The 118671-nt window shown below is 38.6% G+C and overlaps 4 protein-coding genes across 4 annotated transcripts; all 4 read right to left on the reverse strand.

Moving 5' to 3' along the window:
- Window positions 1–5038: 5038 nt before the first annotated feature.
- Window positions 5039–26831, reverse strand: LOC140235028 (acetylcholinesterase-like). Its single transcript, XM_072315066.1, has 10 exons — window positions 26670–26831; window positions 26248–26430; window positions 15508–15667; window positions 12859–12936; window positions 11076–11194; window positions 10384–10551; window positions 7475–7920; window positions 6601–6795; window positions 5959–6140; window positions 5039–5154 (listed from the first exon to the last, which is right to left on the reverse strand). The coding sequence occupies exons 1-10, from the start codon at window positions 26829–26831 to the stop codon at window positions 5039–5041; spliced, it is 1809 nt and encodes a 602-aa protein (XP_072171167.1).
- A 6374-nt stretch (window positions 26832–33205) lies between these two features.
- Window positions 33206–52249, reverse strand: LOC140234907 (acetylcholinesterase-like). Its single transcript, XM_072314947.1, has 10 exons — window positions 52088–52249; window positions 51674–51850; window positions 50292–50451; window positions 40958–41035; window positions 40265–40383; window positions 39551–39718; window positions 37789–38234; window positions 37245–37439; window positions 33975–34156; window positions 33206–33321 (listed from the first exon to the last, which is right to left on the reverse strand). The coding sequence occupies exons 1-10, from the start codon at window positions 52247–52249 to the stop codon at window positions 33206–33208; spliced, it is 1803 nt and encodes a 600-aa protein (XP_072171048.1).
- A 5655-nt stretch (window positions 52250–57904) lies between these two features.
- On the reverse strand, window positions 57905–69429 carry LOC140235029 (acetylcholinesterase-like). Its single transcript, XM_072315067.1, has 10 exons — window positions 69268–69429; window positions 68243–68419; window positions 66617–66776; window positions 66207–66284; window positions 65785–65903; window positions 63180–63347; window positions 62132–62580; window positions 61585–61779; window positions 59839–60020; window positions 57905–58023 (listed from the first exon to the last, which is right to left on the reverse strand). The coding sequence occupies exons 1-10, from the start codon at window positions 69427–69429 to the stop codon at window positions 57905–57907; spliced, it is 1809 nt and encodes a 602-aa protein (XP_072171168.1).
- Window positions 69430–73997: 4568 nt separating this feature from the next.
- LOC140235030 (cholinesterase-like) lies at window positions 73998–97207 on the reverse strand. The gene is made up of 11 exons (XM_072315069.1): window positions 97096–97207; window positions 81812–81831; window positions 79584–79766; window positions 79106–79265; window positions 78098–78175; window positions 77375–77493; window positions 76784–76951; window positions 75710–76161; window positions 75188–75382; window positions 74619–74800; window positions 73998–74116 (listed from the first exon to the last, which is right to left on the reverse strand). The coding sequence occupies exons 1-11, from the start codon at window positions 97205–97207 to the stop codon at window positions 73998–74000; spliced, it is 1788 nt and encodes a 595-aa protein (XP_072171170.1).
- Window positions 97208–118671: the final 21464 nt, after the last annotated feature.

Below are 118671 nucleotides of genomic sequence, written 5' to 3' on the forward strand. Positions count from 1 at the left end.
CTCTATGATACACACTTACACACACGCATTTTTCTTTAATTCTATATTCTATGGGAACAAGGTTCGTCTTTTTCGCATATTACATCTTGAATAACGTCATCCGCCATATTATGTGCTAAGGCCCGGTCCCACTGGCCGACGGACACAAAGCGTATGCAGAAAGGACACAGCGGACGAGCAAAATTTCGGGGATGGCTTCATCCGCTTTCATCCGCTCCAGAAATTAACAAAATTGGCGAAAATTGGCGGTAACAGAACGGAAATAGAACGGACGTGGGTAGTATGTAGCGGGGATGTTAAACGGATGTTCATCGGAAGCCTAGCGGATGAAAGCGGATGGAAGGGGATGACAGCTCCGAAGGGGTTACCGGAGATAATTGCGAAACGGACGCATAGCAGAAAAAGCGGATGCAGAGTGGATGCAGAGCGGATGCAGAGCGGATGCAGGGGGGATGCTTTCGAAATGCTTTATATACGAGATGCATACGCTTACATCCTTTCTATCAACGTGCTATTAACGATGTAAAGACGTTCCACGTACCATATTTTTCCTCCCTCTTTCCGTTTTTAGCTGCAGCGGATGTGAGTTGCGAGGATGCCCAGAGGATGTAGACAGGATGCAGCGGACGTTTAAGGGATGCCGCACGGACATACAACGTTTGTTGCTCGTATGTCGCGGATTTACATCGTACACAGCGGAAAGTTCATCCGTTCTAAAAGTTTTAAGCAGCTTAAAACTTTTTGCGCGGATGAAATCACAGTGGACGGATGCTCGATGGATAGAGCGGATGAAACACGTATGCGATGGGTACACAGCGGATTTGTAGCGTTTTCCAACGGATGGCAAGACTTTTTGTACGCTTTACATCCTCTTTGCATCCGTAAGTGCAGTGGGACCGGGCCTTAAATGGTAGAGTGAGCATGGCGGAGACATTATTATGTTACAAAAGTGCGCCAGTATCGATGACTGGATCATTCATGTGTATGTTCGTGCTCAAGATTCAAAGACTTCGTTGCATGGATGAAACGCCCAAACAGAATAGTTAGCCTTTGAATTCATTTGTCATCAGCGTGCTAGATTCTATACTGAATTCCTGTTGTTGCTGGAAAGCAGCTTTAAGAGTACTGCCTACATGTGATAGTAAAGTGCTTCTTTGAGCAAACATGGAAGTACTGTGCAATGGATCGAATCTGTCTTCAAGGCCGTATAACAAAGCAGAAAGTTCGACGGAGGGGGCAAACAACTCTCTCATTCAGCTGCCACTGATGCTGTCCCACCATTCTTTTTGTTTTGCCCGGTCTCTCAGCATTTGTGTGATATGACCGAGTGGATTGGCCTACGTTCTTGAGTATGGCGCCATGTAAATACAGACAAGAACGCAGAAATAACTACAATGGTTGTAGGGGCCCCTGGCGCCGAGTGTTGAACGTGTAACGTTATATCAGCTAGCACACAATTGCACCACCTATGATTGTAATGCAACGCTCAATGTAAAATGTTTTCACCCTAAATAAACTAGCGACCCCAAATGTAATACATATCAATCCTAAATGTAATAATTGAGTCAACCCTCAAATGTAACATATTTTAACATTAAATATGATATCAGGCTTTAATATCATATATACATCCTAACCGAAAATGTAATATCAGCCCTAAATGCAATAGGGCCTAACATCTGAACCCTAAACGTAATACAGTTTACCCTAAATAAAATGTTAACCATGTAAATGTAATACCAACCGTAAATGTAATATCGACCTTTAATGAATCACGCGTTAACCGTAAATGTTTTATAAACCTTAACCGGAATACCTTTTAACCCTAATATGCTTCCGACACTAAACACAATCTAATCAGGTTATTCATAACTGTAATACATTTTAAGTTTAGATATAATATCGACCATTGCATTTGTATTGCTAAAATTTACTTAATTAGGTACCTAAGGAGACAAACCTGTGCCATTTAACTTCCCTTCTTCTGCTGTGACAGGATTTTGTTTTCAATGCATTATTCGTTTCAACTTTGTGTTAGGTCCAGACATTTTTGTCAATAAATATTTTGTTTCTGTTATCTCAGAGTAACAAAAACAGATTTGAGAAATATTGCTGAAAGGCTTTCATTGGCATGATTGGCGTGAAAACCTTTTTATTTATTTCTATGTGTTTATTAATATGCCAATGATTCAACAGTTTCATATACAGTACTTAAACTTATCAAGGAGGTACATGACAAGAGCTAGTAGTAGCTCCCTGCATCGACTTGAATAAGATGATTTCTGCAACCAACTGTACTCCATCATTGACAGTCCTGAAATGTGGGTATCTCAGTATTCCTAACATCAAAGTGCTCTCTATGGAATACACCCTGTAGGCAGAATTTGTTGGTGCAAAATGGACCGATAAATCTGGTTATCCATTAAACATGAATAATGGCAAAGATCTTTCTTTCCTTTACCCACGATAAATTTTAAGGTGATATTCTGAATGCAGGTATTATCGACTTTAATACCGTGATGAGTTTAAAATAAAAAAATAATGAAGGTGATCCGTGTGGAGGAGGGATGTACGAGATTTGAATGTTACGCATGCTCATGGAGGTTCACCCGACGTTGTGAAAAGAAGTGTACGAAAACGAACATTCTGTAAAAATCAACAGTAGCCAAACTCTTTTCTGGTTTGGAAGACCCTGACTGACATCAGCACACCTTCAAACAAAAAACACTTGTGTTGACTATTAAATATATAGATGTTTATATCTATATCTATATCTATATATCTATATACGTATATATATATATATAATATATATAAATATTCATATATATATTATATATATATATATAATGTATATATATATATAATATATACAAATATTATATATATATATATATATATATATATATATATATATATATATACAATTATATATATATATATATATATATATATATATATATTATGTATATATTAACAGTGATTATAATGTTGTTTGTAGTCCGTGTGTTGGTACCAGTACAGAAAAGATGACGAAGCAAGGTAATTTGTAAAGCACAGATTTTTTTTATTGCCGCCTCCTCAGCATGAAACGCGCAAATGTGCATTCAAAGAATACAGATGGGCTTCTCGTCTACCTTTTCTGAAATAATCTTGTTTTTTCCTCATCTTCCTATGTTAAGTGTATGCAGGCTTCTAATTTTCTTCCCTCTACAACTGTGATATTTGATACTCTGACTTCACATCTGCATGATCCGTGTATATTGTATCATTCACTCCCCAGCTGTAGCTCATGTGCAAAATGTTCCATGTATTTTCATGATGTCCATGAAAGTCGATGTAAAACCTATAAGGGTGCCTTTAGAAGGCAGTTTTGTACTACTGAAAGGCCAACTCTACACGATAATGAAGAAATGAATGAACGAATAAATAAATCAATCAATATAAATCACGTCCTGTCATTAGCTTGGTTCTGATTAAGTCTGAAATTCGGGACGCATGCGGAAGTAAATATTTATTTATTTATCTATCTACCTATATATATATACATGTATATATACATATATATATATATATATATATATATATATATATATACATATATATATATATATATAACTTTTTACTTGCAATCGTAGTTTTATTGAAGGAAACATTACGCGCACAAATATTGCGACAAAAAACAAAAGTATAAAAGCTTCTTCCTTAGGTTGATTTTAAAACTGCCTCTAGTTTCATCCGTTTTGTGACCCGGCCGTGTGTGACTCTAATGTTCCCCCGAGTCCTCTGGCATGGTTCTGCCACCATAGACACGCCAAGCAAGGTGTTTTATTCGCATCAACTATAGTCCTTCAAAGGTGACCAACAGCCATCTATCACTTTCATTCAAATCAAATCAAGTGAAATCAAATGAAATCACGCATCGTCTGCGTCACACAGTTTATTACAGATTGATGTCGATTCCATGTTGGTGATGGTTTTACAGTTGACAGAGAATTCCTATAATCCCTACTGGAAAGAACACAATGTCTCAGAGTGTGTTTAAAATGTGTTCACATAGTCGACTATGTAAAAAAACGCTCAGATTTAACAGTGTAAAGATAATTCCACACTGTGGTGTGGTTTTTCACTGAGAGTTCACATAATAATGACATGTTTCACACTGGGAATTGATGATTCACAATGTGTTGACAATGTTAAAACGCTCGAATTTAATAATGTGAAGAGATTTCACACTGTGTTTACAATGTGTTCACGCTCTGTTTTACAATGTATTTCACACGGTGGGACACTGTGTTCTTTCCAGCAGAGTTGTGACAGGATTAGTAACTTGACAGCAAAGCATGACAAATATTTTATTATGGTAAAAGTCTTTCAAAAAATAAGTGTAGATGTTAAAAACATTCTGGGTAGTTTTCTGAAACACTGCTTTAAGACTTCTTACATTACTTGTATTGGAATAACTTGATTACTTCGGGAGTATAAATCGCTTGAAAAAAAAAAAAAACTCCTAATCGTCATTAACAAGATGACGAGAATACGTTAATGTAAGTGATGACTGAAACAGCTTGGAAAGTGTTGTTGGATCTCCTCGGGGATCACGGTGCTGGCGTTAGGAGTGGCGGTCACAGCTCGTTATTCCGAAGGTTCGTTATTCCGAAGGCTCTTCAGTCCGAAGATTCGTTATTCCGAAGGTTCGTTATTTCGAATTTCATTTTCGGATTAACAACGAACAACAACAACGAACCTTCGGAATAACGCCACAAATGTTCGGATTAACGAACCCTTTTTCATTTTCGGATGAACGAACTTCTAGGTATAGGGAATTTGTGTGTTTCGGATTAACGAACCTTCGGAATAACGAACTTTCGGAATAACGAACCTTCGGAATAATGAACCTTCGGAATAGCGAACCTTCGGAATAACGAACGGCACCCAGGAGTGGCAGCGATTAACAGAGCATTATTATGTAGTATAAAATTATGCTATTGTTCTTTCCATGCTGTGTTTCATTCACAGTCAGTCAGTTGGAAGCTTTTTAGTTACAGGTAGTCCCCTGCTTGTAATCCTCGAACACCCGCTGCCATTCTACCATCTCCCCCTTCCAGTCGTCGTAGCTTTCCCGCCATTCTCTCTCCTCTTCCGTCATGCTGCCTGTAACATTATAGACAATACCAGAAGTACTGGATCATATCTACTGAACCATGCAAACATTATCGATAATGTATTAAACATCTATAATCAACATCATCACACTACTCCCACTGCATTTTTCTCTATACCCAACAAGTTCACTACCAGCACAAATATAATAAATACCACAGTATTATAGAAGATGAGAAAGTATATAAAATGAACGGTGAAGAACTCACGAAAATACTCCATACCCACTGTAAACTACATTATTCTTTTACTCATTTTACCGAACATGACGTCATCAATATTATAATCGACAATCAGGACTGAAGAACGCTCAAAGGGATGGCACGGTTTCGTCTGAGATGGAGTTTTTTGATGATGATTTTTTTAAGATAATGGTAAATCTCTTATGAAATACAGAAGAGCATACAATTCTAGGAAGAATTCAAATGTTATTTGACGAAAATTAGTTTTGAAATAGCTGAGATATATATCCATAACAAAGCAATACATGAGAGGTGGGACCCACCTTTTATTAAAGATCGCTTTGGTTAGTAGGCCCCCCTATGATTTTATTTTTTTTTTATATCTCAGCCATTTCAAACCTGATTTTCATCAAATAAACTCTGAATTTCTCTAGGATTGTATGCTTTTTAACATTTCATATAAGTGGCACTTCCAAGATAAAAGTTAAAAGCTGAATCTTCACTTTAACCAAAACCTTCGAAACTATTCCTTTAAGCTGACATTTTTTTTTTTGTGATTAAAAAATGCAACATTCTTTTAAATTGACTCGATGAGTGTGATAATATGACTTACTCGTAAAGCTAATGAGAGTAGGCATGTAGTGATTCCAGAAGCGACATCCACTCGCTCTCGCGGCTCTTCCCACTCCCAGCTCGAGGGACATCTCTTTGTGACTGAGCTCAGGGATGGTATAGAGAGGCCAGACATATTTCCCGTCTCCTCGAGGAACGTCCTCACTGGGTCTACTGGGATCTCTGCGTCCAGCAACACAGAGAATAGAATCGTAATTTGCAAATTAACCATCATCAATGTTTCCAGGTTAGCATGCCTGTACAGTGACGGGGCATTAAACTGCACATTACTTGAATATGAGACCCTTCTGAAGCAAATAATTTTCACACAACAATAGATAAATAATGTACTCTTAAATGAATCCCACAAAGATTGGAACAATCATCCCCCAGCATTCCCACCGATTCCCACTGATCAGTTACTAGCCATTCCCTTTAAAGGGAGTTACTAGACAGAAATTGCAAGTTCTGTAACTATAAACTGCCTATTACTCCTACTGCTCATCTTATCCTATACCTGTTGAGAGAAATACAATGTACAACGCTATATAAGTCATTATCATTTGTGATTACATGTGTGAGTAATTGTTGTGCACATAAACATAGTACAAAAGCAAATTGGTGACTGAAAACAAAAGCTTACCCTGACTTTGCAAAGTTTGTCCAGAATTCCATGAACTTTACGGAGAGGGCGTTTTCTTCTGCAGTCATATTGTGTCCCTTGATGTTGTACAGCTCGTCAATGAAAGGCATCCCAAAAACAAAAATCATGTCTTCACCATGACCCGCACCAAGCCACGTAGGAGAAGGAACGATATCTCCATACTGGAAAATACTCCTGGCAATGAACATGTCATGATAACATTAAGTTAATGCATTTCAGTGCAACAAACGAATGATCCATAATGACCGTAATTGACATTAAAGGTAAAAAGGGCATATAAACAGTCACAGTGATAATATTTACTTAAAGAAAAATATGTAGATGGTATACCACATTTGAAATTGAAAAATAGACTTCAATTTATGGGAACTTATAGCATTATTTAGCGTTGTATTATGCCATCTTCTTATCAATCTTATTCTTATTTGATACTATCAACAATATCAAATGGAGGTGTGAGCCCATCACGCCCACAAAGGACTAGTCTTCACGTTTTGACAAGAGAAGCACTGGCGTAGACAGCGGGGGGGGGGGGGGGGGGGGGGTGAGGGTGTGCATCCCTTAGCTCACAAGGTGGGGGGATGACGTGTATTATAATATGTACAAAGTATTTAGTATATTCTTTCCCCTACATAACTGGACTGCCACTTTTCATATTATACGTGTGATCATTTGTGTATTTGTGTGTGGGTGCATGCGCGTATAGGTGTTGGTTATTTGAACAAATGTTGTGATGGCCTCTTTGGATCTCAAATTATTCCCCGCAGGTCTGACGACCTGTCTAAGCATGGACCTACAATAAGGTCCATGGCTAAGCCACTGAAGAGAATTAAGACTGAACAGAACTGCTTACTTTGTTGGCTCGTGGGTCATGAAATATTTGTATACCGTTCCCCCGGCGTTCGCGTGTTTCCTGACTACGTAATCCGTCGGGGCGGCGTAGTATGCGTCGAGTCCCAGACCGACCACAGACGAAAAGTAGTCGGCATCCGGGTCATCGGCGATGGTCCAGTCAATGTACTCTTGATTGATGGAATCCTGAACGATATCATCGTTTACCAAGTGACGAGTGAAAAAGTTTCCAAAGAAGCCGAATGTTGCGCGATCGATCACCGGAGGGATGGAGTTTTGGCTATAGCCCGGTAGAAAGAGGAACGGAAACAAAGTTCCCTCGTCCTTGTTGAACCCCGCGAGTAGCGGTACTCTTGCAAAGTCTCCCATCTCGTACAGGTTCATAGGGGTGTCTTCCAGAAATGTTCCGTCAAGAGTAACCGCGTAAGACCCTTCGTTGCCATACAACTGTCAATTCATCGAGAGACAGAGTGGTAGCAAAACGACAGAGAAAGAAAAAATGATGACATAAGCAAATACATCTTCATAATTCACATTATTCACGTTATTGGATACATTACCGTCCAATTATGACTTGAAGAAACCCTAGCAATGTTACCACGGACAAGCGGCACGCTTACACGTTCAAAAACCGCATCGAGGGCCACCTAAAATTGGGATTTTTCTCTACACTGGTAGAGGTTTTTTGTGTGTCTAAAATTCTTTCTTTAACTGTTTAGAAGAAAGCAAAGAGGAAAAGTTTAGATCATCTGAATATTTGACATGAACTAAAATTATGTTCCGTAAGTCTGTCAGATCAGAAATCACTTGGTACTTTAACATGAGTATCAACACAAGGATATTATACGTTCACCAGAATATATTAAAATAGGGATGATTCTGACACTGAAAAAAAAAATCTCAATCTGTTTTGATACGCTCCCAATATGAGAGGTGAGGTGCATGGGCATGAAGAACTGTGAGGACTTGTGTGTGCTTGATATGAGTTTTGCAGTCTTTACATTAGCTTAGCAGGTTAAGTCTTGTGCTAAATTGTTAGATGTTAGATTATCACATGCACACAGGGTTCATTTAACAAACTCAAGAAATGCTGGAATCCCTTGGAAAGTTCGAGAATCTCTTATGAAAAACACCCCACAGATTCATTTGAATGCACTCATATTTCCTCATAATCACCGACTGAAGTATTGCACGGGGGATTTTTTTAGCAAAATCAAATGTTTATGAAATTATTGTCATTATGAAAATCCCAACTATTTGTTTTATTATATATAAGACTCATGGAACCATCGAAAAACATTCAGGGTAAACCGCAACATTCATGTATAGATACTTAAAATGAGCTCCTATATCGTGTTTACAGATACATTTGTTTTCCAACATTGCATTCATTCAAAGCCTATGTACCCATTTACACAACCGACTATATACCATTTTGAAATTCCAAAACTTATCACAAGTCAAAATCTTAACGACACCATAGCCCTGTATGGTACTCAGTGTCTGACGCTTTTAGACATCGCAGCTCTTCTTTACAATGTTTTAAGTCATCCTATGTATAAAAACATTTCAAAAATAAAGAAATAAAAAATCTTGTCGCAATGCATTACCAAAATTACACATTTTGCTCTCCACCTTACCGCGTATCCCAAATCATAACTATTTGTTTACTCTAAAGTATTCATTTCCTTTAATGCAAATTCTTATGTAAATTTGGTATTTTCAACACATATATTGCTTCAAACTCCTAGACACTGTATAATTTCGCTTATCTTCTCTCAACTTTTTTGCTTATTCGGGTATTCATGTAATACTTTCTTTCTTCCTTAATTTCGTTTTTTTTTATATTTCTTGTTCCCCTTGTAGTGTCCTGCTCGGTCAAGTGATGTTGAAAATAATCAGAAGTTCACGTAATTCATTTACCTATACACGTGTATATCTATCTAAATATCTATATATATGTATATATATATATATATATATATATATATATATATATACGAGTCCTGCTCTTTGACTTAGACATAAGAAAAAAAAATGTACCAAACAATGCCGTTAGGCCGTTATCAATTGTCAAGAGAACTGCTTACTAAAAACTGTTTCCTCCACGCACTTGTGTACCTTAAATTACAATGAAATGTATAAACATAACTTGACGTAGTTGTGCATTACCTTTGAAGTTGTATTTTTGGTTGATATTTTCACATGAAAATTGTTGATTTATATCATTTTAACATGATTTTATTTATACAATTAGATTAAACTGAATGCACTAAAGGCGTTCTCTAAAAGTATTCACACGTACATGTACATTAAAATTATACAAAAAACAATAATCAGTCATATATTTGTTTGACAGCATTTCATTTGTACTTTCAGTTCCAATTCTATTTTCGTATTTTTCGATGGAAGATACATAAAATACTAGTATAACAAAATAGGATAATACATAATTTCCATCTTGGATATATACATACACAAAAAAAAAAACAAAAACAAAAACAAAAACAAACGAACATAGTACATACCGGTGGATGTGTCAGTTTCAATCAAAGTAAGAGAATGCTATAGAGAAATAGCATGGAACATACTAAATAACAAATCTTGTTGAGCTCCGTTCAACCTACCAGATGCCCACGACATTTGTTTCAGATGCAGTTTCAATCTATACAAATTGCGAGGTTATAGTATGATAAAATATGTGCTTTAAAAGTTTAGTACGTTTGCTAGAGTATAATATCCGGTAACCTCTGCGGATTCTGCAGTAGGTGACGATTTTAGGAATTTCAGGGTATTTTAGGTATTTTTAGTTGGTCTGTTAGCATTTTATTTTCCTAAGGATAGAACTGTGTTTCGGTCTGGTCTTGAACATTTTGTAAGTTTTTTAAATTACATATGATCGTATTTTACCTCATCTGCTTTCGTCATTAGTTCTTCAGCTTCTTGGATTTTAAGGCAGGCAACCAAAACTTCGGAGGTGGACGTATCGCACCCAAAGGCGACCCCCAACTCTCGGGATATTCTTCTGTCCCTTTCTGTGTCGTTCCTGAAGGCCCAAGGACTGATGACAGTGCCGCTCTGTTCAGTGAAAAACGTACAAATAAAGAAATAAAAATAAACCAAAATGCGACCGTCATTGACCTTGCATCATCTGCCAGTGTATGTCATAATATCCCGCACCGTTGTAGTGAATGTCATGTTGCTGTCTACATTCCTTTTGATTTTCTTTTGATTTTCTTTTGACTTTTTATTTTGCCTCATTCTGTTCAAATGCATGCAAGTTGGTTGCTTTCTTGCTTTTTTGTTTCCGTCCAAAGCCCTTGAAAAAAGACCGGTTACTCGGTCGAAAGCTCAGGAAAATTAAAGGCTATCAGTGAACATACTGCAACGTCTGCGAGCAGTCATTCCTCCGTCACCTATACATAAAATAATGCAGCACCCACAACGTACAAGGCCGAGCCCACTTCCTTTGAGCTTGAGGGAAATATCCTTATCAACTTATTTTTGCCTTATTGCCCGCTACATATCAAGCACAGGTAGTCAATTACTTCTTTGACGCGTCCTTTTTATGCAATAAATGCTGTTGGGAATGCGCCGCTCACCTGTAAGATCGCTTTACTGAAGAAACCTCGGCTGAGTTGGGAAACTAGGTGAAAACTGACGCTCGCCGACCCGGCGCTTTCCCCGAAGATGGTGATGTCATCTTTGCTACCGTTAAAGGCTGGAAAAGGGTTGATTGTAGATGAATGGTGTTTATAAGATTACGGAAAGCTTTTGTTTTTGCATAACTATATGCGCACGTTCAGAATTATAATTCGTAGTTGGCTTAAATACATTTCAAGTGTTTGTTATGTTGCATATAGAAGATTAAGTCCCGTCTTAACAGACCTCTTTACCGTCAGTTCTACGGATAAGAGTCACCCCGTGTTGACATTCCAGAGATTTCGTAAACACGGGTTGAAACAATGAGTGCCCCATTTTAAGAAGCATTGCTTGAAAACATTCTCCGAAAATAATACGCCAATGACCAATTCGTGACAGATAAATGCGCTGGAAATTGAAGCATTTCACATCATTGCCATAGCAGAAGCCTACTGATTTTCTTTGAAATATTTTTTAACATGTGAACGCATTGTAGACTCTTTCTCTTTTCTTAAGGATCTAGAGAAATATTAGAGAAATCATAAGTCATAAAATCAACCACATATTTTACAATCAGAACACGATTGTACTAAGATACCGTTCAACCCAAAGAACTCGCTGAGTGTCACGAGTGAATAAAAATAGTACATTTTACTATACATAGCAACTGTCGCTGTACGGAAGTCGCCGTACTTCGCATGGCGTCTTGTCGGGCTAAAATACACAGGGGGAGTTCATAGGATTTGTGTGGCTCAGCGCTGGTTACCTGACGTAACGCTGATCACATAACCGACACCCTTTCCGGCGGCTCTCCGTCCGTTCTCTGGAGGCTAACCCGCGTCTATACTCTGGTCGATCGCAGGGTAAGATTTCTCCGGAGGCTCTCCGAAGGCTGTCCACGGTGTTGCGTCCAAAACCGCTGTGTGCCACGTTAATTTCTTGCCCAAAGGTATGCGTGTGAAATATGTGCACATTTTCACTGGCACTGAAACACTAACGAACATAATCTTCGCCAGAGAACAGTCTCCGTCGGGGGCTACCCCACGACTACCCTGCTTTTTGTGGCCTGTTAAGACGGGGCTTATAGACAGCTATAAACATGAGGCAACCACGGAAGTTGGTATACCACCTTTATGGATGGAACATTTTTCACGAGTCATTGAGATAGAGAGAGGGAGAGAGAGAAAGAGAGGGAGAGGGATGGAGGAAAAAAATGCCTCCCCACAAATCAATGATTTGCAAGGGGAGAGTGTAAGATAAGAATTCCATGTAGTTCGATTTTTTTTTTTTTTTTTTTACAAAGAACGACAACATGTCATTGACCGGTATTGACTAAATTCATATTTAATTTTGATGTCCTGTGTGCACGAAATTCAACTACACATTTTCCTCATAGTCAGCCGAAATTCCTCTTCTTGTATTCTGAGCCACAGAAGTAAAGTTTTGCTTTCCCCAAAAATTGTAAGAAACTAATTATCAGCTATTATTCTCTATCATTCTTTTATTGCCCTATTCACCAGGCAGATTCATTAAAGTTTGTGGAATTTTCCTTGTACAAGACAACAAAGTTGAAACAGACATTTTATTCATATTGTCAAAATATTTATTACGAATGCCCCATGAGTCGGCAGAGAAATTAGTATTCAGTTGGTGTAATCTATTTCCCGATTCTACTACATCGAATCATTATTCCAACCAGGCGTTATCTTCGTTATAGGGCGAATTTCCTTAAATTAGTCTTACCCTCGATGTTGTTATAAATCCATTCCAGTGCAGCGACTTGATCGAGCATGCCATAATTTCCAGGTAGCACACTGTCCCCTGGAGAATGAAGGAGAGAAGGAAAGAAGGTCAGTGGTATAGAAAGAATTGAAGAGAGTTGGGGAGATGACAGAGGAGGAGAGAAAACGAATAAGAAAACAGGGAATGAGTATGATAATGGTGGATCCTTTGCCTGTCTAATCACATAATGTAACCTAATAGATTGCAATATCGTTTTGACAAAATGATCATCCGCGTAATTGAGAACTTTTAAAGGACAAGTTCACCTTGAGAGAATGTAGCAATATTAGCAGAACACATCATTGAAAGTTTGAGGAAAATCGGACAATCCGTTCAAAAGTTTTTGTGCAGTCACCGCTGGATGAGAAGACTACTGCAGTGTATGGTGTCACATTCCCATTGTCTTTAGAAAGAGGCAAGTCAAGTGCTCTTTTATTATGTGAAAAAATGAAAAAATGTTGAATTTTCTTTATATTTTCTTCATACTGTTGTACTCATATGACATCACGGGCCTTAGTAGTCTCCTCATCCAGCGGTTCCAACAGAAAAATTTTAAAAATTCATAACTTTTGCATCGATTGTCCAATTTTCCTCAAACTTCCACTGATGTGTTCTACCAATATTGCTGCATTCTCTCAATCCTTATGTTTATGAAGGGGAACTTGTCCGTTAAGGTTTTGTACAGTGATTCGCGAGTGATGTAAGGCCTTTGTTGGAGGCATCTGTATTCAGCAGATGCCAAAAAACTCTTAGTAGCAGAAACACTGGCATATGCGATTGATCTGTTTTCTTAAGAAATTTACATTGCATGAAGTGTGGCTAATTACAAAAGAAATTGATAATTGATAATCTTTGAGTACTAAATTCGTGAATAATAGTTAACTGTTTACTTTTTGCGATGTTGCTAATGTGATAGGTTGAAGCTACGTTTGGATGAACCAATCCATAAACTATGCCCACTGTGTGTGGTTTGCAATTACCCTCTCTTCTAGAAAACTGTAACTCTTAATGTTTGCATCACCACATCTCTAAGAGAAACTGGTTTTAATACGATGTTAGCTTCAAATAAGATCTCGCTTTCACAAATTATTTTGTAATATAACGTTCATCAACATGCCACGTTTCAAGCTTCGTAGTTCACTTCACGTTTAAACATCCCTGCTGGAAAGAAAGGACACGGTCCCACAGTGTGTTCACAGCGTGTTCATATAGCCGACTATGTGAAAACGCTCGGATTTAACAGTGTGAGATAATTTAAAACTCTGTTGTTGTTTTCACAGTGTTCACATAGTAATGCTTTGTTTCACACTGTAAATTGAGGACTCACATTGTGTTCACACTGTTAAAACGCTCGAATTTAACAGTGTGAAGAGATTTCACACTGTGTTCCCACTGTCGTTCTCACACTGTGGGTCACTGTGTTCTTTCCAGCAGGGATACGAGATATCAATATTTGAACATGACGGGAATATGGATATCTTTGATGGATTGTAGGTTCCATGTAAGCCCATATATATGACTAAGATGATAAATGAATAAATACACTAAAATGATATTATTTTGCAGATTTACTCAAATTGCAGACGGTGATATATATATGTGACTATTCAATATTCCAATTGGTTATGAATGTTCAAGAGAAACGTAATTACTACGATGTACGATCTCTCTAACTCAAACATTCATTAAGGATTAAAGCGAGCAATTTCATACTTTTAAATCATTAAATTATAGTATAATTACATACGATATTTGATTTAATTCATTTTCAAATTTGCATTAATGTTTCTATTCCGGTCCTTAAAGATTATGAAATATATCTCTATTGTGATTAATGTATACTTTATTGACCCCAAACCATGATTGCAAACTTCCGGTGAAACAGACTATGGTTTTAACCGCACATAGAATCATAAATAACATATAGGGCCCTATGTATAACTTAACGTGATCAGAATGATTTATATCATATCAAAATAGCAGTGGTCCAAGATTGTATATTTGAATATATATATATATTTTTTTTTTCCGTACACCAATTTGCTACAACTGCACGTTGTCTCCGTACAAAAAACAAAAAACAAAAAAACAAAAAACAAAACAAATATGCTTCCTCCCACTTAAATAACTCCAAAACTATTCTATTGCTCTGCCCCGTTGGACATATAACTCTCATGTAATTTTCCTGCAGTATCGTTTGTAATTCATGTAATATACATAGAAACATGAAGTTATTCTCAGTCTAGGATGCATTCCAATGTTTAGCCCCCCCCCCCCCCGACACACACAAAGAAAGAAAAAAAAAAAACATGATTTCGTCAAAGCGCAAGGGTAGGCAGAAAAGGTTATTTGGGAAGGCAAAGCGTGTCAACAAAGTATTATGAAAAGAAGGGTAGTACATGTAGTTTGCATTATTCCACATCTCACAGATGAAAAGCATTGATACACAATTCCACTGACAATGAATTTCTTTAGCTAGTTTGAAAACAAAGACGAAATGTACATACACTGAACTAGGCCTACATTATCCTTAAAGTAATCCCGCATGTAACTTATAATGATCCATTTGCTTCTTTTGCTTTTTTTTTTTGGGGGGGGGGAAGGTCTTACCTGTAGAAAGGTGTGAGAAGACACCTACGCGATAGTTTATCGCTACTACTATGACGTCACCAACAGTAACCAATGGGATACCGCTATAATCATACGTCATTGCCGATCCACCAACAAAACCTCCTCCGTGTATCCACACCATCACAGGAGTACCAGATTGCTGCAAGATTGATATACACATATATACATATAGTGACGTCACTTGTCAAAGACAAGCACTATCAAAATAAATATTTGTATAGGGTAGATTTACAATATTAGTTTATCACTTTCATTAATCGTGCATGGATGCTACCATAGTAAAAATGTGTCAACTTGCCTTGTCATGAACTTTAGTAATGTAGTCCTCTGACAGCATGACAAGGAAGCGATTATGATTTAGTGCAAATTATGCATTTGTTCCTTCATGCTAAATCTTGGTATCATAAAAATCATCTAGCAAAATATCAATGGGGGAGGATTCATTGTTTATCCGTCATATAACTGTTTCTCTGTTTGCTTTGAATAAAAAAAAATATGAAATGAACATCGATATCATAAGCGTGAAGTAATTTTATGCCTAACGTGAAAAACAAATTGACGGCAGAAATGTGATAGCACAGAAAGCCATTTTATCATCCACAATCTCTAACCTATTTAAAACACCCACACGTCCACACAAAGTACACACAAATATAATTGTCAGGTAATTGGATGAAAAAAACCCTCTTCCACCTCACTATTTGAATCAGTCCCGAACATCTCGATTTCGTTCAGAAGCCATGTCGCACCCAATTCGTCTTTTCCAAGACGAAGAAGCTTATACAGGATACGGACCCTCTCCACTCTCTTTTCGACCAAGAAATGACAGAAAAGAGGCTAAAATCTTGGCAGAGCTTCCTCCAGTTTGTCCATGCCTCAACTGACAGCCGTCATTCTGGCCCTGTGGTCCAGTCGCATAGAAAGCGCCCTACATAGTTATGTAAATCCTTCCTACGTCCAGTTGGATCTCGACCATCAGCTTCTAACGAGTCTTGTTCTTTCTCGCCGTGCCTGAATTATCTTAGATCCGAGACTGGACGTTGCAAGGCCCGTATAGGCCGGGTATAAAAACGGTTCAATTGTCTACGACTGCAAAGAGGCTGCAGACAATAAGACACCTCCTGGTCTGCCTCCTCCTGCCTGAGCAGAGCAACGAATTTAATAACCTATATTCCCTGAACAACCAGACCAGAACTGCATGGAATCCTTGTTGACAAGTGGAGTGTGTAGTGCCCTAAGAAGTAGAACTACAACCCTTCCCCATAGAAACCGAAGACTTGAACAGATATTTCGTAAACATGCTGATAAAATGTACACACGGAATTACATTCCGTGTAAAATATGTGTAAACAAAAACATTAAAATTCAATCTTATGTCAGTGTGTGTATATTGATTGCCAAGCGTGAACGCTGATAAAAATAATGATACATGATACACACTTTGGCCTCCAGATTACCACCCTCTATTTTGAAAAAAGAAGAATTAAATTGTCCCTGTAAGTTACTCATTGCAAGACAGTCAATGTTTCTTTATAATATGTTTATACAGATGATAAGATGTCATTGAAATTTCATGTCAACAATTGCTGTAATTTTATCTCGGAATATCGTATATGATTTATAACCATATGATCAAACCGAAGAATTGTTTGTGAATAGTAAAATCTTAAAGGTCAAAGATTGATGTTTATGTCAATTAGGACAATTTATGTTTCAGGAAAAATGAGTTGCCCAAAGTATTAATAATGTATTTTGTAGAAATGTTAGTTTTGTAAAGCAAGAAGATCCAATGAATTTTATCTACCCCTTCTCTAAACGATGCACCGAGTCTTGCTGTATTCAAGAGAAAATTAAAGACAGATGTGGTTGGTTTCAGATAATTTCTGATTCTATTCTTTTCTCATTTTCATTTTGTTTCCAAAACTTTGTTTTTAAATGTTAATTACGTTGCCCACGCCAATGAATGATAGCTCAGCATCTGCTGCGGACACGTGCTTCCTCTCAATAGTCCTTCTCCCCTCCCCCGTCTCTCCTTTATTGTATTGAATGGCCCACATTCCTACAAGCTTGTCTTATTTCGTGGGTCTCTCTTTCCCATTATCGCAATCATTTTGAACAATTTGTTCCATAAGTATAATGCATTTTTTTTTGTAATACATTGTACTTTTTGGTTTTCTTTGAATCTATATCGATAACAAACATGTGTTATTGAAAATAGAATTTTATTAGAATAGAATTGAAAAGACAGATGAAGCATAATGATGATCTCAAGAAGGTGATTGTTATGTTTGTGAGTTCACTTGAGCCGAAATAAAGACAGTTCAAAGTCATGATTTGAAGCCAATCACAAGAGTATGTCTGTACTCCTTTATTAGTTCAGTTGCAGTCCCATCGTGTCTATAACACATATGGATACATGTATGTCAGTATACTGTACTATCATATAGTCTGTGTCTTCAGACCTTGTATGATTAGTCTACAACTCAGTCTCCTATATAACATTCCTCCCCCTTTAGATAATTATACCCGGGGATTTGTTTTGTTTTGTTTTGTTTTGTTTTTCAAACTGAAAATTCACATACTCGTTACATTTCACTCAGTGCTTTGGTGAAACAAGTATACAAAATATTTCTTCTAAATCAATAACTTCTCCTTGCTTATAACCAATGGTTTTACTTAAACCACACTTTCTGATTATCAATCAATTTTCTTAAACACTGTACTTCAGTGTACTCATAACATAAATATCTTTACAATGTTTGTTTTTGTTTTGTTTTTCATTGAGCTTGAGTTAACATACTCCTCATAAATGTACGTGTATCCTGATGTACAATCACAAAATCATTATACAAATGATATATTTTTTTTTTCATCATACCATTAGTACCTGAAATCACTGACATAAAACATAACTTTTACCTTTTCCTGGCAAAACTGAGACTGATTTCTCACCAGTGCAAATAATTGAATACAACAATAACTTTGTATCTTCTTTAACCTCATAACCATTAATCCTTCACTTCCTTTCAACTTATACCCAATGTAACACATCAAAACATTACACAACTCTTTGTACAACTCTTTTCACAATAACACTTAGTGTTTCTACTTGTACATAACATATTCATCAAATCGTTTGGGTGTTTTTGTGTTTCTGTTGGAAGTGCGTCTCTCTGTTTGGGGTGTGTGTGTCATGCCTGGCATGTCTGTATCTGTGGGTGAGGGGATTTCCTCTACATTCCTGTCTGAGGGTGCTGCACTTGATGGAGCTTCACCTGCTGGAGCTTCGTCGAGCAGCTCTCCAGTCATGCCTGGCGCTTCTATCGGCAACCCGACTGGCGGTTCCTCAGGTGGTTGAAATGCCTCTGCAGGCTGTGGGATCGCACGTTCCTCTGTGGTGTATTTCCTGATCTGGTCGATGTGGCGTCGGACCACTCTCCCATCATCAAGCTCAACGTTACACATGACAGGATTGATGATTTCCGCGACTTTTCCATACAGCCATGTGGGGCCTGCATAGAAATTCTTTACCATCACGTGGTCACCAATACGGAAGATTCTCTCCTTCCTCCCTCGATCCCGTGTCTGCTTCATCAACGCTTGCTTCCGCCTCACCGACTTGTTGAGATCTGGCCGCATATTGTCAAGTCTCGTGCGGACTTTCCTCTTGAACATCAGCTCACTGGGCGACTTCCCCGTGGTTTCCTGAGGTGTAACACGATATCTCAGCAAGAACTTTTGCAGCTTCTTCTCCAGGTCAGGATCCGTTCCTTTCCTCATTCCTGCTTTGACAGTCTGCACAGCTCTTTCAGCTAATCCATTGCTGGATGGGTGTTTCGGGGGTGTTTGGATGTGGCAAATACCATTGCTTGTCATGAATGTGGCAAAGTCTTCCGACACAAATTGTGTACCGTTGTCGGTAACCACCGTCTCTGGAATGCCATGTGTGGCAAACACTCTTCTCAAGGCAGTCACTGTGGCTGTAGTTGTTGCTCTTTTAACCCGAACAGCTTCGATCCACTTGCTGTGGGCATCGACTATGATCAGGACATTCTCATCTCCGATGGTGGCATAATCACAGTGAATACGACTCCATGGCTTGTCTGGAAATTCCCATGGGTGGATAGGCGATGCAGCAGGGCTGTGTTGACTCTGCTGGCAACTTGGACAACTCTTCACTTGCTGTTCCAGTTGGCTGTCTATTCCTGGCCACCATACATAGGACCTAGCAAGAGCTTTCATCTTTACGATGCCTGGATGGGTGCTATGTAGCTCTTTGAGAATCCTTTCTCTCATGTCCGCATTGTTGGGTATGACCACTCTTGCTCCCCACAGGATGATGTCATCTTCTACTGTCAACTCGTCTTTCTTGCAGGAGAACGCCTTTATTTCTTCAGGCAGATTCCTTGTGTTTGGCCACCCTTCCTGGATGTATCTCTTCACCTGCGTAAGAACTTTGTCTTTCCTGGTGGCGCTCTTCACTTCCTGCGCATTAACTGGGCTCGTTTCGATGTCAGTTAACAGGTTGATGCGTGCCGTTCGAGTTTCATCCAGCTCCGCCAGATCTGGATGATCCCATGAGCTTCCATCTTCTGGGATGGGCAGGCGTGACAACGCATCAGCGTTTTGGTGATGTTTCCCCTCACGATGCACAATGTCGTAGCTGTATGCTGACAGGATCATATGCCATCTTGCCACTCGTGCGGACGCCATCGGACTTGCGGGCTTGTGCTCCCCAAAAAGTCCTATCAAGGGCTTATGGTCTGTGACAATTGTGAAGTGTCGGCCATGCAGCTGTTTGTGGAATCTCTTCAACCCGAAAATGATAGACAGGCCTTCTTTCTCATATTGAGCGTAGTTCATCTCACTTGGCTTCAGTGTACGAGATGCAAAGGCAACTGGGCGTTCCTCACCATCTGCATCCACTTGGCTTATTACCGCACCGAGCCCATACGGGCTAGCGTCCGTCTGTAGCAACAGCGGCTTTGACGTGTCGTAGTGTGTTAAGACACAGTTTCTCTCCAAAAGATGCTTGGATCTTTGGAAGGCAGCTTCTTCCTTTTTCCCCCACTTGAACTTCGGGTCGGGCTTGCTGCTTCGTTTTCCATTGGCGTTTGACCTGTAGTCAGCCTTCAGCAGCTCAGTCAACGGCGCGATCTCCTGGGATAGATTGGGGATAAACTTTCTGTAATATCCGAGCAATCCCAGATAGGCCTGAAGTTGACTCTGGTTCACTGGCTGTTCTGCTTGGCGTATGGCATCTACCTTGTCTTGTAGGGGTCGAAGGCCGTTCTTGTCTAGGTAATGACCTAGATACTCTACTGAATCTTTCATCAGTGCACACTTTTCCTTCTTCAAGCGCAATCCATTGCTCTGTAGCCTGGATAGAACTGCTTCCAGATGTTTCAGGTGGTCTTCATCAGTCTTTCCGCTGATGATTATGTCATCCAAGTAGGGCTTGCACATTGGGATATCTGCTAAGAGGCTTTCCATTGTCCTCTGGAACAAGGCTGGAGCACTTGCTATCCCGAAAGGCAGTCTTGTGTACTCAAATAGACCTCTATGAGTGTTGATTGTCGTATACTTGCGAGCCTCAGGGTCTAACTCTATCTGATGATAGGCGTGGCTTAGATCTAGCTTAGAGAACTTTTCTCCACCTTCAAGTTCCTGTAGAAGATCTTCCAGTGTTGGCAGGGGATACTGTTCTACCTTCAACATCTTGTTTGCTGTCAACTTGAAATTACCGCAAATTCTCATACTCCCATCTGGCTTGGGTACTGCGATGATTGGGCAGGCGACATCTGCAGTCTTCACAGGCGTGATGATGCCTTCCTCCAACAATTCATCGATTGCGGCATCTATCTGCTTCTTGGCAGCATAGGAAACAGGGGCTGCTTTGTAGAAACTTCCTTTCTCTCCACCTTCCTGTGGGTGAACTTTCGCTTGGTATCCTTGCAGCTTTCCAAGCTTTGTACAGTCAAATGTCTCTTTGTGTTTGTCAAGGATGTCCTGTAGGCTGCTCTGTACATTGTGGACAGTTCCATCACGGACTGGGACTTGGCTGTGCAGTTCAATACACGACTGCAACACTTCAGGGGCTTCCTGTATCCAATCTCTACCTAACAGGTTAACACCCTTCTCTACTACAAGGAGTGAGAGTTTCTTCGATGTTTGGCTGTTGTCAAACTCGACATCCACTTTGACTTCTCCAATGATTGGCACACTGCTGCCGGTGTATGTCTTCAGAGACAGATGAGATCGAGTCAGTTCTCCTGGACTTCCCACTTTGCGATACACTCCGCTGGATATCATCGTCCATGGGCTACCAGTGTCTACTTCCATTTTTGTCTGATATCCGTTCAGCTTTACCTTGGCCTGGTAAGGCTCGCGATATCCTATCCTGTTTACTGTAGCATCTTGGATATGACTCATCTCGTTCTCTGATTGTTCCGGTTCCTCGGGAGAATCACTGTTACTATCATCATTGTTCATGTGATGAGCTGCTTTTGTTTGCTTGTACTTCCGTACTTTGTCGCATTGACTCTTGGTGTGCCCAGTCTTGGCACACTTGAAGCATGTTTCGTCCTTGAAACGGCATGTCCATGGGGTATGGTAACCACCGCATCTCCAACATCTAGTTGTAGTGGAGCTTCCACTTGGGTTGCTTGGCTTTTTAAGTGTCTTTTTCACTTGTTTGGGCTGACGTGACTTCTTGTTTTGGATCTTTCCAACCATGGACTCAGGCGTTTTACTTAGCACTTTCAATCTCTCCACATCTTGGTTAGCAACTTCCATTGCTGTAGCTGTTTGAAGTGCTTTCTTCAACGTTAGCGATGGTTCGCTCAACAACTTGCGCTGGATACCAACATCTCGGCATCCCACCACTAGCCGATCTCGGATCATGTTATCGAGTTCTTTGAAGTTGCAGCCTTCGCTTTGCTGTCTCAAGTTTGCAACAAACTGTGGAATTGTTTCGCCTGGCTTCTGGACAGTTGTATAGAACTTGTACCTCTGGACTATCTCAGTTGGTTTAGGCGAAAAATGCGATTGCAGTGTCTCTTTGCACACTTCATATGTCTGCTCCGTTGGCTTGTTCGGTTGTAGCAGTGCTCTAAGTGTGTGATAATTCTTACAACCAACATTCGTCAAGAAAATTGCCCTTTTCTTTTCACTATCAGACACAGTATTGGCAGAAAACCAAGCCTCCAAGAGCTCAATCCACTCATCATAGGTATATCCCTCTTCTAACTGGGGTACGTTACCGATCATAGTCTGCGGGGTTGCCATCGTTAATTCACAGTGCTTACATGAACAAGACTATTCTGCTTGTGCTACTTCGTTTGCTTTGCCCACATAAAATGAATGTGTAGTTGGTACTGTATCTATACACATATATTAACAATCAGTAATTTCACTGAACCGCTGCCAATTGTACAAAACCATTTAGTTCACAGTGCTTACAAACTGCAACTATAGACCGACTATAGGGCCTACCAATCAGCTCATAGACTTGTAGTGTACAGTCGTACCACGTATCAACTTACAACCTGTAACCGTTGGGCCTATGCACTATCATTGGTATAGTACCGGGTACATTATGACTGAAAATACACACAGTATTTGTCTGGTCCAATTACAAGGCTAGGCTTGGACCAATTTGAGCTGGTAGGCTATTTGGTTTAGACCATTTACGGGCTTGTACTTAAACTAGAACACCTTCAGTACTAGTTAGGCTGAGCTTTGGTCTAGTGTACTCAGTTTGGTCCTACTTTGACAGGGCTGGGACTATACTCTTGTCCACTTCATTCACTTGGGCTATAGGACTTGCATGGTCCTACATGACTAGGGCTAGAACTTTGCGGTCCTTTATTATGTGGGCTTACTCTTACCACTGGACTAGGACTAAATAGTCCTTTACGGGCTTACCACTTAGTCTTGAAAATGATGGACCAATTACTTGTATCTTTGGTCCTACTTTGGCTTATCAAGCCTAAACTCAAGACTTAGCTACTCAACTTTCAATTGCTGAACCAAAATCGTCATATATTGTTCAACAAACTTACCACCTTGTTGCACTAGGCTGGTGTTGCATACATTATGGCTGTACCTGTAACAAAAGTTTACAACTTTGCATCCATGCAACAATAAACATCAAGCCATACAACTTGTTACAAAACTATGTTCAACTGAGTCCATTGCTTTAGTTCATCAGTTAGAACTGCATGCTCTAACATTAGAGTCTATGTATGTTGCATGACTTGGCTGGGCTGGCTGGACCCGTTGTACGGTACTAGGCTCGGCTGGTCCTAGGCTGGGCTGGGCTTAACAGCTGGGTCCTCGTTGCACTAGGCTCGGCTGGTCCTAGGCTGGGCTGGACCTTGCTGGGTCTTTGTTGCACTATATAGGCTCGGCTGGTCCTAGGGCTAGGCTGGGCTGGGCTTCGGCTGGGCTGGCTTCAGTCGGGCTGGCTTCGGCTGGGCTGGCTTCAGTCGGGCTGGCTTCGGCTGGGCTGGCCTTATAGCTGGGTCTTAGCCTTCCCAACTATAATGCTGGGCCTGGAACTGCTTTGGACCTCTGTGGACTTGGGCTTGGGCTGGCCCTCAGATTAGATCTAACAATCTACCGTTGGAGTTAGACTTCCATCTGCAAAGCGTCTCTGAACTACACAAGTTCTATCAAACAAAGTCTAGACACTCCAACATTCCAAGCTAGATCATGTAGCTTACTCACTGGATTCTGTTAGATCTAGCTTAATTAGGGTCTAGCCTTCTTGTATCAACATAGAAACCTACTGCAAAGCGTCCATAGGTTACTGAAAATCCTAAACCGCTGTGGTGTCTATGTATATGATTATGAATGGATACTGTGTAGCCTTAATGTATCAAATGCTGCAAAGCGTTCATGACACAATCTCGTATAGCTGGGACTGTTCATAGGCCACCACTGACTGGATCACAAATTTCCCGTTGCACGATCCAATCTAAATCCATTCAAATCCACCTTTTCTCTTGGTCATCCACAAAATTGAGTTGTTCCAGGCAATTCTCTGAAGAAATCCCATCCTCGTCGCCAAATTTGTTATGTTTGTGAGTTCACTTGAGCCGAAATAAAGACAGTTCAAAGTCATGATTTGAAGCCAATCACAAGAGTATGTCTGTAGGGGAAGTGTGGGAGAGTTGAGCCACTGGGAGAGTTGATCCAGGCCACCTTACATCTTCATAGTGACTGACAGCAGTCAGCTGCTGCCATTTCTTGTTCATGCCTATGATTAACTATATTCCAGTGTATGAGGCAGCGACGTTGGACGAAGCATGACAAAATAGTCAAAGAAAAACCATTTTTGGTCACCAAAAGTGAATGTCCACTTGTCAGATATGTGGTTTTCTCTCACACCTATGGTAGAGGATAAGTGCGAATCAGTTGGATTAGCAGATAGTCTGTATATCATTTGTTTCTTTCAGCAAATTTCAACATGTTTGGTGTGGTCATTTTCATAGGTTTTGAGGGTTAGTTTAAATGGCGACTGTGGGGAGAGTTGTGCCAACGTGTCGAGGGAGAGTTGTGCCATGGCTAAACCCTGTATTCCAATGGCTCAGCCCTCAAGTGGCTCAACCCTCCCTTCAAGTGGCTCAATGAGTGTCATTTTTTGGTCAAAGAAATGGGTCTGCAATTGGATGAGGTGAGGAATATTGGAAAGGCATGTGGTGTTCTCGCCAGGGGTGACGCCCTACAGGCGGTTTCTTCTTCCTAACACCAACAGTTGACGTATTACGCAAATCCAGTCAGGGTGCATCTAGAAATCCTGATCATGTGATCGTATAGCTGGACCCCAACAACATCCACATTATCCATCCGATGACCCGTAAGTCAAACAGATGCCCCGCCCCCTTTGTTACCATTACACCATCTTTCCTTAGATAAGTTTCCATAGTCATTTTCTTTTATAAGCCTGTACTTCTTAATATGATATGTAGGGCCTATAGCATAGTGGCTCAACTCTCCCAACCTCGTGGCTCAACTCTCACCACATCAAGGGAGACTTGTGCCATTTTGCAAAATATTTTTGTTGAAGTGTCACCCCCAAGTTGTTTGTGCTAGGTGTCTTATTGGGCTATCATTTTATGCCTGAATAGTTGTAGTATTCACCAGCGAACGAATAATCCATAAATTGTGTACAGTTATTGAACAATATCACTAAATGTAAAAAGTGGCTCAACTCTCCCACACTTCCCCTACTCCTTTATTAGTTCAGTTGCAGTCCCATCGTGTCTATAACACATATGGATACATGTATGTCAGTATACTGTACTATCATATAGTCTGTGTCTTCAGACCTTGTATGATTAGTCTACAACTCAGTCTCCTATATAACAGTGATCTTGACCTTATCCCACTTAAATCGGACAAGTCAAAGAGATATAAAAGAAACTACTGTGAAAGAAAAAACATGATACCTTCCTTTCCGGGAGCCGACCTAATATCGTCCTGAAAAGTAAAAAAAAAAAAATGATGGTCGTGCTATCTTGCATCCTTGTACAAGTCATTTCTTTTAGAACATATCACAGGTACACGCACATTCATTGTGTGTGTGTGCGCGCGTATATATATATATATATATGTATATGTATATGTATATGTATATGTATATGTATATGTATATGTATGGATGTGTGTGTGTGCGTACATGTGCCTACCATGTTTTAATGCTATGGTTACTACCCTTTGATTTGGAGCATAGATGTTCAGGTACAGGCAGTCCTCAGACGTAGATGGGTACGTGTTAGGCAGGAGCGTATTTTGCATACAGGCCGCTGAAAACTCGGTAGCATTTCTTTCACCTGCCCACGAAGTCTTTGGTTGTGGCGGAACGAATCGCTCTGGCGGATCGGCATAAGGCACTCCCTGTAGAAGAAATCAACGTAATCTTTAATCATTGCTCATTTGGCAATTACATGAAAATTGTAAAAACCACAAATGAGAGTAAATGATATATTCATTCTTTCGCTCCCTATTTCACTGAGAAATTTTACCTTATTCTCATATTGTTTCTTCGTATTTTTTTTTTCTTAAAGGACCGCAAAGACTTACTGTAAAGTATACTGTAAAGTATGACCGTATGTCGGTTGATCATGATGACTTACCAGAAACACGTCGACATTGCGCGTCTTGTTGATGAACGTGTCTTCGCTGAAGCGGACAGTCTTTCCGACGAGGATTCCCTCATTGACAGTCACTCGAGGATTTTGTGCATCCACCACCTCGAGGACAGTAAAAACTGCCAGGGCAAAGACAAATGTCTTCATTGTAAAACCCTATCCCGGTTCTATTACTACAGTCGTTTTATGACTGTACCATTTGCATGAGGCAATTATAGTGGGGCCCGGCGGGCAAGGTCGTACACGTAAAAACTCTAAGCGTTGAGTTCCTTTTAGGCGGGGCAAGCTTCGTTCTTCGTTTCAAATAAACAAACGTGACGATTGTTATGCAAAGATGAAACTTAGATCCTCAGAACATACACCCCTGGTCTTACGTAAGAACCTCGTGTAAGCAAACGGAGTCGATACCGCCTGATACTCATAAAGACTTGTGTTAATTTCCCACGCTAATCATTCCTCAATCTCTGTCACGATGATTTCTGACCAAAAATTTTCATCATCTACCGCAAACACAATCCATCACACACACACGGTCACACGCACACACACACACACACGCGAAACACATGTACGTCGATCCGGTTTCACGATGGGGGGGGGGGCAACACTTTTGGAATATCTGCGCGAGGGGGGGGGAGGATGTTTTGCATTGGCACCAGGGAGATTTTGCATTTTCAGACCTGGAATTGAGCGATCTGGTGCACACTTTGGGTGACATTGGGGAGGGGGGGGGGGGGGTGTGGGATGGGCCCCTCCCACACGACGGAGCTTTTTCAAGTTTTAGAATTGAAATAGAACGATCTGATGCACATTTTGTGTAAAATATGAGGAAAATTGTCAATCCCAAAAGTGTGCCGAGTCTAAATCTTTGGATAGGAACCGAGCGGGAGAAAGATGAATTAAGAGGATAAGGGAACTTTTGAAAATGTTTATTTGAATTGGAATGACAGATATGACGCACACTTTTTGATTACATGTTCTGAAATTTGTCAATCTCGTAAACACATTTTTGATAGAATTTCGGAAGCTGTCAATCCCCAAGACTTTTAGTATACTAAATTTATGAAGGGAAACCAAACGGGGAAAGTGTTAATTGAAAGGAGATATCCCCTCCCACCAGATGGATTTTCTTTTTAAGTGAGGTGACAGATCTGGTGCACACTTTTGATGAAACATTGGGAAATCTGTCTATATAAAAGTGTACCGAATTTGGGAGGGTGTTGGAGGAGGTTTCCCCTCCCTACGCAAGAGAGATTTTGCATTTTCAGAGTTAAAATTCATCAATCTGGTGCACACTTCGGGTGAGGTATTTGGACAGTTTTCTATGGAAAAAAAGCAAGAAAATCTTCTCGTCTCGGGAACTATTGGGGGGGGGGGTTGTATGTTTGAACCTCCGCCCTACTCCCCCTCCCCAGGGTTGACTCCCCTGCAATTTGTTCTTATCTTAAATCTGACATTCATTTACATACAGCAGCACAGACTTGCAGAATTTATCACTCTTGATCAGGACATTCTTTGTGTCTTTGAGGTTCATGAATAGTTGCATAATGTACGGTCTATTCGATTTTATACTGTTCACCACACTTCATTTTTTGATGAGTTAAGCACAAACTATCTAAAATTGGACTTTGTATTCCCTTAATATCTCTGTAATCTCTCTTGTGTGTGTGTGTGTGTGTGTGTGTGTGTGTGTGTGTGTGATTACAAACATTTAGCGGAAATCAGAGTAGAGTCCAAGAGCATTTAGTATATATATTTTTTCAAATACAAACTTGAGTAGTGATTTACAGGTTTATTATATTGGACTGCAATTCATTTGACAATGATCGAGTAATCAGTCTGTTGGAAAAGGCCCAATTTATGTTTTTCAGCATGGCTTGCCAACTGCCCTTAAAATAAATCCTGTTTCTTTTAACATTTTGTACTGTAAAGTACTTATTGGAAACGTCACATATTTCTTTTTTTCTTTTAAGTGTCAGCATTTTGAATCACTTCGTTTGCAAGAATCGGCAAAGCTGAGTTTACTACATTTAGGACCTACATTTGGATCTACATCTTAAAATATGTTTCAACGACATGTGCTCCCTTGGTTGATGACGATCATTTTTATGAGCAAAGCAATAAACAGCAAAATGAAGAAACAATTCTTTCAGTTAAAAGCGCGCCGATATCGATAGCTCGATAAATCAGTCATTCATGCGTATGTATTCGCTCAAGATTTCAAAAAACTTCCTTACACGAATGAAAGGCCAACGCAGAATAGGAAGCCTTTCAATTCAGGTCATCAGCATGACAGATTCTATGATGAATCCCTGCTCTTTGCTTTGATTCAACTAGTTCTGCTGAATGACAGACTCTTAACGTATAGGTCCCGTCCTGCCTTTAGTAAAGTGCTTAATCATGCAAAGCAGCAATGTCCAAGGGATTAAATCTGTCTACAAGGCCGTATAACTAAGGAGAAGACATGGGGGGCGGGGGCAAATTACTCTCTCAGTCAGCTTCCCCTGATGCTCCACCACTCCTCCTTTTGCTCGGCTTTGTTAACTTTGTCTGTTTGTCTTTCCGTTAGAATTTGCGGGATGTGACAGAGTGATCGGCCTAGCTTCTTGCGTATGGTGTCATGGGACTACAGACGGGGACTGCACACAAAACTATAAAATCAAGCTTGAATGTTGTTAATTGCAGGACATCTTTTCACTGATCGTTGAATGTTACACAATGTCATCTGATAACCCTCTAAGTATCAAGTAAAAGTTGTATACCATTACATTCTCATTATGGAATTGAGTCATCAAGGAAAAAAATATAATAACATCGGTTTAAGTTTTCACATTGTCGAATCTTGACTTAAAGGGGAACTCCAGTCCAAATTCAAGTTTGTGTAATAAAAATAGAGTAAAAAAAAAACAAAAGTTCAACGGTATAATTTTAACCGAAATCGGGTGAAAAAGAGGAAGTTATGACATTTCAAATTTTCGCTAATTTTTCAGGAAACAGTTCTTGCACAGTCAATATGAATACGCAAATGGCAAAGTGAGCATGTCATTCCCTACCAACCTGTCATATAGTTTGTACATAAAATGTTGAAATTACCATTTTTTAGTCAAATGCAAATATGCACGAGACTCAAACCATGGTATATCTAACTGATCACTATTCTGAAGTTATTCAACCAGGAATAGCATATTTCAGACTTATATGACAGAAATATTGAATTTTCGTCATTTTTTGTATACGATCAATGGAAAATTGTGAGGGTATGACATGGTTAGCTCACTCATTTGCTTAATCATGTCCACTGTACAGAACTTGTTTTACATTGTAGCAAAACTTTAAAATGTCATTACTTCCTTATTTTATACCCGATTTCTATCACAATTATACCGTTGAACTCGCAATATTTTACTCTTTGTTATCAGACTAACTTGGACTTGGATTTGGACTGGATTTCCCCTTTAGGCAGAGGAGAAATTTCGCTGCCGTTAATGACACATGAATCAACTTGTGTAAGTATGTTGTGAATTATGCCTACCAAAAAAAAAAAAAAATGATCAAGCTTTTCACTCCACAAAACACTTTTATCAACTATAATAGAATGCCTAAGAAAGCACAAGAGGCCTATATACACTCTCGATCTCCCAAATGGCGAGGTGTACTTATCAAGGAATGGCAAACGATGATCTCTATTCATGGTCTATCGATATCACTCAATGAATTTGAAACGTTTTTCTTGAAATGACGATAAAATAAATACAAGGGATATTGTTGTGATTCACGCTGCTTAATTTTGCTGTTTGTGGGCTATAGGACAACAATAACACGTTTTCCGCTACCCTCCAAAAATGTGTAACATAATTATCTGAACATTAAGTCACATGTGTGTCAAATTTCTTTTGAATCGATTCAAACCTGGATAAGCCGTGTGTCTGTGTGTGTGTGTGTGTGTGTGTTTTTTTTTTTTTGTGACCTAGGAGCCTTAAAGTGTAGTCTCCATGACAACAGATAAGTACCTACTTTCCGCGACTCTCTGAAATACGTCTTGCACAACTGTACATTACAATTACTTAACGTGTGCCTATTTTTTTTTTTTTTTGAATCGCTTACAAACGCTGATTCCTATATACTAGTACCCCTTTCTACTTCGATTGACTGGATAACACTTTACTATACCTTTCTTGGCATTCTAATCTCCATCATTTTAATCTGTGACGGATTTGAATATCAGTCCATTCAAATCTGCTATGAAAGAATCAATGATGCACCGAAGACGTCATGAAATCTTAATATTACTATGTAAATATTGAACGTTACAATAATTACTTTTGGGGGTTTTTTATATGTCAAGAGGGGCTATAAATGTCATACATATTGAGATATTTTACTTCGAATAGGCACATTAAGTGTAATACCCCAATCTCTCTTTTCAATGCGGTATAGAGGGATTTGCAAATTGTTAAATTCACTTTACATTCAATTCAATATTTAGTTCAATTAATGAAAGGAAATAGGCCTACATAGTGCAAAGTGATATAGAATCAACTGCTAAAACAGTTTGAAAGATATCCTTAACTGTAAAACAAAATATATGTACAATGGATATTTTAGCGAGCAAAAAAAAAAAAAAATAGAATACACACTTTGCCATTGTAAAAACAACAACAACAACAACAAGAAACAGAAATTCAATATGGCGGTTGAAAAGAGTGTTCCACTAAAAAGCAACCTTGCAGGATGTGGATCATTCGATCAAAAAAAGCAACACCAAATTACAAATATAATGACACGTATTCATGCTTGATCTATGTACCACTGGAGTATTTGATTACTGATATGATGAAAATAATGATAAAGCATAATACTTAGCACTTGTTTTTAGATATAAACAAAATACAAGCTCAAAATAGAAAAAAATAAAAAAGGCTGGAGTCATCCTCGAATGATACTAGTAGGGCCGAAATGAGTTTATCTCTGGACTTATGAAAATCATTGATATAGATTCAAAACTTGTAAATACAATTTTGACATAAAATATGAGTACGTTATTATATTTGTCAACACTACAAAATATGATAAATGAAATTTATGGATATACAATTGATACGGTGAAAAAGAAAGAAAAAGACATTCTGAAGTTTAGGAAATGCAGGGTATCAAAAATTGGGAGGCATGCTAAAGAAGCAGTGCTTATATAGGGTACTTTTCCCCCAAACAAAGTAAAACAATTATACATAAATATCATTGATCTTCATATTTTTGTACATGAAACTAGATCTACTAAATGAATTACACGTATTACGAGTAATCGAATTAACATGTTAACATTTGGAGCAAATCTTTTGTAAAGGAATATTACTAATCGTCTGTATCAAAATGAGCACAGCATGTTACTCATTATGAAACAACTGAATCGACATTTTGACTATTTCCTGGCATCACAGTGCTTGCGTTACGATCTACGAGTGAAATTAATTGTCAGTAAATAAGTTACGAATTACGTTGAGCGTTCTTATATCCACGAAGGTATAAATGGTGAAGAAAATTCTTTGAGCTGACTTGATTAAATATATCTATTACTTCTAGTAAAATTATGAATAATAAATAGATTTATTTATTACTTCTAATTAAACTTATAATTTGGATTATTTATACCCTACAACGTTGCAATTATGATAACATAATTTTCGGGAAATTACTGTCATTAACAAAATAATTCTGCCTTTATGCTATCCACTCCAGTGGAATAGCCTAGCCTACAACTTCACGTAAACTCTTTGCACTTTTCCTATAATCATGACAAACAGAACTGAAATATTGCTGCAGTCATTGTCTCAATGATAAACTTCTGTTCCATTAAAGTTTCAAATAATGCCGGACGATTGATTTTGGGAAAAATAATGATAAACAGTCACTCGCACGGAATGATTCCTGGTACAGTACAACATGTTCATTCATTCAGGTTCTCCACACATGAAGTCTGCGGCAAACTTGGAATCAATACCTTGCAGTCTGCATGCCTCTCTGCATTGGTGGAAGGTGGTAAACTCATTTCCCCCCCCCCCCACTAGATATTGTTTCCTTTAACTTTCAACCAATCACAAATGACTTTACAGCATGGAAGCATTAAAGGTTTTTGAGTAACCTGTCAATCAAAATAGGGCCGATTTGATGTACCTGTGCATTTTGATGGTAGACTAAGAGCCAATTTAGTCTACCACTTACAGAAATACCTGATATAAATTTCATAGTAGGTGGGGTTTTGAATACAAAAAAAATGAATAAAATGTGACCGCATAAAGTGAATCCATTACCTTATTTAAATGTTGAAATGAAAAGGATCTACAAAATATAGATGAAATAATAATTGAGGTTTATTCTCGGTCTTTAATTTAGGGTAAGATCATAAATTGGTCTTTCATGTCTCACAAGGTCATATTATAACATCCTGTCATTTCATAGGAAATAATGGTTTTGCGGTCTTTTGACTTTGCGTTTCAGTCACAGTCAAAAATAGGGAACCCTCTTTAGTTACAGGTATTCCCCTTCTTGTAATCCTCGAACACCCGCTGCCATTCTACCATCTCCCCCTTCCAGTCGTCATAGCTTTCCCGCCATTCTCTCTCCTCTTCCGTCATGCTGCCTGCAACATAAACAACGCCAGAAGGAGCACATGATATCATATCAACTCAACATGCAAAAATTTTCGATGTTTCTAACATTCATCGTCAACATCGCTGCTATATCATTTCATCCACTTCATTTCGTCTTCCATCAAATCCACTAAAGAACTACTACAGAGGAGAGGGAGCGAGAAACAGAGAGAGAGAGAGAGAGAGATGGCTGAAACAAGAAAGCAAGACCTATGACAGGACACTATGAGCTCAGGTTAATTTGTTTTTATTGTTTAACGTCAGTAAGAGATGTGGTGTGGCAACTGAAATACACGGTGGTCAATTCTCCTTGAAATAACAGCTCATCACAGAGACTTGCATTCATATCACCAAAAATCGTAATAAAAGTCAAATGGAGACTCACGACTGAAGAAAGCTTAAGCAGGGAGAGTTTAACATGGCTTGTGTTGGGTTAACACAAATGTTATCAAAATTTTCATATACATTATCATAATCAAACATCTTTTGAGTGGAATCGTGCGTGCGCATGTGACCAATAAGGTAGGCATATGTTCTGTATTGATATGATATAATATATCACTTCTTTTCAGATCAAAAGACAATACCCATGCAACATCAAGGTTTAGTGTATAATGATTTGAGGATATTATGTCTCTCTTACTTGTAAAGATCATGAGAGAAGGTATGTAGTGATTCCAGAAGTGGCATCCCCTCGCTCTGGCGGCTCTTCCCACTCCTAGTTCGAGGGAGAACTGTTTGTGACTAAGCTCAGGGATGGTGTAGAGAGGCCAGAAATCTTCCCCATCTCCTCGGGGAACGTCCTCACTGGGTCTGCTGGGATCTCTGTTATGCGGCAAAGATTCGGATTCGTATTCACTTTATTCTGAGTGCCGTTATTAAGGAAAAAAAATCAAAATTAAGAATTCCGTCATTGAAAAAACAGAACACAAATAAATTATACGTTTCCTAGGAGACTAAAAATAAGGCTAGGAACATCAAAACAGTAAGATCGAGACCCTAAAGGAGAATGTGACAAAGTTCTATGAGTGAGTGCATGAAGCTCACCATCTTTTTCTACGGAAGGTTGTTTGAAGTCTTCAAGAGAACCCATTGAAGCAATGGGATCCGTCTGTTCACGACTGGATAACAGACATGGAGAGCGAGGAGGCTGCCCAGAACTTGGGTGATTCAGAACAGCCTGCTTTTGTTAGGGACCACTTACATGGGAACGCCCGCCAGGGGATTTAGATTGTGGGTAGGTTGTTGTTGAGGACGTGAAGCAGATCGTTGCCAGTCTAGAGGTCTTCGGGAGTGGGGACTCGCTTCCAATCTTCTTCAAGAAATTTATCAGCCGTCAGTATATATTATAGTCTTCAGTAGAGGGATAGCCGAAATGTTCACTGCAACTGGCGATCCGCTTTGATAGCATATGTTTCCTTGACAGAAACTTTGAAGGAACACTGGGGGAGACTGTCTTTACCGAGAGGTTACGGCAAGAACTCCGACGAGCTGAACACTGGCCTCTTGATCTCCATTTCTTTGAACTCTGAGAGGACGAGCCCTTAATTGGTTCGGACTCTCTAGATAAGCCAAAGCGTACAATCTTTGCAGGAGACCTCGACGGATGACAGGATGAGAGTTCTAGCTTTCCTGAAGAGGTAGGGTGACTTCCTAGAGATACAGCAACGACAGATCGATTTATTAACTACGTAACGGTCTCGTCGACAAGAGGTCGCCTGTTTCTACTGCAAGAAAACGGGACACATGATGCAGCGTCATTACCGTACAAGAATGATACAGTTTATCCGGCGAGCGAGGCCAAATTATCGACAATAAGGTGAAAGTGGAGAATGATGCAATCTCTTGAAGAAGTATCTGCCTTGGTCATGAAGTGTCTACGGGAGGAATATCGCCACATCCGGAAAAAGTCAAAACAGTACAAGAATAGGACATCTCTAAGACTGAGACGGAGTTTCGTGGATTTCTGGGACTGTGCAGCTATCTACGACGCTTTGTGCCAAAATGTGCAGAAGAATCGGCACCCCTTTATGCCTTGCCTGGATAAACATCCATCAAGAGAAAAGCAAAGATGACTGCAGAGGAGAAGGCTATAAGGACTCCACTATCTGAGGTATGGAATGAGGACTGTACCAAGATTATGGAGGTTAGGAGGAATCATTTTGACGTCTGTACCCGTACGTACCCAGACTTTAGGGAGGTATCCATCCTGGAGACAGATGCTAGCCATCTTAGATAGGTAGCTGTACTGTCCAAATACTAAAAATGGTAAGAACGCGGTTATCGCCCAAGTGAGTAGAGCACCAAGGGTGAACGAGTGGAATATGCAGAACTACAACTCGACCAAGCTGGAGTTGCTGCTGTTGAATTGGTTTGTTACCGAAAAGTTGAGGGGCTTCGTAATTGGAGCCAGCTTTACGGTGTACAAGGACAATTATTCACTCAGCTTCCTCAACTCTATTACAAAGCAGGGGAACACAGAGATGCGCTGGCAGGAAGAATTAGCTAAATTTCAGTTCCAGATATATTGCAGGCTAGGGAGGATCTACACCAATGGTGATTCACCAAGGTGGCAGAATTAAATGGCGATAGGTGTCAGTGTGGGAGACTGAAAGAGATCAAGGGTTACACAGAGATCAAGACAGAAAGAAAGAGGTACCATTTCACCTGCTCCGCAAAAAAACGACAAACGAAGAGTTGCCAGAGATGCAGCATGAAGATCAAGTTCCTGACAGGGACATAGGTTCAACATTCATCCTATCCATCCCAAAGAAGTATGTGGTACGGATGCAACATGACGACGACGCTCTCTCTCTGAGGTCTTGGCCTAGAAATCCAAAATAATCTCCTGTATGGCAGGTATGACAGAATCAAAAGCCATCCGAAAGAGTATCACCTTACGTTCAGAGACGATGTCTAATACCGCAAGGTCCAGATTAATGAGTCAGAAAGGTAACAGTTACCGGGTTCCAGAGACTTTGAAGGAACGGGGGCTTCAGGCCGTCCATGACCAGGTAATTTAAGACACCCAGTCTCAGAGTCTCGACAATAGCTTTCGTCCATCGAAGATGCTACTGATCCCATGGTCGATGATATCAAAAACTATTTCGATAACTGCAAAAGTTGTCTGCTTTCAAAATCTAAACCAGGAGTGAGGATTATGATGGGAACACTTATTACCAAGAAATCACTCGTGATCCCATAGCGATCGATTTCACCATGTTAAACCCAACTAGAAAGATTGAAAAAGTGTTGGTAATAACAGATGTGTCTCCATGTTTTGTTGTTTTATATGTATTATTTATACATATATGAAGTGCAACTGAGTTCATTACAACAGGTTGGCCCAGTTGAGGTATCCACATCTACTTAACAACAATGCACATTGTAATATATGGCCTATTGGACCTGCCTGCATATCATTTTAATTTTGTTTCAATTTCCTGAAAGTGTTTTTTTTTTTACTTGACCCTCCAAGGACGCCCTTCTCAATAGGGTCTAGAGAATTGCGACGTTGAATATCTGATGCGATTCTGCTTGGATGGATTTTGGTGACACCCGAAACATCAGATCTTTGTGATTTGACTAACGGCGCACCTATAAACATACTATTTTTCTTCTCAGCCTTCGGGCAAACGTTTCGTTCTGCAGCTGTAGGATGACAGAACTGATAAAACAATAATGATAGGTTTTACTCTCACTTTTAGATTATACAAAAAACACAAAAGATATTAATGGTGGCGTTTACAATGAGAGCCAGGCAGCCTTGAAAGCATTTGTGCTTGTATTAGGATGCCTACACATGAAAATAGTATATCCTTTACAATTCCAACATATATTACACACACACACATACACACACAAAAAAAAAAAATTACTTGGGGCTCTTTAAAACAAACAAAAAAATGCTTACCCTGACTTTGCAAAGTTTGTCCAAAATTCCATGATTTTAACCGAGAGGGCGTTCTCTTCCGCGGTCATATTGTGTGCCCTGATGTTGTACAGCTCATCTATAAAGGGCATCCCAAACACAAAAATCAGGTCTTCTCCATGGCCCGCACCAAGCCACGGAGTAGAGGGGTAGCTTTCTCCATACTGAAAAATGCTCCTAGCAGTGAAAATGACATGAAAAGAAGTTGACATAAACAAAGGAAATATTAGAATCGAATGCATCGAATTCATTGTGATTATGTTCATATGAGTTCAGAAAATTCAGTATTTTATACAACATTAACATTGGAAAACTATCTTCAAAAGGCATGAGCACTTGAATTATTTGTAGTGTAAAATTATCTTATCGTCTTATCTATCTCATTTTGATCTAAATACTATACAAGTAAACAATATCAAAGAGAGGTATATGACCACACACACGTAAACACACACACATACACACACACAAAAAAAAAAACAGTCTACACGTTCAGACAAGAAAAAGTATGATCGAGGCTACGTACTTTGTTGGCTCGTGGGTCATGAAATATTTGTATACCGTTCCCCCGTGGACTGCGTGTTTCCTGACTACGTAATCCATCGGGGCGGCGTAATAAATGTCGGTTCCTAGATAGACCAAAGACGGAAAATAGTCCGCGTCCGGGTCATCTGCGATGGTCCAATCAATGTACTCGTGGTTGATGGAATCCCCAAGAATATCGTCAGTTAACCCTTGACTCCTGTAAATGTTTACGAAGAAGTCGAATGTTTCACGATTGATCACAGGAGGGGTTGGACTGCCGACATACGCTTGTAGAAAGGCAAACGGAATCAAAGTACCCTCGTCTTTGTTGAACCCCGCGAGTAGCGGTACCTTCGCAAAGTGTCCCATCTCGTAAAGGTTCATAGGGGTGTCTTCCAGAAATGTACCATCAATAGTTACCGGGTAGCCTCCGTTAAGATTATACATCTATCAAGCCGTTAGTAGAGTGGTGGGAGAGGAGACGGAAAGAGAAAGAAAATGCACTAATGTTCTTGTGACAAATGGAAATACACCTTTCTCTGAACCAAGGTGCACACTTTCAGGCATTGTCTTGATACAAAACTGTCCGAAAATGATTGACCTTTTTAATGCACTTAGGAAGAACATTGACATTGATCATTTGGAAATTCTTTCGGTAATTGTATACAAGAAGATGCATGCGCATGTAAATCCATGTGCAGGGGGGGGGGTTGCGTGACCCTTTAAATGTGATTTGAAATCTTTACTTTAAGTGTAGGTGTGACATTACAATCGCATGTACAACTAAAAGAATGAAAATAATATGTTTAATCAAACATATATTAATTTGATAATATGTCTTCAACATAAAAAATCTCAAACTCTCACCGATCAATTTAAGGTTTCGAACAATCAATGTCGAACGTGCGTCCTACTTTCAAAGTTCGGGCCAATAAAATGCTCGCTCTTAAGGAGTGACAAGGACTGGTTGGACTGAGAGAAGACATAATAAGAAGGCATGGAAATCTTCTTAAGAGTTGAGGCTGAATTAACTACTGCAGGCTGGACAACTTTCGGTCGGTGTCATCACTGCAGAAAAATGTGGTCAGTCGTACCGACAGAGCTAGACATTCTTTACTCGATGCCCGACAAGACCAAAACTTTCACGGACAGACCAACAGACTTTCATGCAGAAGACTATGCATGGATTACTGAGAAAGAGATCTAAACATTTTTTTTTTTGATCCAGAGAGAGGAGGAGAGAAAGATAAACGTAAAGATGAAAGATATAAGATGATGGTGGTAGATATATATCGCACACAAAAATGGTGTGTCAAAGGAATAATAGATAACATGTGCACGAAAAACATGTAGAAAAGAATTAAATGCAAATGAAGGAAACGAACATTAAAAAGAACAGAAATGCAAAAAGTGCGAGAATGCGTAATGAACGAGCGAAAAAAGTGAAGAAAAATAAAAATGAAAAGAAAAGATAAAATATCGAACAAAAAAAAGACAAAATTGTATGTGCGTGTGAGTATGGGTAAGATTAAAATGTGTGTTTTGTCCACGCGGGTACATCGCACACAGTGATTCAGATTTGAATGAACAAAGTAGAGAATCAACTTCCTATAAACAAATTTGCATGCTCGAAACAAGTTCACTAGCCGTGAATAAAATTCCATCGAACATTAACGAAATCGTTTTGCCAATCAGTGCCTATCAACACTTTTAATCGCGCTAATACTTTTCTCTCTTTTTTTTTAAATCTTACTGTAAGTTACCTCATTGGCTTTCGCCCTTAGTTCGTCGGCTTCTTGGAGTTTGAGGCAGGCAACCAAAACTTCGGAGGTGGACGTATCGCACCCGCAGGCGACCCCCAACTCTCGGGATAGCCTTCTTTCCCTCTCTGGATCGTGCCTAAAGGCCCAAGGACTAACAGCATTACCGCTCTGTTTCAGTAATAAACGGACAAAAAAAAAAAAAATATATATATATAAAAACAAATACAAATGCTAATTCCACGTCATTTCGATTTTTATTAAATCCAATAGTATACAGATGGAAGAGGAAAAAGAAACTTTGAATCCAACAATGCACATGCTGTCTGCATCCAATACAGTCATGTCAGTGCTAATCTGAACGCATAGCCCCCATTTTGCGCTCCGTCATCATTGCGAACTTTTTAAACAATTAGGCCTACTTCATACACATGAAAACAACTTCAGTTCAGTTCAGTACAGTACAGAACTTACTTCATACATGAGCACTTACACACTAACATGTACATGCACACACACACACACACACACACACACACACATAAACAAACTCAAACACATTATTATATGTGTCATAGCCATGTGAAGCTACATACAGATTATCTAGCGTGTTTGAGCAAAAATAGTTTAGGTTATTGCCTGCTACGCATATAAAGAATCGGCGGTCAACGGATTAGACACGTCTGGTTTTGTGCCAAAAGTGCTGTTCCTATTCACCTGTAAGATCGCCTTGTTGAAGAAGCCGCGGCTGAGTTTTGAAAGGAGGTGGAAACTGACGCTCGCCGCCCCGGCACTTTCCCCGAATATCGTGATGTCATCTTTGTTACCATCAAAAGCTGAAAAAATTGCAAAGAGTAAAATTGTTTCTTGACAATTGTTGACGATTGCTGTGGTTTCAGAGAGGTGATTTGTAGCATCGACGTAAAGTCGAAAGCCGGTACGTTGTCACTTTTTTTTTTATTATTAACATGTAGCAAAATAAAGCAAACCAGCTAGGGTGGTGACATACCGTGATCACGTCACGAGCTCAACAGCAGCGACTCATACAGCCCGAGAGTCATACTGCCCATGAGTATAATAATCCACGAGTTATACAGCCCACGATTCATACAGCCCACGAGATCGACATCAGCTGAAGGTTGGTTTAGCGGGTTTAGTGGGAGAAATAGTGATATCTCCTTATATTTTAGGCTTTATTACAAAATTGTTAAGGATGCTTTGTGATACTACTGGCCTACGCATATGCATCAATTAATGTGATATCTCGAATATTTTTTGAATCACTGCTCCCAATGGTAAACAGTACCTTTAATGTACGGAGTGAGTCTTATTTACCTTGTGTCGAGACGAGATCACCTGCCATTCAAATCGTTGTTGGACTGAATTTTTTTCTTAGATATTAGTCCTTACCCTCGATGTTGTTATAAATCCATTCCAGTGCAGCGACCTGATCCAGCATACCATAGTTTCCTGGTGCCACATCGTCCTCTGGAGAGAGAAAAAGAAATACACACAGTGAGAGTGAGAGAGAGAGAGAGAGAGAGAGGAGATGGAGAGAGATGTAGCGAGTCAATGGCAGAGATAAGTAGAGAAAGGTGATAATTATGATAATAGGAAGAGAGACAATGGATAGAATGTGAGAAAATAGGATACTCAATAAGTGGAATCGACGCCTTCTTAAACTAACAACATTGTGCTAACAAATAGGCCTAAATATTCGCGTAATTGATAGCCTTCAATCTTTAATCTCCAATGTCACATTTGTGTAGTATGCACTCCTTTCCCTCCAGGAGACTGTGATTCTGTAGTGATCTCTACATCTTACTTTCTCCAGACGATAGGACTCTCACTTATTTCTAGTTTATCTCTTTAATAAGTCAAGAATGTGCAGGCTTTGTACAACATATGATAGCATTGCACAACATATAATAGCATTGTACATTTTATATATATTTTTTTCAAATCATATTATTATTATTGTTATTATTTATTCGGCATTTGCAAAACAATACAAGTGATAACAGAGAAACAGAATAAACAAACAAAACACATGAAAGCAAAGTGTCAGGCTTTCCCTGTTGAGCTTCCCGAAGGAGCCGGGTTGGAAAAAAGCAATCAAAATCACTATGACCCTTGGGCCTCTCCAACCAACTTGAGGAAGCACATCAGGGAGTTGTTGAACATAAAAGAAAAGAAATAATACAATTTGAATTAAGCGTGTACACCAGATGGATTTTTTTCTTCAAACATGCTAAAGATATTTTGGCAAATGGGTATACATTCCACCCCCCGTAAAAAAGAAAAAAAAATCCAGTATACAAAAAAAGTGTTATCAGAGTACATCTCAACAACAACAAATATCCCCTCTAACTACTACACTACAGTGTATGAAGCCAGCAGTATCATCAACATACCCCAAACCATCTTCGATACACAGTAAATATAAAAATAATTTCAAAACTTTAACTTCATCATTACCCTGGGACTACATAATCCAGCACTTTCTGTAAAATTTCCTTGTGTGGTATTACACACACCACTGTGCAATATACATTATATATCAGACGCCAAAATTCATAAATGATATTAAATAATGTGAGGCATGAATTAAGGCATGAACATCAAAAAAAAAAAACTATACAATTACTAATCAGTTAATGTTATATATGTCTTACACAAAAAATCTGAAACCCAGAGACAAGATATAACTGGGTCGCAAACAAAACTGAATATCAATCAATATTCTGTGTTTTATGGCAACCAAGAGCAATCATGATAAGAAAAACAGCAAAAAAAAAAAAAATCACAATTATCAGATAAAATGAATCATAATCCTCCTTTAGACATGTCCTGCATCTTCCAGGGATTGAAATCAGCTGAGTTACAATAAACTGATGACACAGAAACCTGAAAAAAGTCGGTAAAATTCTCTCCAAATGAGAGCAGAAATCAGGGCACCAGGGCACCCGACCTGAGATAACACACTCATACAGTTAATTTGACACATTTGTGTATTTCAAACAAAGTCAAAGTACAGAGACTCTCATACACATGTACATTGTATGTATATGATACCTGTGGTTATCAATACACTACATTAAAATGAACCTCTCAGTTGTTGAAGGAAAGATGAGAGAGAATCAATAACTGCCGAGTCCCTTACTGAGTCAGGTAATTTGTTCCAGAGTCTGGGAAACCTACGGGTGGGGGACAGGAAGAGTAGCTGGGTTCTGGACATGTGGTGAGTGAATGTAAGAATGTATGGGTGCCGGGTATTTATCTGAACAGTGTTGGATATAGCTTCACATTTAATAACCCCTGAAAGGCATTTTATGGTGAACGCGCACAGAGCATAATCCCTTCTGGACTGTAACGATGACCAATGGAGCAAGCGGAGGCGCTCATCGTAGGACATCTCACACCTCCTTTGATGGAGTGCGGCTCTGGTCGCTGTCCGTTGAACTTGCTCTATTTTATGCTCCTGGGCTGCAGTGTTGGGGTACCATGCTGGTATGCCATATTCCAGAATAGGGAGTACCAGGGACCGGTAGAGACAAAATATCGCCTGCGTGGAGGCCCCACGTGCGATGCAGCGAATAAAACCCAGTAGCCGATTGGCACGAGCTACAACAGCGTCCACATGCAAGTTCCAACGGAGATCGGACGATATGATCACTCCAAGGTACTTATAGGATGGTACATGAGCTAGCGGGTCATTGTTAAGGGTGTAGACTGGGTATTGATCCGGTATCCGCTTCCGGGTGATGTGCATCACCTTGGTTTTCGCGGTGTTAAGTGACATTTGCTTTGATGTGCACCATTCATGAATTTTGTCAAGGTCTGATTGTAACACTGCTTGGTCATGTGAGGATCGTATTATTCTGTAGACGAGGATGTCATCAGCAAAGAGAACTGTGGTAGACTTTATGGAGTGAGCCACATTATTGACAAATAAGTTAAAGAGACAGGGTCCGATCACGCTTCCTTGCGGTACCCCCGAAGAGGCTCTAGTCCAAGAGGAGAATGCGCCCTGGTACATCACACGTTGGTCTCGCAAAACAAGGAAAGATTTGAGCCATTTCCAAACCATTCCGCGAATGCTGTAATCCTTGGCAACTGTATCGAGCAACGCAGAATGTGACATTTTGTCAAATGCTTTGACATGTCACAGAACACAGCATCGATCCGGGGAGCTTTAGGTCTGTCTAGGGTACAAGACCAATCATGAAGGACATTGGTTAGTTGGTTAGTTAATTCCACATGCCATATGAATCCATGTGTGATTGAATAGCTGATGTTACTATTCGTTCAAGGGTTTTACAGAGCACAGAAGTTAGTGCAACGGGTCTGTAGTTAGTGAGCAACTCTCTATCACCCTGTTTGTATATGGGAGTAATGTTTGCCTTTTTCCACATGTTTGGTACAACCCCTGTATGAAGAGATGAATTGAATAGGGCACACAAGGGATACACAATCTCATAAGCAGTTTCCTTGATGATTTTAGGGTGAATTCCATCTGGCCCTGGGGGTTTATTTGCTGGAAGAGAGAGCAACATTGGAATAATCTCACCTACAGAAATGGACAACTGACTCAGTTCAGGGACTAGGCATGAGCTGTGTAGAGGTTCATCTGGGATAAGTTGTGCAGGGTTGAACACAGAACTAGAGTAGTCATTAAAAGCTTGCGATATACTGTCAGGATTATTGAGAGTAGTACCATCATGAACAAACCCACGAGGGGCAGATGATTGCTTACATGATCTAACATAGCTCCAGAACCTACGTCTGTTGTCGTTAGACATAAACATATTGTCTACATAGAACCAGTATGCTTGTCTACATTGTTTCTTGACATCATTTCGTACCTTGCAATATGTTTCCCAATCAGTTTTCAAGCCTGACCTGCGAGCTCTCTTGAATAACACATGCTTTTTATGAACAAGTTTTCTCAGCTCTTTAGTAATCCAAGGGGAAAATTTCGACTTTCGTTTGGATACTCTGGGAATAGAGTCATTTACAGCTGCATTAAGTAAGTCTGTGAAGATCTCTGCTGATGAGTTTGGGTCATTGGAATCCATAAATGCAGACCACGGAATAAGCTGGATTAGCCTTCGCAAGTGGTTAAAGTCTCCTCGCTGAAACTGCAAAAATGATCTCACTAGACTGTTTCGAAGGAGTGAATGTGAAGAGCGAAGGTGGATGGATACTGCATGATGATCGGATGAGACAGGTGACGGTGAGATGTTGACGGAGGAGACGTAGTGCCGGCAGTTTGTGAAGACAAGGTCAATCGTTGAACCAGTTGTAGGCATGTTGGCTTCGGAAGGCCTTGTGGGAACAGACACCAACTGAGCCAGTCCATGCTGTGAAGTGATTTCCTCCAGGTAGGCATGATGGTTTGTTCGGTGTGCACCTGGATACATGTCTATGTTGAAATCCCCAACCAGGAGGCATCCATCGAATAGATTGACATCCACTGATTCAAGGGAGTCGGCGACCTTCTCCCAATATGACACAGGAGAAGAAGGTGGTCGGTAAAGCACGCCAACCAGCCAATTAGCTTTAGCGAGTTTCACAGACAACCACATCAATTCAAGATCATCTGTTTCGTGTCGATGTAATCTGCGGGGTGATAAATCAGGGTCAACGGCGGCCAGAACACCTCCACCACGGCCCTTTGGACGATCTTTGCGGAAGACAACATGCAACAAGCCAAGAGAGGGGTCTGGTTCATCTCTGGTGAGCCATGTCTCTGTGATGAACAACATGCTAGGTGTATGATTGGCAAGAGAGAGCTGAAGATCCTGCCATTTGTTGCGAATGCCCCGAGCATTGAAAAGAAGACATGACAGTGGGGCATGGTTATGCCTATGGTTGACTGAAGAGGACCGGTTCTGGTTACATGATCCACCGGGAGTTGTCAAGGGCCGTGGATTAGGGCTTATGTCACCAGATTGAAGGAGGATACTCGCCTTGAAGGTTGCACATGAGTTTGAATAGTAGTGTATACACTTTCCGCCATATTTGAAGTGGACTGTACAGTACGTTGGTGTAGCAGTTATAGGGGGGCATACCAAGTACCAAGGAGAGCTTTGTTCACGTTCAGATAGGCATAGTGTAGTGAGGCCTATGAATAGAGCCAATCTAATCATCTCCATTGTAAATACTCACAGAAGGTGTTAAGCACAAAGGGGAGGAGGTTCATTGATGTCCAGGGGTATTCAAGGATGAGTGAACACATTCAGGCCATGCTCTGCGTGTCATGGCTACCAAGGCAAGTCATATGAAGAGTCACAGCAAAATCAGAATCACGGTTATCTGGTGAAATCAATCAAAATCCTCCATAAGACAAGTCTTGCAGCTTCCAGAGATTGAAATCAGCATTTTTTTTCAAAACATCATTTTTTTTTTCAAAACATGAGACAAAGTTGGGAATGGATTGATAAGTAAGAGAAAAGAAAAGGAAAAAGGGATATCCATGTTGTTCACAATCAGTAATCAATCAGTAATCTTATTCAATTTATGCACTAGTGGCCAACAAACAGATTGCCCTAATGATAGATATGAGGTTCATATTCATATTCATTCATTCATTTATTTCATTCTTCGGATAAAAAGATTGGAAAAATAACAATCATGCATATATACACAATGTGTACAGGTTAAAATGGTAAAAATACTATCAGCGAACAAATACAATAGAACAAACGGAGTGCATTGTAATAAAGAAAAATGAAATAGGATGTATCAGTAAAAGCCTAGGAGGCTTGACAGGTAGATACACCCATAACGTATGACATAGAAATATATAGCTACAGTACAGCACAGAATAACTCAATGTGTGTTCGCGCGTGAGCGAGTGTGTGAATGTGAGTGAATATAAATTGTTGCGTTAAACATAAAACGACAAAAGATGAAACTTATACTTAATTTTAAATGAGTTCAGAAATTGAATATTGCGTAGCGATGGAGGCAGAGAATTCCACATATTTGGTCCAGTATACCGAATCGATTTATACAGGGAATGGGAAGTTACTCTAGATTTGTGGAAAAGTTGTCTATTTCTAGTATCATAATTGTGTACATCCAGATTCAAAGAAAACATTTCCATCAGATACTCGGGTAATGTATTGGAAAAATAACGATGCATAATCATACAAATACTTAATCTATTAATATCATAAATATTTAGAGTGTTCAAACTATAAAATAAAGGCATAGATGGAGCATAAAATTCGGCATTTGAACAGATACGCAGAGCCCGTTTTTGAAGACGTTGCAGTTTGCAGAGTTTGGACGGGTATGCAGTGGCCCACACAGTGTTGCAATACATAATATATGGAAGAATAAATGCATTGTACATCATAAACAAAATACGAAGGGGGACAAAATGCCTTATATGTTGAAGTATACCAATGATCCTGGATACCTTCGAACTGACATGATTTATATGAAAATCCCAGGCAAAATGTTGATCTAATGTCACTCCCAAGTATGTTACTACCGAGCAGTGTTCAATTTCAGTGTCATTTATATACAATGATATGTTGTCATAATTTTCACTCAAATTTTGCGAATAACGAAATACGACATATTTTGTTTTGAGAACATTCAATGACAACTTATTACAGAGAAGCCAAGTATAAACTAAATTCAAATTTTCATTTATGGAATCAATCAAAACTGAAAAATCAGAATGGGATGCTACTAAAGTAGTGTCATCTGCAAATAATAAGAACTGAAAAAACGGTGCACATTTTACAATATCATTAATATATATCAAAAACAGAAGGGGTCCTAATATGGACCCCTGGGGAACACCGCACAATAATGAGTTGCTATTAGAGCAGTAAGTATTATATAAAGTATATTGTTTTCGCCCAGTTAAATAACTATGAAACCACTGGTATGGTATACCACGAACCCCGTAGTATTGCAATTTGGATAATAAAACTGAATGGGAAAGGGTGTCGAAGGCCTTCGATAAATCCATAAATATTGCAATTGCATGCTTATTTTTATTGATAAGATTCAATACCCGATCATATAAATCAATTATAGCAAACTCAGTAGAATAATGGGAACGGAAACCATATTGATTAAAACAAAGAATATCATTCTGATTAAGAAAAGTGTAAAGCCTATCAAATGCTATTCTCTCCAATATTTTTGCAAAAACCGGTAGTACTGATATAGGTCTGTAGTTATTACAATCATTCTTGTCCCCTTTCTTAAACACAGGGATAACTTTGGCAGTTTTCATACTGGATGGAAATACGCCGGTTTCAAGAGATAAATTACATATATGTACAATTGGTTTAATGATAAATGTGATAACTGATTTTACAATGGAAGCGGGTATGTTATCAAAGCCAGCACTCTTGTTACCATCAATTTTGTGAACAATATCATATATTTCTGATTCAGAAACCGGTTTAAAAAAGAAAGAACGTTCAAAATTACCAGAGAGAAAATCAGAAAAACTCATAGACGTATCTGATGTATCAATCGAACGAGACAAATTTGGACCAACATCCACAAAATATTCATTAAAAATATTTGCTATTAAAACTTGATCACATATAACATCATTTCCTTGTACTAAAATCTCAGGCAGATTACTATCAGTTTTTCCCAGAGTCCGGTTAATAAATTTCCACATACGTTTTGAATCAAATTTAGTCTTATGAAACTCATCATAATAATATTTTCTTTTAGCATGTCGAATAACAGAGTTCAATCTATTACGATATTGCTTATAAAATGATTCATTACTGTTGTTTGGGTTCAGTTTGTACAATTTAAATAATCTGTTTTTCTTCTTGATTGATTTCAATATTGCACGTGTGATCCAGGGCTTTTTAATCCTTTTATCAACAGAACCCCTTTTTCTAAGCGGCATATGTTCATTCAATATAAACAGAAAGCGGTCCAAAAATAACTCATAGGCAAGATTGGCGTCGGTCAGCTCAAGGATATCTGACCAGTCAGCTTTCGATAAGTCGCCCATCAGTGATGATAATGACAAAGGTGTTATTTTCCGTGATAATACACTATGCTTTTTACTATTTGGACTCAACGTAGCTAAAGAAGAAACAGAAAAAACTGGATAATGGTCGCTCAAATCAGAGAGTAAAATACCAGAAATGAAATGATGGTCAGAAGAATTGGTAAAAATATTGTCTATAAGAGTAGCTGAATTAGAACATACACGGGTCGGTTTACATATCAGGGGGGAATACCCCATTGAAAAAAGCATATCAACGTAATTCTGAATGACACTGTTTTGGTCATACTGTATCAAATCAAGATTCAAATCTCCCATAATAAAACACACTTTCGACATTGCATTCAATGTATTCAAAACTAAATCAAAGGATTTTATGAAATCACCGACATTTGAAGAAGGTTTACGATATACTATTCCAATTATTATCTTGTTCTTAATTGCATCCGTGGTTTCAATGAAAAGAGATTCTACGCCATCAATAGACAATTCTACATCTTGTAAAGTTTGAACAGACAGATTTTCTCTGACATATAATGCTACTCCTCCGCCTCGGCCTTCAATACGATTAGCTTGGAACATATTATAACCCTGTAAAGAAAAATGATTTGATTTATTGCTCATCCATGTCTCAGTTACTCCTATAACAGAAAAGGGGAACTTAAGAACCTGTAAATCTTCACAAAGTTTATCAAAATTCTTATTCAAACTTCTAGCATTATAATGGATCAAGCTAAGCTTGTTCATCGACGCATTAATAGATACTGAATCACGAAACTGTTCAAAATCATAATAATTGCAATCAGAGGTGTAATTTTGAGAATAGGAATTCTCATCGTCATCAGAATTGACCGAAAAATCAGTGCCTAGATACTCACAGAAAGACGCCATTAGAAGACAGAGATAATGAAGCTTTATTGATTATTCACAAAGTGTCGATGTCGCGAAGAGAAGTGATCAGTTTCTTGGTTCCGTTTTTTGTTATTGTGAAGGTGTACCTAACCTCGAGAAACAAACAAACAAACAAACAAACAAACAAACAAACAAAAACAGTGTACGTATACCAAACTGTTTTCTTTTTTTCGATCCTCTTCTCTTCAGTTGTTTCTACAATGAATTCATTTGAAGTTGAGGAATTGCTGAAAAGTATTTTTTCTCTTCACATGTACAAATAATAGAAAACAACAACATGGTAAAAGACCAAATACCAATGATGCGATAATGAGAGATGCAAAAGAAAAACAACTTGTGAAATATTTGCAGATTCTTCTCATTAAACTATAATTTGCACTTGGTCGCATGAGGCTAAGAAAAGTGGACCAAAGTATGAAACTTTACAGTTCATTTTGTTCAGTCCCCAAATAAACATAAGTTTCAATCTAAGTTTAAGACTTGTGGGGAAAAAAATGGTTACATTTTTCTTAAAACAGGGGGAAATGTAGACAAAGCTCAAACTAAAACCAAAACTAGAACAAAGAAAACAGAAATGCAGTACATGTAACTTGCTATATAATTATTCCACACCTGCTAGATGACCATCGACAAAAAGGCCTTCACAGAAAATTCAACTGAAAAAGAATCTGTTTTGCTGGTTTGAAAGCAGAAAGAGAGCGTGCATTGTATAAACTATATCATACTATACCGGTCAATAATCACGTAAGTCACCGTCCATCATCCACCTGCGACAAAAGCCAAAACACATTATACGTTCGTAAGGTATTAAAAAAAAGGGCGTACCTGTTGAAAACTGCGCGAAGACACCTAAGCGATAGTTTATCGCTACTACTATGACGTCACCAACAGTGACCAATGGGATACCGCTATATTCATACCCCATGGCCGTTTCACTACTGAAAGCTCCACCATGAATCCACACCATTACAGAAGTGCCAGGTTGCTGCAAGAATAAAGAAAAAGTATAAATATTAATATTATACATAACATCACCTGTCAAGCACAGTCATAATGTATGATGAAAATGTGCATGTGTATGAGTAGTTTTTTAAAACATTAACTTATCGCTTCACTAACAGGGTATAATGTGATGAATTGTCTTCTCTACCGATTGTAATCCAATTCAGAAGAAAGCGATTAAAGACCATATCACACTATAGGGTATAAAGTTGAGCTTACGTATGCTCAGCGTACACCATTTATGGCGTTAGTGTTCGTACCGTGAGCCTAAATTCCAATTTTTACGACATATACCTGAAGCTGAAAAAATTATGCAAAACCCTGAACAATCACTTTCAATCCACAAAAATAAATGATAAATCAAAGCGTAGCACGCTCGTAAGCTTCAACACAGCTGCAAATAAAATGGTAAAATGAAGTAAGCCACCAGTACCAATGGTGATGTATAAGTTAAGTTCATGTAAAACATGGTCGTCTGCTTTTGCTGCATTTTTAGTCTTTTTTTTTTTTCATTAGTCTTTTTCCCCCCACGGTTGTATTGCTACTACAAGTAGTAATAGTAGTAGTAGTAGTAGTAGTAGTAGTAGTAGTAGTAGTACTACTACTACTACTACTACTACTCTACTACTACTACTATACTACTACTGTTATTACTCGTTAGAAAAGATGGTTTCGCTGTCTCCCATAAGTATATTTCATTTGACTTTCATTTATTGTAACATGTCGATTCTTTCAGAACATATATTTATAATAATATAATAAGTACACACAACCACACACACACACACACACACACACACACACCCATTGCGTGTATGGCTGTGTGGGAGTGGGGGGATGGGGTAAACCTGCAATGCTATACTACTGCTACTTCAACTACTACTACTACTACTACTACTGCTGCTACTGTGCTACTACTACTATTACTACTACTACTATTTCAACTATTACTACTACTACTACTCTACTACTACTGTTATTACTCGTTAGAAAAGATGGTTTCGCTGTCTCCCATATCTATACTTCATTTGACTTCCATTTATCATAACATGTCGATTCTTTCAGAACATTATAATATAATAAGTACACACACTCAAACACACACACACACACACACACACACACACACCCATTGTGTGTATGACTGTGTGCGAGTGGGGGATAGGGTAAACCTGCAATGCTAATGTTGTAATAGCTGTTATTACCCTCTGGCTAGGGGCATAGATGTTCAGGTACAGACAGTCCTCTGACTGAACGGGGTAAGCCACGGATGGATCTTGCACACAGGCCGCTGAGAACTCGGTAGCATTTCTTTCGCCTGTCCACGAAGCCTTTGGTAGTGGTGGAGCGAATCGCTCTGGTGGATCGGCAAAGGGTACTCCCTGTAGAAAAAATAATCGTAACATTAATTTGATCTACGCTCTTATCATTACATAAAGACTGTAAAGACCACAAGAGAAAGTGAATGAATAATTCAAACTGCTTTTCTCTCTCCCTACAGCAATGAGAAACTACTTTACTTAAGCGAAGCGTATAAAGTATTTCTAAAGTTATTTTTTTCGGAGAAACACTAAGATGGCGTTTCAAAAAGAACCGTATATCGGTTCATAATGGCTTACCAGAAACACGTCGACGTCGCGCGTCTTGTTGATGAACGTGTCTTCACTAAAGTGGACAGTCTTTCCGACCAGGATTCCCTCATTGACTGTCACTCGAGGATTTTGTGCACTCACCACCTCGAGGACAGTGACAAGTGCCAAGGAAAAAACGATTGCCTTCATTGTAAAATTTGAACCCAATTCTTGAGTGATGTTATAATCGTCTTTGGCTGTACACCAGTCACATAAGGTTCCACAGATGGCGGCAGTGCACCCACAACCTCTTAAAGCTGAGTTCCACGAGGCAGGACCAGCTCCGATGCTTAAATAGTACAGTGTACCCTGTTTCAAGGAAGAGAACTGTAACGAAATGGTGGATTTCGATCCTTTTCCTCTTTTTTTTCAGCTGCACCGTGGTCTTATACGTACGTAAGAACCGCATAATATAGTAAGCAAACACAGTTGACTGCCTGACTCGTATTCTGTGCGTTTCACGCACTACAAACTTTTCCTGTGCCATGCATGAAGGCCTAGTTGCCCATCGGTGACCTTGAAGTCCTGTGTGCCATTGTTGGGGATCGGGGACTATTGAACACAGTTGAACCAGGGAGGTGGAACCCTTCACGTGCGAATACTTTTGGTATCATAATGTGTTGCACTAAGTAATAGTAACACATAGGTAATCGTAGCTGAAAAGCCATCGTCTGCACTACACATAGGAAATGTTTGAGTAAATAATGATTTTTCAAGTGGATTATACATTTCTTTTTTCTTCGGGTCGGGAAAATTCGAAGCGAGCGCATCCCTTGCGACCTGTGTGTAGATGAAAAGTCTCTATGGTAAACCACCCGTGTGTATGCTATTGAATCGGCGTGTGCTGTCTATGCAGTTCCACTTGTGTTGTTCTTGCCGGGCGCTGTCCTGCGGGACAACTGGAAGCTATTGTCAGTCCCTGGGAGAGGATCATCTTTCTTTTGTTGGTCAAGCCTTTCATCCTTTTGTCTTGGTAAACTCCTCTAATCGACCCTACCATACACTGCACATTATACAACCGAAGAATACGCCTCTGTCTGTTTGTCCTCGTGCACGTACGTCCTTGAAAGTAGACCTGGATATTTTGCTACATGATTGCACGTGCTTGTTTTGACGTGATCGTCTGTTACTGCCGCTCTCCTTTTCCGGAGAGAAATGACAATCAAAGAAGGCATCTGGTGGAAACTTTAGGATTGCAGACAAGGAGGCAGAGGGAGCGCGAGGGAGAAATAAAAAAGGATAATTTTAAACCTGAGTAAAAGAATATTTGTCAATATCTATTTCTATTTCTTCCAATCATGCACCCAAGTGATTCGAAACACTAAGGTTTCTTTAGATTTTTGTTTATTCTTAAACGAAGATGTGTTTATCTCTTTCTCTCTCTGATGTAGTCCTACCGAGTGTCAAAGCCAATAGGTGAAACGAAAGGTTTTTGATATTGAAATTTCAAAATCATGGCACTTTATACAGACGCATGAATAAATTAGTTTGTGTAAAGTATACATCATTCCAAAGAGCGTCAAAGTTTATTTTGAACATGTTCTTTTTTTTTTTTCTAAATCCTCTGCATGCCACAACCCATATTCCTGTCCATTGGTGTGTGTGTTAAAGTTGTGCACACTTGCTTGACTCATTGGTACGGAAACGCACATACGCCTCATTGCTTCCACACAGTAAGCCTATGTTTAGGGATTTTATTTTTCTTTCTGGGACGAACTGTATACAAATATATTACACACACACACACATACACACACACACACACACATATATATATATATATATATATATATATATATATACATATATATATATATATATATATATATATATATATATATTCATATATACAATGTATATATATATATATATATATATGTATATAATATATATATATACACATATTATGTGTGTGATTTTAAACTATTTGAAATCGAAATATGAGATTATAATTTTAAAGCACCTCATCTTTTCTATGCAATCCTCGTCTGGTTGGGAAGACCCAATTCGACACTATCACATTATAAAACAACAAACGCATGTGTTGACATAACTGATTATGAATGAATGAATGAATGAATGAATGAATGAATGAAAAGTTACATCCAATATCCGCGTGTACAGTGTATGCATGTGTGGAAATTAAAATGACAGTATAAAGTTGTAATGCACATGATGGTTCATTTTTGCCTACTAATCTTCCTTATCATGATGGCATCTGTTTGTTTCTGATTGTAATACAATTCAGGACACATGCGGTTAAAAGATAAATAATTTAGTTAGCTGCAAAAGAAAAAAAAACAAATTCAGCTTCATCAAAGGAAACACTACACATGCATATCAGGGAATATACTATCACGTTTTCCGATAATGCTCTTTGAAAATGTGTCCAAGACATCTTTACATGAAGACATATGTGTCCCAAGTATCTTTTGAATCGATTCAAACCTGGATAAATTCTATCCACTTTTTATGATTAAGGGCCTTAATTTGCAGTTATGACACACTCTCTTCTACTCTTTTAGAATACGCCTTGTACAATTTTATATTTTAATAACGCGTGTGTGTACTTTCTTCTGAATTTCTTACAAACTGGAATTAAGAATGACTTACAAACCTTGGAGACACAATGGACTGCTACCCCCTACTCTTTACTTATCAATTTGTCATGCATTACTTTAGTTAGTTCGACAAGTGTATCAATTTAATTTGAATAGCTTAAATGCTGGGGAAGAAGTTTTATCTACAAGGCTTTTTCCTGATTTAAATTGCGACCATAATGCATTGCTGTTACGATGGCAATGCAGGTATGCTTTATCTAAAACTTGTCCTCCACTATTTAAGTTCACAGTCATCACGTGTGCTATATTTCTTTCAAATAGAGGAAAGAAAGAACGAAGAAATATTTTATTCTGCAGGTACATTGGAATCTGCAAGTTGTTTTTTTTTTATGAGCTGTTCCTATGGCAACGCCATTTTCAGCACTCTTGTAAATTTATCTTGCACAGCATTTATACATTGTATTATTTCTGATAGTGAATTGTCCATTTTCTTGTAAACTGCTCAAAAACAGAGAAGAAATTCGATCCGTAAGCTTTTTAACCTGATTTGAGGACTATCACGTACTGTTACCATGACGACGCACTATAAGATATGGTTGAAAAGCTGTGCCTTGAACAACTTAAAAATGAGTGCTTAATGTGAGTCATTTTTCAATCGCTTGAAAACAAGAGAAGTAGTTTGATCCACAACATTTGCAAATACAAGCTTTAAGAGGTAACACACATTGTCAAATTATACTAGTTTGAAGGGAATATAATACAGTACTGACACTTAATTATAACATAATCGCCATCAGCTTCGTTAGAGATTATTGATATAACATGTATACAAAATGAAATATAGCAAAATCTGTTACCAAAATTACAAATTTATGAACTAATTCATATTTAAAGGTAAATTTCATGAAATCTTAACAGTACTTTCTCTCATCGATGTACATGACATCAAGGTATTGACGTAAATGTTGAATGTTAGAGGTTTAAATTCACATCTCGAGAAGGACAATACGGAAATTTGTGATAGGGCCTACATTTCAGGCAACAAAAACTGTATAAGAATATGAGGTTTTTATTTATCGGCAGTCTTTGTAGATCAGTAACTGTCATACTAAGAATGATATCACAATCTGTTTTAAAGATGCAAAATTTGATGGGATTGTGAATTGCTGTCATTGCTTTTAAATTGTGTCATATCTCATTTGACTCGACTGATACATTGATCGCTTATTGCGAGATGAAGACATAAAACACGAGCAGGTTTATTTAGTTACACCAGATATCTATACCGTATGTCCCCCCCCCAAAAAAAAAAAGGGTGCTGTTCGTTATTCCGAAGGTCCGTTATTCCGAAGGGTCGTTAATCCGAAACACACAAATTCCCTATACCTAGAGGTTCGTTAATCCGAAAATGAAAAAGGCTTCGTTATTCCGAACATTTGTGGCGTTATTCCGAAGGTTCGTTATTCCGGAGATTCGTTAATCCGAAAATGAAATTCGGAATGATTAACCTTCGGAATAACGAATCTTCGGACTCAAGAGCCTTCGGAATAACGAACCTTCGGAATAACGAGCTGTAACCCCCCCCCCCCCCAAAAAAAAAAAAAAATACGAGACCCTCCGCAATGATATCTTTAAAAATAGTGAATCAATCCAAATACAAATTCAGGGTATGAAACTCTAACTGATTGCCCACATCTTACAGAAAACCCCATTCGATTTGCTTCAGTGATCAAAGAGAAATGAGGAATTTTGTAGAGGATGTCAAAAATCTCTTCCCTCCAAGTTCTGTCTATTGTATTCACACACAAAAGCATTGAAGTCCTAAACTTGGAAGAATCAGACTCATGACATGCTTTACAACATTCCACTTTTCTCTGTGACTGCTTAACCAAAGTGAATGGGGTTTTCTGCAAAATAGAACTAAGATGTTATTTTAAGACCCTGAAGTAGCATTTAGACGGTTTAATCATTCTGGGTGTTATCGATGCGAAAATTTGATTTTTTTTTTTTTTTTTTGATTTTTTTTTTTGATTTTTTTTTTTTTTTTTTTGGGGGGGGGGGGACATACTGTAGAGCTGTTAATGGTTGTTGCAGCTCGATCATTGGATTAGATCACACAGCGGGCAACCAGGGAGTCCCTGGTTCCTCTGAGTTCCCCAGCTTGGTTGTTCCCATTATAATAGGCCCACGCACCTTATCCTCTTCTATTAGTCCTTTGAATGGGACTTGAATTTGTCGTTCAAATTATTTGATTAAATTAAATCAAGTATAACCAATCAAATCAAGCAAATCCATATCATACATCCTCTCCTTCATACATTTTATAACGCATTAATGGTAAGTCCACGTTGGTGTTAGTTTTGACAGTTACATTGTGTAAAGAAATTCTTAAACCTCTGCTTGCATTTATTACTAAAATGATTAAGCTTCTGTGTTGTTTGGATGTTGACTGACTCATATATAGAAAACCCCATAAGATGTACATGTACACATTGTCCAAAAATCCTGGCACAGAAGGGGTTAACCAGTGTTGTGTCATGTAACGTTTTACCAACTTCATTCAAAGTAAACATATCGATGATGATATATTTAAGATTACTAGCGCATAACTTATTGACTAGATTAGTGACAGGATCACAAACTTGACATAGAAGCATTACAAAAATCATTACAGCAAAACTCCCTCTATAAATAGGAAGTTGAAACCACTCTCTGTGGTAGGCCTACTTGTAATCGAAGTTATGTGATAGTCCTTGGAATACTCTATAACTATATTCTAAACACACACAAACACACAAACCAAAATTTCAACACATGCATTTTCACTCGATAGGCCCTATTGCATGCATAGAAGGCAATATCAACTTTAATTTGTCGTTCGTATCTCATTTTTGTTTATTTCTTGATTTCCTGATGCACGTGTGTGGTTTAGGTTTCATCATATTTCTTTAACATTTATTCTCAGATTCCAACTTTCATAGATTGTCCCCTATTTTCTGCATGTTCAATTTTCTATTATGCTTCCTAGCTGGATATCATCTATTATTTCAATTTGTTATACTTGTTAATTTTTCATTGAGAAATACGAAAATATATTGAAATTGAAATCAAAATTGAACTTGAAATTCCTCACAAGGTCATAATCATGATAATACATTCTGTACGTCATTTAGTATTAAATCATGATGTTACTCTCTTGTCTGTGTGTCTCTTTCAGTCATTCAGTAGATATATTGGAAGCCTCTTAGTTATTACAGGTAGTCCCCTTCTTGTAATCCTCGAACACCCGCTCCCACTCTACTATGTCCTCCTTCCAGTCGTTGTAGCTTTCCCTCCATTCTCTCTCCTCGTCAGCCATGCTGCCTGTAACATTATAGACAACATAAAAAGCAACATAGTATCATGCCAAATTTACCTGGTGCTTCTAACAGATATAAGAAAAATCGCTGTTATAAAATTTTCTCTATTACATTATGAATCAAAGATTTTCAGGATGTTACCATGATTGGCACTCCATGGCTTAGTATTAAAATGACGTCACTTTCATTCTGCAAATATACTACGTAAAAACGATGTCACAAAGCAATAATGTGACATCTCAGCGCATTTCTGACATCGCGCGCAACTTCGTATCGTCCCTCTGCCTCTTTGAAATGTAACAATATCTAACGAACCAATTACGAATTAATTTCTGACATCGTGCCCTGCTTCGTACGGTCATTTCAGGACCCCCCCCCCCCATATAGATTCCATCACACATGACCTTTCGTCTAGCTCGTACACGCCCCCTCTTTTGTTCATCTTTCCAATCAAACATATAAAAAGGTACTCCGCATAATTTCCCCTCGGTGCCTCCCAAAGGATTATTCACTTCGGACCAACTTTTGAATAGGGTTACCATGTCCACAGTTTTAACAAGAAAGTCTCAAGGGAAAGTATAACTTGTATAATATATAACCATCAAATTCGCTATTAGCCAAAAAAAAAAAAAAAACAACCCAAACATGAACAACTGCATTGCAATAAAATCAACGAGCTGCTATAGAGAAGGAAAGCCAGAGAGAGAGAGAGAAGGCAAAAATATATGAATGAAAGTGAGCAACGAAAATAATATCCCAACGATTCTGAGACGTCAGGATTACTACATAGACCGGTGCTCTAATCGACAGAGCTAGGAAAAATCTCCACTACAGTGTTGGTTCCTGAATATATGAATATTCTTTTTTGTGTAATCAGAAGGAATTACAAATCTGACATATAATATTCAAAACCCGAAGGACAAAATATGACGGATCACCCAAGTTATGCGCTTTTTGTTTGAATTTTGAATGCACACAAAGGGAAACTGAACAAAAGTCATAGTCTAAATCAAAGAAATTAGCAAATGGAATGGGATTTCATTCGGATTCAAACCTAAGACCTCCTGATTGCTAGACCGGTGCTCTAACCGATTGAGCCCTTGTACAGTGTTGGTTTCTGAAAACCCTTATTTTCATTTCTCGTGTGGTCGGAAGCTATCATAAATCTTACGTAATCCCGAAGGATAGAACCAATTATACGGATAGGATCAGCTTGGGGATAAAATTGAGGGATCATCGAAGTGAAGTGATGCAGCTTTTTGAATATAATGATAAATACATCCAAAGAAAAACTGACCAGAACTTATTCAGTATCATATAGATATTCTTTGCCCATTTTTCATTCATATTACATGATGATATCCTTTAACCTGATCAATTACCCTTTGTATGCATTAAAAGATATTACAAACGAGACTTACTTCCAGACACTAGCGTTTAGGTGAAAGCTTATTGTTGTTGTTTTTCATCCAAGTAACAGATAAGACATTCTTATACAAATGAAGTACACGTTGAACTATTTTCCGTGAAATACGTCACAAATACATCACAAAGACTATGTAATTACAGTAGAGAGCCCATACACATAACATCATCACGGTCAAATGGAAACTCACGACTGAGAGAAAATATACATTGTAATCTAGGGCTTTACATTGCGTAAACAATATTCTTTCTTTTGACTGGAATCGTGCATGCGCATGTCATCCGTGCGATGATTTATCTTCGGGAATGTGATATAGTATCATTCCAGACCAAATGCTAAGCAACGTCAAGAAAATAATTTGTATGATAATTTGTGGCTTTGTGTCTGTCTTACTTGTATAAATCATGAGAGAAGGTATGTAGTGATTCCAGAAGTGACATCCACTCGCTCTAGCGGCTCTTCCCACTCCCAGCTCAATGGACAGCTCTTTGTGACTGAGCTCAGGGATGGTGTAGAGAGGCCATAAATCTTCCCCGTCTCCTCTGGGAACGTCCTCGCTGGGTCTGCTAGGATCTCTGCGTTCAGTTATACGGCAAAGAAGCATGATTCGTATGCATTCATGCAATTACAAGAGTGGATATACAACGGAAGAAATTCGAAATCAACCATTTCGTCATTATCAAAGATCGGAAAAATAGGCCTAGATCGTGACATTACAAACAGCCCTGCCAGTAGTATGATTGTACGTGGGTAAAACTGACCATGACCCACATGTCTTCTACCTTACACCCCGTCAACTATGTCAAAATCTGTACATGAAATTATCTACACAGCACACAACAGTCACAGTCTTGTTAAACATGCAGTCGTATACAGTAGCACAGGAAAAAGGGGGACTATCATCCCCCTGGCTTCTTAGAGGGGTAAGCCAAGCGCTCTTTCTTATTTTGTACCAGAAATATGAAAATATTTTGAATTCCCTTTACATTATCTGTATATCGTTGTCCTATTGTGACGTCACAGATTTTAGATTCTTCTTTTTCTGCGCAGGCGGTGCCAAAAGCTTAAAACTTCATACAACTGTTGAACATGATTATAGTCCAACTTTCCTCAAACCTCGCTGGGGTGTTCTAACAACATTTTGCCATTCACTCATACTACAATGCACATAATCTAACATTTAGATTTCATTCCCTTTCGCATATCCTTTGCGTTCGTCTACTCACGAAAATAACTCCAAGCCGATAAGCCCATACCCAAAACAACACAATCGCTCTTGATAATTCAGGATTTAAACAAAATTTGGTGTCACACTTATGCATGTACATACATTGTTTACGATGCATAGGTCTACCCCTTCTGTACAATAAAAAATTAATACAACGGAATTCCAATTGTAATCTATGATCACTTGTACCACCAACTGTAACTGTTTCTGTCTTTATTTATTGGATTGCTTAGCGATCGAAGTGATTGTTTTGCCTCCTTTAACCCTTCCAGAATCGTTATCTCAAATTGGCATGTGTATCGATAGATAAAAATTTATACAAAGTGGTTGCTCATCGTAGTAACAGGGTAATAACAGAGTTTAATTGGATTTTGTTCATGTAGCGGAATACCCGTTACTTGCATAGTGATGCCAAAGCTCCGGGACTTGGTGAATTGATCCTGCTACTGTACACCTATGTTCACAAATATTTCGAACTATTTCTGAGTATAATAAGTATTCATCTTGGCTATCACCTAATAATTTAAACAGCAACAAATATAAGATTGATATGAGCTTCATATACAATCTCGATGTGAGACTAACAATATGAATATTATGTTTCAGCATTGATGATAAAAATAATAGGAGCTCCATACACTCTCGATGTAAAACTGAGTATATAATTATGAATTTCAAGCTCCAGAACTCCCTAACTCTACTTCTCATGTTAACCCACACCTGTTAACTGAAAAAAAAAAAATGCAGTACATAACATTTATTATCATTTTGCAGTCATGCTCGTGAGCATCGATTTTTCTTAGGCCTAACTCATCCACGATGTCTACATTCAAAGTTAATCCACTTGCAATTTTGATGAGAGCAACGACAAACGAAAATATCAAAATTGGTAACTATAACCAAGAGCTTACCCTGATTTTGCAAAATTTGTCCAGAATTCCATGAATTTAACGGAAAGGGCATTTTCCTCGGCGGTCATATTGTGTCCCTTGATGTTGTAGAGCTCGTCTATGAAAGGTATTCCAAAGACAAAGGTCAAGTCTTCTCCATGGCCAGCACCAAGCCACGGAGTAGAAGGGACGATATCCCCATACTGAACAAAGCTCCTGGTTATGGATATGTCACGAAAACAAGTTGATACATCTCAATGGGTAAAAAAGGTTAATGATTATTGAATTAAATCAATAAAAAAAGGTTGGACGTGTCTCATAAAAGTAACAGGCGGCAATTTACATGATGAGTATGTTAACATTAATAGAAACAAGTATTCCATGCCAGCTTAACATTGCCAAATTGTCTATGAAATACGTGTTGCAATTGGGACACTCTAATCATATATTATCGACAATCAAAAAGGCGAGGTGATTCTCGAACGAACACACACACACACACACACACACACACACACACAAACCGGCCAAACGTTTTGGCGGTAGAAGTATAACTCAGAATGCGTACTTAGTAGGCTCGTGGGTCATGAAGTATTTGTAAACCGTCCCTCCGTCGCTTGCGTGTTTTCTGATTACGTAATCCATTGGGGCGCCAAATTCGATGTCGGTTCCCAGATCGACCACGGACCGAAAGTAGTCCGCGTCCGGGTCATCGGCGACGGTCCAGTCAATGTACTCCTGGTTCGTGGAATCCACAAAGATATTATTGTTCAAACCATACCTCCTGAAATAGTTTACGACGATGAAGTCGAATGTTGTGCGATCGATCGCAGGCGGGTTTGGGCTGCCGATATAGGCTGGTAGAAAGCCGAACGGAATCAAAGTCCCCTCGTCTTTGTTGAACCCCGCGAGAAGCGGTACCTTCGCAAAGTCTCCCATCTCATACAGGTTCAGAGGGGTGTCTTCCAGAAATGTACCATCAACAGTAACTGGGTAACCGAGGTCGAGATTGTACAGCTGTTGAGAGACAGCGGAGATACCAAGGAAACAAAGAGAGAGAGAGAGAGAGAGAGAGAGTGAGAGAAAAGGGAGGGAATATAATGATAAAAAAATTGTGACAATACCTATCCTTACACCAGTTGACACACGGCACTGGACCTGAGGGTTTATAACGTCACTAATTTATTTCGTAGGCGCAGTGGCCAATTTTGAGACATTGTTTAAATGCATTACTAAAAGTAGTATGCGGCATTTTCGTAGCTTTCTAATTTCGTTTAATAACCATATATAATATTCATATTGATCATGAAGAAAATTCTTTGAATGTTTACAAAAAAAAAAGATAGTAAACAATGCAAAAGTTGCGTTGAGAACAATAATGAATATTTTGATATCCACGTCTGTAAATAATATGTGTGTTTCAATGTATATTTTCTCAAATTAATATTGCCAGGTAGTTATTTTGAAACAAAACGTCACTCATTTTAACAACCCGTTTAGTTTATTCTACTATGAGGACGACACTTTGAATAGGTTTGTAAAGGTATATGATTTTGAACGATGTGTACGTCTTGGTTGTAAATCAAACATCACCGACAATACAACAATGTGTTTACCTCATTGGCTTTCGTTCTTAGTTCACCAGCTTCTTGGAGTTTTAGGCAGGCAACCAAAACTTCGGAGGTGGACGTATCGCACCCGAAGGCGACCCCCAACTCTCGGGACAGCCTCCTTTCCCTATCTGGATCGTGCTTGAAGGCCCACGGACTGAAGGCACTGCCGCTCTGTTTCAGTAATAAACAGACAAAAAAAAAAAAAAAACAGTGCTAAAGTCAAAGACTGTACGAACGGTAGCAGATAGATTTCATGTGATTTTGGGCTCATTATTCAAATGAAAGAAGAAGAAAAACATTGATCCCATTAATACAGTGTTGTCTGCGACTAACTTTATTTTAATATGAAAGCAAGGTTCTCACCTTGCGCACCGTTAATACCCCCGTCACACTAATTCGGAATCAGCACGAATCAAGCAGAACCAACCGGAATTAAGGATTTTCAAAATTCTCGCCACATTCGGGAGAAAAATTCAAATTCTAACAGCTCGGTAGGAGTGCTGTTCGAATATTTGGAATGCACTTCGAACCCCTCTTGAATCATTCTTGCACATTCCGAATGAATTAGCTCTTGAATGCTGCTCGAATGTATAGTTGGAACGCTGTAGGAATATTCAGAATGCTGTCAGAATGTGGTCAGAATTTTTAGAAAGCACTTCGAATGCCGCACGAGCGCGGTTCGATTGCTGCCCGAAGTCTAATGGTCGGAAGGCGCCTCGAATGCAGTACAAACTGATTTCGAATGCGGTCAGAAGGTTCCCGGAATGGCTACCAAATATACTCTGAATGTACACAAATTCAAACAGAATGCAGCGCGAAAACTTAGAATACACTTAGAATGTACTTAGAATGCAACACGAATGTCCCGTTTGTCAAGAACAATGCCGCTGGAATAGTCACCAATAACGTATAAAGTGGTGATGCATCTTATATTTTCACCAGTTTCAACCCGATCATGATAGATTATGGACCCCTTGGATCATGTTGTTTTGCTACAGATTGCTGTCCTCCAGCAAGACCTCCTTGAAAGAGAGTGTCTAGGCTAACTACCCCCTGGGCAATTACCCCAGACTCCTCCCGTGACTCTAACCCTAATCCTAATCCTGAACCTAATTCTAACCCTAACCAAAACTCTAACTCTAAACCTAACCCTAACTCTAATCTTTTCACTAACCGGTATTTAACTGGGGGATAATATGAGCATTTGAGCATTATTTTGATCATTTGAGATATTCTGGCAGGATTTGAGGTGCAACACCGTTCCGATTCTCTCTCAAATGAGGTCAGATTGTTTCAAATGCTGTTTCGAATGCCGTAGGAATATTTAGAATGCAATCAGAGTCAATTAGAATACCCTTCGAATGCAGATCGATATTTTTTCCACTTCGAATGCACCTCGAATGTTTTAAGCATGGGTAAAACATTCGGGCCGGCCACAAGAATGGGCCCGAATATTTGGAACGCACTCAGAATATGCAGGAATGCAGGAAGAATTTTCATTCCAACGTTATTCCGGCTTATTCCGACTCTGGTGTGACAGGGGTATAATATTGCTGTTTTGCTAGTTCATTATTACGTGTTTACATTCATACGTATGAAGACATACACACGCACACACACACACACATGCCATAATTATATGCATACATATGAATTATATACAGCGTATGTACACACAACAAAGGTAAATCTCTTGATTGAAATAGCGTTACTCATCAACGAAAATATTTTGCGCAAAATGATCTGGCAGGGATATTTATAAGCTTGACTATAAATCTTTGTGTGAAAGAATGATCTGTTCAGTGATGCATGCGAGAGTAAGCACAACTTAAAGACAATGGTCATTTTTCAAAAGTTACAGTTGTCCATTTCGGGGGTCTGTGAAACATTCTGTTTCTGCTGGTGTATCTTTAAGTTCTGCCGTTGTTTTATAACAAATTTTTGGACCGCTCCCCATAATATCATGTCTTTTTTTTACGATTAGGTGAGCACAGTTTTAAGAAAAATGGCTATGTTCAACCCTCCTGTAGCTGCAAAATCCATACAGTTTATATATCAAGTGAAAGAAGTGACATATCGAAAGTTGTTACCACCATTTAAGAGACATTCTGTGTGAGCATTACAGGGAGCAGTTGTACTGTGGTTGAGTAATCAGTGGTGCTTGTACTGCTACTTGTGGCGTAAAGAGGTCAATATTGAATGATGAAACACCAGTGCTTAAACCGTTTCAGAGACTCCCTCCACTGAAACATTTTTTTTTTATTAGAGTGACCATTGATTGTCTCAAATCTGCTTGCACTCATGCAAGACTCAACGGATCACTCTCATTTTCACACAAAGGTTATTTAATATCTGGTAGGATTGTCTCTGCCTTTATACTAAAAAGCTATTCTTTCAAAGGTTATGCCTCTGTGATGAAGGGGGAGCTGCCTTTTTTTGTGTGAGTATAACTCGCTTATACGAGTAATGGGATCTTGGTCAAGTTATTTTGTATCTTCGCCGGCTACTTTCTATCAGTCATTGGCATCAAATAGGTAAGGGTCATCTTTGTTTCTGTTTTTGCTTGTTTTGATTTGTGCTGTGAATGCAGTTGGACTGCAGCACTCACCTGTAAGATCGCTTTATTGAAGAAACCTCGGCTGAGTTTGGAAAGGAGGTGGAAACTGACGCACGCCGACCCGGCACTTTCCCCGAAAATCGTGATGTCATCTTTGTCACCGTCAAAGGCTGGAAAAGGGTTAAGAGTAAAGGTGATTGTTGATGAATTGTGTAGTGAGGGTTTGCTTCACAGCATATGCTTGTAATCTAAGGATTACATTTTGGATTACATTGGATTACATTTACGTATCCAAAGCTTAGCTACCCCTTAAGACGGGTGATTCGTTGGCTGTAACCTGTCTATACATTGATGTTTCGATTTGCTCATCAGCTTTGAATATTTTCTCCAACAGGTTTATAACGAGACGAGAATCTGTCAATCAAAGTGAATACATCTTTCTGGGATTAATTTCCTTAAATTTCAGTTCTTACCCTCGATGTTGTTATAAATCCATTCAAGTGCAGCGACCTGATCCAGCATACCATAATTTCCTGGTGCCACATCGTCCTCTGGAGAAGAGTCCGATAATTAGATCATGATTAAGCATAAACTGAACAACAGCCGAAAAAAGAAAGTGACATTGGTCTATAAACACAGGAAATATAAACAAAGTGCATTACCTATGACAAGGCATACCCCCCCCCCCACACACACACAAACACAGAAATGAAGAGCATGTATCTGTTTTCATTCTGCAGCAGTTAAATAGAACCAATGCAAAAGAAAAAAAAATCTTCACAGAAAATTCAATAAACTGAACTTTCCTTTTTTCACTAAATAGGAATATAAATGACAATGATCCACTTGTCTATACTATCACCAAAATACTTAAAGTGCGGACCTGTTGAAAATTGTCCGAAGACTCCTACGCGATAGTTCATCGCCACGATTATGACATCACCAACAGTGACCAATGGGATGCCCCAGTACTCATACGTCATTGCCGTTCCACTCCTGAAACCTCCCCCATGAATCCACACCATCACAGGAGTACCAGGTTGCTGCATGATCAAAAAGTATATAGATAATTTCACTTCCTACACACGTGCACAATTACTAGAATATGCGGGTATGTGGCACGTAAGTTCACATCAACTCCGTACTTATAATCCTTGTAGGCCTACGCTATACACGTTATCAGAGTATGAGAGTATGACAATAGTATAGAATATGAGATCGCTGCAAGATCAAAATGAGAAATGAGGAAAGATGACTTCACTGACAGGATGAAGTTAAGAAGTCAAGATGACTTCACTGAAAGAATTAAAAAAAGACCAACAAAATAACCTTAATGTTATTTCCACGTTAATATCTAATCAGCTTTCTCTCCAGCCTGTAAATGATCTAAAACCTATTCATTTTTAATGCAAATCACATTTAATTTTCTTCATTATTAGTTATTACAATATCTACTTCTTATTGTTATTAAAGTGTTATTATAATTTTAGTAGTCTTTTTTATCGGATGGATTGTTATTCGCAGAGGGTTCTTTAATCCAAAATCAAATAAGGTTCATTAATCCAAAAGTTCGTTAATCCAAAAATGGAAAAAAAGATGCAAATAATAACGAGCTTCGGAATAGCAAGCCTTATTTTCTTTCCAGATAACGAACCGTCGGAAAAAAAGAACCTCATTTCATTTTCGCATAAACGAACCTCTGGAATATCAAACTGTAACCTTTTATTCTTTCATGTAATTGCTTGCGTCTTCATGTGCATTTTCCCTTTAGAGGGATCCCTCTGTAAACAGCGCAGAAATAATGACAGCGCTGGGTGAATGAGTAAATAGGACACCAATGACTTTGTAGCATTCGTTTCTGTTATAATATGTTTGATGTGCATTATCATTTCATGACGAAAATGGATACAAAAACATAGAACTGCAGGTTTGGGGTTTGGCAAAAACCATTACGAAAACGACTGTTCATAATCATTTCCTCGCATGTCCACTCCTCGGTGTCTTTCCCCTATATATCTTAGCCTGTAAAGACTCTAAAACAACTTTAATTTCAAGGTGATCGGTTACAGAATGTTCATATTATTGTACATGTGCTAGCTATGTAAGATACTTGCAGCATGGAAATTCCTGATCGTTTCGTCTAATTTCATCAAGAACAAGAACTACACCATAAACCAACACGGCCCACTTCATAAAAAAAGAAGTGAAGTGGTGAAAGGAAAGGTTGAGAACGACATTTTTTTTACAAAATGGTTTCATTGACGTAAATAGACATCAAAGATACCTATGGAAGAATTCCTACCCTATCAAGGAGTGATATATTCCATCAAAATGAGACGATATTCACTTTGTCATGCTTTCACCGTTGATGACCGCTGAAGAAATTTGGCTCTTGCATCTTACTTTGTAAAAACCTGTTAAAACATCTGAATAGGCATTCACGTATGTATAATTGTTTGTACGTATTTGAGTACCTGCCATATTGTGTACGGTACTACATGGTTATTACCCGTTGACTTGGGGCATAGATGTTCAAGTAGAGGCAGTCCTCTGACACAACGGGGTAAGCCTCAAACGGATCTTGCTGACAGGCAGCTGAGAACTCGGTAGCATTTCTTTCACCTGTCCACGAAGCCTTTGGTAGTGGGGGAGCGAATCGCTCTGGCGGATCGGCAAAGGGCACTCCCTGTATTAAGGAAAGTTGTCTAAACTTAAAATGTTCGTACATCGTGAGATATCTTCTCTTTGGCTTCCTAGTTAAAACACTGTCGTCTTACAAAGACAATGATGTAAGGTTCTTCTCTCAGCTATACACAACGCATACACCGTATATCAAATGATTTTTCTTCTTTAAAGACAATTATAAGTTGGTTCGATGGGAAAGAGTGAAATATTACGAATACAACAGTGAAAGTTGGATAAGAATTAGATTAAAATAAGGGAAGTTATGAAACGGTGAAGTCTCGCTAATTTCTGCAAAACAGTTCTCTTACAGTTGATGAAAATATGCAAATGAGTGAGCTGAAGATGTCATCGGCTCAGTTTTCAACTAGTCATGCGAAAAAAAAAATGGTGAAAGTTCACTGCTTCTGTTGATCAAATAGAAAACATGATGTCACTCCTGGTTGATTAACTTCAGACAAATGATCATTTAGATATACTGTATCAGGATTTCAGACTGGTTCGTAATTGTGTTTGAGTGAAAAACTGGAAATTTAAAAATTTTTATGTCCAAAGTATGTGGCAAGTTGTGAAGGGATGACATCATCATTTCACTATTAAGTATTTCATAATATTAACTGTCCCAGAACTGTTTCCTGAAAAATCAGCGAAACTTCAAAATGCCAGAAGTTCCTTATTTTCCTAATGTTACTCCTTCTTTCAAACTAAATTTCATCTACACCGGACTGCTGGAATTTCTCTTTTCAATAACAAACCTTGTTCTAACTATTTTTCCCAACTAAGACGGAACACGAAGGCCGTGTGTAAAGAATGGCCGTCTGTCGGTTTTATATTATAATAGTGCTGACTTACCAGAAACACGTCGACATCGCGTGTCTTATTGATGAACGTGTCTTCACTAAAGCGGACAGTCTTTCCGACGAGGATTCCCTCATTGACTGTCACTCGAGGATTTTGTGCATCCACCGCCTTTAAGACAGTGAAAATTGCCAGGGCAATAGCAAATGTCTTCATTGTACAATTTGAACCCGGTTCTTTATGCTATGATCGTTTGCGCCTGTACCATTCACATGAGGCACTACAGGTGGCGGCAGTGAAAAACACCCATAACCTCTTGAGCTGAGTTCCTTCAGGCAGAGCCAGCTCCGATGTTTCAATACTTTGTTTCAATAATATACAAGCAAGAGAACTAAAACGATTGAGCCTGAGCTTTCTATTAGCCACACCCTGGTCTTTACGTAAGAACCGCGTAAGCAAACACAGTAAGGACTATACACTGTGCGTCTCACGCCCAACACCATCATAGTATTATGGTCGCCGATCGGCGCCCACTGTCCTGACGTGCCATGGTCGCCTATCGGGGACTAGAACAGCGCGAAAAAAACCCCTGCTCATTCAAATACTTTCGGTAATATAACACGTTATAATCGTAGTAGATTAGCGTAGCCATCATCTGCACTTATAACTAAAGGATGCTTACTGAGGAAATGTTTGAGTGTGAATGCATGGTTTTTCGGCTAGATATATTTTCTTCGCGTTGGGAATATTCGCAGCGAGGGCACCCTTTGAGAGCTGTGTACAGATCAAAAGTCTCATTGGTAAACTACGCGCGTGTCTATTGAATCTGCGTGTCTCGTCATTGCATTCGTTTTGTTTCCCTTGTGGGGTGCTGTCCTGCGGGACAGCTGGAATCATGTTGTCCCATACGGAGAGCCGAGAGGGTTACTTTTCTTCTGATGTCAAGCCTTTCATCCTTTTGTCATGGTAAACTGCTGCGATCGAACCCACTCTTGGTGCCACTCTTACTGTACATACAAAAGAAGAAAGCTCGTCCTTATTTATGACAGAAAGTCATCACAGTTAAAGACATCACAGTTGATTTTTGTTCTTTTTCATTTTGAGTGGTTGTCATTAATACATGAAATTTCAAAATATCACAACTTCTTTATTTTTTATCCGATTTTGATAACTTTTGCATCATTCTGCCGGGATTTTTTTTTCTCTTTCCTCTGTGCTTGATAAAATTCTGGAGTGGATTTCTTCTTTGAATAGCAAGTTGAGTTAGAATGTTTCGATTCTGTTTGTACAATAATCTCTCATTTTCTTGGAATTTTAAATCGAGTGAAGTGTGACCCAATACCAAGTTGTATTTTGTATGCTCTTTATAATACTCATGGTGTATTTGTTTGTCTTACTGTAATTCTATGTGGGCAAATACGTATTCTTGCCAAACTCAAAAACTTTTCTCACTTCAAAAGAAAGCAATTTGAATTTGTACAATATCAGGATATAAAGCATCAACATCTAAATATTTTGAATCATTACACACCCTTAAATTGCAAGATTTGAATAAAATGCAAATATGTTCTTTAATGCAACGATATCGTGCAAAAGTTTTGTCACCTTGTTGACAAAATGTTTTCTGCAAATTCTGATGTACACAATTATTATATACTAGATTATCAATCCTTTTAATCGATGACGTTTTTCAACTGCCAAATCTATCAAATACTCTTTTCGTCGTCGTGGTCTTTTTTTTTTTTTTTGGGGGGGGGGGATATCTTCGATTTGAGTAATTTCAACATAGAATTTTGTTCTTTTAAAGACAGTATGAAAATGATGATTGGTAAGTATTGATATTTCTATATAGATATAACATGGGTCTTCCTTTCTTTTTGTGTCTGATATTCACAATGTGTATTCTTTTCATTATTTTTCATTCTTGATTGTGAAAAGCATTTTGGTATATGCAGGTGTCAAATTGTCCTAAAATTAAGCAAAGACTGAGTTGACTCTGAGTGTATAAACATCGGGTCATTCATGAAGGCATCTTAAACTATCATGATTTATATCATGACCGCCGGTGAAGTTTCTCGGGCTCCAGCAGCAACTTCGCGAGCAATGACAAGATCTTCGTGTAGCCATTCAGGTAAAGTTTTCAGTGAGTTTAAAAAAAAAAATCACATCACGTCCGTTTCATGAAAGTCTACCAAGAGACTTTTCACTCAGGAGACATACTTATGATATAGACTTTATATGGATTTTCCTCTCCTTGAAAGTCTTTCATAGCTACATAATTATGAGCGACTTTGGCCATTCTGAGATTTATATAAAAAACTTTCATGTGATGACTTCATGAAACAGACCCCTGTACTGAGAAATTGTTTGCTCCTGTGTAATCATATCCGAATATCGAGCTGACAAAGCAACAATGTTTGATTTGATTAGGAGTTGGTAAAAGTTTAAATATGTGGGGTTATTTCCTGGTCTAACTCTAGACAGACAATTTCCAGAGCTTCATTCCATCGAATTCTAATCGTCATCAATTTCATTCAAGACATACAAATCTGATACTAGTACATCACTGAAGCTCACTATTGGCAATTAATATTCCATTATTGTTTGAATCAGTTTAAATGATACCAAAATTGTCGAAGAAGTTCAGAAACATTATATATCAGGCAGCTTTGTCAATCTCACGAGAAACAGAATGTCACAATCTATAATACATACGTTAACATTAAAGCAAATGAAAATGGTTAACTTGTGTTTGATATACGTGTATTCCAATTTAATTTAATCACATGTTACATATTATGAGATGTACAAACACATGAAACACATTCGTCACAAAGTTCATCACCCATGGACAGAGGAAATATAATTTTATAAGTAAATTGTAAACAAATTCTTCAAACTCTTCTTGCATCTGATGTTGTCATTTTATCGAGTCTTATTATTTAGCTTTTTAAGTTAACATTTTATCATAGGTAACTTCACATCATAAGTTTGATAACCTGGTTTGAACTGGATGAACACATTTATATTAAGATTCTCAATTAGATTATCAACTTGTCAGTGAAGCATTACAAATTTAATGTCATAGAATCATCAAAAAGCTCCATATAACATAGGTATAGATGTTTAAAGATTTTTTGTGGGTATTTTATGGTGACATTCCAACTTACTATACGAGTATCAACATAAACATTGATAAGGAGTGTACAAAGAACACTTCAGACATTAAACCTAACAATCTTCATAAGAAAAAAAAAACCGAACACAGTGTGTAAATGATAGGGGAAAATGGCATATTGTTTTGATTTTTGCTGGATCCAAGTGCAAGTAACGTAAAAAAGTGATTGACGCTTACTTATTCATTTATCTTTTTATTTATTCAATCTTCTTTAAGCAGGGTAGCCCTTTCAGTTTGCAATCATTGTTTTTAAGGGATCCTGCGTATACAGATTACAATCAGAGTGAAATGCATTAGCAACTAGATAAACTACGAAAATGCAAAGAAACAGAAATCATAAAATATATAGTGAAATAACAATTGAAAGATTTATGAAATTAGAAATAATACACAGTACGAATCAATAACAAACAATTAGGACAACTAGGAGAACATTATAAAGAAGACCTAGTTAAACGCATAACATTGCCAAGTACTCAAATAAGACATCATTAGAACAGCTGAGGTAAAGAGGAGTATTTAATGGACAAGTCCACCTTCATATACATGTGCATTGAGGGAATGCAACAGTATTAGTAGAACACATCAGTGAAAATTTGGGGAAAATCGGACAATCCGTTCAAAAGTTATGAATGTTTAAAGTATCTGCGCAGTCACTGCTGGATGAGAATACTACTACAGTGCATGATGTCACATGCGTACAACGATATAAGGAAAATAAAAGAGATTTTCACAAAACTTCACTTTTTGAATAAAGTGCACCGACTGCTCATTTATAACTGATTCCATAGCTTTTACGCATGAACGTATTTAAGTATTCAGTTCCTAGTGTCTTCGTATAGAACCAACTCCCAACTCGGGCGGTCAACCATACATGCTTGTTCCAAATTCTTAGGGATACCCTTTTTAAGGATGGGAAGGGGTTAGGATTTTGACCCCCCCCCCCATCACGGCCTTTTGGAAGGGAAGCCAGAAAAAAAAAAAAAATACCCCCTATCGAGGTCTTTGGATGGGAAGCTAACAAAGCAGCATGACGTATGTGCAGTGCATGCGGCGAAATGTCGTGCGAAGAGAGGCAGGACCGGCATGTTTTGCAGCAAAACATGTCCTTTAATAGTATAAGCACATTCAGGAGATCGGACAAACACGAAAAAGCCCCACTTTCCCTATTTCGGAATTTTCAGGGGGTTGACACTATTTCGGAACCCTACTCAGTATTTCAGGATTATTTGGAAAATATTTAAAATTACCGGTAATTAGAACATTTCGGGGGAAGAAAGCTAAAAGAGACTCTCTATAATATTTCGACGATTTTTCGGGATTTTCCCCGAAGTAAACCCCTAAAATATACTCATTTCCCCGAAAAAAAAAAATGTAATGCATTCTGTACAGATGACTACCTGAGGAGGAGGGGAGGACAGGTTTAGAGGAATAATCATTTTAGAAACCCTGATTTTGCCTCTGTCACAGGTTAAACGTTACAGATACAGTTGTATATAGTTTATTTAAGATCTGGGTATAGAACATATTGATATGAACCTTCTGAAAACCTAGTGTTACTCTCTTGTTTATGTGTCTCATTCACAGACAGTCATTAGGAAGCCTCTTAGTTATTACAGGTATTCCCTTTCTTGTAATCCTCAAACACCCGCTGCCATTCTACCATCTCCCCCTTCCAGTCGTCGTAGCTTTCCCGCCATTCTCTCTCCTCATCAGTCATGCTGCCTGTAACATTATAGACAACATAAGATCACATCAAATCATATCACTATGCACATCATTATTGTAAAAAAAAAATCTATCATCGGCATTTCTGTTATGTACTTCCACTATATTTGCCTCTGCTACAATCCACATGAACCTTGAACATGAACCAGCCGATACCTAAGTAACATCTCAGTATGATATATTTCAAATGAGACAAACGGTGTACAACTCTCAAAAAGACTCAATTTTATATTTTTGGAAAAACTATGTTATAAGTGTTACTTAAACTGATCATAATCACATGACGTCATCAGCTCAGCGATTGAGCTGTGAGAGTTTAATGTCGCTTGTGTCGGGATAACATAAATGATGGAAAAAGAATCTTTTCTTTTGAATGAAGTCGTGCATGCCATTCTAATTATATATTCTACAATGAGATGATACCTGTTTTAACAAAATATAATACGACTAAAAGGCAATGGTATAATTATGATGAGGTTTGGCTTTGTGTCTGTCTTACTCGTAAAGCTAATGAGAGTAGGAAAGTAGTGATTCCAGAAGTGACATCCACTCGCTCTCGCGGCTCTTCCCACTCCCAGCTCGAGGGACATCTCTTTGTGACTGAGCTCAGGGATGGTGTAGAGAGGCCAGAAATCTTCTCCGTCTCCTCGGGGAGCGTCCTCGCTGGGTCTGCTGGGATCTCTGCAGTCAGCAGGGCAAGGAAACAAAACAACAGTTGAATCGGATAACGTTTTAACCAATGAATTCCCATGCTAACCCTGCTCAGGGCGACTTCCCTAAAACATTGATGACATTGTATTCATTGTAGCACCAGATTGGGATAAATTGGTTAAACCTAACTTTAAGACCGATATTAAATACACATCACTGATATTCAGGTCAGGGTGTATATAGGACGGCCATTGCACAGTAATTAGGCCTACTGTTACTATTATAAAAGGAAATTATTGTTGAAAAGATTATCACATATTGCCACCTTCAATGACCTTTTCATTATCAGGATAGTTTAGCATTTGCAATTTTCGACGAGATAAGAGCGACAATAGAAAAAGGACCAACATATCGTACCCAGATTTGGCGAAGTTTGTCCAAAATTCCATAAATTTGACGGAGAGGGCGTTCTCTTCCTCTGTCATGTTGTGGCCACGAACAGTGTACAGCTCTTGTACGAAAGGCACTCCAAAGACAAATGTCAGGTCCTCCCCATGTGTTGTTCCAAGCCAAGGAGTTGACGGATAGACCTCCCCATACTGGTAGTTGCTCCTGTGTATACGAAGGATAACACGACAGTTTTGATGGTTGACCGAGACAGGCCCTAGGGGAGGATCGAGGAATTTCGTTAAAAAACGGTAAAATGTTTAGACTAATTGATGCAAAACAAGAAAAAAAAATCCCACGTAATGGATCGATTACTATATCAAGAGTTTAATCACGCTAATAAATATACAAACAAACAAACAATGTAACTGTCAAAATTTCAAGCAGACTAACTAATATTCAGTTGTAGCAGCGAAGTCATTTGTAAACTTAACATAACTTTAAGTTTGTAACAAGAGGTTCAGGAAAATTCGACTTAATCATCCGTCATACTTTGTTGGCTCATGGGTCATGAAGTACTTGTAGACAGGCAGATTGGCATTGGCGTATTTCCTAACTACGAAGTCTGTTGGACAGGCATAGTTGATGTCAGTCCCAAAATCGACTATCGATCTGAAGTAGTCGGCAGCCGGATTATCGGCGATCGTCCAGTTAATGTACTCATGGTGGATGGCAGTTAAAAGAATCTCATCGTTCCATCCGTAGCGATTCAAGTAGTAACTAAGAAGACCGTCAAAGATGACACGGTATATGGGTGGAGGTGTAGGGCTCCCTACAAACTCCAGAAAGAGGAAAAACGGTACGATGGTGCCTTCGTCCTTGTTAAAGCCGGCGAGGATTGGAACGTGTGCGAAGTCTCCACTGTCGTAGAGATTTCTCGGAGTGTCATCGATGAACGTACCATCAAGAGTTACCGAGTAAAAACCCCCATCTGCCAAATACAACTGTAAATAGTAACGGGGGATGGGGGATATTGTGAGGAAAAAAAAAACAGAGACAGAGAATATGAGACGGTGTCATTTAATCATCAGAATCAATCTTAAGCTTACTATCATTGATATCATGTGATCTTCAAGGTATACATTTGAGTTTCGAAGGATGACAAGAATATATGAAGAAAAAAGTTCATTTAGAAGTAAATTTTTCTATTCAGAGTTCTGGACAAGGAGGAGAACTTACAAGCCAGTTTACATTTTTCTTTTTGCCTTTAACAGAATATGAAGTACATTGAAGAAAACTTATGACTAAAACAGGGTCCAAACAGAAAGTATTGCCATAAGGAGCGCAGACAATATCAGCGCAGACAACATCTCTGCTGATTCAAAACAACTTCACAGTGTTTTTATCAGTATGATAAATAAATCGATCAATACTTCAAATCTATGACAGTTGGATTGATGCTTCCTACCTACCCTATTGGTATCATAAACCATGACGAGCAGTACCTCGAGGGCAGATGAAGTTTTACCAGTACCCTCTTCATTCAAATAATATCAAGAAGAGGTTGACAAGCAACCAGCAACCAATAAAATTAAATAATGAGCCAGTCCTCCCAAGGAACGTTACCTCATCGGCTTTTGCTCGAAGTTCTTCGGCATCCTGCCGTCTGAGACAAGTTACCATGGCAACGGATGTTGACGCATTGCAGCCCATAGCAACCCCAAGATCTGTCGATAGCCGTCTTTCCCTCTCTGGGTCGTCTCTGAAGGCCCATCGACTAAAGGCATTGCCGCTCTTGGTAAAAAGAAGGAATACATAATTAAAAAACTAACTATTACATGTTTCTTGGAAGAATATAAGAAAACCAATGTTCGTAACAATACTAAAGAATTTCGAACAGAAAGGCATGCGCATGCTTGCCGTTCTGTTACAAAGGTAAGGAGCACTACATAAGTAGATGATGAGTGGTGGATACCTATGGCTGACACAAATACCTCAAAATCATCAAAACAATTGTTCACGTTACGACTATAGCAGTGGGCTGTATATAAGCCTAAGACTCGTGAGCTGTATAACTCTCGTGGACTGTATGATTCGTGGGCTATGACTCGTGAGCTCTATAATTCTCGTGGACTGTATGTTTCCTGGGCTATGACTCGTGGGTTGACTCGTGGGTGTCGAGCTTGTGAAAAAAATAATCCTATGAAGAGCTAATACCTGCATTACGGCTTGACTGAAGTAGCCACGGCTGAGTTTCGAAAGGATATGGAAGTTGACACTGGCGGAGCCGGCGCTCTGCCCGAATATGGTGATCTTGTTTTTGTCTCCGCCAAACGCTGCAAGGATTATCATTGTGATTAGTTAAGTCAGGCTGAACTTGGTTCAGTCCTGCGCACATGCACAGGATAAAGTATTAAACGTTTTGAAAAATATCATGGGCTTGAGAGTTAAGGACCACGAGATATGTCCTTCACACTGTTCGCTAAATGTGATGATTTTCAATTCAGTTTTCTCTAATTTTCCATGGAACATTTTTAGACATAAAAGAAAACGAAAGTTCAGTTACTGCATTGTCTCTATTTCATGACAATGTACGCAGAGTAATTTAGCTGTACAGATATCCATGGTCTGTGATGATCATAAAGACAAGAGATCAAGAGACACCAGAGATCACTATGTTAAATAATTAACAAACTTAAAATGCAGGTGGATTTCTTCAGCTATAAAATAATACATTCGAACCTCCATCTTCAATCAACTATATACCACTGGTACAGAATGAGGTGAACCAATCTTCACGTTCAGTCATTTAATCTCAGGAGGCAAGCTTTTCCGGTCGTGTACCATAAAAAACAAAGTAGGCCTACATTGACATAATTAGAAGTTCTCTCTGTGTGTATATCAGTCAGTCCCTATACTGCTCAGATGGATGGTCCTCACCTTCGATATTTTCGTAGACCCATTTGAGCGCTGCAACCTGATCCAACATACCGTAATTTCCTGGAGCAACATCGTCCTCTTGGAAAAGATAGATTATGAGAAAATTGACATAGACAGTCATAATGAAAGAGAGCAAGAGAGGGAAGAATGGGACAAAACGCACATAGTAATAGCCCATATTATCATGATAATTAGCAATACTAATGATAATCATGACAACAATGATAACACAACCAATTATTACAATAACAACTACAACAATCGGTTGACAATGATAAGGGCGCTAAACTCATAGTGTTCAAGACAACTTAACGCCCTTCTCATTCTCAACAGACGTATTGATAATAATCATGACAGTATAACGATAATGATGATAACTATAAAATTATGTTTGCAATAATGTTTGGTTCTCCCAGGGTAACCTCTTCAGGGTATAAGCACTTCCCTTTTATTCATCTAGCATCATCATTACCACAACAGCCCGCTACCCGACACCCAAGTAGAAACATTTTAGTGCAGAGAGACATCGTATGCACGTCACGAGTCCGCGACACCCACGAGTCACACAACCCACACTGGGACCGAAAAAAAAAAAAAAAAAATCCTCTAAATGTGTAAATGACTAAAACATCATTGTCGGAAAAGCTCTCGTAAAATCGATAATTTTCGAGAACATTCTAACTACTGGATGTATTACTCACAAAAATTGTGATGAAATCATCGTTCATTCGAATTTCTACATGCTTGTTTTTAGATGTTCAAAACAATACGCAACTGTCTCCTTTGTTTTTCATAAACTGAACTGTCGCAGAGTTCAAAAACACTGATGTACATCTGATTCATCAAGGTTTGTGTAAATCTACTGCAATCTATCATTCTCTTTAAAGCTCCAAGACGTTAGCTTTTACCGGTATTTCTAGTACAGTTATCCTGATTATCCTCTGTCTTCATCATTTCGGTAATGTTAAGTTTTATCAGGGCAGGTTGCCTTGCCGATTAAAATCACACCTGTTGAAAACTGTGAAAAGACTCCTAAACGGTAGTTCATGGCCACCATTATGACGTCACCGACAGTGACCAATGGGATGCCGCTGTAATCGTACGTCATGGCCGTGCCGCGGCTGAATGCCCCACCATGAATCCACACCATGACGGGAGTGCCAGCTTCCTGCAAAACGAATACAATCAAGAACTTCATACCTGTGCGCGTACTGGGCATGAAGACGTCTTAAAATGGTAACTTGAAAAATAAAATATCCTGAAAGCTCGTTTGATTGTGGCTTGTCATTGCCTCAATTTGTTATAACTTTCTAAGAAGACGTACGGACACGCATTATGCGTATGTTCATGTGTGCCATTTCTACGTTTCTTATGTGAAGGTAATGAGAAAAAAGCCGTCCATACGCATCATGTATCCTCGTATAAATTGTCATCAAAACATTTCTGTTTCTTTCAAAGCTATGACGATAGTAATATCTATTTATACCCTCGGGTTTGGGATGAAGATGTTCAAGTAGAGACAGTCCTCTGATATCAAGAACCGGTCTACATCTTCGAGTTGGTTCTGAGGGCACGCCGCCGAGAATTTGGTGGCATTCCTTTCTCCCGCCCAAGGTGTCTTGGGATGCGGAGGTGAGAATCGCTCTGGCGGATCTGCAAAAGGGACTCCCTGCAGTAGGAAAACATAAGAATTCAAACGCAAAGAGAAAACAAAACAATCAAAGAAACGTAACGGACAACGTATGGTAGCCAACAACCATATGCCCCTTTATAAACCTGAGGCCAAATTTAACTATGGAATTATCTCCAACGACCAAAAATACAACTACAAGAATTAGAACAGCTTGGGGATAATACCCTGTTATGCCTGTAATCATTATCTTGATCATCTATTCACCACCACCCCCCCCCGCCAATAAAAATAATTGCGATGCAATATCGTGTCATATCGAACAAAGGTGCATATTTTGCATTTTCAGTTATGAAATTGACAATTTTTAGACAAGAAAAGTGTCTTAAAATTGTTCATATTGGTCTTTAAATGATTGATTAATTTGTTAAAGGGGGCGGGGGGGGGGGCAAAAACCCGTTTCCCCCCCCCCCCCCAAAAAAAGCATTTTATTTGCCACCCCTGCAAGTCTTATTTACTTTAAAGGTATCGTATAGTTTTGGTTGAGACCTAATTTCAGGTTTCTAACATTTTTTTTTTTTGTGAGATAATGAGAAACCTCTTATGAAATATGAAAGAACATGTAATTCCATGAGGAATTCAACGTTTATTTGATGAAATTTGGTTTTGAAATGGCTGAGATATCCAAAACAGAGCGATTAATAAGTGCGGGACCAACACTTTATTACGATCGCCTTGTTTTACTTTGTTTTTGGATGTTTCAGTCATTCAAAACCCGATTTTCATCAAATAAACTTTGAATTCCTCTTCAAATGGTATGCTCTGTACTATTTCATAAGTGTTTTTTTTTTTTTTTTTTTTGTATCTCGCAAAAAGTTAAAAGCCAAATTCTCATCTCCACCAATACTGTACCATACCTTTAGAAGTTGTAGGTATAGAAGAACAAAATCATGATCCAGAAATTATGTTATTCATAGATAAAATTGCAATTTAACCAAAATCATGTATTAAATTTTGGGGCGTTGTTATAAATGAATATTTAGATTGGCCTGATCATGTCAGACATAATTATGTGTACTAATATGTATTCCCATTGCACGCAACATTGGTGTTCTACGTAAATTAAGATATCTTCAGGTGAAAACACTTCTTATGCTGTATAATTCACTCGTGTTGCCATATAAGTTATTACAACATTGTCTGGGCAACTTCATACAATAGTACGAATTCAATGTTTTTTATTCAAAAAGAAAGCTAAGCGTATGTGCTGGAACAGATTATAGAGCTGACACGGACCCAATATTTCAAAAACATAGGATTTTGAAAGTCGTCGACATTAATTTCCTATACAGACTGCTGCCTTCATGTTTCGCTAAACACTCAGTGTTTACCCTCTCATTATTTGAATAATTTCAAACTCAATAAGAAAAAATACTCTTGGCGCAAGAAATGCCTTCCATAATTACATCCCTGCTAGATCTCGACGCTCATCCAACTCCGGTTCTCTGATAATTCCAAGATTCACTACAATATGGGGCACACGTGCCTTTGGCCATGCTGCTCCCACCTTATGGAATAACTTACCTTAATTCAGCCGTAAAAAAAAAAATGTTCTTCATCAGACTCTTTAAAAGCAGTCTAAAAACTCACTTGTGTAAATAAAGCCTCAATTTAATTATTCATTACATGTATTTGATATTTGTATGTCTTTATCTCCTTCACTTTCTCTTCCTTCCGCGCCTAGAGCACTCTGCAGAGTGGATTTGGCGCTATATAAATCATATCAATTATTCAATGTTCATGTAATGAATCCGAGAAGTGTTTTAGCTAAAAAAAATCAATTCGACACCGCGGTGATATCCTGACGTTTGGAATTCTTTACCATCTCAGTCTCGCGCAGTTAGCTCATTATTGGCTCTTTAAGAAATATCAGTGACCTAACTTACATGTATCTATAAGAAAATGTATTAATTGTTATTAGAACAGTTTCATTCTATGTTATACTCTGCCTTCTGCAGTGCAGACTTGCCATGGCATTTTTTTTTTTTTTTTTTGTATGTAAATAACTGGTCCGTTTGCTTTACCACGTTCACCCAGACGTTACCTGTGGCAACAGGGTGAACGCACCAACAAAATGTGTTGTACTTGTACAATGTATCGTATCACTATACAGGCATGGTATTACCGGACACCATGGTATTACCGGACACGCACATTTTTGCGTACTAATGACATTCTGTATTGTACGCTGACTTCGTAGATTAGCCTCACAGAACTTTGTGTGGACCGAAATCGCAAAAAACGCGACATAAAAATGTAAAAACACGACCGAAGAAAGTCACATTTCAATTACCTCAAATTTATAGTTGAGTGACCCGCACCTCGTCATAGTTAATATTCATGCATGTTTGAATCACATTTCGTGACTGAAATTCTATGAAATCCCACTCACATACAGGAAAACCCGAGATTCCAATAGAACCAAAAGTTCACTGATCAATATCGGAAATTTGTAGCTATCGTCCTCGAAACGCGAACGATGCGAAATAGTTGTGCGCTAAGGAGGAAGGGGCCCGCAACTCGTCACCCGCGCGTGCAGCTCCCATAGACAAAGCACGTAAAATAGAAGTTGTCGATTTCTCACAAGGTTTTATTGCATGAACTGTTCGAAATGTTCAAGACAGACATTTTACCGTAAAATACGAAATTTGAGCCTCATTTGCCGATTTTTTCTTTGTCGTCCACTCGGTGAGAATGTGTACGGTGATTTGTTTGTGGGATGAATTGTGATTCTGGTGCCAGGACTAGGTGCGAAAGATGTCGATTATTTCATTGCGAAAATCGTGTCCGATGATACAATGCGAATTTGCACCGCGCAAAAGACATTTTTTTTTAGAGGGGTATGTTTGAAGCATATTTTCTAAAAACTGGAGCGAACAATTGACATAAGTTGGATGAATTCGTAATTTGCAGGAGTCTGTGAATAAGTGGTGTTATTTTTAGCCGAAATTTCATCCTCTGAGTACGGAATTCAAAGCCACAAAAAAAAAAAAAGTCCGGTGATACGATCCACCATCCTACAGTGAACGAGGAGACGTAGTACAGTATTTCTTTCTCTCCTATTCTTTCTCATTAGCTTCCATTACCGATATCCTTTTCTTCTTCTTTTTTTCAGCATTACTTGTGTATATAGGAGCCTATACATGACATGTTGTGTCGAGAGTGAAAAAAATTGTTTGCTGCATAGTTAAGTATAAGCCGTTATTTTGTAAAACTGTTTATTTATTTCTTTTTGTATTTAATGAGGCCTCAAATATTAAGCTTGCTTTGGTACTGAGGATCCTCTTGTGTGGTAGTGAAGTACTCAATGATGTTTGCACATTAATTTTTATTAGCTCTGCATTCTGAGCTCTCACGATGATGTCTTTATCTCTCTTGTGCAAAGTTAGCCACGATTAATGACGAATCAATGTACATTTATATATGTTTTCTGAAGTGATTTGTTGATTAATTGTACTAGGGCTATGCAGAATTAATCGAACATTAGAAATGTAGAACTTCTCAGAATTTTTACAACCGATTCCTTTTATTATAGAGTTTTATAAACTAAAATTATTTTCACTTAATTGACTAGAGACCATCAAAACAGTATCAACCAGGTTGTCATATTAGCGCAAATCATAGTTTTCTTGGATTGCTAATCATTGATGTAGGCCTATGTATCATTGCAGGCCCGTAGCCAGGATTTTTCAAGGGGGGGTGCGGTCACTAAAAAAACGGACCTTCGGTACCAATACCAATGATGACACACACACACACACACACACAATTATATATATATATATATATATATATATATATATATATATATATATATATACATATATATATTCTTTGGACGACCGAACTACAAAAGTTGTATAAGAATTTGCGCGCGAAGCGCGCCGCAAATTGTGAATTTTGACTGTTTTAATGACGTTTTAAAGTCTCGAGGAAATTTGTATTTTTGTCTGTTGCATGCAATGGCGTTACGGTATTTCATCTAGGAAATAGTAAAAACTCATTTTGCCAGAAAGTTGCAAAGTTTAATTGTGTTCGAGACTCTGCGCGCGTAGCGCGCCGCAAAATTGAGAATAGTGATTTTCCTGGTGTTGTTTTAACTTTTATTTTTTCTATTGTATACCCGCGTTAGCAGGCCTGAAGCCAGGATTTTTAAAGGAAGGGGGGATTGCGTTAATTAACAAAACGGTCCTTTGATACTGTCCCGGGAGGGGTAGCGACAATTAAAAGGTGGACACCATGCTCATACATGGACTTTCAAAATGGCCCCTAAACGAGTAATGATCATATGATTTTTTCGGGCCTTAAAAACAAGTATTCCTTAAATGTTTCCTGCACCCTAAAGAAGTACTTCATCATGATTGAACAATATACCATTTTCCCAAATTTCGGCCTTTTTGATACCCTTTGATTATATACGCTCGTACATCTAGTTGGGGCCTAAGGGCTCAAAATGGGTCGTTTGGTTCAGATTCTTCCAAAAGCACCAAATTTGGCTCATAGGTCCCTTGTACCATACTCTTTCGATTTTTGATGGGCGCCAAGACTAAAAACCCTTGGGGCCGCCATATTGGTGAAATCCAATATGGCCGCCATCCGGGTTAAAGGTCAACAGCAGTTACAAATTGAAAAGGTTGATTAATGTTATGAATCCCATGTGGAAGATTTTACGGGGTTAGAGAATGTGATTCTAAATATCATTTCTGCAATTCAAGGCCACTATTACCTCTCAAGGTCACTTTCAAGGTCAAATAAGGGTCAAATTAGGCATTTTATGCATTTTTCGAAATGGCGTCTGTGAGCATTGAACTGCAATTCACTGGTACCCCTATTTTGTCCCATTTGTCATCTCTTCCATACTGCTTCAATGGTCAATTAGGGCCAAGAGCGGTTCCACCCCCCCCCCCATACATATCAATAATGATTATGACAAATGGAAAAAATATATATCTAAGATAAATATACATATATATATATATGTATATATATATATATATATGTATATATATATATATATATATATGTATGTATATATATATATATATATGTATATAATATATATATATACATACATACATACATAAATTGAAATCTTTGAGCACAGAAAACGGGCTTTCATCGGTTTCGTTTTCATTTCTCATTTTCTTTGCTCAAAGTTTTCACTATTTATCAATTGTTTCTGGTCAGTTTTTCCTTTCTTTGTTTCAGTATATGTGACCCTGCACCTCAAAACAAACAAAAAGTCGCCAGACATGAATTTTTAGTTAAGACCATATTCTGAAAGAGCAGACTTTAAGCTTTAAAATAATGTATACTCAAATCAAATGGATTCTCCTAACCTACCTAAATATTGGAAAGAAAGCACAAACTCAGGAAAAGTGTGAACTGAGGAAAGAGGCTCTGAAGTACAGTGTCTATTCAACCGTGCTGGCTGTGTGATGAATGGGACAAAAAACAGGAAGTAAACCACTAGAGTAACAACAATGAAGGGATTATCAGATTAAACTGAAATTAAGCATGCCTCATTAACACATTCTGTCCATAGTTAATGCCAACTTTCAAAGCAGTAGCACCATCGTTTCAAAAGTTATTAGAGTTGAGAGTGAAGAGTGTGGACAAGGTTTTTCAGAAATGAAAAAGGGATTCTAAGGACACACCTAATCACACTATTCTACAAAAAATGTTCGAGATAAACTGCTAAAAAAGCACACTTTCCTGCCCGTTTTATGATACCAAATTTTAGCATAATGTAAGAAGACTCGCTCTTTCAGAAAAAATATGAAAAAGTCCAAGTTCGGCTAGGTTCACCCATTTCACTTATTTTCAGTCTTCACGCAAAATCAGTGTGTGCGACTTTATGTTCGTTTTGAGGTGCACGGTCACATATATAGATTATAAATATATATACGGCCGCCATCCTATTCCAAGGTGCCGAGTCAGGGTGCAATGGCAAAGAGGGTAATAAACACGCCTAATCTTATTTTGTCTTCGTTTTTCCTTTTGACGAGATAGCTGGATAGCCCGTATGCAAGTAGCTGGTCAGTTGTATGTACTTGAGGTGGACCACTTTACCGGTTTATGCACCTTGAGTTTTCCGATAACGGAATGCCGATTCGGGATCTTTTCATGTGTCTGGGTTTGTGATTTTTTCACACAAGAGACTTCCACTTTTTATATCCAAGTGATGAGGTTCAAAGTGTTGTGCCTCTACTAGAGGGGACGGTATGACAACACACACCATTGCTCAGCTAGACTTGAGATAAGTGGGATTCGAACCCGCGCCGGAACACAAGTCTTTAGACCGCAAGCCATACGCTACCGACTGAGCCACCTCGTCACCTTTCATGGTCAATTATATAACTTTCCAGCTGGCAAGCGATATGATTCTCCTCCTGCTGAAATTGGTGTATGCCTGCTCTCCCTTGACAAGACAGCGTCTGCTTTTTCAGTGAAGGAAGCAATGGCCGAAGCTTCCAGGGAATCGAGCTCCTCAATCCAGGTCAGACCAGTATTCTAGGGCAGTAAACTAAATTCGATCATTAAAGTCCTTTAATGGCAGTATCTTATCAGAGTAGGTGAAGACAATTCAGCTGAAGGATTTTTCTTATCTTTTTTATTCTCTTTTTATCAAACGAAACCGTTTCTTTACTGAAAGCGCAAATGACTAGGGAAACTGAACACCTATTGATGTTGTATGGGATACTGATCCTGAAGAAAATAATCTTAACATTTTTGCGCACCAACACTACCAGTCCTCTGACAAGAGATGGTGATGGCAAGTACCACTCAAATCTCAAATTATGATTGGAAGAGTGTAGCGGCTTCCTGAAATTAAGATTGAAAAATAAAGAACTGCCCTCCTTTCTCAGCGCACAGATATGCAAGAATAAATGGGGACGGACAACTCATCCTGAGCACCTGATTCGAGACGGAAATATCCAACAGGAATTGTGATCTCACAACCCTTCAGCTTTCCAACAACTTAGATGCGATCTACGCAAAGATATCCTTACAAAGGATGACATAATGTTTTCTGAAAGTATTTTCTGAAAACAGTATACAATTGCACGGATGAGCACAACATCACATTTTCGGTATAAATAGTGTGCTTTTTTTAATCCCTTTGATCTGAGGGGAGTTACGGGTGGGTCGTGGTATTGAAAAGATAAAGGCCTTTTCAGCTCTTTCCTGTACAGCATACCTCTCTTCCAGAGCCCCAAATCAGGCACTGACAGGGTGCGACATTACTTCAGACTTGCTTTGATGTGGCATACAAAATGCCTAAGTAGTATGGGTCAGCAACCAGAGCTCACTGACACATTAACTACTTTAATAATCGTGCTCATGTCCAGCAAGGACTGATGAGCAACTAGGTTTATGGGCAGCCAGCGTCAACGAGGGTAGGCATCATCTCGTCATAACGTGGGAGCAGATCATCAGAAACCTCCCTATCTGCTCAAGCGGCGCTGTATCAACATTTCGAATATGAGTGCTACTGCAAGTGAGTTTCTACTGGAATCATGAGAGCATGGGTCATGATGTGATCTCTGACTTCAGGGAGTGGAGTTGGAGGAAAGATGGCACAGGTACATGGCAATTACTAGTACTATCAGCCACTCTCCGCAATGCTTCAGTACCAAATTTCATTCTTCTGCACCACAGCTGTTTCAAGGCATGCATTGGGAGGTGGAAAACATGGAAATGGAAAAAAAATAATGAAATGAATGAATGAATGAATGAATGTGAAAATGCACAATGTAGAAGAAGGTCAGTAGTTCGATATTGCTGCAAACTTAAGTGGGGGGGGGGGGGGGGGAGAGAGGATTGAGGGCCTATCGCAATGTCATCTTCTCGAAGAAATTATTTTCACTGTCACAACTAACGCGATTTCCAGGGCGACGTCCAAGACGTCTTCAAACAAAGGGACAACTTATTTGCGTGGAAGTCACGGGGATGTTGGCACGGCTTTTGCAGTCACAGGGACTTATCAGAGACGCCTTTTCTCAGCGACTTCTCCCTTTCGTCGCCATTACGTTATTACCGTCTCCACAAGATGCGGGGACATCTCGAAGACGTTGCAGACAAATTTAGTCCCCACGAGATGGCCACAGTGATGGAGACTTCGCAGAGACGTCTCGGAGACAATCTCGAAGACGGAAATAGTCTCTGCAAAAATCGAAAATGTTCGATTCTCCTGCGAATCCTGGAGATTGGGCTCGTCTCCAGGAGACGTGCGTCGTAGGAGATGTTGCGGAGAGTAGAGTTGCAACTATAGTCTTCAGACCAACGAGATACCAACTTATAAAGTCTTGTGATATCATACCAATTTGCGTCCAAGCACTTTGGATAGAATCTTAATAGACCCTAGAAGGTGTTGTACTATAGCATATCTAATCTGTACCCTGTTAATGGTGTCACTGTGGCACCTGTTGAAATATGCTTGTTCCCTACATGGCGTCACCAGGACCGACATATTCTCCGAACGGCATATTTAGTTGTGGAGGCACATAAAATTTCCTATAGGGACTTTAGAATCGAACTTTCTTACACAAGTTCGAAAATAGCAAATTGATGCCAACCTGATGTACTAAAAACTCTCTTAAACACGACAGATTTTTTTTTTCTCTTTTCATCCAGATTAGGAGTGATCTTTATAATCATTATTCCATTGAATTTAAATCTGAATTATGAATATCTATTTTGATTGAGGATCCCTGAACTGCAACAGAGAAATAAAAACACTTCTCTTTTTAGTGGCAACGTCAAGGACGCTGTTAATATGGAGAGTAGCCCCCCCCCCCCCGTCCCTTATTGCTACACTATCAATATATTAGATAGCAATAGGATTCTATTTCTCATATATGTATGTTTTATTGCATTCCTTGCAGATGAAGATGGAAAATAATAATCCAATAATCAAATCTTGAAAACTCTTTGAAAGGGCATTTCCCATAATTCTAACTAGCTCTTTTGGCTGTCATTAAAGCAAATGCAAATATATTGAATTCCACAAATATGACCAGTCGGTGAGGACATTTCTTCTTAGGGCCTGTAATGTAAAAATAATTAATGGAATGATTGTGACATGACTATGATATTCCATAGCTTTGGACAGAACCTCACTTAAAAGCTTGTGTAGCCATATTATACAGGCCATAATTGAAATGATGCAGAAAAAAAAAAATAACGTAAGTATATAATCATTTAAAATGAAATTGAATGGTTACCAAGTCTTCAAATTTAATTGTGAAATAAGGATCTGAGTAAGATCCCTTAAACCTCATTACTCTCAGAAAGGGGTTCTTATCAGTGTATACCTAGTGTTTGAAATCTTAACACGAAAGCAGATATATTGATGTTACTCGTGAGAAAGCCCACCTCTCCCTCTCCCACAGCCCTCAACAACTGCAATTCTATTAGCAGGGCTGGCATTTCTCCTATATTGACTACTAGTATAGGCAAGCCAAATTACCTATTGTGAATATAATGGTTTGACCCCAAATGACCCTTAGGGAGACTTTATAAGGAAAAGTTGACATCAGACCATAAACACAAATTCAGAATCGAATTCCTTGACCCATAAAACCTCTAAAGCTGACTTTTCAAATTATTGTAACACTTTAAAGGTTTTTAGTTGTTATGCTGGCCTTTAAACGTAGGTGGCAGCCTATTGGATTTTGCAAATATGCCGCCCCGGAGGGCGCCATTCACAAGAAATACGTTTTTTTTTCAGCCGTCGACACCTGCAATTCTATTACTAAGGCTGGCATTCCTGGAATATTGACCATGGGCAAGCCATTTTTTTTCAATAATCTGTTATGAATACAATGGCTTGACCCCTAAATGACCTTAAGGTGACCTTATAAGGAAAATTGACTTCAGACCACAAAAACAACTTCAGATTCGAATTCCTTGACCCAGAAACCTCTTAACCTGACTTTTTAAATGATTGTACCCTTTTATGTTTTCAAATGCAAGTGACCCTTAAACCTATATGGCGGCCATATTGGATTTTTACCAATATGGCCGCTCCAGAGAGCGCCCTTCTTGGCGCCCATCAAAATCGAAATAGTATGGTTTTGGCTACATGTGTGCCAAATTTTGGTGCTTTTGGAAATTTTGAACCAAAAATCCTTGAGCCCCCACTAATCACACTTTCCATCTAATCCGTGAGAAAAAAACGACCCCTATTACGCGTTTTCTTTAGCGAGTATGGTCACGGTGTCCACCATTCAGTTGGAGTTTTCCATCCCATTGGATGCTGTTTGGAAGATGAAACATTCACTTTACTATACAGTATATCAGCCGTTGGTATGCGAGTTTGTCAAAAACGAAAATAAATAAGAAAATGTTTAAAACAAAATGAATTGTAAATGTGAACATTTATATTTTGCCTCCTTGTGGTAGGATATTTCCAGCATTTCCGAACTTTCAAATAATCATTTTAGATTTAATAATATTAAAGATAGTAGATCCGATTCGCATACTTTCTCCAAATCAGTCAAATGTCATACCATCATGCCAAGAAGGTTTTCTTTGTGAAATTTGGAGGTCAGTGAAATTCAAAAATTAAACATCCGATTAGCCATTGGAAGAAGTTGAGTGCAAATTCAGACCTCAGGCTTAGTGCTCAGATGTTTTCCTATTTGATTTGATCTGTCTTACTGTGCACACTAAGATACATACTGGAATGGTTATTTCTTATTTATTAAATTATAGTAGCATATTTGGTTACTAGCTGTCTCTAGGCATTTTCGAATTTGGGCTGCAAAGAGATCCACTACCTTTAAGTTAGAAGAGAGATAAGTAAATAATGATAAAATAAACAAACAAAAAGAATGAGTTTCTTTGTAATAATATCTGACAAACTTTTACTTTACCATTTTACTTCATAGCTCAGCACTTTCCATTCTCTCTCATACCCTCTTACCCATTACATTTAAATGAAATACAACTAAAATGAGTTTGCGTGCCTGCATAATACTCTTTGGAAATTATAAGTGAAAATGTTCTTAGGTTTTGGCTCACTTTAAAATGAGAACCAATAGAACTGTCACAACATGAGAAAATGTATAAGTAATAATCAACACTACATTTCCGAATTTGGCCTGCATAGAAATCCGCTACCTGTAAGTTAGAAAGAGATTAGTAAATAATGATAAAATAAATAACAAAAAGAATGAGTTTCTACCGCCGTATCCAGAACAGAGCCTGAAACGTGCAGGCTCAAGAAATCGTTTGTACTAATACGTCTTGAAGTACTGTGTGATACTGTTGACTCAGACTTCTACAAAGCTGTAAGTGAGAATTTTAACCCAATCCAGCTCATTACCTGTGTTTTTTTATGAAAATATGAATAAAGAATGTAAATTAAATAACGACGCGTCACAATGCAGTCTAACGCTCTCACAATGTTATCATACATAGGGTTTTTCCCTGACTGTTTTTACTCCGGAGCTCTTGCAATATTCAGGCTTTTGTAATACTATCTGACAAACTTTTTACTTTACCATTTTACTTCGTAGCTCAGCATTCTCTCTCATACCCTCTTACCCATTACATTGAAATGAAATACAACTAAATTGAGTTTGCGTGCCTGCATAATACTCTTTGGAAATTATAAGTGAGAATGTTCTTAGGTTTTGGCTCACTTCAAAATGAGAACCAATCGAACTGTCACAACATGAGAAAATGTATAACTAATAATCAACAATATATTGAGACAGGCAAGCAATCATCCAAGATAGAAAATGATGATTACATAACAGGAGTTAGAGGGGAGCATTTGCCGGTCCTTTGAATGTGCACTTGTGCAGTGTGATCTTCGCTTAGTCTTTTTCTAGTCTTTAAGCATTGTTTGAAGTTCCAGTCTTCTGGGATGCTTTCTGGCGAACAATTTCACCACCCTCTCGTTATCAACGTCAAAGTTTTAATGGATAATCAATGTCATCCACGAATCGCACGTACTCGGGCGGCCAGTGGAAAAAAAAAAAAAAAAAAACACCGGTCACACGCGCCAAGGGCCATGGCATGCAGTGCCAATATAATAATAGCTCGCACAAATTGATACATAACATTAGTGTTTGTGTGCATGGGGACGATCCGATGGTTCATACAACAAAAGGGTTTCGTACAATTATTTTTAACATTGTTAAACGTACTCTTCCACATTTACGTAGCATATAATGTGTCTTTATATTTATTTGGATTGTTATCTTGAGAATTGCTAAAAACCGTTATTATGAAAAAGTGGACCTTTCAGAATTTGGGGGGGGGGGGGGGTGCGTACGCACCCGACGCACCCCCCCCCCCCCCCCCCCCCCCCCCCTGGCTACGGGCCTGCATTGTATATATTATGTTGTCATTGCATTATTGGAAAACGAATATCAGACATTATACTGGATAAACTCCTTTTATTACAGAAGATGTCGTCAGAATTGTTTTCTAGACCCGAGCACATAATAACAATGCTTTTTTCTAAACATAGAATGTTAGAAATAAAACACCTGTAGGCCTATATGTATTTCACCTTGACCAGTTCGTGTGTATAACAGCAAGCGCCCACCCGACATGTTATTTCCCGCTTTATTGCATCGAAAAAGTGACATTCATAATATAATTCCTAGCACAGTCAATGTATTCCATCTTTCCTTTAAGAACTGTACTTTGTTTTCACTGGACCAAACAATGAAATAACTTTGGTAACATCTTTATTATACAGTTATATATAAGAATCTCCTGTTTTCTAAAGTCCGTTACATTTTTCAACGTACAAGAACCATAATATTAAATTATGGTCATTCCAAAGTGGCTTTCCATACTGTACAAGCGTACCATAGTACCTCTTTATTTACAACACAAGTAAGTAAGATTCAATCTCACTGGGCGCTGCAAATGCCTGGGAAGACGCAAGGTTTCGTAAACGTAAGTCCTTCAAATAACCCATATTTTCATCACTTTCGTAAATAACATCCTGTTGCTAATTCGTGAATCTGCTATTAGGTTTATCTTATCATTATTTGACTGTAAAAACCCTGTAGACCCGACTACTTTAAGTGTAACTTGCAGGTAGATAATCTAAGCTCTCTTCTCGTGCTAGGACCTATTCGGATTTGGCAGGAGTGTAACCTCGGCGCCGCGGCCGCGCGGCGGGGCGTTGTTAGCAGGAGTGGAAAGACCCGGGGCCCGTTTCATAAAACTTATCCTCAGTGACAAGTTGTCATAGATGTGACAAGCTACTGAAATCCTTGCATCTGATTGGCTGAGAGAAAATTTGTCATAGAAATGTGACAGTTGTCACTGATAACAAGTTTTATGAAACGGGCCCCCGGTCCACCGGTAGCGTGGGGATCGGATACCAAGAAATGCAATTACGGGAAGGCATGCCCAATTCCAGCCACAGCCTTGCGTTTTCTTTCTTACTTTTTCTTTTTTACAGATTTTGCCAATATACTTGTCTAGACTCTATTTAGAATTCCATGCTACTGCATAGACCCTAACGTTAGTAGATCTATAGAAAATCTAGGTCTCCCAGCTAGGATTGCCCCACTTTCCTTCATCAGGTAAATTTAATAATTTAAACTTACGCGCCACACCGAAGGCATTTTGCTACAACCATGACAACATACATCGCATTTCCCATCTAGACACTTTCCCCTAGTATATTCGGGACTCGTTCTCAATGGGTTAAGACTAAATTTACATACAGAATACAGATCAAGAGTTCTTTGTCTGAAATAAAAGCTGTAGCGTAGGTGTTTTATCACGATCAGCTGTAGCCTATGTCACTAGAATCAGACTTCAGCTACAGGAGGTGTCCTGCCGACAAGTCTGACATTTCTACATAAGATAAGACCTCCAAAAAGTCTGGCTGACCTGTCGGCGTTTATTCCCATGATGACAAAGACTGCATGTTTTCAGATTACACAGTAGTGAGTAGTACATGTATGATGTAACTGTGTACAACACAGCGCCCCGGGGTTAACACAGGAGGTACCTACTGTACAGTGTCTGTTGAGATTGTTCAACACCCATTTTATGAGTGGACACTTTCAGCCTCCCAGATACTTGTTCTTCTTTAATAGCTGTGATAAAAACTTTTGACATGTACTTTGTTGTAGAGCCTTCCTGTACTGTTGGTTTATTTTGGAATACAAGTCTTGCACATTTTCATCTCGTAATTACAGATTCTAGATTAAAGTTCCTGATGCTGGCTTGAGACTTCGCGACTGGGTAATGGCAGACACAGATTTGGAGAGGTAAGAATACTATACATATAGTTTTACAGGCTTCATATTGCATTATGTACAGAGTACATATTGTGGCAATTTAACATGCAGCATAGTGCATGTATGTAGAAACAAAGTTAATGGCTGAGAAGAACAAGGGGCAGATTTCAAGATGAACTGACTGAAATTTACTCTTTTTACTGTGATCAAATTTTTCTTCTGACTAATGAAGTCCTAGGGGAATGTTTTGCAGCAAATTTGCACAGCAGATTATTAGTTTTAATTAACCCGTTAAGGGTGGACTGGCTTTTCCTACAACACGCATTTCCCATAGACCCCTGCCCGAGTATACTCGGGACTCGTACTCAACAGGTTAGAATGTAATTCTTAGAATGAAAATGTACCATTTGTCATGTTCACTCTTGTTCAATGGCACTGAGGTGGGTATTCAAGTAATTATGATTGATCCTGCTTGTCAAGTGAAAAATGGTGAAGCAGTGCACCTGGGTTGGGACCTTTGTATCACAACAATATTTCTCAAATTGTGTTGCATTGGCTACATTTATTGACGTCTTTTGAGAAGAAAAAAAAAATATATTATATATAAAATATGAGATATAACTGAGCATATATGGAGAGGTGGGGGGGGGGGACAATTAGGGAGCCAGCAGTGCTGTATGCGACAAGAGTCTGCTGTCAATGCCACAAAAAATGAAAGCCATCTGCCATTTATTGTGTGAGCAGATGGGGGGTAAATCATATTCTGTGATGATTTGAATAGTTCCTTTCCAGCCTGTTGTAATTTTTCACTAAAATCTGATGATTGGCAGATGTAGGAAATGTACCAAGATTTGGTAATGTTGCCAGATTCTCCATGTCATTCAGTCTTGCTGTGCAGGAGTTACTGCAAGAAGCCAAGAGAGGGAAGGAGAGAGCTTCATCTATGGGGACCTATGGCTGGTAAGTTGCCATGTTTGGAAAATACAGGCCAACTAACTTGTGGGGCTATTGTAACACATTGTCTTTGCCAGTGAGAAAGGCTATGGTGTCCATTTGGGCATGTTAAGCCCTCTGCTTTAATTGTCTTCAGTGTTAAATGTATTCTTTTGATACCATGCCCAAAACTTGTAGGCCTATATTCCTGTTGAGAGCTGGAAAGCGTGAATGTGAGACCAATGACAAAGTGAGAGGCCTAATGTACTAAATGCTGTACTTGTGGGAGAACAGTTGTGCTCTTTGTGTTAGTGGGCCTATAGAACCATAGTGTGCTTCTCTATTACTAATGATATACAAATTGTACCTTTCTTTTGTGAAATGTGGCATACAGAATATCATCAGTCCAAGTGAGCATGAACTATTCAGGTGATGTACAGTGTGAATACCAATGCCCTTTTGGGTTGGAACTGATGATTTGTGGATATTTGGGGTACGCATTACTGGACATTAATTACAGATTGTAGGCAAAGAGAAAGAAAATGCTGTATATATTGCCTGCACTGCATAATAATTGCCAACATCTGTTGTTTGTTTTTTAATTCCAGGGAAAAGAGAAAGGTTACCACAAATAAAAGGTTTCTGCGAAATACTCTTCGTGGAGTCATGTCGGGAAACAGGCAAGGAGGGCAACATGAGAACCGCAAACTACAAAGCTTTTCACCCTTGGGGCATCACAGAAAGAGGAATTTCACTTCTAGTCATGAAACCTTCAAACCAAGGAGAATGGGACGTGTAAATCTTGCCAGCAGTTCGAAGGATACATGCGGAGAGGATGACATATCTGTGAAATCAGATCAAAGTAGTGGAGAAACTGTAACTGAAGCTGTTACAGTGTCCACTGCAGTGCATTTAGAGCCCAGTTTCAAGAGGAGTGATTCTCAGGGTCACATGAGCTGTAGAAGGAATTGTGTCAAGGAAGACGAGGTTTGACATCATCATGTTTGTGCCTGCTGGGCAGGGAACTGATTCTTCCATCTCAAGAGTTAGTGGTATACAGTTGCATGATGTTACACTGAGAATACAGTCTGTCGAGGGAGTGGGATGTGGCTGGATGCTATACGACTGCCTGCATTGAGCTTCCTAGCCTCCCTCTTAGAAAATGGTACTTGTATAGAGTTGGCGTCCTGGACCATCTGTTGTCGCTTTGTGTGAGACATGATTCTGCAGTTATTTTAACCGCTGCCTCTGGTGTTGCGTACACCGAGGTCTAAAGGTTGATAGAGAAGACGGCCTGTATAAATAGGTTCAGTCATGTGTACGATAGAGACCAGAGTGCCATATCTCATCAATATCTGTCTCCGGTTTTCAGCCCTCTCTTTTGCATATCTTTTGCCACATACATGTAACAACAAATGGCAAAGATGTCATTTACAGACTACTTCATTGTTCAGTGATTTGATGTCTAATATTTGCCAGCAACTCACTGTGTCATGGACAAAAGTACAATATTTTTATTGTTACAGCTACATTGTATAAATGTTGACTTTTACAGCTTTACCACAGTGATATTACAGGAGTGTAGAGTGAGTGTACAACGTTGTATGTCTAGCTTCATGCACCTGTAATACGCCGTATATTTATCAAATCTCATTTTTCATGAATCGGGACTTTCCAACAATTTTTGCAAGTGGTAAAAATTTGCGATTCTGGAGTACAGCAATTGTCATACACCCTGTTCTTGTACTGTGTACTGTGTACCAGTACATATACATGTTCATGTTGCATTCATGTCAGGATTAGAGATAATTTGGTGTGTTGTGAAATTTGCAAAAAGCACATGACTCGCAAAATTCACAAAAATAACAACCTCAAAAAATGTATGGTTTAGTATATAGTCTGTATCATAACAGCAGGATCAATTACAGTGAATTGTGCTCCAATCAAATATTACCAACAAGGCTCTTCTGAGAGGTGCACTGTACAGCTGTTCAAGCTTTTAGTGTCTCATATTAGAAGGTTGAATGATATCTTATGACTATCATCACCCTGAAGTCCTCTGCATAGATGTAGCGGAACTTCTGTACAGTAGGCCATGTCCCTTGCATAGCGCATGTGCTATACTTTAATCCAGTTAATGGTCTCACCCTCAATGTCTTTTCTTTGGTTTCTTATTAGGAGAGCTGACAATCTGATCAGCTCATAGAAGTCTGGGTAGTTCATGTGAACTATTTCATAGGACTTCTTCATTCTTGCCATCTTTTTCACAGTAACTCATTCATCAGGATGTTTAACCATACCACTGATTGGTCGTCCTAAGGACTCTGCTCTTTTTGTTATTATCTTGAACGATGAAACATGAACGATTAGAGTTAGACAAGCGTGAGTCAAATATTTACAGCACAGTTCAGCTGAGCTCCCAGGCTTGCCAGCTGATGTGTGGTGCAGCAGAAGTAATTCTTCGCCACCACATTTCAGGCATGTGCACTTATGAGGAAAACAGCTGTGCGAGAGTTGATGGTCAGTCCCCCACCAGAGTTTCGTTGCCGGACTCCACAAGCTTGCCGGAGGAGCGGGGAATGTCCCATCGAGCATTCATGTGATGGGATTATCGGGGAAAGTCCTGGCAAATGGGACATTCTCCACAAAGTGGGGGATCATCTGAATGCAGTATGTGATTCCCTTCAGTTATCTCTCCATCATCGAAGGCATATTGTCTACCTGGGTTTGCTTATGACCACTTTTCAGGTATTTGTGGTCTGCTGCATGGACGTTTGGACTTGTTGTAGTGAAATACCCGAGTGCAGCTGTCATATTTTTGATACGATTTTGACACTGCAGCAATCTGAATACAAAGATTAATTTGTGGATTATGGGAGGCATACTCTGTTAAGTGTTGCATGAGGCGGGATCCTTTTTTACTTGACCCCTGTTTATCACTGGCTTCAGTCCAAAGATAGCGTTGCCCTTATAGCCAGTTCCCTCCTCATGTAAAGCGAAATTGTATGGAGAAAGCTTCCTCTTCTAGTACAGAAAAAATACATTTCCAGAGGCAGTTGAAAGAACCTGTCCTGTCCTTATGCTACAGCTTGTAAAATCTTCCTCTTCTTAATAGCTCTTGCCTTCTTGCAACGTTTTCTTTTCTCTACATGGCAATGTTTCTGATGTTCCTGATGGTTGGTTTTTGGTTTGTTTGTTTTTTCTGCTCACTGGATTCTCTTGGCACCCTGACTTGGGTTTCTCATACTTCTTTGCTTCTGCAGCCGTTTGAAATGGGTTATGAGGAAAAGAATTTGAAATTTTGATGATACGGGTAGCAACATACAACTTTTAATTACCCATGCTGCTTTGAAGGAAAAGTTGTGATGGTGTTCAGATGACCGCTCTCACGCACCGAATTTTGATTTCTCAGCTTCTTTTGTTGTTTAAAGACACTGTACAAAAACCTGAGCTGGATGAAACACCTAATTGAACATGTTATGATTTTCACTTCAATGCAAAGATTAATTTACAAGAGAAAAATGAAGGCTTGAGATCATGAAGTTTATACGTGACAGACTCGAAGTGTTTATACTTGTATGTATTCTATCAATGAGGACACATAAGTGTCATTACATATGTACTATGTATTACTAGAATTTGGTAATAGAATTATCTAAAGAGGGGGATGATGTCTTATTTGTTTATTGCCATGAATTAATTCATGAATATTTGCCATAATGGATTTTATGTAATCCTGGGGTACTTGCACTTTTTGATAAACTGAGTGAGCGGCAGCTCATCGTCACTGTCAGGTTGCTCTCCGTGGTGCAGATCCTCATGACTCTCTGTATGGTTGATCAAATGAAGACTCAGATAAAGTATGTGTGCTGTCATTATCTAGAATGCCAATACTTTCCACCAGCCTGCTATCGTTACAACACCACTTGTACAACTTCCACCACATTGTTTCCTTCTGGTAGTCTTCTATCTAACCAGAAGGATGCATTTGAGTCACTATAAAATGGGAGCTCTTGCACTAAACAGCTTAGGCATTGCCAGTGTTTAAACATATCATTGGAGCTATACAGTTTCTTAGAAACACTCACACATATAATGGGCATCCAGTGATTGCACATGGTACAGCATAAGGCTAATTAATTTTTCTTCACAATTTTTGCAACACATACAAAGATAATCAAGTGTCATTCTTTACATTGATCATTGCGATATATACATAGTGATGGTGGGATCACAGTTTGTTGTCGATGGCTGCGAGGGAGGTAGTGGTGATCTTTTTACTGTTGGCATTGATGACTGTGATTCTGCCATCGAGAGTCCAGACCTTCCTGATTTTGACACGAGATCGCAGTTTGTTGAAGATGGCTTGTCTCTTTGCGATGAGGTCTCCGTGCACAAAGTGTGATGCCAAGATGCCGATACGCCACGTCAATGATCAGCTGGTCAGTGTTTTCATCCTTGCACTCGGTGATTCCATGGAAATGAAGGCTTTGTCTCCAGGAGTATTGTTCCTGGTTGTCGTACATTCTCTGCATTTCACTCAGCTGCCTTGACATTTCCTGCACCGAGGATTTCAACATTGTGAATTCCTCTCTGTAGTGAAGATCTAGTTGAATGGTCTCATGCACTTGTTGCATAACCTCCACCTTGACTGCCTCAACAATAGCTTCAACAAGTCGTAAATGGGTCTCTTCATTGATGGCTTTGTTGATGTGCGTATAAATGTTACTGATCCGGTAATGGTCTTCTAGGGTGTCATCAGTTGATTGACCAGCTAGACTTCATTGGAAGTGGTTTGCTGACCAAGACTGGTAGGCCCACTCTGGCCAAGGGCTGTTGATGTCGGCAATCTTTGGTCTTCCCTTCAATCCATGTTTTCTTGCTAGAACATACTGTCCCACATGAAAAGGCTTCTCAATAACCTTTTGGGCCTGTACTGCTTGTCTTGTGACAGCTGCTGCCTCTGCATTCTTCACTGCCAATGCTCTTGCAGTCTTCAGCTGCTGCTGGTGCGGAGGAACATAGGACTCGATACCTCTCCGCAGTTTGGTCTGCCCTTCCCCACCTGACTGTCTGGGAGCATAACATCCTCTGTATTCTCATTGCAGACAACTGGGAAATGCCCTTCCTTTACTCCAACGATGGAAGACTGGGTTGTAACTCCTGCAGGTATGACCACATTCTGCTTAGGTTCCAGGAGTTCATCAGATGGCTGCGTTCCAGGTTCAGTTGGGCTGTGAGTCTCAAGTGACACTGCCCGCTGAGCAGAGACCCACGAGGCAGCTACTGTGTCAAAGGTTTGCCTCCCCATTAGCATCTTTGTGACACCACTAGGGCTGTTCCTTAACAGCCTTGAATGCCCTTTGCCACACAGCCTCTAGTTGCTGTATCTTCCAAAAATGGGTGTGTCCTTCAGGCTTGACCAACTGTTCCCAACAATCTTGCAGCACATTCATCCCAAGTATGCCCATTATCGCATCTCGATCCTGTTCCAGCACAGCTGTGTCTTTGATCATCAGGACCACCTCGACTTGAGAACTTGACCAAGTGCACTAACACTCTCTCGGAGCACCCCACATATGGTATAGCGTCTCCCCTAGCTGACACTACTGTGTAGGAGGACTGGATCCCCTTGACCTCAAATCCTGCTCAGTGCTGGCTTCAACCGCTCATTAAAGAAAGTCTCTCCAGCTGCAGTCACTTGTGATCCTGGATCCAAGAGGCAGGGAACCTCAGTGTCTCCAAACTTCACACCAACAGAAAAGCACTCGCCAACGACCCTTGTCAGGATTCTGTCCATCACATCACGTCCTGCTACCGCACTGATCTCAGACATCTGGCCAGTCACAGGAGTTTGTCCTTGTTGCTGTTGCCTGACTTCCCTATCCGAAGGTTCCTTTGGCAATGGGCAAGCATTGAGGGGGTTGGCCCCATCTGTGGTGTCGCCTCTGTTCCCTGGGGTCTAGGGTACAGCAATCATCTCCTGAGTTTCCTTAATGATGCAATGAAGATTTGGCCGCCATACCGACCGTGTAGACTTTAAAAAGCATTTGGATCAGGATGAATATCTCCTGTGTAGGCCTAAGTAGAGTCATGCCCTCTCATATCAGGCATTGGATGGCCTCCTCCAAAACTCGTTAAGTTCCAACCCTGACCCTTATGCTGACATTCGCAGGCAAGGTGACCAAAAAACTCCACAGTGTTAACATGGACCTCCATTTGGATTACCATGATTTAGCCAGACCATTCACAGCTCCTACAAAATTGGTCAGCCATGTCCCCAACAGATTTAGGACATCTAAACCTGCATCAGGAGGCTGAACTTTCATCTGGACTGCAGCCCTGTTGGCGGCACCTGATGAGCTGGATTTAGACCTTGCCTCTTCTTGCTGCTCCCTCTTTTATCGCAAACTCCCTTATCTCCCTGAATAGCTGGAGCTCATGCATGTCTTGCAGTGTATTACGCAGATACAGATCAATGCCCGCAAGGAACCGCTCCACCAGGGTGGCCTCTGGAATTGGGTATAGCTTGACATCCTTTGTCATAAGCCATTGGAACCTCCTCTCCAGATCTACTTCATAGTCCCTGACAGTTTCCCTTTGGTTCCGCTTATGCTCAAGGATGAGGGGCTGCAGCTCTCAAACCTGCACATGGTCTGTGTATGACGTCTCCAGGAATGTAACGAGTTCCTTGATCATTTTGCCTTCTTTGATGAGGGACTTCACTTCTGATTTGGGGCCATCCCTTAGTCTATGAGAAATGTTCCTTGTTTTCTGGGACAGCTGACCCTTACGAAAGCATTACTTGTAGTGTACAGTACTGTATGTCCATAATCTTTACTTGCGCCTTTAGTAAGTGGCTTATAAAATGGAGTCAGGTTGGTGTTGGCGAGCTAATGCTGGCTGTCATCCTATTGAGCTCTTGTACAACTCTTTCAATGGATGAGCTTAGCTGTTCATAGTTAACATCATAAAATGATTTATTCATTTATTTATTTCACATCTTTAAAAAGAGTGGCCCAAGTCAGCATTGGCTGGTTTTCATCGCGGACATTTAAAACAAATCACATAAAACATTGCAGAATTACAGTTACTAGCACACACACACACACCACACACACACACACACACACACACACACACACACACACAATGGATACATTCAAATACACTAAAATAAAACAGACACATAACGCTGATGCAACAATTTCAGGACATGTGAATACTACCACAGTTTCTAAATTTAAAAAAAAAAGATTATTTAGGGAAAACAACATCTATTACACGAATTGAACAACTGATGTAACTGTGTAGGTACATGTAGTAGTCATTGAGTAAAAATATTTCTTGATATAAAACACACACATATCTGATATCATAATTTACTTTTAAACAATTCTAACTTGGGGGAACAGCGTGTCTCTAATGACAAAAAAATAAATAAATAAATAAATAATCATCCCAATAAGATACCACTGAGGATACAAATGATCGCCTGTAAAATTCCGTATTACATCCAGGAGGCTCAAGTTTGAATTGATATGAGTTACGTGTTATGCGTTGCGCTACATAATCATGCAAAACAAATTTGTTTGCTAATAAGGAGGGTGCAAGGTGGTGCACATATTTAAGTTATTTTTCATATTGATCATATAACCATCATGTTGATAACCATTATTGTAGCTGTGGCTCTGGAACCATCCTTTCAGGTTCATTTGAGGGATTGGAGGCCATATCCGTTGAACGTTGGGGTTCCATGCACGTATTTCACGTGGCACGCCTTGATAGCTGTGTCTTGCTGGGCCGGTTGACCTCGTGTATTTTCTCTCTTCTTGTCAGGCAGATCTTGACTGCCAACTGATATCTCACTATTGCCCTGTCTTCAATGGGATCAATTGCTGTTCTAGCTGATGTCCCATCTCTAGCATCTGTCGATGTCTCCTCAATCTGTTTACTTTCTCATGTGCCCGCTGGAAAGTTCTCTTCCTCTTCTAGCTGTAATTGCCTTTTCAATTCAGTTGATACACACTGTAATTATCCCCATTCATCCACAAAACAGTAACAAAATACAAAGTATTACATTGCACAATTATTCTGAAAGATTTGTAGAGACAATTTCTTCTCTTCTGGTTTGTATGTCTCTGCTAGTGTCGGCAATTTCATATGTAACTCCAGTGTTGTTTTATTATTGTAAATTTCGTCTTGTCCTCTGTAGATGAGGATGAGTTATCTGTATCCAGAGAAAGGATCTGATGCTTTTATGATTTCAATAAGTAGAACTACCACAAAAATAAATAAATAAATAAATAAATTCATGTAATGATAATGATTCCATCAGGAGAATTACAAAAGCATTCAGCGTCATGTTCAGACGTGGATGCGGGTTGCGGGAGTAACTCCATTTTTTTTTTTTTTTCTGAATCGCCAGTAGCCATGTTTGTGTCAAATCTTCCACTAACTCTTCTCACTCAATTGGCTCATTTACTGTGGTTACAATTTCCCTAGACTTATAGATGAAAACACTGTTTGACAAATTTTGACATTTCAGTTTATTTAGCCTTTAGTTCAGCGCAGATTTTGATATCAGCTTATTGAACTCTCTTCTGTTTTCTCGTTATTATTCATAGTCGTCACTGGCTTGGTGACCTACACAGTTCAAGCTCATATCGTTTCTGCCTGAATTGTGCAATAAAAAAAAATGACGTGTTTCTCATATTTCAGCGAACATTCACGATCCTGAGTAACCATGATTGCGTGATTTTAGCTCATATTTTCTGTTCAATGTTCGTCACGTACTTTATAGTTCAGTGTCAGTGTTCTATGTTGAGCCAATAATGTCATTGATTTTATAGTGTAAGAAAATGTAATGTGAATGTCGTTCAATTTGCTTTATCGCTCACATCAGTCATTTCAGCATTTTATTATATTTTTTATTTGAATAAAAAAGAAAGAATTGTGGAATTGAAGGTTTACATATACGTAATGTCCGTTATTCTTTAGTGTATTTTATTCATCCAGACATCAATATTATACCATTTAGTGAACGGTCTTATATTGAATAATGCCTGTGAATGATAATGATAACTCCAATTCAGTGAATATGTGCAGTAAGCTCTGGAGAGTCCATTTTGAAAGTCGCGTCAAGATCAAATCAGAGCAGGTGCTTTCAGGCTGGTGGTATGTCGTAACTTCATTTACTATCCTACTGTCTATACGACACAAAATTCCTCAAACTTACTTTTACAAATCATGTACATGAGATAATTACTGTTGTGTTAAAAGATAAAATATGGAAAATACAGAGATTGTCTTCGCTTTGTCATTATTGTACTAAAAAAAAAATATTGTCAAGTTTATTTTACTTTACACCTTCATTGAAGTCAACACGAACAACTTAGGGAGAGTAGTTTCCCCGTCCTATTACTTCCTTTAAACGTTGACCCTTCAACTGTTTCATGGTCGTAAAATGATTCTTGTATGTGTATTTTCAGATTGATGTAGCAATGTCAGTTTGCTTTCGAACACGTCCCATGTTTGCTTGATGGAAATAATGCCACTCTCTTAACACGTGATATGCCTCGGTATGTTTGTTCTTTGCACAGAATCAATCAAAGCTGTTCTGGAAAAATGAAGTCATTGTATAAACGCGGTGATAATATTGATGGGAATACACATTGATGGTCGAAGAATCATTGCACCCCTCTCTGTTTCCTTTTGTTCTATTCTCAGGTTCATGATGTTCTTTTAGCAAAGACTGATATCATGATACGCGAAATAAGTCTATACAGCTGTCCACTGACAGTAACGTGTTGTACATATCATTGGAATTGTATATATATATATATAATATATGTATATATATATATATATATATATATGTATATGTATATAATACATTGCATGTTGGTTACATTGTACAGGAGGACAAGCTTAATCACGTCAGACATTGTCGAGAATCAAATCTTTATTTCAAAGACAGACACAGAAGCTGCAATTTCTACAGTAGTATTACGAATTTCGCCAGAAATATTGGCCAGGAACTCTGTGCATTTCAGATTGTGGCAAAAGTAGGCCCTACATTTCCAGACCATGTTTAAACAGTTTGATTGAACGGAGTAAAATGAAATAGAATGAAGATGAAAATTGGACATAATTAATTACGTGAGTTAAAATCTTTTTTTTTTTTTTAAGGAATCACGGAAGGTTAACCTTTCACATAGTGAGCATAATATTAATAGTCTTGTGTGAAGGAAGACTCTTCAGTGTATAACTTCACTACTCCCCAGGGGGCTCTTTTGAACTACAAATGTATTTCTACTATACCAACGTTATTGTCTATATAATACCCATTACATCTGGGCGGGAGGGACCATGATATACACAATGACTCTATAAATAATATCGAATTCAAATGTTAATTTTGTAAGACTCTCCATGTATCCACGTAGAGATTTGTCACAGAAAACTGTTGCTATTCATTCCATGCAGGATATATGAGTTCAGTACACCAGCTTTTATGACTGCAATGACCCCATAGACCATGCCCACGACCTAATTCTGCAATCCTGCATAGTGCATGAAATCAGCAAGATCATGGGAAGATGATTCCCTTCTTGACATTTTTCATGCTTCAGATTCATTTTAGAATATCAGCTTAGATTGGCTGACTGACTGATTGATTGATTGATTACTTTATTGTCCACAATGTATTTTTTTTTATATTGGATAATATCACAATAAAAGAAATATCATATGCATCACAGGTACATCACAGACATGTCGCATGCAGAATGCGACTGAAACTCATTTGAACATACAATATCACATACACCATAACAACATGATACATTAAACTGAAGTTTACAACTATATAAAAGCTATCAACATGAATACATTATTCAACTCATAAATGTATACTCATTAATATCCTTTCCTGAATCGTCACTATAATACACCAAAAATATCTCACCTCTATGCATATCTCAATTTACAATTGTATTTTCCAACATATTATAAAACTCATTAGCCTCATAACTTTTAACCTCATCTAACTTCACCAAATACCAAAACTTATCTGGCATCTTTCGATAAAACACCATATTATAAATATAATTTCATTATGATAATTACTGAATTAACAAGAAAAAGTACAAAAAGACTTTGTTTATCTTCGAACGCGCCATGCTGTGCAATACTCATGTATACACATTGTTTCTATTACCAGATTTTCTTATATTCTTACAGTGCTCATCAGTGCCTCACAAAAACGATGAGCCTTTAAGTTACGCTCGAAAAAGGACATTTTTATATGACACGTATTATTACATGACACGTGATAAAAAGCAAACTGAATGATCACACAAAATGTAATAACCTCACTTCATGAAATGTGTGTATAATAGATGCTATCACATCATACAACCATACATGTACACTGCGCATTTAGGTTTCTTTTGTTGACAATAGAAACTAGCTAAAAAGTTATCGATAAGTTCTGGTTACTTAGTACATGCATAGGAATAGTTTCCTTGATGCTTTCAGGCGAGTAATTAAGATGTACTTGTATATCCCAAACAATCGTCTATATCTGCATTGTGCATGTGTGCTCTGTCTTCAAAAGGGAGACCTGTGGATATAAATACATGTACATTGCTTGTTTGCACGCAGGGATGCAGACACAACTCAAGACTATAGTTACGTATTACTCTTATACAATGAATTATATGAATATACATTGTATTACGTAATACATGCCATTGTTTGATAAGCTAACTTGGTTTTACATGTCGTGGTGTCTTTGCAATTGGCTCACAAATATACATGTATAGCCAACCCCCATTTTAAAAGACTTTGCCTGTAAATAAGTATAAAGAAATTTGAAAAGCTAATAAAGGCCCGGCATAAACAGAATCAGCGAGAGTTACAAACTTAACAGCGTTCAGAGGATCGACTCTGTCGTAATACATGTATCGTTATCAATGTTTATTGCATTATCAAATGCCATCGCGTCTTCATATGACGGTGGCTGGAGTTCTGGATCGGTGTCTGCGAGTGCATTGTTGATAGCAGTCGATCCATTCTCCTGCACTGCAATGGCGGAGGTCTGTGTCGGCGGAGGGCACTTACGGCAGCATGATATACAGCATGAGCAGAGGAGGACCAGTGCTTGTACACATCCCGCTACGATAATTGGAGTGAAGGAGTTGGCTGCACCAACATCCGTATTACCGAATCCAGGCCGTACTCCACTGCGAGCTGAACACAGAAACATTGGTAACCAACCTGATAGGCAGATATCCTCTATTTTCACAATTATTCAACCTCGTTGACGAAGTTTGATAAGTACAGGGCTTAGTGTGTGAAAAGGCGTGTGTGTTGTTCGTGTGTCAGGGTGTGTGTATTACAAAGTAACTATGCTACCAAGAACAGAGAAAATTGTAACACAAAAACCCAAAACATTCATACAGTACACAATAATATAAGAGCTTGAATTTTAGGAAATAGACAATACAGTGCACTCCCGTTACAACGAACACGGTTATAAAGAAATTTCGTTATACGAAGTAAAACTTCTGGTCCCAAAACTATCGCCATTAAGTCTATGGTAGAAAATTTACTCATAACGAACACGGTTATAGCGAAATTTTCGTTGTAACGAAGTATTTTCCAAGCGCTACTGACAAAGAAAAACAAAAGAAAATGTGCTCCGTTATAACGAAATGCGGATCGCTTTGGAAAATACGTATAGCGGAACAAGCATTTCTAGCGTCTCTTCATGGGCGAACGCCTCATATCACAGTGTGTTTGCTCCGTGTGTCAGGTACACTTTCCGAGGGGAACTTGCGTTAATGTAATACAATAATCTGAAATCAAATAAGTTCATTTTATTGTTCCGAAGTTTCTTTATTACAAAACACACAGACCCTGATACACCTAAATGTCCGTTAGTTTGGAAGTTAAATAGGGTTTGCTATTACGAACATTTTGGCGTTATTCCAATGGTTCGTTATCAATAAGGAGACAACGAAATAATTATGGTTCTTATTACGATGGTTCGTTAGTCCGAAAATGATAGAAATTCCAAACGTTCGTTAATCGGAACATTAAGAAAACGTTTCGTTAATCCAAAAGTGAAAAAGGTGAGTCCTCTAACTTTTAGGAATTACAGACTTATAATCGTCTTAAGATAACCGAACCTTCGAAATAACTAATCTTTCTCATTTTTCTTATTAACAAACCCTCTTTAGAGAAACGAACCTTATTTCATTTTCGGATAAAAAAAAAAAAAAAACGTTCGGCACCATGAACCTTCGGAAAAAGAACCTTTCTCACTTTTTGATTCACCAGCGTTTGGAATGACGAATCTCATTTCATTTTCCGATCAACGAACCTTCGGAAAACGGACAATATGTAAATTATGAGCTTTCAGAATACCGAATCTTCTGAAGAGCGAAGCTTCAGATGAACAAACCTTCAGAATCCCGGGAATGGTAAACTTCGGAATAAGGAGCCTTCAGAGTAACGAAATTTAGTAAGATACAAACCTATGGAATAGCGAACTGTAATCGAATCCTGAACCGGAATCGTTTTCTATGTATGTGTGACAATACAAACAACTTTATGCTCTCTTTTGAATAAAATATTTAAACGAAATTAAAAAGGTACCGTTTTCACATAGCTTTCCAGTGTATGATGAGTATTCAACAAACAGAATATGATTTATTTATCAGCTTTATTGTATTCTACTTGATTTGACTCAGAGTTGTTACAAGATTAGCTTGGATTCTCTCATTAGGAAGTGCCCATCCTTCCAGCAGTATATATTCAGTGGCTATATTCAAAACAATTATTTTCTTAGCCTAATTAGCATAATCATGCCATTAGCATGATTGTATACAATTATGTAATACAGCTGTATGATATTATTGCTAATCTTAAGTAGGCCAGGAAACATGGATAATATATACAACTTTCCAAGGTTTTTGTACGAAGATGAATCTATCATGTTCATAACAAGTTTCCATTTGAAAATAAGTGCAAGTGTCTTAATAAATCTTTACTAGCAAAATGAGATAATTTGCATATTTAGTAGAAGGTGCAAGATGTACATTACTAATTATGACATTGAAAAATTGTTTAGAGATAGATCTTCGCTGATTTGTGTTCCAGATGGATAATGCAAAAGAAATTTCAAACCTTAGGCAATTATCTTTACAAGCCTATAATCAGCATAAGCCTACTATGCTGATAAGCATGATTTACAGGTTTGCTAATTTTCATGATTTTAGCCCTGGAAGCCTGAAAATAACAGATAAAACAAATTTCAAGGGGTTTCTATCATGACAAATCCATTTGTAACGCAGATTTCCATGTATGGAGATACTACGAGTATCTTATCTAGCATAATGAGCTTGTCTGCATAATAATTATGTACAACAGTCCATCAGATGCTCATTCCATACATTGTACAACAGTTTCTGTAATACAATGTGCATGACTTAGAAAAGTTGTTTAGTACGAGGATTTTTAGTTCATTCGCGTTTTATAGGTTGGTATTGAAGTAATACATATAACATAAGCTCGGTTGCCACCTTTGCAACCTTGAACAATTATTTTACTACCCTAGTTAGCATGAATTATTCAGCTTCTTATGTAAGATTTTGCTTTTAATACCTCGATGCATGCAGGAAGCCTGAAAACAAGGATAACACAACTTTTCAAGCGGTCTCTTTGATGAAGAATCCATTTTTTGAAACCAGTTTTTAGAATAGTAATGTAATTGCAAGAGCACGATGAGAATAATGAGCACGGTAGCATATCACAATATTTAATATCATTTTATTTCTTTATTCTAATTGACAACAAAATGAAATCCTAAATGAAACATACTCTGTGTGGTACCACGTACCGTGCGCATGAAATGTCTGTGGAAAAATGTTCGCTACAACATAATTATTTAGGCCTATATTGATTGTCATTGACCTTGAATTCCCTCCCCTTTCCCCCCCCCCCCCCCCCCCCCGTCCTGCAACCTCTCCACCTTGAAAAAAGTGCGAGTTCGGGAAAGTTTTGAACATGTTCAAAAATATTTACGAAGAGTCGTGCCGACTTGTCGCGAGTTATCCCGAGTTACATTAAGAGCTTTACGCGAGTTATCACGAGTGCCCCTTTGAGGCAACCCGCCACAACTCGCCAGAGCTCGGCACTGTAACTCGGCTAAGTGGGAACCCTGCTTAAAACTCCCCGTGAACTCGCGAATGGTTCCAAAATTTTCCCTAACTCGAAGTAATTCGTGCTGAACTCGTTTAAACTCGTAATGTATACTCGTACTACTCGTAACAAACCCTCAAACTCTTACATCTGTATTTCATTTAGTGACACCTATTTAATTGGATTTTTTGTTTGTTTGTTTTAATCGGTTCCCCCAGTTATAGTTGGTCTTAAAAAAACATCCGCATTTTTAACTTCCCCTAATCTGATTTATCACGGGACCTGCGGCTGTACAAGTTAATGCTTTTACGCAGGCCCCATCATATTTTTCGCATCATGACCACAGTTAAATTCGCATGTATACAGACCTTGTGTTTATACCAAATCAAACTTTTGTACATTCCGATGAAGACTCATCTAAATTATGTTTTGTATAATTTTCGTATTTATACACTTTATTGTGATATATGTGAGAAATATGAAAATAAATTGAAATGAAATGAAAATGAAAAATACTCGTACGAAGCTCGCGAAGAACTTACTCTTCATAACTCGCCACCTTCAAGTATACGCGAGTTCTGCTCGAGTTTTGAAGAGTCCAATACGAGCACTACGACCCTACTACCAGTATGTGTAGGGGGGAATTGCCCTCGAGCTAAGCACGAGTTAAGATCGAGCTCTGCGACTTACCACGAGTTTTGTATTAGCTTATTCGGAGTGCATCGCACTGATCTATTAATATGGAATTATTCACATTTTCCCAGCGTTTTCAAGACAGAAGACATTCATTCAACCCTTATCGCACGTGCACAAATAGGTCATTGCCGTTACATTTCCAGAACTACGTAAAAGTTACGACAAAAAACATGCCTCGGCTTAAGAAATCCAAGAAAAAACCGGAGAAGGAAATGGAGATCCTTCAAGCAATGGTAGAAGTAGAGGTAGAAGAGATCATCCGTGATGAACTACAGAGGCAGTCATCATCGTGCTCATTATCGTGCAAATCATCGTGTAATCTTATGGCATTTTATATTTTCTGTTTATTTTATCATCATGTTATGATTTACATTTATATAGTATTGACTGGCCTTGAGGGAGATACAAGAAAATATTTTTTTTCAGCGCGGGCAATATTTTCTGGTATCTCCCTCAAGGCCAGTCAATATCATAATTATTACCTATCCCCTAGGTAAATTAGGAAAAAAAGTGAATACGGCTCTACACTATGATATAGATCAAGCCACATTTGAATCACCAACATGTCAAATAATTGCAAAATTGTTCATCAATGTACATCATTCAACTCCAACTTCCAAGATACATATAGCAGCTGTAACAGGCGAACTTCAAACATCTGAACGTATTTACACTTTGTTTTTGTTTCTGTTTCAATTTGGAGAGTATACTGTAATAGCTGATGGTTACTGTGCAGTTATTGAGCACACATGGGCTCGTTATTGTTTGACGCGTAGTGCTGCTGGAAGTGGTCGACCTTGTATGAGTTGATTTATTGGCGTTCTTCTGCGATGCGTGTGTCCCGGATATGTGAATGTCTCCTCTTTGTGAATGACCGGAATGTTTATACGTGAAGTGAATGGCGAGACCCGGATGAAGGGTGATGCGCACTAATATCGCCCGCTGACGACCGATCAAAATATCAACTATGATTGCCCCACAAAAATACCTCATATAGGTAATAATTATATTTCTCATTCTACTTTAAATCCACGAATAAGCCTGAAAACACTGATTTATACGATTTTGTTATTGTGTATCGATATGTTGGGGTGCTTTTGTATTTTTTGAACGATGTGGCGAACAATGGGTGATACATCTGGAAAATGTAATTGATTTTATTTTTCATACATTGGTTATCTAATCAAATTACCGGCCAACACGCAGGGGAGGGAGCTTTTGTATCATTAGAATTCAAAATCCAGTTTCAAAGCTTAGAAATCAAGCTTCATTTACTTCAATACCATCTAAAACTCGAATCTAAAAAAAAAAAGAACAAAAAACAAAAAACAAAACACACACACACAAAAATCTGTACTTCACAAGTTTCCAGGTCATGCACACACTACGTGGCACCATTTGACTGGACCATATATTATGCAAATTTGCTCAATACGCTATTATATCCAAGACACAAACGCAATTTCCAAAAGTAATTTAATGTTATAAATGCATTTATTTGTCCTATATAGAAAACCTCTCAAAGTCATTTTATCTTTGCTTTCATTCTTCCTTGATTGAAACTAGCAGCATGTTATTACATATTACGCTAAATCTGATTTCAATTTCAATTTATTTTCGTATTTCTCTATGTGGAAGATACATGCACAGACTGATGAAGTATAACAAAATATGAAAATATATATGTCCTGCTTTGATAATATACAAAAAAGTACAAACATAAAACATAGTGGTCGATTGTGTCAGTTTCAATCAGAGTAAAAGAATGCTGTAGAGAAATACGATGGAACCTATACTTAAAACCAAGCTTAGTGTAGGTCCCAACAAAAGCTTAGTGTGGAGAACAGATTGAGGAACACTGGTACAACTAAAGACCAAACTATGAAAAAAATAATAATAATACTCAAGGGTTCAGAAGATTCTTGCAATACAATACAATCAAAGGAGAACAAGAAACCACATGTTGCACACAAATGACCCAAACTATATAGTAAAGTATATTTATTAGGCTAATAAAGAGATTTGCTAGGGTTATGTGCAACATGAACAGCTTTCCGCATAATGGTGCCATCTATAGGCCTTCTGTTGAATAATTACGCAAATTAGCTCATTAGGCAAAAATGCTACTTAAGATACTTGCATATTTTTATTATATTATCAAAATGAAAACTGTTTTGAATTGATTCCTTGTCATAGAAAACACTTGAAAATTGGTATTATCCGTGTTTTAAAGGTCCAGTTTACCTTTGGGAGCAGTGATTTGATTTTTTTTTTCAAGATATGGCCTTTCATGCATATGTGGGGGTATGTTGTACCACAAAACACCCTCCCATATAAAATATTTGCAATAAAGCCTAAAATATAAGATGTCAGTATTTTTCTCAATAAACCGTAACTGTATAAGTACGGTTCAGTCTGGAAACACTCTTATTATAACTATTGTTCACATTTTGTATATTCAACAACATTATACTTTAATATCGATTTTACTGATTCAAATTTACACAGTGGTTGTTTCTATCCCTAACTCACACTTTAAAGCACTAATGCTATGTTTTTGTTTCATCTGCAAATGGTAAATTATGACTTTAATGCTTCCTGGATTAAAATTATAGCAGCATAATGCAAATCAATGCCTATGCATAAAGAATACAACACTGCTTGGCAAGATAATTATGCTAATGTAGGCTGATAGAGATACTATAGTACTTTCCCATGGCTGCCCAAGAGGCAGCCAAGCATGATTCTTCTGTATTTCCATCTAAAACACGAGTCAATCAAACTATACAAATTTTCCACGTCATGCCACATAATTATAATATGGTATTTCAGAATTAAAACCGTTGTAATAAATCATAATCTCGTCATAGAAAGCCCTTGAAAAGTTGTATCACTCATGTTTTCTCGCTTCCTGGACTGAAATAAGCAAATTTTGTGTATTTTAGGATGACACAATGAAATGTTAATTACATGATTATGCTAATTAGTTATTAAAAAAAGTGGCCATAATAGGATTGCAAAGGCGGCAATTAGACTAAATCTACTTCAATACCCTTCTACAACACGAATCAATAAAAATGAAAACAACTTTATTATACTTACCAACTTTTCAAGGTCAGGTCTACGTGACCATCTATGGGATTATAATCTATAGTATATAACTGTGGTCTGGCATTGACTACTCGTTAAAGGAATGAGAACATTTCAATTCCTTTCTACTCCGGTAACTATATCACTGTTCACAAAATAATACTCACTCTCAGACCGAGCAAGATCCAGGTGTGAAACCATTAACAGAATTGCAGTACCTAGCAAATGATTCTGTATTGGAGAGCACATCAAAGCATTCATCATGAAAGATTACGATCGTTACAGGCAGTTTGTGCAGGATGGTGACTTTCCACAACAGGAACGTGAGACAAAACAGTAACTGTTTCACCGCAAATACTGTTTCGACAACGAATAACTAGTCTTCTGCTTGCATTGCAATTATTATAACTTGTCTTTTCCAAAGGCAGCTTTTATTTCATATTCATATCTATTGCACATTGACCCGCTTCTGATCATAAATGAAGAGTTCATGGAGCTAGTATAAAAACATGAAATAACAATATTGATGTAATACACTTTACGATGTTTGTAAGTCTATAAGAGGTGCATGACCTCATACGATTCGAGTTTATGTGTTCAATTAATTAGGAAACATCACTAACCCCAAAACCCTGGCAGCTCATGAAAGTGAGTTCAAAGGCTATCAACATAAATAAGACTTGATCATAATTTAAAAGACAATGTAATATTGTCACAGGACCTATACATCTTGTATAACAGTAGAAATCATTACACCTGTAAAACACATGGGTAGGGTGCTGTTCGTTATTCCGAAGGTTCGTTATTTCGAAGGTTCGTTAGTCCGAAACACACAAATTTCCTATACCTATAGGTTCGTTAATCCGAAAATGAAGAAGGGTTCGTTAATCCGAACATTAAGTTTGTGACGTTATTCCGAAGGTTCGTTATTCCGAAGGTTCGTTAATCCAATAATGAAATAGGGTTCGCTATTCCGAAGGCTCGTTTATCCGAAAATGAAATAGGGTTCGATATTCCGAAGGTTCGTTAATCCGAAAATGAAATAGGGTTCGTTATTCCAAAGGTTCATTGAAATGAAATAGGAGCCGTAACCAACCTTCGGGATAACGGGCTTTAATTGTGTCATTTTCGGATTAACGAACCTTCGGAATAACGAACCTTATTTCATTTTCGGATTAATGAACCTTCGGAATAACAAACCTTATCACATTTTCGGATTAATGAACCTTTGGAATAACGAATCTTCGGAATAACGAACCTTCGGAATAACGAACCTTCGGACTAAAGAACCTTCGGAATAACGGACTGTAACCAATATCTATAATTTTAAAAGAGATACAACTTATAGGACTGAAGTATTCAACACAATAGAAGATCGCAACAAAGAGACAATGACAAAATGCTTGCTCTTGTCAACGATTGCCTCCAGAACAATGAGGGCACAGACAGGCAGGCCTATAGTGTGTTATTAATGATTTCCAGTCGTACAACATGCCAGACAAACTCAAATGATTACGTGCATGCTGCTATCGACAGTTATGGTTTCTGTGCATGTATTGATATAAAATAGTCATGATTATTGATTTTCGCAGATAAGGCATGTGTGATATAGTTACTCAATTTACTCTCCCTCTCTGTAAAACTCCCCTCTCTCCCATTTAGGCATATTAACAAGTTGATTACGATCACCCATCACATAGCGTAAACTATATTTTGCGCTCGAAATTTACATCAAGAAGCACCATGAGATGTGTAGGCCCTGTATAGTCAGGTCGCTTTAAATAGTGAAATTACCGTTACACGGCGGATAAAAGCATCAAATTTGGCACACGGATTCCTTGAGAGTAGGAGCCCTTCGGGAATCATTAAGAAAAACATTAAAAAGAGCAAAAATTTCAAAATGGCCGACGCTTAATCGGCAAAACCTTCACTTTTCATGTAATATGGGTGATACGATGACAATCTATACATTACATAATATATCTTTGTATTTTTGGTTTGCTTTAGAACCTTGTATAAGCTTGAACACTGTGGGATAAAGGAGCATTATTCATATTCTTGCGTAATGTAAAATCTCTGAACTGCTGGGGGAGGGGTTGGGCAAAAGGGGCGGGACCCCCCCCCCCCCCCTAAAAAATGCCATATAGGTGATTCGATGACAATATTTGTATATTTTCATTTTTGGTTTGGCTTAGAACCTTAATTTGGACATTGTGGTAGGAGCATTGTTTACATATTTGCGTAATATAATTTGTATTAGTGTCTGAACTCCATGTGGGGGGGGGGGGTTACTACAAAAGGGGTGGGACCCCCTTAAAAATTGCTGTTTGCTTGTTCTTTTGAGTGCTCTTTTTTCCGTTTTGCTCTTAGACGGCGGATAAAAAGTTAAAATTCGGCACAATGATTCCTTGAGACCAATAGAGTAGGAGCCCCCTCATCTGTTTTTTGGCGTCTGGCCGGCTTGCGAGTGTCAATTACAGTTGTACTGACCATTTTTAGTAAGGTGACATTGAGCTCTGCGATCATGTCCCGGATATTTTCATCAGCGTCGAATGTTGACACTTTATGAAGGACATCCTCAACCCTCTTCTCCTTTATCACAGAAGAAACTTTTTTGAATATCTAATGCTGTGCGCTCATCGGCCTTTTCTGATCTTAATTTGGGGTGTTAGTGCTCTTTTTCTTTGCCTTCTCCAATTTAGAATTATTGAATTTCAAATGGTAAGATTTGGTGAGCTGTTTGTGTAACAAAGCTTTCAACAGTTTCTTCACTCCCAAAGCAGAGTTCAACTGGAACAGCATTAATGGCTCGAAACTGTTCGGCATTCGACAGGAATGACTTGTAGGCAGCTGTCTTGTCACCACTTGCCCTTGAACTCTTCTAGAGACACTTTAAGGGTTCAGCGGTGTCTTGCTGGTAAATTACACAACGATCCCACTTAAATTTACCATGATGGATCACATTCTGAAAAGCAAAAGTATCGGAATTTAATCCAATGATCGTAAAACCTTTGAATTCCATCGCATCGTTGGAGTACTGTTGTCATGCATTTGGCAGCAAAGACATTTTCTGTTAAAAATGATCTCTAAGTATGTGGGTCCTACACCATATCTTGCTTTGGAATGTTACAGCAGAATTATCCATGATAAAAGTAATCCTCAGAGGGGGGGGGGGACATTATACAGTTTGTTGTAAAGCGACTATGATAGTCAGCAGAGCTCCTTTTGTCTAATGAAACATTCTGCAAAACAAACCTCCCTCAGCAAACACAACCTTAAACATCTTTAACACAAATGGCCAACACAACTATTATGACAAGACATCGTGTATATCTTTCTGTCCTCATTTGGAACAATAATCAGTAAAATTCCTGGTAAAAGATAAAGCTCACCCATAAAGGGAAAATTTTGGTTGCTGAGACACGTATTAGTGGCACAAAAAGAAAGTATAGCAGCAGTACAATGCAACCCCGTTATAACAAACAACCGGGGACCGGCACCCCCCCCCCCCCCCCCCCCCCGTATACGACATTTCGTTATTATATCATAAAACGAACAATAAAGTATATAGAAAGCTATAAGATGATAGTTTTGGGGCCTGACTTTTACTTAGTTATCACGAAAATTCTTACTGCATCCGTCATAACAGGTCTGGAGTGCACTGTTTACACAAATAAATTTTACTGCAATGAAAAATAATTTTAGTGTAAAATGAGTCTTAGAGTCTCAGAGCATGGGAGTAACTGGTGGATCCAGGAATTTCGTAAGGGGGAGGGGGCGCCTTTAAAAAATTAAAGGGGGCGCATGCCCTCCCTTCCATTTTTCTTTTTATTTCTTTGTTTTAACAAAGAATAGAAGGGGCGCGCCCGGTGCGCCCCCCACCTGGATCCGCCACTGAGTAGTAAAACTGTCTATTTCAGAAACTATCTTCTGTCTATTGGTTCCTACAATATATTTGATCAGTATATAATACTAGTATATGTATATAACAGTTGATCGATAATTAATTCCACCAACTCCATGTTTCAGATGCTTTGATGTTGATCATGACCTCAAATTTGGGTTCATGTTTTCAGGTCCGTGAAAAATAAATTGATACTCTTACTACAAATTCGTTTTCTTTATATTGGATGGATGAGAAAACCCAACGGAAATTTGTGATTAATAGGCCTATTCATGATATCATGAATTCGATTTCTTGATACCACAAAGTAAAATTATTCTGATATCAGTAAAATCACATAATATCACAAAATCTAATCATTGTGATTTTTATCACAAATTTGATTTTTTTTTTTCAATATCGCAAATTAGAATTCGTGATACCACAAATCTTTATTAGCGTGTAATTAATTCCCTGGATATTTGAGCACTATAATGGCTAGCTTTGCGCAGAAAAAATACGCATGGCTTCCAAACAATATTGTTTCACAGATCTCAACTTTATGTTATTCCCTTATACTTATACGCAATATTGTATATATCTATTATATAATAAAGAAATATTAAAATTTAGCATTTTCACCCTAAAAATCGAAAAATTCCAGAGGGCTTCTACTCTACTCTAATATCAATGAGTATGTCCTATAGGGGACCACCTCTCCAAATTTGGTGCTTTTATCCGTTCTGTAACGGTAAGCCCATATTTTGACATTAAGCGACCTGAATATGCACACATATGAATTGGTGATTAAACATCACTTATTAAAGGAAACCAAAGCCGAAAT

The sequence above is a fragment of the Diadema setosum genome, chromosome 11 (assembly GCF_964275005.1).
Source record: "Diadema setosum chromosome 11, eeDiaSeto1, whole genome shotgun sequence".
Lineage (NCBI taxonomy): Eukaryota > Metazoa > Echinodermata > Echinoidea > Diadematoida > Diadematidae > Diadema > Diadema setosum.

Coding starts and splice junctions, on each gene's coding strand:
- LOC140235028 (XM_072315066.1), bottom strand. CDS start 26,831: ATGAAGACATTTGTCTTTGCCCTGGCAGTTTTTACTGTCCTCGAGGTG. Junction 12,937..15,507: donor CTTCTCACACCTTTCTACAG/GTAAGACCTTCC, acceptor TTCATTCTCCAG/GGGACAGTGTGCTACCTGGA. Junction 6,141..6,600: donor ACAAACTTTGCAAAGTCAGG/GTAAGCTTTTGT, acceptor TGCTGGACGCAG/AGATCCCAGTAGACCCAGTG.
- LOC140234907 (XM_072314947.1), bottom strand. CDS start 52,249: ATGAAGGCAATCGTTTTTTCCTTGGCACTTGTCACTGTCCTCGAGGTG. Junction 41,036..50,291: donor CTTCGCGCAGTTTTCAACAG/GTACGCCCTTTT, acceptor TTCTCTCTCCAG/AGGACGATGTGGCACCAGGA. Junction 40,384..40,957: donor GATTTATAACAACATCGAGG/GTAAGGACTAAT, acceptor CAATTTTTTCAG/CTTTTGATGGTAACAAAGAT.
- LOC140235029 (XM_072315067.1), bottom strand. CDS start 69,429: ATGAAGACATTTGCTATTGCCCTGGCAATTTTCACTGTCTTAAAGGCG. Junction 62,581..63,179: donor TAAGAACGAAAGCCAATGAG/GTAAACACATTG, acceptor GTCTCTCAACAG/CTGTACAATCTCGACCTCGG. Junction 58,024..59,838: donor TTCTCTCATGATTTATACAA/GTAAGACAGACA, acceptor ATAATGTTACAG/GCAGCATGGCTGACGAGGAG.
- LOC140235030 (XM_072315069.1), bottom strand. CDS start 97,207: ATGGCAAGAATGAAGAAGTCCTATGAAATAGTTCACATGAACTACCCA. Junction 79,767..81,811: donor GTAACGTCTGGGTGAACGTG/GTAAAGCAAACG, acceptor TTCCTACTGCAG/GGAGTCCCTTTTGCAGATCC. Junction 77,494..78,097: donor GGTCTACGAAAATATCGAAG/GTGAGGACCATC, acceptor TAATCCTTGCAG/CGTTTGGCGGAGACAAAAAC.